Consider the following 144,179-nt stretch of genomic DNA (forward strand, 5'->3'; position numbering starts at 1 on the left):
GTCGTCTTTCGTGTTTCTTTAAGTAAAAAATTGCTGAAGGAATTCAAATTCTGCTTTCTAAAACTGAGAAACAAGCTTTGCTTTAAACACACAAGAGCTTTGTTTCTCTAAAATTTAAAATGGGGACATTTTAGTACGTTCTAAGTGGAATAAATAGTTTTGAACATTTGCTATGAATCTGTATTTTCTTAATCTGAAAGTTTACTACATTCAGGCTTATTCATTCCACTTTTACCTCCCCTTAGAGACTTTGCATATAGTTTTATTTATTAGCTTCATTGTTTCATTTTTATTACCATCACTGTAATAAATTTCATCATTCTGACAGTGATTTATATAATCTGTCCTCTGCACTGTGCCATATTCTGTCAAATAAGAGTGAAAGCACTGGTGATTTAATTTAACAAGGCCAATTTTTGTTTGGCCATCTGTTACCATTCTTTGCAGCCTACTTACCTCCCCAGGAGACCTCTGGTTAGAAGCAAACTCTCTTTTTTTTTTTTTTTTCTTCTTCTTCTTTTCTTTCTTTGAACAAGGAAGAAAAGAGAACTTCAGTCTAAATGGCTTTACACCGCAAAGCTGGTTGCTTTTTGAAAATGGTAAAGTGTCCAGACTGGCTAAATAGCTTACAAGATCTACTGCACTATTTTTCTCGATTAAAATAATGTATGTTTTCCTGCATATGTATTTAGGAAAGAGGGAAAGCAGCCAAAGCAGATAGCTGTGAAATGCATTTTATAACAGCAGGTATTTTATGTATGTTTCAGTGTCAGTGATGGAGACCCCCACCCACAGCACCGTGCACCTGAGTGACTGGCAGAAAAGCTACTTTGCTATTACCTCTGGCACCTGCACACCTGGACAGAAGGCAGATGAATACCGTGCCAAAATCCTGCATATTCAGTATGCATGGGCAAACTCCGAGATCTCTCAGGTCTGTGCTGCCAACCTGTTTAAAAAATACGCAGAGAAATACTCTGCAATTATTGACTCTGACAACATAGAGACTGGCTTGAATAACTATGCTGAAAACATTTTGAGTTTGGCAAAGTGTCAGCAAAATGACAGTGACAAGTGGCAATCTGCCTTGACAACGGATAATGTATTTGAATTAAAGTGTGTGCAAGAGAGGATGCAGGCTGGCAAAAACTTCCAAAGCTCTCGGATGGCACCAACAGATGCCTGTGTACTAGCTGATAAAGGGGTCAGTGCCTCTGCCGCTCCAGGTCTTCCTAAACTCGGTATCTTCAGCAGTGCCGGAGAGACTGAGCTCCATGCTGGCTCAGCAAAATGTGCGAGTCAGGGACCAGATCTCCTTGAGCATCCCTCATCTTCGAAGTCTGTTCAGAGCAGTGTGCCTCCTGTGACCAAAACTTCGGATACATTTCCTGCCTCTTCAGCCTCCTTAAGCGAACGGGTTCATACAAGTTTCCAGGCAATGCCACTATTTGGAAGTAAAGAAGCGACAAGTAGTAGTTCTCCGAAAATGTCCGGTAACTGTCGTGATGGACAAAATTTGTCTCTTTCCAATCAGTCAGCTGTACCTGCATGGTCCGCAAGTTCTGGAAAAAGAAAAGCATTTTATGGTCTGGCTGATGAAGGCAGCACGGCAATTCCTAGCCTTGCTCCATGCCAGGCTTCCATCAGTACAGAAACCAGTAGTTTTTCAGGGTATAGAAACAGAAATGAAGAGAGCAGTGTTCCTGGTTTTAGAACTGCAAAAGAACAGCTGTGGGTGGATCAGCAAAAGAAATCTCAAAACCTACCCCAGCGTGCACCCGTCTCGTCATACGGAGGTGTAAAAAAATCACTGGGTGCAGGCAGATCTCGGGGTCCGTTTGGCAAGTTTGTTCCTCCAGTTCCAAAACAAGATGGAACTGAAAACGGAGGAGCACAGTGTAAACCTCATGCAAGAGGACCAGCAGATCCATCGCTGCCTGTAGATGAACGACTGAAAAACATAGAACCAAAAATGGTCGAACTGATTATGCACGAGATCATGGACCATGGGCCTCCTGTCAACTGGGATGACATTGCCGGAGTTGAATTTGCTAAAGCTACTATAAAAGAAATAGTAGTCTGGCCTATGCTGAGGCCAGACATCTTCACTGGGTTACGTGGTCCTCCTAAAGGAATTCTTCTCTTTGGCCCCCCCGGGACTGGCAAGACTCTTATAGGCAAGTGCATCGCATGCCAGTCTGGAGCGACTTTTTTTAGCATCAGTGCCTCTTCTCTGACTTCCAAATGGGTGGGCGAGGGGGAAAAGATGGTCCGCGCGCTCTTCGCTGTGGCACGATGTCAACAGCCCGCAGTGATTTTCATTGATGAAATTGATTCTCTGTTGTCTCAGCGTGGAGATGGGGAGCACGAGTCGTCGAGAAGAATAAAAACTGAATTTCTGGTCCAGTTAGATGGGGCAACAACCTCCTCCGAAGATCGTATTCTAGTGGTTGGAGCAACAAACCGACCCCAAGAAATCGATGAAGCTGCCCGAAGGAGACTAGTGAAGAGACTGTACATTCCTCTTCCAGAAGCCTCGGCTAGGAAGCAGATTGTTACCCGTCTGATGTCAAAGGAGCACTGCTCTCTAAATGAAGAGGAAATCGAACTCATAGTTAAGAAATCGAATGGATTTTCTGGGGCAGACATGACACAGCTCTGTCGAGAAGCTTCTCTGGGCCCTATCCGCAGTCTTCAGTCCATGGACATTGCAACCATCATGCCAGACCAAGTACGGCCTATTGCTTTTCTGGACTTTGAGAGTGCCTTCAGAACCGTGCGGCCCAGCGTCTCCTCGAAGGACCTAGAGCTGTATGAAACCTGGAACCAGACATTTGGCTGCGGTAGATAATTGCATCCTAACTGTTTCACAGAAAGGTTTCTTTAGCGCTGTCATGTGTTAAACCCATGATAATTTAGAGTGTCTGCGCTTTGTTTTGTTTCTGTCTTTGAAATAAATCTTCTTACGTTATGCAGGCAGATGTCTAGGCCCTGGCCTGAGGTTTTGCCGACTGAAAAGACCATGAGAAACTGCTGGTCATGACACGAGAAATTGCTGAACGCAAGTAACGGAGTGAGAAGCTGAGAAAAATTACAGATAGCTGCTGTGAAAGACGGATGAATTTCACTGATATTTAAGGGGAAGATGGTCAAACCTCGCATATAATTGAAGGGAGTATTGGGGGGAATCTTGCAAGGCTGACTGTGCTGTGTCAGTAACGCCATGCAAGGCTGAGGGGACCCAGGTAATGTTATCAGAAATACCAGTTTTGGGTAGGGATGTAGCAAAACTGGGACTGATGGGGAAAAGTAGTTAGGGGCGCATTGTTTGGGAAGAGACAGGAATGGAGGAAGGAAAGGGTCAAGGTGGATGTGGGAAGAACGTGCATGGAAAAATAGAAGGGGGGATAAAAGGGGACGGTCTCATGTAAGCAGTGCTCTTGTCTGACTGAGCCCTGTGCCCCATCACTGCGGTCCATCCCAGCTTCCTATTAAATACTTTTTCTGATGATTTTCTGCTTGACCTTGCTTTCTGTGCTGCACCTGCGTGTGTGGATGTGTGTTGTCAGGAGGTCTGGGCACCTGCAACTGGAGAAGAGGCCATGGGTCACAGGGGCTCTGGGATCTGAGGGCCAGCCATGGGCTAGCCAATGTCTTTACAAGCAGGTGGTGCAGGGATCCCGGTGCGCGTGCAAACTTCACTAACAAAACTCGCTAGCAACCTTCAGGCTGGACTAACTGGCAAGTAGGAGGAAGCCAGCATCTGGACAGGGCGCAGATACAAGCCAGTGGCGGGGTAAGGGGGCTCAGGGTCTGGGCGTGGCTATTAGACGAACTTAAATCCCGTGGCAGTGTCTGAAGGCTCCGTGAGCATGGTGTCCTTGTGAAGCTGGAGAGTGCGGGGGCCTGCGTGTCTCGCTGGTGAGCTGCAGTCCTGTTCGGCTGGAGATGAGGGACAGGCTGGGGCCGCGCTGTTGGATTTACGTGAGCGCATTTGCGGTGTATGTGCGTGCTGGTAACGGCACTGCTTGCTCTGTGTCCTTGTCTGTGGGTGTGTGTGTGTGGTGTGTGTGTGTGTGTGTGTGTGTCCCTGCTGTTTTGGATTAGGGGCTCAGCCTCACGCCTGGCTGGACCCACAAGCAAAAACAGCGGCAGCTGCATCCATCAAACTAAGATGGGAGAAGCCTTAGTCTGAGAGTGCACCCGACTGGGCTCTAGTGGCCGGGAAGGAGAAATCCCTTGTCCCAGTGGCGACAGGGTTCCACTGCTCCTTAAAAAAATCTTCATGCAACAATGGTAAAATTCCTAGCTGGCTTGTATTTGGTGTTCTTACCTAAGGTCTGAAAGAAATGCACAGCCTTTGGTTCACATAACCTGTCCTCACCCACTGGCTGGACAGAGCTGCCCCTGAATGGAAAGTAAATTAAAAGCTTTCCTTTCGATTCTTTTGTTAGTGTGGCAGAGCTGGCTGCTGTGGTGTCCGTGCTTTATTTTCAGTTTCTCTAAAGCACTTTTTCTCCTAGTGGGGAAAATGCAGAGCTTAAAAGCTAGTCTTACTTAGATTTTTCTAAAAATGGATAAATGCTGTTTAGCTAGCATTTTTTTTAAAGTTGTTTGGGAACTACAGGGGCTATGAGACTATAGTGAACCCTGAATTCAGAATAATTTGGAATACTTGGCATTTCTTAGAGCTCATCCTGATTTAAGCATAAAAAAGTCAGTTCTATTCTTAGCTTATGTTTTTAGTAAAGTCTGGTATGTATTAAAAATTGTTTTGCACAGATGTAAAAATTCAGTTATGCGAATTTATCTTAATTTTTGAAATAGTGAAGGTAGAATAATTAGATTATTTTGTAAGAATAAACGTGTGATGTGATCCAAACTGATTGACTCTTGTGCCACTTGGATAAAGATTATGAGATTAAATCTGCTCTTACAAGTTTAGTATTGGAGAGCTATAAACATGTACTAGGTAAGATTTTTGCTCTCTCCAAACATCTCTCCAGCGCTAATGAAAACGTGTTCTTTAAAATCTTTTCTCAGGCAAGTGAATGAAAACCCCAGAGAATTTTAATTGTTTAGTAAAACCTAAGGGTTGCTCAAGGGTAACAAAACCCGTATGTATAATGTAATGGTTGCCTTATTTATGCTGGGAATTATTCTGGTATGCGATGTGAGCATTCTGTGCTCATCTGTGTATCTGAATATTCATATTTTAATAGAAATGGCTCTACTGAAAGGACCAGTGAGAACGCGCATGGTGACAGAGAACAAAACGCCCCCTAAGACGACGAGGGCTGGGGGAGGAATGCTGTGCCGCTGCGTTTGTCCTCTGCAAAGCGGAGCTTGTGAAAGAGAGAAAAGGTAGAACCACAGCACCAGACAGGAGTATTCTTCCTCCTACTTCTTACGTTACTCAGCACCCTCTTGAATTACGTGAGCGAGCTTTTGTTGTTTTTAGAAAACACGCAGAAATAGTGAAAGGGAACATTAGGTAAAGTGTATTCTTTCTTAGTAATGATGCAGGTAATACGACTATCTCTTCAGCCATCTAGCAATATTCAGGCTTTGCTGCAGGACTCACAAGTCAGCAGGACTTCCAGTATTAGCCCAATATGTATTTCATAACCCGCTGTAACAGTGCCACCAAACAAGAGATTAGATCGCCGGTAACGTAATTTCACAAAATACAGAAAATTGCACAGAAGTAGGGCATGATTGTAATTTAAGGGAAATGGTGCAGATAAATCCACTTTAATGGATCTGTTTAGTGTATGCAGAAACCTGTGTGCTTCATTATTTATTCTTTTTGGCTGGATGAACTTTGTAAGAAGAAATGCAGGACTCTCCTCTAGTTTTGTGGTTCAGTAACATTTGGTGCACAATCTCTTGGTTTCTCTTAAATAAAGGTAAATAATTGCAGTCCTGGAAAAGTGAGGTCTTATTAATAATCAAGGCAATTCAGACTCTTCATTTTCTCAGTGCATTTTGTATTTGAGTTAGCTAAATTGTCTCAGAGCAGTATGAAATCCCCAGATGAATTTTCATTTATAGGAAACTGTGCCAACACAAGTAGGTAAAAAGCTGATGAAGCAGCAATGATCTTCATCTGCTAACGGCAAGTGGATGAAAACCAGACTGGACTCTAAGAGTATTGTTAAGATTGTCCTATTGAAATAAGGCAGATTCTGTTTTTCTAATAGAAATTCCAGAACTACTCTCAAGCCAACATGTCATTGGAAAAAACTCTACCAAACAAACAAACAAAACCCCACTTTTCCTATTAAAATTATAATTTTGATGGCAGTGAGGGATTGGTCTTGGTGAGCACTGGCATTTACTAAGACTTAGAAGATGCTTTGAACTGTAGATACACAAACAATGCTTGCACTTGTCTTCAAACTCGTCAGTGTGCCTTCCTTTGACATTGAAATGAAAGGTCGGGCTTGGGAGAGTTTTGAAAGAAGGCTCGTGAGTAGTTTTCTTGCCTAGAGAGATACTCTGGCAGGTTAACCTTGGCTAACAGCCAGGTGCCCACCCTGCCCCTCACTCACTCCCCCTCCTCAGTGGGATGGGGGGAGAAAACAGGATGAGAGAGCTGGTGGGTCGAGATAAAGACAGGGAGATCGCTCACCAGTTACCATTGTGGGCGAAACGGACTCGGCTTGGGGAAAATTAATGTACTGCCAATTAAAATAGATTTGGGTAGTGAGAGGCAAAAAAACCCAAACATTGAAACACCACCTTTCCTCCCTGCTGTCCCACACTCGACTTCACTCCCAGCTCTCCTACCCTGCCGCCATGGGGCTCAGCGGGGTGGGAGGCTGCGGTCAGTATATAGCAGTTTGTCGCTGCAGCTCCTTCCCCCTCATGTTTTTCTTCTGCTCTGGTGTGGACACTCCATGGACCACAGTTTCTTCAGGAACATCCATCTGCTCCAGCATGGGCTGTCTCATGGGCTGCAGTGTGGATATCTGCTCCACCATGGGTCTGTTGGAACCAGCATGTCTGGCATGGGGCAGCTCCTGACCTCTTCCCACGGAGGCCACCCCTGCAGCCCCCCCCACTACCAAAACCTTCACACCTGCACCCAACATGGATGCCTTCAGCAGAACAATTCACATAACTGCAGTGCTTAGTGAAAATACTGATGCAAAATTCCCAAAGACCAGATTTCTTATCCTTTTTAATATTTTATGACCGTTCTTTATCTTATCTGCAGAAAAGCAGTCATGTACAGTGCTGTAGCTAGAAGCACTTGCAGTACTAATAGATCTCTAGTACTTGTTTTTGTCCCATTAGGTCACAAACTTCATATAATCTTGGCTTATACATGTGAAGCCAAAATTACATTATCACAAACTTACGGGTCTGGAAAGAACTCTAAGAAATCATCAAACTCTCACTTCATGTAGGGTGAACTAATTTTTGTGATTCCTGGTGCATGTTTTGCCTAGTTTGTTCTTTAAAACATTCAGTACTTATAAAAACCTTGGTCTCTTTCTGGACTTAAACCATTTTTACTATTGAATGTTCATACCTGTGGTGGGTTGACCCTGGCTGGACACCAGGTGCCCACCAAAGCCGCTCTACCACTTCCGCTCCTCAGCTGGACAGGGGAGAGAAAATGTAATGAAAGGTTCCTGGGTCGAGAGAAGGACAGGGAGATCACTCAGCAATTACCAACACGGGCAAAACAGACTCGACTTGGGGAAAAAATTCATTTAATTTATTACTAGTCAGAGTAGGATAATGAGAAATAAAAAAAAAAATCTTAAAAACACCTTCCCCCCACCCCTCCATTCTTCCTGGGCTCAACTTTACTCCCAAATTCTCTACTTCCTCTTCCCAGTGGCGCAGGGGGATGGGGAATGGGGGTTGCGGTCAGTCCATCACACGTTGTTTCTGCTGCTCCTTCCTCCTCAGGGGGAGGACTCCTCACACTCTTCCCCTGCTCCAGTGTGGGGTCCCTCCCATGGGAGACAGTCCTCCAAAAACTTCTTCAACGAGAGTCCTTCCCACAGGCTGCAGTCCTCCACAAACTGCTCCAGCGTGGGTCCCTTCCACGGGGTCACAAGTCCTGCCAGCAAACCTGCTCCAGCATGGGCTCCTCTCTCTCCACAGGTCCACAGGTCCTGCCAGGAGCCTGCTCCAGCGCGGGCTTCCCCTGGGGTCACAGCCTCCTTCGGGCATCCACCTGCTCCAGTGTGGGGTCCTCCATGGGCTGCAGGGGAATCTCTGCTCCACCGTGGACCTCCATGGGGCTGCAGGGGGACAGCCTGCCTCACCATGGTCTTCCCCACAGGCTGCAGGGGAATCTCTGCTCCGGCGCCTGGAGCACCTCCTCCCCCTCCTTCTTCCCTGACCTTGGTGTCTGCAGAGTTGTTTCTCTCACATATTCTCACTCCTCTCTCTGGCTGCAATTGCTGCTGCACAGTAACTTCTTTTCCCTTTCTTAAATACGCTATCCCAGAGGCACTACCACTGTCGCTGATGGGCTCGGCCTTGGCCAGCGGCGGGTCCGTCTTGGAGCTGGCTGGTGTTGGCTCTATCGGACATAGGGGAAGCTCCTAGCAGCTTCTCACAGAAACCACCCCCATAGCCTCCCCACTACCAAAACCTTGCCACGCAAACCCAATACAATACTCATACCAGTGATGATACGATCACACTCAGGACTTCCTGTATACAGTGTAAGCTCCTATGCAAACACAATCTGATAAATACTTAACGTTAACCGTTAGTAAAATGGCTTTCTTGCCTGGATTCTTCTTTAGCAAGATTGAAGACGGGCAAAATTCAATGCCTCGTCTCCGTTGCTATAATGCAAACGTGTTGTGCCTTATCCTGTCCTTATTGCTCACAGACATGGCATCCCCTTTGTAGCAGGTACTTAAAAGAGTTGAGATCTATTATCATTTGGCATTACAATACTACCTAGACTAAATAAATGTCACTCTTCTGCTCTTTTTAATAACATCCTCTTGGTTAGACTTCTGATCACTTCTGTGGGTTCACATCGCTCCTGCGTTGCGATACCCCGAACAGGACAGTGCTCATCAGTGATAAGGGATGAAACTGGAGCAGAGTAGAAGGACTGAACATGGGTGCCAGGGTGGAAGATAGGTGAAATTTTCATTGGGGCGTGATGTTTCTTTTTTCTGTTCAGTTTGTAGGTCATTTTCAGCAAAGTTGTTCTGAAGTTGCTGTGTTTTCCCATCTTTCCCAGCTTGGTTTCAACAGCAAAGTTAGGCAGTGGAGCCTCCCTCTTCCGTCACTTAAGTCACCAATGAAAACATTGACACTGCTGCAGGAAAGACCCGTGTGAAATCTTCTTTGATATGGCCTTGCTGTTTGTCTATAACTGCACTTTGAATATGGATTTACAATTAACTGTGTACTGGTGTTACAATAATTTAGTAATTTCTATCTTCAAAAAATATCATGCAAGAGTTGTAAAAGACTCACAGAGGTAAGATACGTCCTGTATTCATATTTCCATGTTGCCAAGGCACATTACCTGTTCTAGAGGAATATTAGGTTGCTTTCTCGTGGCGGAGAAAGATGCAGCAGCAAGCAAAAGGCAATATTGTTCTCTTTCAGAAGCTGAGGGTCGAGGACAGTGAATGACAGCTGCAGGGGTGCTGAAAAGACCCTGAATCTGCTTTTTGGCTGGCAGAGAGATGATGCAGTGCTTCCTCACTGTAGGTTACCAGGGAAAAAGGGAACAACTGCCATTTCTCTACCCGGGCATGACTGGAGTCGTTAGCTGGGCAGGGAGGAGGGGAGCAGAAAAGGGGAACCTTCAGCTGTGCAAGCTCAAGCAGGGGCAAGGCTGCTGCTGTCGGGGATTTGGTTGTAGCATCGCAACCATGTAGTTCACCCTGACTCGGATGTGTGCGGCTTGGTCTCTCAGATTCCCTGACAACACCCTAAGCCTAAGAGTGCCCCTCTGTTTGAGTTGAGTTTGTTCGTAGACTTCACGGGCAGGGTGGCACCTTGTCTTCTGTCGTACTTCTGAACATATCACACTTTCCTTTGGCTACCGGTGTATGCAGCATAATCAGACATCCACGCTAGAAATACAGCTGGGCTGTTCTGAGGCTTTTCACCAAAGCCACGTGAGAAAAGCTTCCAGGAGCTGCGGCTTTCCTTAAATTGTGCCGATAGAAAATTCCAGTTTCAGATTAGTTTGCCTGCTTTTGGAACTGGAATACTGCAATCTGAAATTCTCACTGGGCTTTGTAAAGTGGAAGCACCTGGGCACATGGAACTAAATGATGGGTCTGCTAATGCATTGCTTTGAAAGACCGTCTAGAGTGATTGTCTATTTACAGTCAGGAAAAAAAATAATACCGGCTTTTTTTTTTAGAAGTAGATCACAAAATTCTAGGCAGTGGCTTGTGAAAATTCCTACCCAATTCTTACAGGTTTCGAGTTCTGTACTATGAGTTAAAATGTAATGAGAGATGAAATTGCCTAGGCTTCTGCTTTTAAAGTTAGAGTAGCTTCTATGATTTTTTCACTCTATTTACTGATATTAGTAAAACTGTCTTTTGCTGACTTTTTACCTACAAGCCAGAGGAAAGGATGTCTCTGTCAGTTGGGGTGGTCCTTCCACCTAAACCTGTCACACAGAATCATTTTGATTAATAGGTGTCACCAGTTAGAAATATTACTCAGTGGTGATTAAGACCTACAAGTCTGTTTTCTCCTTTTCCAAATAAATAATTTTATTTTGTGCCAGTTACAACTAGTGAGTGCTTATCCTTGCAGATCTGATGTAACCAATGAAATTTCTTGCAAGACTTGTCATGAAATAGCTTGTGCTCATATATTTAATTCAATATTCTGAAGAAGGAGAACTTTGGCCTTCATTATTATGTCACCCATGGATTTTTTTTTCCAAATATGAAAAGAAAAGAAATAAGAAGAGGTGTGAGGTATTGACATAGGGAGCTCGAATGCTCTTGATATATTGTATTTCTTGCATACCAATTATTTGTGCTACAGAATGGATATAGATCTATTATAGCAAAGAATATAGCCATGTAAGTAGAATTATAGAGACTCCTGATTTTTCTTAAATTATGGAGAATTTTTTTCCAGAGGGGGCATGAACTCTGGAAGCTGGTTTCTGCAAGCTATTCTGGTGCCAGCTACCCCTAGAAAAAAGGGAGCAAATTCAAAAAGAATCAACAGAGAAAATTGAAAAGTGTTGTGGGGAAATTGATTACATGTAAAGATGCAAACAAACATGTATACTTTGAAGTTACATGTACACCTTGAAGCAATGATGATATTTTTTTGAATATCTGTTGATGGCTTAATGTTATATAAAAGCATACATTTAGCAGTGATGGCATAAAAGTAGAAAAAAGAAAAACTCCACTTTCAAGAAGGTCACAGAAACTCTGGGCTGGCATAGGTACAACTGGAGAGAAGGAAGAGGCAGAAAATACGCTTGTAGTGACAAGGGAGGAGGTAACAGGTAATTTGTTCCCAGGTTCTGTGATTAGTCTGTTATTTTCTGAATATCCCTTGTGATTTTTTCAATGATTTTAATGATAAATTTAAAAGGTTCCACCCTGTTTCATGTGGTGCCTTACTGTCATATGACAGGAAGTCTTATAGTTGACTGAAAAAAATTAAATGTGATAATTGAAACATTGTGATATCAGAAGTCGTTCCAAAACCAGAAGTTTTGCGTCAAAGAAATGCAAGAGAACTCAAGATCAAATTTTCAGAAACTTTTGCTGTCATCTGCTAAAAATACGTACTAATGCTCTGTCTGTAAATGTCTCAGAAGCGAAAAACCTGAGCATGCTGGGGACTGCTCCGTTGTAGTTTCATTCATGAAAACTGTTTCTCATGTGCTTTTACAAATAGTTATGATAGTACAACTCCCCAGACAGTTACGATGATAGTACAACCCCCTCCTCTAGCGACCCCAGAGTAGGGGTAATTTATACCAGGGAAGGTTACCTTTTATCTGTATAACATAATCCCCATACGATATTATACCTCTTAAGAGTCTTGTTGCCCTTACAGCAGTGGAAAAGGAGTACCGCCTTATTTATATCGCTATAGAGGGATATAGCCCTTGTCGGTAGGTGAGTCCTAATGTCCCGGACACATCTGCCTGCAGCTGCAGGCGGCAGTGGTACTGCTGCTTCTCCTCATCCACAGGCTGGGGATGTCTTGCCCACAGCGCTGTCCGCAGGGAGAAGTTGTGCGACGGGATACGTGAGCCAGGCGAGATCAAATGCTTTTGCTCGACGTGCGTTTAGGACAGACTTAGCAAGAGTAAAAGATGCCTTGCTCAGTCTATCCTATATAAGGTCTAGAAATTTCTGGAGAAAAAATTATCCACAACAAATCCACTCCATTTCTCGTAACAGCAGTCTTTTCAAGGGAAAGTAACACCTCTGTTGTGTTGACTTGATCTTTTCTATAGCCTGCCACCAGATGGAGATCTTTTCCCAAAGAAGTCCACCCAATTTCTTAAGGAAAGCCCAAGCGCAGTCGAAGTTACGTTTCCTTGTTTTGTCACTTAAAATCATCCAGTATTAATGACTTGTTACTGGCATTTTATTAAGGATTATTGTTGATTCGTTGGGGGGACTTCGATTTTTAAGAAGATTATTTTGGAGGGAGTTGTGACAACCAGCCTGACATCTCTAGAACTCCCTATTTAACAAAGATAGGATTTTTAAAGATTAATTTTACCTTGTGTCTCAGGCTGCAATATTACACTGGTGTTGGGAAAAGAGGTGAAAATCCCAATACAGTGCATTTGTGTTGAAACTGATCCTCGGCCTTAGGAATTTTAATAGCAGAGTCAATGAGCAGATATGAGCAGTCTCCCAGGCTGAAGATCCTGAAAATGTGTTGAAATGTAGATACATCACAGGTAGGCAACAGGAGCTGAGTCCAATTAATTCAACAGTCTCAATTCATTTGAGTTTTGGTTGCTAGCAAATGGCATTTGTTGCTCTCTTCACGTTGCCTCGCAAGTAAAAATCGTTAGTGCTGTCGTAACAGGGTCAAACATCTGACACCATTCTTACCCCAGCGGTGCAGGGGCCTTCTCCTGACCCACCTGACAGAAGTCCCAGAAGACAGAACTCCTTCGTGCTGGGTAATTAGTTAACTTTCTGGGTGACCCCTCTGCTAATGTTCGACTGAGTCGTCTGGGCAGCGTAAGGCATGCCCGTCTGTGGTCGGTACTGTAGATAGTTTTTGTGACTGAAGAAACCACTCGAGTGATTTCTCTGGAGAAAGAATTCTCCGGAGCTGCTGAAGACTTCAGCCCCTTGAGCACATTTCAAGTGAAAATCGCTGATGCCATGATCATTGATCAAGTACATTAAAAAAACATATATATTTAGATATAGGTGGCTAATATTGCTCTATCTTCCTGAGTCCTACGGTTTCTCACTTCCCTGCTTTGTGGGTCAGATGCTTTGCAGCCAATTTACATCAATTCCTGGCACTGTTTTTAAAGGAAGCAAGGGGGAACAGCGCGAAGTCTCGCTTTCTGCCAACAACAGGAAGCGTACGCTCTTTGAGTCAGGCAGCTTGTTTCAGCCATGCCTTTTGTTGAACCAACAAATTACTGGACTACAGATTCGGTCTTCAACGTGGTAGTGCCGCTCGGCAAATCCCTGGAAAGGCAATGGCACAGAGCGGCAGCGTGGATGGTCGGGGGGAAAGCCGTATGCCGCTGCAATTCCCTTTTTCGAAGGGAGCATTCGCTTTGAAGACCAGTCGTCTGAGGGAGGAGAGAGGAAATGGGGATCACATCTCTCTCTTGTTCTGTCCTGTGGGTCTGAACATGGTGCTGCTGAAATCTTGCTAGGGGTGACCACTGGAGGAGTCTCCTGTTGGCGTCTGGGATGACGCCATGTAACGTAGCTGTCCGGCCTATTGAATGGAGAGAGGTGCGCTCTTGGATCCTGTACTTAATTTTTGTGTCTAAAGCAGGCTAAGGTACTCTGTGGGGTCTGGGAATTTGTTACGTATTTTTCTGAGACTTCCATAAGTCAATCCAAAATCCCTATTTTATTTTTTCCTGATACATAGTTAAAATTGAAATTCATATGAGGCTACCTTAAAAAAAATATAGATCCCTTCTCTGAAATATGCATCTTTGTAGGAGCTGTATCCAGGCCCACTTTTTGTATGCTGATTGTACATGGCTATTCCTTTTTTTTTTTTCCTTATCACTGCAATAAAACTTTTTAGAAAGCCAACTGCAAAAGCCAGTGTTTTTTACATCTGCCTTCTTTCCTCCCAGTGTTTTCCTGATGCAGAGGCAGGCTTAGTCTAAGGAAGCCAAGAATGAGCAAAGTGTAATTTTTCTGAAGAAATTATTTTTCGTATTTAATTCCCCCCCAATATATTTTTATATTGTGTAAATTTACTTTCCCCTCTCCACTGCCGCCAAACCTCTGTGTGTTTGTTTCTTCTAGGTATTTCCTTTCTAACTACACGCTAGCAAACTTGCCAAGGTGTGCTGTGGGGCTGAATACATCCCTCGCGAGGAAATGGGGTGTCTCGAGGTGCCTGGTTAAGACTGGAGGCAGATGAACGCCCCTGAGGCGGCTGTCTGATGGCTAAGGGCCAGGGCTGGGGTGCTGCCTGCTTTCCTCCTGCATCGTCCCGTGCCCTTGCTGCAGCTCGGACACTCGAGGAGCCGATGGGCTTCAGCAGGGCACGTCACAGGCTGAAGATGCTGGGGAAGGGCTCTGACTGACGTGCTGTCAGGAGGCAGTCGCGATAGGAGAGCTTAGAAGGCAAGACCCTGCTAGCCTACCGATGACAAAGCATTTATTCCGCTTTTCTGGAGAAAAAGCTCCAAGGATGACCTCAGAAAACACTGAGAAAGACGGGCTGTGTAACTTCCCATGTTGGCATGGCGTGAAACAGCGAAGGGACTTGGCCCTCCGGCCCTGCGCGCCTCTTGGAGAGGCTCTGCTGAGAGCTGCCGAAGGGCACCATCCTCCCTCTTCTCACTGCCCCGGCGACTTTACCTTGCTTAATATTAGTGCAACCTAGGGTTTGAGGAAAAGTAAGGTATTGATATAGCTATAATATTCATAATATAAAATTATGGAAGTGGCCAGAGGCTTAGCAGCAAAAGTACACAGCACAGTAAGATGTGGAAAGGATGGTTTTTTGAGTCGAATATTTCTCTAATTGCAAAGGAAATTAGGCAAGCAGTTTATATAGGAGAAGCAGAACCAAAAGGAAAGCTCTTAGCTTTCCCCCTCTGCACATACTGTTTCTCCAGAGAAGCTGTGGTGATCCTGCAAAATTTGACAAGGAGGGTGTAACAAGTCCTTCCCTATTTTCTGGAAATCCCACCCTCTTTCCACAGCTTATCTGATGTTTCTATTTTGCACGTTGGTATTTGTGCAAAGTTTCCAGTGAGCCTTCTATTTTCTGTTGTAAATTAGCCTGCTAACTAAAGCCATCATAGGTTTCTTTTTCTTTGGAGCATAATATTTTCACGTGGCTATTGCCCTGTTAGTTTTTTGTTTGTTTTTTTTTTTTATTTTTCCTGAGATAGTTGGGAGGGTAAATAGAGTGATTTTGCATTGTGTTTTTAAGCCTTAGAAAAGCACCCCAACTTGTTAAATCGGTTGGTTACCATAAAACTGTTATTTGAGCAGCTCATTATGTGCCCACAGGAGAACTGAGTGAGGGCCCGCAGTGCCGTACATCAGACAGAGGGCCCCTCTCCCAATATTGTTTTCCTTTTTATCTGTGCATCATTTAAAGACATTTGCAAGGCAAAAGCTGTTTAACTTCAACAACTGATCATGGACAAGATTATGTATCTTTGTATGTTTGGTCAAAATATTCTGTAAATTTAGGTAACGTAAGATGTTTTCAGTAACGAAGAAGTGGAAGGAAAACCGGCAACTGTTGGTTAAAAATATAAAAATTATTGAATATTTTGAATTAGACACACATACAGTGTATACGCATATAGTACACACACATACACACTTTGATGTAATCTAAAGCCTGAATTCTTAGACCTGTGGCCTTTTTACAGCTCTTAGGAGTTAGTGCGAGGGTCTGCAAATACGGATTCCTGAGTTTGCTATCCACTGAAGAGGAAGCCTAGTCTGCGGCTGGAGAGTAAGCAAGTGTTAGAAGACCCGGCTACCAATCCTGATTTTGTCAAAAACTCATTGCATGATCTTGCGTAAGGAATTTAGGGTTTTTTTGTGCTACAATTTCCCTTTCAGGGAAGGGGAAGGATATAATAGTTTCACAGTAGTGCTGCTGTTTACCAGCTTTTCAGAAATTGTATCTTGGATTTTGGAAACTGTAGAATAAATGTAAAGATAATAGGATGAAATGATATTCCTTTTTGGTCCAGAGTCATTGCCACTTATTGTAATCTTACACCATCACCCCCAAGTCAACAGAGCTACACACCTCCTCTATTTGAAACAAAAATGGATATTCTCCAGAACTGTGTGTCTCCAGAGACTGGGATATTAAGAAAAGAGAAATTTTTTTAACTTTAATGACAACATGAAAGGAATTGTTAAAAGGGATTTACATTATGTGATTCTCTGCTTTGTCAGGTATTGAAGAAAAAAGGAAGTATGAATGTATAGCGAGAACACCTGCATTGCCTGTCTGCATTTGGCAGGGGGGGAAGTTGCTAAAATCCAAACAAAGAATAGTTTTAGTTCACAAATTGATTTTAGATTTAAGGATAATCAAGAAAAGAGGCCAACTTTTCCGTAGTATAAAAGGCATGCAACTATTAAGAATGGTAGAATACTTTTTTTTCCCCTGAAATGCACTGGTTTTGGCTTTTATTAATTCTGTGGTAATAACCCTTATGGTAGAGAGTAATTTCTTCACTGCTGAAATCGATGTGTTAATTTTTCCACCCAATCTTCTACCACCCTTCATTTCCCTTCTGGTCTTCCTATCACTTCTGGTACATTTGCCCCTACATTCAATGACCAAATTATGATTCAGCTATCAAGAACTATTTAACGAAACTCAGGCAGATGCCTACAGTCTCCTTCTCCGGGTTTGGGCTTTGGAATTTTGTTGAAAACGCTTAGTTTTAGACTTCTTAGTCTATTAACAAATGCATTTCATTGTCTTCCTAAAACCACTCTAGCTTTTCTTCTTGTGTATTTCTGCTCTTTCTGCTGATCAGGATCCAATCTTTGTTTAAAGGTCAGTAAAATGCAATGCAGTTGTGACTTGGGGAGAAGCAGCATGCTGTACGTGCATGAACAGCAGGGTCTGTTCTTCAGCACCTTGATTATTTTCACTTATTCAGGTTTACTCTGGTTACTGCAGTAGAAATTCTCCCGTCAGGTACGATCATAACATCAGCGTTAGACTTTATAAAACTGTTTTGTGTCTCAGCCAGCTTACATTTACAAAGGGATAGCGAGACAGATGTTTCCAAAGCAGAAGTAATCATTCTAATTTGTACCAATATTTAATGAGTCCAAAAAACCCCCTACATACAAGTGTAAGTGTGTTAAGTGCATTTCCCATGTGCATTTGCTAGACTATGCAAATAAAATACTATATATATTATTAGTCTAGAACTAAGTGACTGGATGTAATGCAAAAATAAAGAGTTTGTGAATGTTTCAGAGTAGGACTTCTGAGGTGGGGAGGTAAATCGCATATGTGCTGTGCAAAAAAAAAGTAAAATTCATATAACGATGTTTCTGTTACTGCCCGCAAATATATGTTTTCAGCAAGTGTTTACTCCCTCTTCTTTTTCTCCAACACAATGGAGAATGAGCCTATATTCTCTTCCATGGCTACATGCAGGAATCTCCCTAAGACGACAAAGATCCTTTTTTGTACACTACAACTATCAGTGAAACAAAACTGGAGTGTTTGAATCCGGATTTGAACCTCCCTTAATGTTAAGAGCTCTTTGGATCTCCGTTTTAATATATATGATGTATTAAGGCTGCAGTATATTTAATCCTTGTCAATGCAACAGGAACACTATAAAGTAAAAACTGTAGTCAAATGGACATTACTATGTCCTTTGAAACACAATAGGGAGGAACAGAAAAAAAGAAACCCCTCCTTTACTTGTAGTACCTCATATCTACGTGTTAAACTGCCCCCTCAATATTCATCTTATTTTCCCAGGTTTTTTGGTAAAGTTTTTTTGCGCAGCACTGGCAGGTGCAAAGGCTCTGACAGGCTGGTGAGGCTTTGCAGTCGGAGGCCCCCCGGGGCAGCGGGGAAAGATGCTGGGGCTCTTGGCTCTGCTCTTGGTAGTAAGGAAGGAGCTTACAAAGGGCGTTAGCCCAGGCTTGTAGTGTACCCGTATCCAGGCTCTACGAATTTCGGTGCATGGAAATAGAGGATATTAGCTCAGGCTTGGTTTTGCTGGTTGTTCACAGGATGACGTGAAGTTTATGGACTTTGAATTGAAAATCAGAGCCCGCTGAAATTAGTCACTAAAATTTCAGCTGACTAAAGAGAGATCAGAGTTTTGGCCCCGACAGCTTCAGTAGAGACCTGCCGAGTCCTCCCTGCCTGCATTACAGGTTTCCCTAGAAGATAGCTGAGAGCAACCTCAGGCAAACAGTAGGTTCAAAATTAAAATTTAATCTGGTTGAACATTGAGTGGGAAACAAGAAGTGAAAACTGTCAACTGTGCCCAGATCCATTCAGATCACTTCTAGGGACAGTTTTGATACCAAATTATCCTTGTTATGCAAATTTCCTCACCAACTGGCTGGTTCCCAGTTATGCATGGGGAGAAGCGGTGGCCACATCTGCTTCCCGTTTTGCCGTTTCAGAGACGAGCCATCTGTTTGGCCTCATCCCGAACAGCCTGCTCGGTGCTGATTAACTTCCTCACCCTGCCAGCCCCAGGCTCACTGTCTGCTGCAAGGTGTAGATTTTTTTTTTCTCTTTTTTTTTTTTTTTTCTTTTTCTTCTCTAACTGCTTATAAACCAGAACCTTCACTTCTCTCCCAAGGGACAGGAAGGCGTTGGTTTGTGTGATTTGCAGCCGCCACCAGCAGCAGCAACAGCAGCAGCTGCCCTCTATCACTCACATGTTTCATATGTGTGGTCGGGACAGATAAAACCGGGAATTGTTCTGTGTCCTGGGACGGGCTTTAAAGCAGTGAGACCTTACCTTACATGAAATAAATATATAAAATGTTGTAATGCTAAATGCGGCAAAAGTCTCGCTGCAGTTAACAGGGATCTGTTCGTTTAGCAGGAGCGGGGTTTCAGCCACGTTCGCGGCATCCTTTTTTTGTTTAAATGTGATGAATTCCTGCCGTCTGAAGCCCGGCTTTGGATTTCTCGCTCCCGTCTATCCCATTTTCAGTGAAACTCTGCAAATTTTTGGCCCTCCTGTTTTCTGAATACCCATCTTCTGGCAATTATGGCAGGATTTCAGAAACACTGCATGTCTGCAGCTGCCAGTGACTTTAACGAGAATTGCATGTTCAGCAGCCCTGAAAATTCAAAGTCAGTGCAGCCAAAAAAAAGATGCATCAGAAATTAAAATTGAGAAACTGGGATAATGGACCTCCTGTTAAGACTAAAACTTCTGTTGCCTTCCACAGGCCAGGTCTGAGGGATTTTTTTCTTTCATGATGCATTCGGACCAGAATTTGTTCTCATGCACCATTTTCCTTCCAGACAAGAAGTTGACTGTGTTTCACGAGGGTGGACACAAGCTGGCTGGCCCACAGCAGGGAAGGATGCCCTGGAGCTCTGACCCACAAGACAGGCAGGAACAGTTCTTTCAGAAATCAAACATTTTGGTTTTCCAGTTGCAACATTTTCAGCTTTCAAATTGTCGCTGCTGCTGCTGAAACTTGAAGCTTTCAGTGAAAGCTTCTCCTTTATTTTTGACCGTCTCACAAGCTGACAAAACCAGTGCAATATCCTCAGTATGTTGGCAAAGTCAGGAGCATTTCTAACCCCTTTTCCCCAAATAAGATGTTGAGTGGTTCCCCCCCACACACACAAAGAAATAGGAAATTGTTACATTATCAGATCTGCGTGCTCCAGGTCTGGCTCTGAGTTCTCATTTTGATATCTACTAAAAGAATCTTGTGTGTTTCAGTGTATGATTTCAAAGACTGACAAGAAAACGCTGGTTGCTGAGCACATCCTAATACTGTTTCGGTGTTGAGCTGCTTATATACGGATTGGGAAGCTTATATACAGGGAAGCCTGTTTGGGGACTTGAGGCTGAAAATACTCACCCCGGTAGTCGTATGTTTGTGTCTGTATAACAGTTCATATCTTGGCACCTACAACAGTTTCTGATGTAATTTAATGAAGCTATTGGAGTAGGAAAAAATATAAACATGATGATTTTAAGAAAGTCTCTGAAACGTAATAGATAGATACCCAGGATAGACTTTTAGGTACACAGACTTGCATTTAAATCTGTGGATGTCTCTACTTTAGTTCAAGGATTTAATAACATTGATTGAGAATATTACATTTGGTCTATTTTTGTGATTGTTATTATTATTATTTAACAGACCATATTTACTTTGCAGAAGAGTCACCCACTGCAAAAGAAATTTGTAGTTCATTTCATTTACTGAGAACTAGCTATGACGGTGAACAAAAGAATTAGGAAGTTAAAAGGTTCCTTCTTATAGAATAGTAGTCTATGATGAAACCGTATCACAGTAACTTAAGGAAAATTTAGATTTTGGGAACCTGTAAAAGAATTGATTGCAATACCATTGAGTTTGGGGTTTTTTTTTAAATCTCATTTTGTTCATAATAATACAGTTTTACAAATGGAAGTATCTCAAAACTTTATAAACGGTGCTTTCTCTAAGCAAAACAGTGATTCTTGTTTGCATTAAATATGTGATGTGAAATTTACTGTGCTGGAATCTGAAGGAAACGGGGACACCCGCAGAGAAATCACCTTTGTTATGGCAAATAGTAGAAATAATTTCTCCGTGTTTTATTTTGAATTACCATGACTCTACATGCAGAAGTAATTGTGTTCTGTAATGACTTCGCCTGGCTGGTGGGAGGGAAAGGTAAGAGGAGAGGGCTGGAAAGGAAGCAACCTTCTCCAAGTCAGCTGCTCGCCGGAGCTGTGTGAGTTTTGTGGCCAGGCACAGCCTGGATAAGAGGTAGCCCATTTAGGCCTTGATCTTCGGCTGCAGCTGGCTTAGCAAGGCTGCTTGACGTAGCTGGTGAGTGCAGGGCGACTGACACAGCGTGACTTTTTTTGGCCGCAGAAGATGGGTTGCGAGGACAGCAAGGATGAACTCGCCGTGATGCGGGCTACAGGTGCGGCAGCAGAGGCTGAGGCCCTGCGCGATGCTCAGCGCTCCCTCGCTGCCCGCGGAGCTGTCTACCTGCATCTCACCATACATTGCCCCCCCCCCCGCCACCCCCAGTCACCACCCCCCACCCAGGGCCTCCAGCTGTACCGAACTACTTCTTCACCCCCTAAGAGAGTGACAAATGTTCTGCGGTTTGGGGGTTTTCACCATATTCTCTTGTCTTAAAAGATACATCTCACTTTGCAGACATAATTTAATAACATTTCCAATTTTTATGAAATTTGCTTGGTTTTTTTAAATACAATGTTCTCAAAGAAAAATGAAGTTGCAATATAAAATCACAGCAAAAAAAAGTGTGTAAATACAACTTTTCTATTAGAAAAGGCAGTGTCTGGGGAAGGGCTGAGAAGCGGTTATTTTTTACTTTTTTAAAACAGATATAAACTTAAAGCTATTCACCATATTTACTCGTTTTAGGGTTCAGCTAAACCATGTCAGGGTATTGCACCATAGCAAAAAAAGAGAAAAAGGGAGATTTCACTAAACTAGTTTTCTAAGGGCACAGTTTGTTTCGATGTACACACGCAACATCCTATTTTCATGCCATCTTTGCATATGTTCATAAATAAAATTATTGAAACACTTGTTTCTAAACAAATTGAAGATGATTTTGTGCAAAAGAAAAAAACACCGAAAAAAGCAAACGTAAAAAAGCCCCTTCATGAATAGAGAATGCTGTTTGCTCCTGCCTTTAGACTATGCCCTCTGATACACTGTGTCTTAATATACTTACTTATACTACTGTACTGTTTAATATACAACATCAACATATTCTGTTATAGTATAAATAAGAAAACTCCAGACCCAGGAAACAAACCCACTGCGATTGACAGTGCATCATCATGTTATATGAACCATTTTAGATATATATACACATACGTATGTATATAAAATATTAATGATACACAAAACCACAGATGGGACATGTGCATGTCAACAAGAAAAGCGAGACAGAAACTCAAACACGTGCATGTGTGCACAGAGATGTTGCAAAGGCAGTGAACCCACCCAGTAATCAGAATTCACGTTTAAAAGCTGAGTTCAAGGCAGTCTTAAACTCCACTGGAGCTATGCTTGTTTACACGGTTAATGAACGTGGCTTTATTTGTGTTGGATTTTAGTAAAAGCAAAGAAACAAAACCACCTGAGTAAGCTTCTGTCTCCCTCCCCTGTATAGGTTGGGGTATCTTAAAATGAAGGGTTGAAATAAATTATTGCATGGGATCTATAGCGGCCTAAATCTAAGAGCAGTAGGAAAGAGGTGTACAAGCAATAGAAGCAGAATGTTTCTGTACAGCCAACAGCTGACTTCACACAGGACATTGCAGCAGGGCTAGAAAATTACTTTGTCCCTTCCTGGTTGGTATCAATCGAAAGCGGGGAGGGGTAACAGCTGAATGTATCCCTACCAGCTATGAAAAAATGAACCCATTTCAACTTTATTCAAAAAAAAAAAAAAAAAAGGAAACTCATCATCGTAAGCCCCCCCCTTGAAGGTCCTCTTCAGGTCACTCCTATACAAAATATTTGGTAATACCTCGTTGCCAGGTACAGTCTGTCTTGAAGCTGAATGGGTAGCAGGCATTGACGACAAAACCGTAGTGGGGGCCTGAAAGTGACCGACGATTCCGTGTGCTCACGCCCTGCACAGTGTCTTGGGCTGGAAGGTAACAAGCAATAATGTCTCTTAAGACAACTGAGTAGTAATGTGAGAGTAGAGGGGATCACCTTTGGGCCTGTAGTTTACACTACTCTTTTTTTTGCGGGTCATTGGCCATCCTGTACGTACTAGCCTACCTAACATGTACAAGTAATTTGCTTTCACTGTTGTGGGTATATGCATCAGTCTATGGATGTTCATACACAGCATTCACATCTGGTGACAGAGCTACTTAAACAGGCATGCACGCTTGCACTTTCAGCGCAAAAACACCTCTGTGCCCACGTGTCGTATGAAGTAAGGGTCTTACAGTTGGCATGAAAAGACGTGAGATTGTAAAAGCATATATTTGTAATTCATTAATTCATCAGTATCTTTCCTCTAACTTCAGTGTTGTTGCTCCTGACTTACACCTGCAAAAGTGAAAGCAGAAGAAGGAACTCTGCGTGCCTATAATAGTATATATATATAGGAAATGTATATCAAATATAGCTACACATATCAGGCCGAATTGGCCTAGGTACAAGCATTCATGGTTCCATCGAATCTCTTTTATAATAAATATATGTGCTTGCATGCACTTGTGAATGGAGAGCGTGTAACTGTATGACAAGACTGCTAGTCTTGTTGGTTATATGATTGTGTTTATTGCAGAATATCCATTTATTATGCAGAGTGGAAGTATTTATACATTAAGTCAATAAGATGGGTTATTTTTACGGATGTTGCCCAGGAAGTATTGCAGCACCGAGGGCAGATTTTTATGCAGCTGCAAAAATGTCTTTTTTTCCCAATCTTAAAGTACAAGGGTGTTCAGGGAGAGGAATGAACTATTTGGAAGAGGAAGTTAAGTAGAAGCTTTAAAAAAAGTATTTTTTTATATCAGCTGTGTTTGGGGTTAAAATCTGTTCATCACAGAAGTTTTTATTCTAACTGAAGTTACAATATTTGCAGCAGAACCCACCTGGAGAAAGCTCTTGGTGGACTTTACTGCAAAGTGCTGCAGTCTCTGGTCTCCATTCAGCAAAACACCATTTTTTTAAACTTAAGATTAGTTCCACTGAAGTAAAAGTAACTTAAAGCATATGGTGAAATGATTTGTTGACTAGGAAGCCAGGGTTCTCAGCACATTTGCGGGGCTTGGTCCCTCATTAAACAGCAAGTGCCAGGAAAAAAGGAGAAGGCTACACATTTCGACTGGCTGGTTTAATTCAGCTCAGTGCTTTAAAAGTAATTAAGTGCAACACTTAACAAGTAGAGCCACAAAATCTACAAGAGGACATCTTCTGTGCAAGTAAAATGGGATTTTTTTTCATGTGTAAGAGAGGGACATTTGGATATTTTCCAGGCAGTTTAAAAAGATGAAAAATGTGCATAAGGAGACTTTCCCCACACGTATTTCTAGCTAGTGCTTTTCTCAACTGTACATCATACTTTTCTAAATAACTAAAACTTAAAAAAGAAAGAAAGAAAAATTAAATACATTGTAACTTGTCTATGCAGAGAGAGGAGGGGTTGCTTAATGAAAAGTGGGGTTTTATTGGATAGGGAGAGAAAACATTTATTCAAAGAAGAGCCAACAATACCCTTTTTCTATACATTAAACGCAATTCATACTTCACAGAGTATATTACAAGGGTGTTTCTTCCATCTTTCACATACCTGCTCACCTGCCTAGTGACACAAACAAGGCATGCCGTGACGTCAATACCAGCAGCACCCTTGCAGGTGGAAACATTCTACTTTTTACTGCCAAAGCAACTCAGAACCCTCTGGCTGGGGGGGCCCGTCCCACCCCAGCTGTCTGTGAAGTCATCTGAGATGGGCCCCTCCATCTTTAGTTGAGTTTAATCTTTCCAAAAGAGTCAAATAATACCAGGAAGTCAAAAAACATACATCTGGTGTAAGAGCCCTACGCTCAAGGTGTTAAGAGAGAAAGCTCGGCCACTCCTGCCTGCTGTGTCCTCGTCCGCGTGGTGCATCCTGCGCATGGTTAACAGTTTTGGCAAGGGAGGTTTGCAAGAAGCATCAGTTAAGGGAAGGGCTTTCAGCTATGTGACTACAAAAGCTCCTACTTACATTACTAAAGGTTTTTGGTGATCAAACATTTTCGGTAAAAACTTTAGTACTCATTTTAGAAAACTGAGCTGCAATGCATGCTACCAAAAGGAAAAAGCTGTTCTCGTGGGAGAAGATAGCTGAACTTCTGATTCTTGTGTTACTTTTACTGTCCAGCTGACTTGTGCTTTGTTGCTGTTGTGGCTCGTGCAGCTCCAGTAACGCAGCTGTTGAGGCTAGATCTGTGCCGGAGGAGTTTTAGCTCATGTGGAAACGGTGCTCCCCTCGAGTTATGTGGGAAGAGAATTCGTACCTGTCCTGGCTATGGTAGCCACACATGTTGCATTCAAAAGGATCGCGGAACCCGTGGCAGCCCATATGGATCGTGTACATCACGTGATCCAAGAAAAGGACTCGACAGTGTTCGCACTTGTAAACTTTCACTTGCTCCCCATTGCTGCTGATCACTTTGAAAGCATCCTGGGAATTGTCAGTACCTGCCCTCAAGACATCATATTGCCTGTTTTCTTCTTTTATCGAGATGCCATTTCTTGCATGGGGACCTATGTGGTTTGTCAGGTAAATTAAACCACTGCGTTCCTCGTTATTGCTTTCTGTATCTGTTGAGTCTTGGCAGCTGTTGCTGGGAGAGGCATCTCGTTCGGAGGAGACAGATTTGGCTTTGGAAAGCAGCAACAAGTTTTCCACTGCGCTGTCCTGAGCTGTATGGTTGGAGCGAGCCTGATTGTCCCCGAGAGGTTTGTGGAGCTGGTACATGGGGCTGATGACAGGCACCACCTCAGCACCACCTGGTGGTGTCTGGACAAGGGGACGCAAGGACTCTGCCCCCAGGTAACTGATGGCGTTATTAATGGCCTGGTCTATAACGTGCGTCTGCATTATCTCATTCTCCTTCTCATAGTTGGTGGTGGCATCGTATGGAAGATCGGGCAGACATTTCTCACCTGCAGTGAAAAACAGTCAGGAGTTAGAGGGTTGATTTCTACATAGTTAAGGAACCGAACATCATGGATTAATAAAACAGCAACATGGAAGAAAAGAGTTGATCAAATCCACCTCTGAAATTCACCTGAGGTATTCATAGCTCTCTAACATAGCTGGTCAGAAAAATGGTTGGTTGGTGGTTTTTTTAACCTGCAAAATAATTTGAGGTCTTTGGAAAAGCAAATGGATGAAAACAGATTCTGGAAATAATTATATGGGGACTCATGAGACCTACAGATCGAGTGCTTCATCCTCTCTTTCTCCTTTCTAACTGGACTCCCTCATCTGCCTCCTACAGTGAGCTGAGGCATGCCTTTGTGGTTAGTGAAGACAGTGTAGCAGCACAGTTACAGTGAGCCTGGCCTTCATGCTTCAGAGCATGAAGCACATTATCAATATTTTTCCCTAAAAATTTACAGTTTTAGACTGGAAATTGTATATTTTAGTTTTAGACCTTCAGTTTCTTACAAATAACCCACATTGGCAATGTGGTCGTATGTCATTCCAGAGAAAAATCAACAAAAACTTAACTTTTCATATTGCCACCTCCCTCCCACACCTTGTTTTTTAAATAAGCCATATTAGAGACATTACCAGAAGCTACTCATGTTCCTAGAAATTTTGTGTCAAAAAGTTATCATCTACAGGAGCAGCCAAGAACCATGGAAAAAAATTAAGTGCATTTGTAGTTGGAATATATTTTTCCTATGAGGTAAAAAGCCCTATATAGAGCAAGATTACTTGTTACTTGTAACTTCGACTCTGATTTGGGATGCCAAAAGTAAGGGGGGACTCTTAATTTTTTAAAAATCAGACACCACTAATGTATCTCTAGCTGGATACTCTAGCATTGGGCACTGAGTTTCACTACAAATTCTCAAAATTCCTGGACAGATAGGACTAAGCAAAACATAGAAAGTAAAAGTTAGGAGTGAGAGAAACTATTTAAATGCACAGATGCTGATCTTATGAACCTGAACAGTCTTCTCCAACAGTGTAAACCATCAATGTTATTATCAGGCCCCTAATAAATTTGTGCAAATGCAAAGGGGTAAAAAATTCCCACAGGTTGCTAGGGACTACCACTAACACATTGTTTACAGTCCAGATGGATTTTCTAGCTCTGCAGATCTTGGGAAATTCATTGAAAGCCACAAACCTCTCTATGAGGTGCTGTCACCATTTCCTAATCAGCATGACATTTGCTGGTAGGCCTTGGAAAGTCCTAATTTGTCTAAAAGAAATGCTAATAGGAGCATGGAAAATTTACCAGAAGATCTGCAAATTAATTTATCAACTATTTCCCACCCAGTTTCTACTCAAATTGACTATTCAAAGTCAGAAAACTTCTAGCATGACACTATTGCAATGATGGGGCTAAAGTGTAGAAAGTCCTGCTGTCTACATTTCCCACAAGATATGGTTTCATACTAGTTTGTCCATGCTTTGCAAGCAGAGAAAGAAACACTCTGAGCGTTGCGTAAATTCCTATAAGGGACGTAGGGTACAGGCACCTTCTAGCTGCGCTGCACAAACTTCTACTTCCTCTTGTTTCCTTTCCCTATTATTCTGCCAATTTGAGCACCCCTCTACTGGGGTGCATTCTTTTTCTTCCAGATTTATCCTTTCTAATGCTGTAGTTTTCAGGCAGAGTTTGAGGCTTAAGATTCAAAATAGGCATTGTGAAAGACTCTTGAATTAAATATAGAAAAACTCTCCTAATATGAACGTATACCCTTGACTCAAGGAGCCAAAAATGAGGTCAAAATCGTTTATATTCCATGGGCACTGTATACCACTGAAAAGTGGGACTGGTCTTCATTATGCACAAAATTTTGGGCACCCAGAAGGCATGATTTTCATAGCTGTTTCTTGGGCAGTATTTGCTTTATGTAGCATAACTAGTTGGTAGTTGGACTGAGAGGATCAAGTGCTCATAAGAAAAATTTGTTTCCAAGCAGAACGTCTGAAACAGACACAAACTTGAGGTAGGCAGGTATCATTTCTATATCTGAGCAATGCAGGTAATACTTGCACTCATTAAAAATGATAGCTCATTTCTGTGGTTATTAGAGTGTAAGTAAATTAAACTGCTAATGGTTTGATGCACTTCAAGCTTTGCACTGCTCAGGGCTCTGCAGCAGGTACCTAAATAGTAAAAATGCACTCAGTGCATGTGGGCACTTTTTTCTTTTCTTTTCTTTTTTTGTTTTTAACTCCTCTCTATTCTTTGCTGCCTATTGTTTTAACATGATAAACATGTGTCAACCCTGCCTGCAGTTCTCACTCTCTAGTTTGGATGGCCCAGTTCTGCTTTCAGGTCTGGGAGCTATTCCAGTTTGGAATACAGAGAGAATTTTACAGATGACTGGCTTAATTTGGTGAACAATCTCGCTTTGGAAAGGTAATGAATTTAGCCTTGAGAAAAACAAGTGAATCAGCAGACGGTCTTTCCCTTATGCGAAGGATGCCATTTGCTCCTTCTCCCTGGAATTCAGCACGGGGATTGGGACGACACGGTAATCTACAGGAGCAATAAACATGTTTTATTACCCTAAAGCTCTCCTGACCAGCCAGCCCAACCTTGTGTTAATCAAGAATGTACCTATTACATGAAGCAGCAGGTGAGGATTGGAAAGGAAAGGATTTGGGGGCATTTTCTTGTCAGAAAAGTTCGTCCTTTCGAAGGTTAGCAAATTTCCATAAATATCTGCTGTCAGTAGGTTGTCTTCCTACACCGCACCCTGAATAACTAACTGACAGGAAACTCTGCCCTCCTAAAACTCGTAGTTAAACTGGCTGTCTTTACTGTTTCTCAGGGTGAAGAGAGAAAAGGAGAACAAAAAAGCTAGTCCACACCCACGGATACATCGCATATAGGATACTTGCTAGTACCTTTTAAATTTTAACTCTTCAGGTCTTCCTGGAGCTTTCACAGAATTAGTATTTTGCCTAATGCAATCAGTTACTAGAGTGTCTAAACGGATCAGGTTTGCCTCACACAGTTGATATACTTTTGGTAACTACCTCTACTACAACTTTTGTCCTTTTATAAGTATAAGCATTTCTTATCCTTGACTACCTCCTGGAATTGTTGCCTTTGGACTTGAAAACAATCTTGGACTTTCATTTCAAACCTTTTGTTGCACCTCCTGACGTAGCTATGATTCCCCTTTCCTTGGCTCAGAAATACTAATTTTCCTTTCACCCTTGTGTCCTCATTGAAGAAGGTATATTTGGAATTTCTGTCCCATAAACTGGTCTTTTTTTGCCTTGACTTTTGACTGAAGACCTTCTTAATGTGTGTTTTTTTTTCAAAGACTTCAGTTTTCTCTGATTGTCTCCTATAGAATAATGTTATAAATGAATGTGCAGAGAATTATAAAAGAATCTAACTAGATATGAGTATATGCTGTCCTCTGATCTTCCATGTTTTTATTCACTTAAGACTAACTCTAGCTGACAAGGAATTGTCTGTAAGTCTATTACAAAACCGATGTAACCACTACTTGGTACAGGCTTACCAAACCAAACAATATAGGTGTAGCCTCCATTTTTATAGGTGTAGCCTCCATTTTTTCATTGTTAAGACAAAAACTACTTGGTGCAAATGGGCATGAAGTTTTTGCATCATTTATAGAATGTACCCAAAGATCTTTTCATTTAGGTATTATTCTCAAACGTAGGTTTATTTACTTCCATGATCATTTTGGGCTGTAAAAGTATACAGACTTTATGAAGGGGTGAAGAATATTATCCAGCCTATGCTCAACTATTCACAAATGCTTTCACAAACACCAACATGCCCAGATCTGGATGTCATCCAAAAAGTTAATAAAATAACCCTGAAAGCGTGGTCAAATGCTTTCCCAATAGGAAACTTCTATTCCTATCTTCAGGTTCTTAAAGCAACTTCAAGAGCCTGTCCAGATCTTGTAATGATCTGGTTGATAAGCATTAGAAAAAGACAGGAAAAAGACTCAAAATCGATCTCCAGATGTGGAAAATTAAACATGCAGAAATGTATGGTGGAGAAGTTTGGTTTTTTTTTCCCCCAACACATCGCTGTATCTGCTTCTATAGATAGATATTGCTAATTTAGTAAAACAAGTAAAATCATAAAGCAAATGTAAAAATCCTGTGAGATGTTTTTTGGGTTTTGTTTTGTTTTATTTTTTAGGAGACAGCAAACGTTTAACTCTTACCAACAAATTTCTGAGGCATAGAGCTCTTACGTTTGGCGACGTTACTTGCTAGTCTATCCAGCACGAGGGATCTTTCTGACCCTATCTTGCACAGGTCTTCAGCCATTTCACTCTGGTTAGTTTCCTCTTTTATGACTGAAATCAAATGACATCAGAAGGGTTAGGCATGCTTGTTCCATTTTAATGGAACTATTGTCTTCAGGTTATTGTTTCTCAGCTAATGTCTTTTAGCTCCCAACCAGCTGGAAGGAGGAGCTCACCACTGCAGACACAGGACGATTCTGACTCTTGGTAACAAAGTCCCTCACGCTGATTGATCTATGTACACGTTATGTTTCCGTCGTTTCGGATACAAAAATGAGATTGCAACTGCAAGGCGTCTGCCTGTATGTCACGTCATCACTCCACCCTGGTTCTACAGCCACTCTGCATTTCCGTGAGTAAATGAGGTCCTAACGTTATACTGGACACGAAGCAGTTCATCTTTCCATCCTCCCGCTGTCACCCCCCACCGTCCCTCTGCACCTCTCCCAGTGGAACCGCCTGTATGATATATTGCTTCTTTAGCAGGAAAAGTGGACAAACTTCTCAACTCCAGCAGTGGAAGATGTATTTGCAAGCTACACCAACCCTTCTCCCCACCCCCTTTTTCTCCCCTATTAAATATTTCTATACTTCCTTGATGCAATTTTAGACTTTAAATGACAATTTAAGTTGCTAAAGTCACATCTATAGTGGAGCACTGATTTCCAATACTCAAACCTGTTTCCCAACCTCCTGCTGCTGCTGAGACACTGTAGAATAGAAAGGAGCTTAGCTGTGAGGCTCTAGGAAAGGGAAACTATTTAACTTACACTACATTTTACTTCAGTACTTTCCTGCAGAAACAGAAGGGATGTATGAAAATGCACTGTCAAAACAATGACTATGAAAAATGTATGGAAAGGTATTTCTGACTTCCAACATCTAAAGGAAAGGTGATATGCAGTGACATCCCAGCACAACTGGCTTTTGGTTTTTTCCTTTTTTTTTGGCAAGGGAGGTCAGAGACAGGAGAGAAAGGGGTTAATTTTACTTTTAGCTGCTAGTAGGATATGGATATTTTTCCTGAACTTGTGAGTTGCTATTAAAGGGAGAAGCAAAAGATGGTTTTTAGACTTTGATTCTGCAAGATATTTCAATTAGGTGCACCACTCCACTACATTTTGCCTTCTGTGCCTGCTGAGAATTTGTTTTACCACTGTATTTACTGGTTCACAGAACGCATTACTCTGGTACCTGGGTGTTTCTCAATAGTTGAGAACACGCCGTTCCTATGCAATGTTATTTTGGCAATATACCACTGCCATAAAAGGATGATCGTGAAAGTTTCATTGTTCCTGAAAGATGCGAAGTCAGGGTCTGGTGGATAACTGGAAGGAGCAGGTGGAGTGTCCTAGACAACAGCACTCTGCAATAGCAAACTGACGAGTACACAACAGGTTCTTGAGTCCCTGCTGCAGCAGCACATACTGCAGTGACAGTGACAGTGACAGTGACAGGCAGTCTCATGGAATTATGCCCCAGCCCCATAAGACGCTAAAGATTGTGACCAATGCAAGATATGGGCAGAATTTGGTCATGAAGGTGCAGAAGAGTAAAGGGCATCGATGGTACCTAGTCATCATTGAACAAGCGCACACCAGCATCTTGTGCTGGCTAAGGCTTCCAGATACCACTTCAGGAAGAGACTGACAGAGAATGTTTTAAAGCAGCTCATTCAACAGGGAAACAAAAGATTGAATTTTTAGTTAAAAGTTGAAATGATCAAGAAATATCTGTTTAGGATATAATAACATTCCATTTCTAATCACTTCAAGAGAGGGTAAGTTATGTATTCAACTTTCAAATTTTTAAAACTGCTATTAAAAAAAAAAAGGGCAAATTGAATTACGTACCAATTTCCAGCCTTTGCAACCGAAACCCCCTGAAATTTGCTACCAACCTGATAACTATTTTTCTGTAATTTGGTGTCTGTGAACTGAAAAAAAAAAAAATTTATCTTTCCAAATGAAAATCCACAAGTGACTGAAGAATTGTAATTGACCCTTTTTAAACTTCATAAACTATTTCTTCTGTTATTTTATATGGGCCTGGTAAGACTTCAGCACACTTCCATTCAACCTAAATGCAAAACTCCAAATAATATCTCTAAGAGAAGAACTTCACATGGACAGTGAGAGTCTAGTCCTCTAAAAATAAGAATTTTGCCATTAAATTCAGCAGGTTCCTAATTTCATGCTGAATCTCCTTCTTTTAAAGAAAGCAAACAAAAGTTAAAAATATAAATACGATCTCTTGTTCCCCTCCTTACTCCTCTCTGCTGGATCTTTCCCTTATTTAAGTACTTTCTCAATTATATTTGTTAGATTTACAAGCTGATGGAAAGCTTCTACAAGTTTAGGTCCTTTCAACTGACATTTTTTCTATGTATACTGCACAAAGTATTTTAAAAATGCTGTAAAAAGCAATCCCGCTGTAGCAGAATGTCAAATCAGATGCCTTAGCAGATTTTTGTACCAACTTTTTTGAGTCTGGGAAAAAAAGAAAGGGCCTGAATTATGGCTCTAATAGCTCCATATCACACCCTGAAATATTATAAGAACAGTGGTAGTATAGCTACTTGCTTTTCTAGATATAATGTAGAATGCACTAAAAATCCCAGAAGGACACCTACTCATTCTCAGCTGTTTCATTGTACATTTTCATCTTCGAGTTTATAAGGGAAATAACGTAAACATGGCAAAATGGTATGTTTGCAGTGAAGTAGAATAGATTAGAATGCAAAATACTAGAAAAAATGCAGGAAAGTTTCATTTTTTAGAAACATAAAGAATTGATTTATTAACTGAGTACTAAATTTTTTTAAGAGTGAAGTCTTTGGCTGGATACAAGGTCTAAACCCCAAAGCTAATCCTCTATTTTTTTTTCTAATTTGCAAAAGCACTCCTATTATATCAAATATGGATTTATATGATACTTTCAGTATATGCAAGGAAGAAGTAATTCTTCCAAAGCATTCATGAATTCCCTGAGTTTTCATCCCACTGAGATACTAGATATTCAGTCCTAAGCTACTGTAAACTCTCCTGTCATGATTTGCTATAAACAAAGGTCCATCTCTAAAATCGCATTATTTCTTACTGAAGTTTATGATTCCTGACACCAGTTTCATCGGGACATTTTTGCTTACTGAGACTTTAGTAGTAGTTCAGCTACTCATTCACGCAAATTTTCATGTTCTGCGTGCAGGCATTCAAATCCATGTGCCAGACACTGAAAATTCAAATCCCAAGACAGAATATTTGCTTCTAAATCCTATCGCCTCTTTGAGGAATAAATATTGCTGCCTACTGTATATTACATTGAGCTTTTCTATTTATACATTCTCCAGCCCCTCAATAAAATTAGAAGGGGCGCTGCTCTAACATGCTGTCTGCCAGAAGCATCTCAGCTGTATTCACTGCTATCATTATGTGCATATACTTTACATTATTTGATAGCATGTAAAAACATATTCAGGTTCTGTCCAGATATAAAATATTAAATGAGGCATCACTGCAAATACGTCAGAGAGAACCTCCTATTTTTGTCATTTGACAAAACAAATATACTGACAGGATCAAAAAGGTATGCAAGAAATGTAACTTACTGGATGGGCTTAAACTCCACCACAGAAGCTGGATTTTATATTCTCTATCTAAAACTGCACATGCAAGGGGATTTTGTATGGTTATTTACTGTGATCAATCCCATATAGATCTTTAGGATCTTTGTTAAAAAAAAATCCAAACCCCAATATCTGCTTGCTCTATTTCTGGGCATAGTTTTAGATTTTATATTCTCCAGGAAATGGACTTTACCTTCATCATAAGACTGGTCTCTCAGAGAAGCACAACAGCTCCTCACCTCCCCCCAGTTTTCTTTTAAAGGGGAGGTTGGGAAGAAGGCTGTCAACAAATTATTAGCCTTTCTGGACTGTCTCAGTCAAACTGGCTAAATTAAATGCCTCTGGCTTCATGTCCTCTTGCTTGGAAGAGGGAAATCAAAGACAGATGGCTCATTGTTGTTAGATGAGTTGGTCCCAGTGGTCAAGTAAGTCCCTTAAGCTGTGCCTGGGAAGGGCAGGAGATGTGCAATGCAGAATATTCTGCAGCCCTACCTAGAACACTGATACTAAGTCTTTATTAGGAATATATCCACAAGAGTACTGCGATATAGGACTCCAAGCAAAAGGGAAAGGTAGTAAGATGATGTAGTCATACTGTCTTGAGATGGTGAACTGAAATTTTCCAGGTCTTGCAAGTGTTTTGCTATATGCCTGAGTTTGACTTTTTGTTTGAGCTAAACAAAAGGAGACAACAGCCAAATATTTATCAAATATACAATAAATCCAGATGCAATATCATACATATGGGGGGGTGTGTGTGCGCCTCCCCAATGAAAAAGATGCCACAAATGGTGTTCCTTTTGCGCTCCTTTTTCTGCGTACGTGACAGGACAGCGTTAATCCCCAAACGGACACGTTTATTACCTGAATAAAGGCTGCTTGAGATATTCATGGTTTGCAGGTAGTTATGGCAGCGTTCTTTATGTTCTTCCAAAGAGCTGCGCTGCTTATAGCTGCGACCACAGTATCCACACTTATGGGGTTTGCCAACTGGAGAAAACACAATTAATTGACAGATTCAGATGAGGTATTCAACAGCATATTAATAATGGTAAGAACAACAGGAAAAAAGCCCACCCCAAAAATAAACCCATGCTGTGGTGAACTGAAGAAAGATTTTGTCAATTTTAAAAAAAAGAAAACACTAATGGAAAACAAGTTGTATATCTTTACATCAACAGGCCAATTCTGTGGGTGCTGCAAGCTGATTTCAGATGATTCACATCAGATAAGGACTGCAACATTAAATCTTCAAAAACGACATCTACACAAGTTAGAAACTGAGACACCTTCAAAGGTCTGAGCGTAGTTGCTTTAGTGCCTAGCTCCCACAGAAACTGCCAGTGGGGGAACTGGTGGTGTAGGTAGAGACACCTGCCCACGGCTGGATGTCAGTTCTGATGTAACCAGAACCAGCTCAACCCGTTCAGGACAGTGTTAGATTTCACATGTTTTCTGCTTCTGGAAATTCAAGAGAAATGGCATGACAAAATTTTTTTCTGTATTACACCAATCCAGATGTAGGTAGTTCCAGGAATTTCGCAGTAACGGTACAGTTTCATGGACTTCTGGACCTGAATTTTCTGTCTTAGCGTGACAAGACTGTCACCTTACATGTGATTTCACAATTTTAAATGGTTACACAGCTTAACTTTTGAACTTTATTTACAAATTCTCAGGTGAAAATCAGACTCAGACATCCAACTTGTTCTATAATGTATTGATGTCAATTTGCCAATTGCAGGAACTAATCACAATCTACAGTTTATGCATTGTTTCTTTAGCTATGGAATTCTCAGAATTTGCCAAAAGTGTCTAGGTGTAATTCCACGTATATATGAAAAATTATGTTTAAAATTGTGCAGCTGTGAAAATCAGTAACAGCAAGGGAGAGGGGGGCAAAATAGTATTTTAAAGATGTGCTTTCCTGAAATCGGCCAGGACCGAACAGCAGAAGTCGAAATTATTTTGGACATGTGGGACCAACACTAGGGATCTTATTATTTAATGTGTGTGCTAGAGAAGAATTTCCTTAGTTTTGTGCAACATAAAAATGTCACTGTGAGAGCTCCCCTTCTGCTACCCAGAACTTGGTCCCAAAGACAACTTTCGCAAGTAAAGTTACCAGTGTCAGTTCCAGCAATGTGTTTTGGAGGTCTCCTAGCCAAATAACAATTTGCATTTCCGGCTTAGCTTGAGAAACTGGATGAGACAACACTAAGTTTAAAGGCACTTTAAAGGTGCTAAATCGGTTTTGCTTCACAGAAGGTGTGTGACTATGGCTTCTGTCAAACAATGAGAGGTTCGTGGTAATGGAAAAGTGCAGTTATTCAAAAATATTTATTCAGATCTCCATATTACTGTTGAGACAAAACACTGAAAAACTCTAGCAGAGTCCTCTTTTTTGGAAGATTATTATCTGTCTCCCACTCTCTCCCTCCCTCCTCCCCACCCTTTCTCTTTCAAAGTACTTGTAATAACAAGGTGCAACAAATAACTGCTGCTAAATGCTGTAGGTGGTATTCACTCCTTAGGTTGAGAATCACTACCAGACTGGAGGTTTTTGAGACTTCGTGACTTAAAACTTACTGTGTTTAGACCTTATATTATCTTTATATGTGGATAAATGCCATCCAAACCCTAAAACATTCATCAGCTTTAATTCATGTTCGTAGTTCCATGAAACGGATTACTCACATGAGGTTTGTAAGATGAAACCCTAATACAGAAACTTTTAATCAGCCAAGAAGTATGGGGAAAAAGCAGTTCTTCTGGTGAAGGATCATGAGCATGAGATGTGTTTAGTCATTTCTCTGCTGCTAAAACACTGGGGCCAGCTCACAGCTTGGTTAACCCCAACATGGGGCTACTCGCCTCCCGAGGGTGAGAAGACCTCCCAGGCTTGGTGGCCACGAACGCCCCCGTCTCCTCAACGGGTGCGGTGACGAGCGCCCCTGGACAGTCCCGCACCTTCCCTTACCCGAGTGAGTCCTCAGGTGTCCTGTGAGAGCATCCCTGCGACGGCAGGCGTAGTTACACAGGTGACACTTGAAGGGCTTTTCACCCGAGTGCAACTTTATGTGGCGCAGAAGGTTGCCCTTCTGTGTAAAGGAGGCTCCGCACTGATTGCACTGGAAAGGGCGTTCTCCTACAGGGAGAAGGAGAAAATATGTGAGAACAAAAAATCTTATGCAGTAACAAGAGAAAGATTTCAGTGAGAAAGTTGTTTTCTCACTGCTGCTCTGTGACTTCCACCGGCTGCAGGTTTGATATAACATGAGGCTTTCAGACTAAACCTGCCAGTTTCTTAATGCTTCACTGGCTGGGTCAATTTGATCTGAAAATCTAATTTTTTTTTTCTAAATCAGAATGGCACATCACAATGCAAATTCAAACTCATTTAAATAAAGTGACTGCAACATTTTGTGTTGAAGAGCCACTCTTCCTGATCAGCAGTTTTGGAATAAACCAATATCCAATTTTGCATGTTGTGGCATTTGGTGGGGTTTTTAATGTGGCTTTTTTCAAAGGGTCTTTAAAATATGCCACTGAAGCAGCAAAATAAAAAGGAAACTCATTAAAAATGCATTTCAGGATCACAAGTTCATTTCAGCGTTACATTCTTATATTTAAATGAAAGGCACTTCATTATAACAGTTATAATAACTTCTTTTCATTTACATTTTCCCTGTATTTTCCCTTTCAATTTCTTCTCCATTACCTGTCTGTCCCTAAGCAGCCGAATCAGGAAAGAGACAGAGAAAGAGAGAAAAAGAGAGAGAGTAAAATCACGTAAGTTAAGACAGTGCAAAGGAAGCCCTGTACTTCCATGCCAAAGTCCCAGCCCTTCTCTATGTAAGGTATGAACAGAGGAGCTGCACAAATGGGGTCCGCTGGTCTACGCTTTGGATGGACACAGGAAAAAACTTGAAGAGACACAACCTTGATTTTTCTAAACTGGTGCCTGTTACCAAGGAAGCGAATCAACTAGCCTTTGCAAAAATTAATATGGCTGTTGTTTGCTTTTTAGTGCTGTTTAAAATCAATATGCTCATTTCTTCGCTTAGCTGTTTTTTTAAATTTAAGATAGATGAGGCCTTTTCTTAAGTCAGTGGGAAATAAAATATGTTTCCAGTTGTACCAGACAGGAGTAAAGGAAAATTTATACATGAGAGCACTTCATCAGCAGGAACCGCTCCTGCATGCCCGTTTCTCTGTAGCCCTCGGCTAAGTCAAACCAGCCTTTGAAACTCATTTGCTCAATTCTGTTTCTCTTAGGTATAAATGTAATCTGTAATTAAAATGCATCAACAATATTAGAAACAGCCCGGAGATGACCTGTTCTTAGTTTTGATTTTCTTTATATAACCATAATATTGAATTTAAAATTTCAGTGCTGAATTTAAAATATAAAAAAAATAAATACAAGTTAAACCATTTCTTTCTTCTCTCTCACTTAACCATCATGTATTACTTTGCACATCTAGGACCAACTTGTACGTCCATATGTGTGCATATATGTGCAGCACAATCATTTTTGACTCTTGGGTAATGCAGTAGAACAGCTGAAAATCAATTAGACAGCAGCATAGTCCCAACCCAAAAATCTGCAAACGCTACCATCAGGGCTGGCAGCTTTAGCTTTCAGCAAACAGTAAAATGAATCTATTTTATGGCAAGATATTTTCATTGGTCAAACAGCTTCAAGCAGGTCAGCATAGTCCCTGTGAAGCCAAATGAGCTCACTTTCTTCGTCCATCAAGTAGCTGCATTCATCTAAACTATATCCGCAACTGGTTCAACTGGGGTGGCCCACAAAAATGCCAGCATTAGTCTTACAGGATTTCGCAATGTACTTCATAAGCCATGCCCAGTAGTTGTTAGGGGAACAAGAAAACAGGTAAGAGTCTGTCTGCTTTACCTCTTAATCTTTGGGGCAGTTACTCAGCGTGGAAGGTATTTTTCAGAAATGGACTGAAACAGTAATGAAGAAGTCAGTTTGTCATGGGGGACACAAATTCAGAAGAAATGGTTAATTCTTACTAAACAGCTTTGCTAGCATTCATTTCTGTTATTTTTACTCAGAGGAGCGTAAGAGGAGAAAACAAGGATTGTAAAGGTACTCCAGGAATGAAATATAAAGCAAAGCAAGAATGAAATGTGTCTCCAGCCTACAGCTCTCGCAATTACAGGGTGAAACCTTGCACTGGGTGGAGAAGACAGACGGATGGAGCATTTCAAACGAGACTGCTGCATACCAAATATTTCTACAAAACTTACAGTGGGATCAAATGTAAGGGAACTTGCACTCACATTGCTGTACAAGGAAAACGACACCACCACTGAAAGACCCTGAAACTACGTGTAGCTTGACCGGCCCTTGGTTGTCCATGCTGCAGCTACTGGGGTGGGGAACGCCTGCCTTGTGAGCCCAGCAAAGCTCCCAGTCCTGCTAGGATGGAGACGGTCGCTGATACAAGGTTACAGGGTCAGGCGCTATCCCCCAAAAATGGGGAAGGGACAGGACGGAAAGAAAAAATACATAATGCATCTTTTGTTTAAACAGTCAGCTTTGTGTGTTATTTTCTCGCCAGTTCTGAACAGCACATGTCTATCCTGGGCGGATTTCACCGCACGGTGTGTAGCTATGGACGAATATGGGCCCAGGAGCAAAAACTGCAATGGGACCCTGAATTGAATCAACCACCATTGCAGTGATTTGCAAGCCTTAGTGGGAGCATGGGCCCTGGACTACTTACTCAGTGAAGAATATTTGTCTTCTTAATTGAAATCTTTCTCATTTCTTAAACAATATAATGACAAAATCACCTAATACTCAGAGATGTGCATAGCTCTCTTTCTTCTCTTTTTTTTTTAATGCTCATTCTTCAATGGGCATTAGTTTTCTAAATAAATTTGAGACATTCAGACCCAACTAGCAAGACATAAGTGAACTAACTGGTGACTTAAGTTAAAGGAGTGTACATATAAGGAGGGAATATATATACCAATGCACACACACATATATATGCACATATATACGTGCACACACATGCACACTAATACGTGCACAATGAGCAAGCGAAGCCTGAATCTATATCCTGAGGTCTCAGCACCAGGGAGCAGGAGGGGTTTTCTCTCTCCTTTCTAGATCTCCTTTTTCCTAAACACCAAGCAAGACAGCAGCAAGCTGGAGAAAATCAACGTACTGAAAGCCTTGGGGAAGGAGAGTGAGGAGAGTCGGGCATCTGTGCGTGGGATTCGCTCTGCAGACGGGAGCAACAGGTAAGGTGCTAGGAAGCAGTCAGTGCTGTACAGCTGCTTGCAGACAGGAGGGGGCAGAAATATCAGGTGCTGCTCTGCATATCTGCACTTGGCAGGTGTATTCATTAAAAGTAATTATGCCTTTTATCAGGTCAGGCAGTCATTTTATTTTGGCACTTTAGTGTGCTAGAGTTTTGTTCACTTATCAAATATTTATTTAAGGAAACCTCACTGCATATGCAGGTTTTACATGAATTAGCAGCAAAGTAATTCATTTGTGAGGCTTATTCCTTCACCAGGCATGTATTGAAATGGGCTTTGGCATAGTCGGTTAAATGTCTGTAATAATATATCCCATTTCTACTTTAATTTTCACAGCGCAGCTGAAAGGAAAAGCAGTCACCACTGTTTCCCCATGACGTCCCTTTAATTTAAACTACCAGCTCCGAGCCTCCACTCCCTTGCCAGCCCCCGAAAAACCGCCTGAGCTCACCCGAAGAGGCTGCTCAGGAGAGGAGCTGCAGGCGAGGTGGGAGGGAAAGCAAAGGCTTTCTTTCCATGGAAGGACCCAGGGGCGCAACTTCACACTCTTCAGTTTTATTAAGTGTAAAAGAAGGGGGTCCTGCTGACCGATGTGCAGCTTGTGGGGTGCTTCCACTGTAGGTTTTAACTACGTTCCCTGATTGAAAAGAGGGTCCCATTGGCAAGGGGAGGGCTCTGCAAAGGGCGGAGAACTCTCGGAGTGACAGCCCTTGTGTGGTAGCCCGCCGAGCACCCTTGGCAGGCACATGGGTCCCTCTGCCAGGCAGGGAGTTTGGGCAGCGGGAGGTCAGTGCCAGGGAAACCAGTGAGGTGGCCCCCGGGGACGCTGCCACTGGGAACAGGCAGCCTAGCTCATCCTCCGGAGACTCAGCCTGCCGGGTACCAACCAGTGCGCTAGAAACAAAGGCAGCTCTGCCCACCACCTCCCTAAAATCAGGTGTCCCCCCACACAGGCCATTCAGCCCTGGTGCAGACACTGCCTCCGACCCTCAGGGACCTGAAACAGCTCCTCCGAAGCAGCAACAGCGTACTTTTAATAAAACAGCAGCCTCCTTAAGCAAGCACAAAGACTTCTACCTCTAAATGCATTTTAAGTCGCAACATTTTATTTCAGCTGCTACAGCATCCTCTTCAAGCCCATGGGTCTGTTTAAAAGGCCTCATGTCAAAGTCATTTCCCATATACATTTTATCAACTTTTAAAGGATCACATTAACATTCAATTAAAAAAACAAAAGGAAACAATCGACCAACAAGCACTTTATTATATCTAGGAAGTAGGCTGCAGTCTCTCTTCTGAGAACTAGTTGTGGCTTTTCCAATAAAGATAATTATCTGCTCTTCCCTGACAGAGGGATTTATCATGTTGAATTGAAGAGTACTTTGAAGTAGGCAATGTAAGAGCATTGCTAACTATCACCAGCACTGCTTCTGAACGTGGCTAACCCACGTTACACTAACAGCTCGCACCCTTCCAGAGCTTGAACAGCCACAGTTACAATGACAGACATGAGCACTGGGGGGGATGGATGACACTCAGGGTCTTTTCATGGATCCTCTCCATTACAATTTGAAAACACTTTGCTAATCTCACTCCATAGTAATTCTGGGGAAATCATTTAAGCATGATTGGGGGGATGCGGAGGAAGAAAGTATCTATGTGTTCACTAGCACGACTATTTCAGTGGAATCTAACCATTGGACAGGTCTTTCTTACCTTAAAAATATTTTAAAATTCCCCCTCATTTGAATATTCATGCAAAAATGCTGAATACTTTATTTATTTATTTTCAAAGTAACTTGTGTAGCACAACAGTACAGTTCAGTTCTCCTTTGACTATGGATGACCTTAGAGTTTACATTGGAAGCCTAATTTTTAGACAGCTTATATCAGGTAAGATGAGACTCACCCTGGTCTTTACTTCTTCATTTGTTTCAGCCTCTTCATTTTTTGCACTCTTTGAGACTATTTAGAATTAGAAAATTGAGGCAAGAAGATTCACAGCACTGTATAATGAAAAGCCATCCCTATGGAGCACAACATCTTTGCATGTCTCTTTTAGTGTCCTAGTGGAAACCCTTTAGTCCAGATTTGACCAGTGACAATACTTGTTTTTACTTCATGAAACATTTGACATAAAATGAATCCCTTTTTTACTAAGACTGCCAGTACAGTTCCCTTAACATTTATTTTGCGAATCACTTTCATAATCACTGATCCATAATGAGCTTTGTTGCATTGTTGGAAACATTAGAACTGGGTCAATTTCAGAGTTAGCCACAAATGGGTTTTTCTTCAGCAATTCTTAGAAATTTCTTAGAAATTAAACAAGACTTCTTTACCGTTTTTTTAAATTTGAATTTTTCATGTAGCTTCAAACCAAACAAACTGCGTAATTTCTAGCCCAATAGATGGACTTCCATCAAGAAGAAATCTCAATTCCTGTGCTGTCCAAAATGGCGTAACAAAATAACCGAGTTCCAAATGCCCACTGATGCTGCATTATCTTACACGAGGGAACATGTGCATGGTACAGAAAATAAGTCTTATTTCCTAATATGTGGCCAATTCTTGTCAACTAAAGGAAAAACTATGGCAGGCCTTACCCGTGTGGCTTCGTTTGTGAACCATGAGCACATTGGGACCGATGCAAATTATCCCACAGATATCACATTTTAGCTTTCCATTAGGAAGTCGAATGCCTCCAACTCCTGACATAGCCTTGCTGCCTGGGCCATTGTGTGAGCCATTCATTTTCTCTCCCGAGGTATCAAGCATTCGTAAATCCTCCGCACATTCTTCCCCATTCATTTCACAGGCACGCCCATTCTCTTCATCACTCTGAGTCTCTATTTTAATATTACCGGCTGAAAAAAACAATACAGGATGCCACTCAGTTTTGTTACAGAATAAATATGGTGGCAAAGAAACAATCACATCAAAGGAGATAGATAACTTCTAAACAGCATGTACAATATACCTAAATAACAAAAGCTACAAACACAACTACATTTCTATGGGCAATGTAATGAGTTTGTAACACATGGAGCAATAAACAGTGAGTATCAGTAAGACAAATACAAGGCATCCAGGGAGCTGGGAACCCAAACAACATTACAAGTCTGTTCCTAGGTCACTTTGAAATTTTTGCATTTGTAATGTTCATTTTGACAATTCAGGCTAAATGGAATGAAACTTAAAATGAATCCACTTCCCATGGATTTGTCCAAAACAATTGTGAAAGTAACTCATCAAAGACAATGGATGAAAATGAACTGAAAATGTAACATTCTCCACCTGGCAGGAAGATCCCGAGGGTTGTACTGAATCCAAATATTTGGTTTGCAGTCCTATAGGGTAAGCAAGGACAATGGGAAAGCAAAGAGTACAAACACTGATAAAGAAACCAGGGTGGGGAAGGATGGAAGGAAGAATTGAAGGACAAGAACTAGCATTACAGGAAATTATAGGAGTGATAATCGTGTTTTTAGGACAGCAGGATTAGGATCACTGAGTAAGAGGAGAGGATCTCTACAGCCATGAGCTACTATTAAAAAACAGTCAAATCAACAAATGTGGGTGGGAGAACAGTTTTGACTTTATTGGGTAAGTCCTTCGTGTTATAATCCCATAGGTGACAATTGCTTGGAGCTAGAAGAATAATTCAGGTATAGATTTGGCATAGCCTCACTACATCTGATAACACATAGGTTGGTAAATTTGATCTGATATGAACACAGCAAACCTAAATGTTATGGAAAAGGGCCAAGATTCAGATCAGTTAATGCCAGTATTCATTCCTCTTCTTTCCACAAGACTGTATGACATTTTGTGCAGAATAAATCATCTTTACAGTTATTTCCCTCTTTTCTAATCTGATGATTTTGGTGAAAAAATAGTTCTTCATTAGGCTGAAAAAGACCATTTCGTTGCCCCAAATCTTACTTTCCTTTCAGTGAAAAACCTCTTCCTTCACCCCACCCCACCCCAAAGAGGACAGCATTTACTTTAGTGGCTAGCTGAATACACGAGGAGTATGTTTCACCCAATAAAGACCAGGTCTTTTCCTTTTGTGGAACAGTAGTTTCATGGTAGCCTTATTCATAAGTGGTGGTGTAGCAATGACATAATTAAGCTACGGGGAATAATTACCTCAAGAGATGAAAGACTTTGACATGCATTTGAAATGGAAAGGTTTGACAAACTCTTCTCTGCTACACCCTGCAACCTCTGAGGTGTCCCAGGAGGATTGCATGGATGTGGCTGACAAGAGTATATGACTCAAAATCCTACTGGGAAACACATTGAGCGTAAAGGTGTTCACATTTCTGAATGCTGCTTGACTAGACACCTTTTATAAGGTCTACCAATCTAGGCATTTTAATGATTTTTCAAATATTGCATTTTTAATAGAAATCATATGCAAGACAGAATGAGTGCACATCATAAATAGCAGTTTTTCCTTTAAAATGTATGCCCTAAAAAGGGGAATAATTTAGAGGTATGGAAAAAAAAAAAATCAATGACCAAACAGTGATTTACAAAGATGGTATGACTGGCTAAACAGAAGTGATCTACACTATTTTGCAAATTTAGTGGACTACAACCCTATACTGCTGTTTTCACCATGGAGAATGGAAGCAATGGAACTATTTGGCTTGAGCATATGACAGATTTTCCATAATTCACACACCAATTTTTTTCTCTTAATTATAAGAATAATAATTTGAATGTAAATATATTTATACAAAACAATTACAGGCTCCTTGCCTGCCAGGGATTTGGAGAAGGTGGCTTTTGAAGTAGGCTTTATGTTAAGTTAAAACAGAATACATGTGAACGAAGCAAAAAGATCAGACTACTTAAGCCCTTTGGTAGCGTATGCAGACAAATGTACATTACTGAGAAGCGAAATGACAAACAAAAATCATAAAAGTAGGAACTAGATGGAAATGCTCTGTAGTGAGTTGAGTTTGCAGTATACTTACGGGAAAAAGATTTGGGAATTATTGCATGAAAGTCCCTAAAGCCTTCTGCCCCGTATGCAGCTGCAATAAAGAAGGCAAACAGGATGCTGGTTTGTGGTACTGCTAGCAGTAAATATAAAAGAAGATGGCATTATTGCTATAAGAGAAATACCTAGGAGAATGACAGAACTATCATCACAGAAGCAACACAAGCAGTTTAGGGTGAAGCAGGAACAGCAGCAGGACAGTTGGCAGGGGAATCCTGACCTGCCCAGAACAATTCCCATTTGTAAAAATGCCCTTTTCTTCCAAAGCATCCAACAAGTTTTATCATGTTTTCTAAATGCATAACCTCTCTTGGGTATTCCCCTTGCTTGCAGGTTAACTCCTGCTGAAGTCAAGAGGAACTTTTGCTGAAGTGTCTTGAAAGGGTCAACGGGAGCAGAGCACCTAACACAGCCTTCTCCCACCCCCAGGGAAACCACAGGCCCCTACAGTGCAAGCTTCCTCTCAGGACTGATTTTTTTGCCAACATGCCCTCTTTGTGTGCCAGAGATCTCTTCTTTATACGTCCTTGTTTCTAGTCACTGCAGTTATAAAAAGTGAAATTGCATTGTTTTCTTTGCACGCCTGCTGGTCTTACACAATGGAAGAAGATGGAGTTCAATTTTAGATATATATTATTATGTATATTGGCATATTTTTTGTTTGTATTTCTAAGGCTTGTCCTCACAATGTATCTACACAAAAGTAGCTGCACAAACACACTATACCCTGCATATTATGAGTAGCCACGTGCAAATCAACATGCCATGAGCACACTGATACAAGTAATGATGGAGTTCACTACTTGACATAAGCAATGATAGGGATATTGATCCAGTCAATCTTCACTAAAGCTCTCCGCAGCTCTGCCCCTGGACTGCCGTAGCTGTGCTGCTCAATGAATGTCCCCACACAGACGAGGCCGAGCATCCAGGATGCCCTTACAAGCACATCCATTTGGCAGCGCAGCTCACGGCAGGGGCTCGGTTCAGGTGCGGAGCTCACTTTGCCAGTGAGAGCTGATGGACGGTGAGGCCACCCGCTTTGCCCTGGGTCCTCACGGAGATTTTATAGGTCTAATTGACAAAGAAAATCTCTTCACGTTCAAACTTAGCACTTTTTGCAAACCTGTTTTCCAGATGAAAACTAGTGAAAAAAGCCCCACTGATATAGGAGACATAATAGGAGAGAGAAATCGCTCCAGTTGAAATACTAAAGATTTTTATTAAATCTGAATGAGAAATGCAAAGGCAGCCTATACAATTTTTTTTCTGGAGACTTAGGCTGAAAATAAAAATCAACAGTGTTTTTGGTTTCTTTTGTGAGAGAGGTTCCTGTCCCTCCCTTGCTATAGTGGGGAAAATCACTCTTGGAGCACTGATGATGTGACAAATACCTGGGAATCAGACTTTTCAGATGCACTGATAAAGAACATACTCAGCATTTGTACAGGTTTCTCAGACAGTTACTCGATACAGTCTTTGTAAAAATAATTTCTGTGCACATCCGTGTCTATGTACACATACATGCAGACATTAACTAGCTCTACAATAATTCATGGTAATAATTTCTCATTGGCTCTTCTAGCACCATTAAGACATTACTCATTAATTGCTTTACTTCAGTTTGGTTGGAGATGACCCTAAAAGGCTCTGTATTTTACTCTCTTTGTACACATTATTGCAATTCAGGGGAGTTTAATCCAAACGCTTTTTTTTGTGCAAGGAGTGTGGATTGCACCAGTGCCACTGAACTGACAGCTCTCCCACGCCCCCTTTTTACCTACCCAGAGTGTGGAAAAGCTACCCAAAAGCAGGGCACTGGGTGGGTCTCTTACACTCTCTGATGTTTACTGGGAGCTTCACTCAGGATTTTCTGAAGAGCATTTGAAATTTATGTACAAAGGCTGCTCTGTATTCTATGGTTAAAGGTGGTTTATGCAAGTCTTTGGGAAAAAAAAAAAAGAATTGACATGTCAAAGGGGAAAGGAGTGATGATATGATTCATCACTGAAGAGCAGTGTAGCTGGCTCAGCATGAGACTCAGGCTGGAACAGTCGGGAAGGCAGGATGGAGGGCGAGGTAACAGAGTCACACTTCCCTGGAAAGAGTTGAGCAATGTGGAGAGGGAAGCGAGGCATTTTGCAATGAGTGAAAGAGTTGGTAGAGGGAAGAAAGGAGAAACCAAATGGACCTCCTGGGAAACAGGACGTGGAGGGCGGCTTTTAAAGGACAGAGAAATAGGCAGCTGGAAAAAAAGGCATATGAAGAATTAGTAATTTGTTTTCAATCCATTGCCAATTTACCTTGTCTTATAGCTATGGGACTCCCTCCCAGATGTAAAATCCTTTCAGTTTTGTGAGACTTTGGCACCGGCACAGGTTTAAGTACCTGGGCCAAAATCCCATTTGGAAGGAGGCATTCACCTCCCAAATCATATTGTTCTCCAGTGGGATTTTTTAAAGAAGAAAAAAGCATAAGACCTGGCTATCAGAGGAATTTAGAGAGTAACAAAGAAAAATAAATCACACTGAAGCTTCTGGGGCATTTTAACAATAGAGTTCCCTAACCCCCTTCGATTTTTAATGGGATTTGAGCATCTTTAGAACTTTTATCACAGTAGGTACTTAACTGTATCTTGTGGCATATACCTGCCTTTAAGAAGTTATCCTTTAGCCTTTCTTCGAAAATAACCACGATAATCTGATTTTTGGCCCATGCAATGTCTTGCTTGTACTTTTTAGCCAACAGCAAAGAAAAGACCTCTCTTCAAGTTGCTTCAAATAATTTGGGTGCATGTAATTTTTTGTTTGAATGGCTCATTTGTTATTCCAAGACAAATCAGAAGTATTTGGGGGATGTTCGTTGATGTTTAAATGGCAGCTTTAAAGTCCAACAAGAGTTTTTCATGAAGGCACCATAACTATTCAAGCAGCAGACAGATGAAGCTGCAACAATACCTGGCTGATTTGAACAGTGGATTAGCACTGTTATGGTGAGAAGGACAAAAACCTTTAACACCATCCTTTCTAACAAATTATAGAAAATGTTGCTAAAAAGGCAGAATAAGATGAAAAAAACCCCTATCATCAGGCCAAAATAAATCACCTCAGCATGCCAACGTGTGTCAACAAAAGCAGCCAGGATCTTTTCCTGTTTACATAGGTGCAAAAACCAGAAAACAGAACATTGCCAGCAATTCCACCTGTTATTTCTGATATAAGACATAACAGCTATTTTGTTTTGTTACAGTGTACCAAATTCTAGCACTTGGCTATGACCTGAAATCCAGACCTTCCCCCTTTTCTTTTTACATCATGGTCATTTACTGTGGCATCAGCTCTGTTCTCACCACATAAGAGCACTATGGGTGAAGGATGCCATTCTCTGAAATGTAAGGCACACAAGCAAGTTGTTTGTCCACAGAATATTTAAGGAGTCAGTATTTACTGGCTAGGCTTGACAACAACAAAGACCAACTCTTTAACTTAAATTATGTTTCCCTTATGGGAAATAGTATCTTTCCCTTATGAGCTTCTGAAATGACATGAAGAATCACGTAGGTGTAAAAAAGGCCAAGAAAAGGTCTGGGCAGAGCAACCATAATTAGTTATGCAATGGCCTTAGCCCTTCTTCAGTAAAATTCAGAAGACAAAACACAACATAGGTGGGACTGATTCAAACTAACTAGTTATTTAGCTATAGAAAAAGCAGATGCATCCAAGTGCTCTTAAAAATCATTGTTTTGCCCTCTCCTTTCTACATATAGCACTGCACTGCCCAGTTAATCAAGCATTTGTCATGTCCACCTGTGTAAAATGCTGAAAGTTAGAGGCAGCTCAGAATTGCCTAAAAAGTTAGAGCTTACAATGCAACTTAATTGCTATGGACAAAAGGAAACACATCAATAAATAAAAGGGGCTGTATGCAGCCCATGTTGCACAAGCTGTTATGTAGGGCTTCTGTTAAAACAGGACCCAGCATTCACTGTGTGACAGAACAGAGAGACCACTAGCATGGTGGGAGGCGAACATCCAAGGCCGGCGAGGCAGCCCAGCGACGCGGTGCTGGCACCTTATCATTTTGCTCAAGAGAGCTGAAGTCTTTACCACAGGCTGCAACATGGTGAAGATGGGGCAACAGATAAAAATGAAGGCTTCTTAATGAGAGGCTCTCAGCTGGCTTTTTAAAGGGAAACAAAAATAACAGAAAGAAGAGTAGTAGCAGGAACCACTGGGGCACACCTGCAGGTAGAGCAGACTGGTGCCGACGGATAAGGAGATCCTCCCTGCAGGGTCCGTGCTGCCCCTCCTTTGACTCCAAGTGCCAATCAGCCCTTGGCAGCCAATTTCTTCCCTACTCTAATTTTGGCTTTCAATCAAATGTATATTATTCCAGAAACACAGGCGCCCCCAGATAAGCTATATCTCCCATGGGACAACCGGTGTGAGGAGCTCCACCCATGTCATCGCCCGCGACTGCCATTTCCTCCCACTGCTGGGCGCCCCACTGCTGCCTGCGGGGAGGTGCCCGGCGTGCCAGCACCAGTGCCCGCCGGCGTGCACGGCTTGGCTTCAGCAGCAAGGAGCAGGGAGCTGTGCTCACTGCATTGCAAAACACAACATGGTTTTCCGGGGGCTGCAATGAGATCAAACCGTAGGGAATGCAAACAAGTGAACAAAACAACCAACAAAGTATGTCCTCTCTAGGCACAAAAAGTGGCTTGGTGCAGACTCCCGGTAACCTCCCGTTAGTTACCTATGGGAATCCTCTAATGTACCCATACAGACGGACAGGTTAAAGACAGATTCAAGTAATGCCCCTGAAATCTACTCGCACACTTGAAGCTAGGTGCTTTTTACGTATCTTTCTGAATTTGTGTTTCAGCAGGAAACGATCTGTAACTATGCCAAGGGGCTGATCTAGTTCATATTTATTGTCTTTGTTGTGCTACTTGCTGGTACATTTTGTACTGGATTCAAGTCGTTTTTTCAAAGGACTGTTAACTAGCTGGCTGCTTGATGTTCGTCATCTGAATTACCAGTAAAACTAAGTTTTAAAGGCGAGAGAAAGAGCATTATCAAGAAAAGCCATGCTAAACCTATTTCTCAAGGTCCGCATGTATGTGTAACCCATGCTTCCTCTGTACAAAGTGCTCTGCGTCTTTTACTGGCTGCATGATGGAGAAGCTAAGGGAACTGCTGCAGGCTTGCCGGTAACAGACTTTATTGACACTTTTCTGTTTTGAGAAGTAAGCTGGGAAGATTTTCAAACTGGAGGGAAAAGTTTGCTGACAAACAATGGCAAGAACAGAGCTTCTCATCCTCAATGTCTTTGTCTCTTCTGCTTCCATCAGTTTTTTTTCATGTGGGCATTAAAGGATGAGGAAGTAGCAAAAGGGCATTTAGCAAGAATTTTTTAAAAAGCAAAGTAACCTCAAGTAAAAATACACAACAGTGAGGTAAAACCACTACCATATATGAAAACATTCCCAGCTCACACAGGTATATCTGTGTGGATACACATGCTTAGGTGCCGAGTCTGGCACCTGTGGTGAAGCTGCATTCTCCAGAAATGCTATAGGCACAAATGTTGTGGCTTATGCTTTTCCCCACACAGCAACAGTTACCCAAGAGAAGCAGAGCCTCAGACTTATGATAATCTAACATTTATAAGGCATCCCCCTTCTCTAATCCTTCCACAAAGCATGCTTTGGTGAAATTCATGGGTGTTAACCTGTCCTCAACTAATGCAATGAAATTCTAGCTAATGGCAGCCGCACGTGGCAGCCTGGGAGAAGGTGAAAAGAGTGTGCACCCACAAAGATTAGTGTTTTGGAGAAAAGGAGCGACTACGTTGAGATTTAACAGGGAGACCAAAGAAGCTCCTCACAGATGGGAGAGACAGGCAGGTTCTTGCATGAAGCCATGCTGTCATGGCTGGAAGTTGTCCTTACCCTGCTGCAAACCCGGGGGTTACTGTGGGGATCCCTAGCCAAAGCAAAGGGCTTAACAGATGCAGAAATACGAGTAAAGCACAGCTACAGACTTAAGGTGATCATTTAGGTACAAATGATGTGAACTGTAGTTAGAGGGGGAATTTTAAGCCCACCTGACCAAGAGAAAACCTTGTGAAATCTGAACACATACAGAGGGTATTAGTCAGACCTGTACCAGCTGAAGACAGCAGTCGTTACCTTGCAGAAGAAAGCTACTGCTTGGGAGCAATGAAGTGTCCTTGGGGCTGCGGTAGGAAGGGGAGGACACAGCTCCTAGGCTCACCGTACAGCCAGCGCGGTGTGTGGGGTGGCCCAGGGACAGGCAGGGAGATGAACTGTTTTGTATATTGCTTCAGAGCACCTAAATTTGCCTTGCCCTGAATGCAAAGTTAGCCCTTGCACACCTTCCCCTTTTCATGCTCCAGCTCAGTGAGCTGCTTACACATCTTTAATTTTGTCCCTGGAGTGGCACAGAGCAACCCTGGCTGAGGATCAGGCCCTTGCAAGTCCACCCATGTGAACATTTGATGTGCTGTGCCTTTGCTGTCAGTGAGACGGACATGGGGACTTTTACCAGGGACTGTTTAGCTACCATGATGTCTTGAGCACTATTTTACGCAAGTGTCCATACTTCCCCAGCTGTCAAAGGGTCAGTAGATCTAAAATTAGACCAAGCAGCTGTGTTTAGGTTTGGGGAGGTGCCTATGGGTGCTGTGCCAAGGATGTGCACTGTCAGTCTCCTCTTTCGAGAAGAGGTCGAAGGATGAAATGGAGAGGAACCTAGCCATTTCAGCACTTGAGAGGGATTAGTTTATGACAATTTTATTATCTTGCCTACTCAGAAAACAAATTGCAGAGCAGAGTCCTCTATGTCCCCCTCACTGGACAGGGGGAAAAAAAAGCCAGGGATACTGAAAGTTTATTTTAGACTAAAGCAGATCAAATGTAGTCATCGCTTTATGAGTGATGAAGTAGCTGATCTCTCTTGGGACTGTGCAAAGAAGGTAATCCTGAGGTAGCCTGCTTTAGATCTGTTAATCCTGAGTGCTCAGTTATTTTTGTAGAAGTATCCATCCGAGGCTATTGAAGTTTTTTTCTTTTTGGGTTGTAGAAATATTGCCAGAAGGCTTTGCAATGTAAACTGCTGTTTACCTGATTACAGTGTGCTCAACAGTCCAGTGAAAGGAAATCCTAATCTACATCTTCTGGGGAAGAGGCATAAATTTTTCTACACAAATCCTAAAGAAATTCTCTGAATGTGGACATACCAGATAGCTCCTGAAGAGAAAAATGTCAGGACAAAATTAATTCTTTCCCACTGCATATTGCAGCCAATGCTTTGCTACAGGGACCTGGAGTCCTCAGGCAATTAGTTCGCTGTGCTGAAATGGCAAGAAACCCCAAATGATGCTGGGAGACTCTCAAACACTCAGAGATCTGGATCATTCTCAAAGTCTGCAAACTCAGTTCAGTCCACATTTTTAAGACTTCTTGTCTTTCCTTAGCCATTTTTCATGCCTGCTGTTTCCTTGCTTTTACCTCAGGAAAAACAAGCCCTCCTTCTCTTCCCTGAACAGAATCCAACCTTAACTGTATTAGTGCTATGAGAAGTCATCCCTGATGTTGGATGCCTCTTCTGTGATGCATCTAACAATTGCAAAGCTGTATACTGTTTCCTTGGGTCTTTGAACACAATGCTAAGAGAAAAACCTAGATTTCACTAGCTTTCTGCAACAGTTGACTCAAAAAGAAGGAGACATTATTAAAAAAATCCCAGTTTCTCAGAACGATGTGGGGAAAAATATGACAGAAGTTCAGGCTAAAGAATTTTCTATATGTAAAAGATATTACATCAGGAACAGCATCCTAGCTGAACTTCCTAGCTCTGCTCTGCAAGCACACCTCAGCTGTGATTTGAAAATACTGAATTTAGGAGTCTCTATTCGTGTCCTGAAGGGTATCTCCAAAATCAGAAAGGAACTGTGCCACAGAAGGGAACTCCAAGCTGAGGTTTAGTTGGGTTTCTGGTGCAGGTATCATCATGCCTCCAGATGAAAAAGGCCAATATGGCAATCCACTCAGGCTTCCTCAAACTCTGAACAAATCTTCAGCAATGCTTAAGGCTGGAGAAAGTAAAATGGTGTTTCAAAATTATTTTGCCGCTCTCTTGAATGAGTAACTTGACATTTGAAACTCACTGGAAACACAGTGAAGATCACAATCTTCAAACAGTCACAATCACCATGCTGAGTATCACTATCTTACATCAAAATGCAACCGTTTTCTTAACATGGATAGATCAACAAAGCATCCAAGCCAACATGTTGCTGGCAAAGCTTCAAGGGAAAAGGCTTTCAAAATAATAGTTGTTGAATTAAATGGTCTCCAATAGCACCACTCTAGACTAAATGGTCATAAGTAGCCCAAAACTGACTATTATGAACAGAAGAAACCTACATAACTCAGACCACAGAAATTCTTCCATCAAGGCCTTCATTTCTGGCTGAGGTATAGAGCAGAATAATCTAATATGGTTTAACCAGCATTCAAATACTGCTTGAATTTCTCTAAACTCTTCCACTCATTTCAATATGCCTGCCAATTATTTTAACATTTGTCCATCGACAAAAGATTTTTACAAAAGCAACTAATGTTTTGGGGCTCTCCAACTTCAGACAGTAATGAAACTAGATCATCAGAAAACAGATCAGCCTGGAAAACACTGATTACTGAGAAATCAGACCACTGTCTCAAGCTCCATATCTGAATTCTGGGCATCCAGTCACCTCTGAAAATCAGGACCACCTTCTATTTAGCATGCATGTGCAGGCAGGCATTTGTTAGATCCTCACAAACTCTGTTTGCCATAACCTGTAAGTTGATCAGTGGAGAAGTAGTTAACAAAAAGGACATGTATTGGCATATTCTGATTTCAAAGCTCAGAGCCGGTTCAGGCATTGCTTCCCAATCTGCAGCAGAAAGAGACTACCAAACCCTTGTTCCACCGCAGCACCCCACAGACTGCAAGCAAGTGTGTGGCAGTGGAGAGCAATTCTGAAGTATCTAAATGATTTGGGAGTCTCCTTGACTTTCAGTGGTATTCAGATTTTTAAGACAACCTGATCTTCTCATGGGGGGTGGAGAAACAGCAAACCCACACTGAGAATGCTGTTGAACTTGAGTCCAATCGCAGCCATAGCTGAGAAACATCACAGCTTCCCCCTTGTCCGGCTTAACAGGAAACCTCTATCTACTGTTCCTCTAACTCCTTCCACAAACACACAGAGCAGTCTGGACATATTACCCGTTTCCTCCTAACCCACAGTTGTTTATCTCCTTAGCATCTGTCACGGCCTAGTAGTTTGGAGCAAGTCCTACACCAGTTGCTATGATGTAAATTTAAATCAACTGAATTGAAAGGCTTCTAGGAGACCCCAGACAAAAAAAAGAGAAGAGAAGGAGAAGAGAAGGAGAAGAGAAGGAGAAGAGAAAAGAGAAGAGAAAAGAGAAAGAGCACCTCTAATTAATGGGTGCCCTAGGAAGTAGTTGGAGCAAAGTCTGTGGGAGCAAGTTTTCCCAGCTGCCTGATATCTCAAGAAAGCTACAGCACCTCCTCATTTTCATCCACAGCATCTTCCAAAGGTTTACTTCACACACAGACACGGGCACTAAGAATAATTTTTCCTTTGAGGTTTTATTGGTTTTTTCTTTTTTTGTTGTTGAAACGGCAATGCTATGAGCTGTGCACAATACAGGCCTAGAGGTCTGCTCAGCTTTCGTGTCTCTACAGGCAAGTTCAGAAACACATCAGGGCTATATCTTCTCTGTGGCAGCAGTATTGTGGGAGATCCTTGGACTGGTACAGACTGCCATCTCTCCTTTGCATTCAAGGACACGGTGATGATTCAGTTTGGGATTATCTTAAACTATGTGGAAAGCCATTATCCCAAGTTCCCAAGCTGGAAACCTTGTGACTTTCTGTCATTTCTCTTCCCTATTTATAAATCTGTGCCTTCTTTCCCTCAGCCCCCCACTCCTGCCTCTCCACCCTGACCTGCTTCTGCGCACTCCCGGAGGTGAAACCGAAGAGCTGCAGTTGTGACACTGCAGTTTGTGTGTCATATTGTAACCGGGTTTCCACATCCTCCTCACTCTGTTGTAAAAGCACTTGAAGAGGAAGAAGGGCAAATAATGAAATATAGGAAAGAAGGAAAAGAGGAAGCAGCCGAGAGACAGCAGCCCAACTGAAATGCTAAGAATTATGGAGAAGTGACAGAAAGGGAAGCACAGACCAGGAATTATACTTGGTGGCTTAGCAGAAAAAAATTTAAAACAAACAAAAAATATATAGGCTTAGCCTTTTCTGCCTCTGCAGCAATCTTCTAGATTACTATTCCTCTCCGACTTTCGCCCACTTGACTTGTATTCCCCTTCCCACCTACTTTAAGACAGTTACCAAACTGTGCTGCTCTGTGTGTGGCTGGACTTCACCAAACCTGAACCAACCACCACCCTTCTCCTTATTTTCATATCAACCAAGAGGAGAGACTCCTCAAATCACTCTCAGAAAGAAAAGAGGGAAATCAAACATGAAGAAAAGGCCTCAAAATGCCTAGCCTCAGGGTGAGAAGGCTCGATTAGGCAATGGTCTTATTTGCTGAAGGCAGCCACGGAGGACAGAGTGATGGAAGAGTACAGAAGGAAATTGGCTAAAGCAGAGTAGGGATTGCCTAACTGGGCAATCCTGCCCGGCTGCCAGTGGATGGAGGAGACAGCTTAGGAAGTCCTTCCACTGAGATCATGTACCATTCTGTCGCGCTCGTTCAGAACGAAACTTGGCCGGAGCAGAAAATGTTTGAAATTCACATGAAGAATTTTCTCTTCTCCATTTGCAGGCAAAAGAGATACAAAGCAGAACATGAACGTCTTTAAGAACAGAGTGGGACCCAGCTTTTTACACTCTCCCATTTCTCAGGGGCTTTTCAGCAAGAATTTGTCTGATAAAGGGCTGAGTAGAAAGTAAAAACTTGAGAAATGACCCTCTATAAATATCACCACACTAACAGTTATGCATCCCTTTAGAGTCAAGCTCCAGTCTTTATCTTATCCAGTGGCTACCTAAATCTTGTAGTTTCTCAGGAAGATAGTGGTGAAATCCTCCCGCATGTAAATGAAGACAGGAGTGTTACACAAAGGTGTACTGCGGTATAATTATTTGTTCATCACTGTATGAAAGCTACCCTGTTGGAAGAGCTCGTTCAAAACCATTTGTGGCTACTCCCCCACAAAGGAGGCTGTCAGGAGGTGATAAGAAATGGGTATTAGTGAGGCTTCACTTTCTTTGAAACACTCTTGCACAGAGAATATCAACAGGCTCAGCTATTTTCCCTACCATTTATCTGTGAATTAGGAAATATCTTCTGGACCACTCGATCAGTGTTCAGTTCTTCAGCTAAAGTTAATGTATTTTGGGACGTGTGGGACAGAGGAGAAATGACTTTACCTGCATAGGAAGGAGTTAGCAGTTTCCTCTTGCAAACGGCAACAGTCCCTTAGACGTTATGACTGTTGGAGACCTGCACTGCATATCCCATCCTGCACTCTGACTGCTCTTCCACGCCCCTACAGATACAGCACCAATACCTCTAGTTCACAGTGGCATAGTTTATACGCTGCATTATTTTTCTAGGGATGGCAGGGTGACCAAGCTGTGTAATACCCATGTACACGTATGTGAGAGGGACTATGACCATTGTGAAGGTTTTGCCTACCTTGTCATGTCCTACCTATTACAGAGATGGGCTGGTGTATATTTTGGGTTTGAGGGGCATGACCTGCCTTCTTCTGGCTTTACTAGTTCTGGTCTGGTTTTAACTTCAGTGGAGCCCCTCTTGATTTAGTTCAGCATTTCCAAAGACAAAAACCAGTCATGCAGCTGTTCAAGAAACAATGCTATGTCAAGTCAAACGAGTATTGTAAGAGAGAACTTAGCTATGGATGTTCTCCACAACAAATGGACGCAATTTTTCTATTTGATTTTGGATGAGAAATGTCAAGAAAAAGAGGCAGAAATATGATCATTTTCCTGTCAAGCCAGTCATAATGTTACTTACTGTTAAACCAGGACACCTGGAAACAGCTAAGCATTGGCCTCTGCTGCAATCCTAGCCATAAGGAAAGGCATGAGTAGTTTGCTTGGTTAAGGAGCAATACCACAAGGGGATTTTTATGCTGATGTAAACTTGGAAAAAAGAGAACATTAAATAACAATAGAAATGGGCAATACTTGGTCCAGAACTATTCTCAGTTTCTCACCAATTATAAATAGTACTTATCTTTTAATAATTCTCTTGCTCATAAACAGTAGCCTTCTGCTTCAGTGTATAGAGAATTCGATAACAAACAAAATTTTATGGCCTCAAAGAGGGACAGGACACTTGATGCAGACTGAGGAAATCTAGGTTTAATTCCTAGCTCGGCCACAGACTTCCTGTGTGGCCATGGGAAAGGCACTTAATCCATCATGTGCCCTTACTTCCCTATCTGCACATTTTCAATTCTTTTTTAATGGGGATAAGACTTTTTTTTTTTTTTTTTTAAATGGAGAAACTCAAAAGCTATGTTGCTGTCTAAAGTGATTCCTACATCTGGGGACATGCCTCTCAAGTGTCCTAACACATGAGGCTGAAATCTGGCCATGCACTGGTCACCCTTCTGGCATGTGTCCCACAGAAGGTGACTAGGGACCATGGGGCAGGCAGCAGTTGTAGCTCGAGAGGCTGCATTACTTAGGTATTTGTGAAAATGCTACCCATAATCTGTGATGTGTCCTACAGAATTATACAAAGGTAGAATTATTGTCCAGCCTAATAAACCTCGGTTACACCCATAAAATAACTGGATATCAAGTACTTGGAGCCCCAGCCAGCTCTCCCTTATCTGGGATTGGTCAAGGTCAAAAAGCAGGCTTTTTCTTCCTCAGACTAATGATGCAGAAGCAGGAAAGGAATGATACTTTTCCTCAGCTGGCCTTTTCCCATGCTACCTCTCTGTTCCAAGAGAGATGTAAAAATCCCAAAGGCAACTACCTCAAGAAAAAAAGCATAAGCTGTTTAAAATATCCAAACCAGTTTTTAGTTTCCCGCCACACTACAGCCAGCATGGCAGAAGTTATCAGTGGTCTGAGAAAAGAAACAAGAGAGGGGCTCAGCCTGTAACTTTTTTGTAGGAAATGACTAAATACTGAAAACTGTGTCATCTCCAGTTCAGCTTTGTAGCGCTTCTCATACATGTTCAGTTATGAGGTGTGAAATCTCACTCCAAAAACAAATCGCTATTTTTTTTTTTTTTTTTGTAATGCAAAAGATCTTCAGAAACTTCTCAGCAAAAAGAAAAGCCTGGACAAGAGTATGGATTTGACCCTGAAATTTGGGCTTATATCCCAACTTTATCTTCAGCTGCCCACCCTCCCAGGAGCAGCTTCACTCACTGCTCTGTCACGCTGGCACCAGGCTGTAATTCCACTCATTGCACTGGCACGACCCGGGACTCCTGCCTGTACAAATCAGGCATGGAGCTGGAAATCAGCCCTCCCCTTTTTCCAAAAGTCCAAGCGATACAGTGAATTGCTCCTCTGTACTAAGATCTAGACTAATTAGAAGTCAGGAAATTAATTATTTCCTGATTCCCAAAATGATCTAATCATTCGCTGCCAATATTTATTTTATTCCTTCATGTACCATCACCAAATCCTTCATTTATTTATGTTTAATTGTTTTATATTTTTCAATCTCACTTTTCAAGCTAAAGAGACACACTGTTTAAAACAAAGCTGAGTACTTTGAACCAAACCAATCCCACTGCACCCTGGAAGAACACACAAGACTATTTTGCTGTAGCTATTAGAAAAACAAATTTGCTCTCTGGTCTCCAGAATACTATTTATGGTTTAGATTCCACAGCACAATTGATTACATCTCATTGTGCCCTACCTCACACTTACCTCGGCTAGGACTTGTAAGGCTTAATTAATCAATCATGTATATACAGCCTTAATTAGATTGTAAGCTCTTTGGGGCGTGCTGTTGGTGTTTGTGTGGTGCCTAGAGCAACAGAGCTCTGTTCCCTTTCCAGAAACCCTGTGCCACAACACAAATTAATAGATAAAAATAACAAAACAATTGGAGGGAAATGGCAGCAGAAACACCCAAAGCTTAATTTAATCCCCTTCCCAGTCTTACATAAACAGTAAGAGCTAATATGAACAGAGGACATGTAATTATACACAACTAGAACAAGATCTGTGCTGTGAAAACTGGCACCAGGCATTCAGAGAGTGATCAAAACTTGGCCTCCCATAAGGGTTGGGGATCTGTTCAGACTATCAGCGTTGGCATTTCCTGCCCTCTCAGCATTTATGGAATATTTGAAAGTGTCTAACAGGCAAAGTTTCTGTCAAACTTCCTCTCTGCTCCTAGTTGTGTGTCCTAGACAGTCTAAGTGCCTTTACTTGAAGGAATCCTTTTGTGGCTTTTTAAAGCATCTGCCCAGTTTATGTTTAAAGCACTTTTCAAATATTGCAAATTCAAATATTGCAGACATTGCATTGCATTTTTACCAAACACGAAAGATTCTAAGCATAGAAGCACCCAAATGTGTGTCCTAATGTGCTGTTACACATTAGGAAACCTTCTTCTTTCCCATGAACTACCAAGTTGCAACTCCTTGTTGCTACCAAGCCAGAGAGAGTGCATCAGTGCTACTTAATCCAGGATACATAATGCACCTAAATTTCATACTAACACACAGACAGTGTGGCTGGACTAAGAGTGAGACAAATGGAAAGTGCGAAAAATCTTCCCCATTAAAATGCAAAGCAGCTCTACAGAAACTGCTATTTCTTATTAGCTAAGGTAAACTTTTATATCTGTGCTGTGGCCGTGCTGCACTGTGGAATACAGTGTGAGGTCAAGAAAGGAAATGAAATCCTGCTAACTCCACCACCTAGGAACACATACATCCAGAAATACAGTTTGGGCTATTGGGTTATATAGGCTGAACCAGGTCACGGCCAGGCAAGTTTGTCAGAGGCTGCAGCAAGTGTGCAGACTTGGTCTTCAGAAAATTAACCTGTACCTGGCAAAGTGGTCAGCAACCAGAGACAAAAATATGGGACTGACAAATGATGCTTTGTTCATTTGGAGGAGAGCATCTCAAGGAAACTTGCTTCTGCCTTGTCCAACACGAAAAGACAAAATCGTGCTGGCTGAATATTTCTGAGCACATAAGGCACCCAAATCCCAGTGATCCCAGTATCCTACTGGCAGGCCTTTGGCCTTTTGGAAACCGTTAGACATTAGGATTGTCACTTGCATCAGAGCAGTGCCGAGAGCTCTCCTTGCCACCAAGACAATGAAGCACAGCTCATCCACAGCTTCGAATTCCTTTACCTCAAAGGCACCATGGAGTCCCAGCAAAGCTGATGTGAGCCACAGGCTCACGCCTTCCAGGTAATGTGCTTCTCAAGTGTTTGTAGAAGAGAACGTTAGAAGTTTCAATTTCTGTTGTCATCTTTTATCGAATGAATGTGCAGCGGCTGTTAGTAGTGCAGGACTGTGGCATGCTGCGGCAAACCTTCCCAGCAAGTCTTGTGAAATTTGTTTCTGCTGATGCAAATGTGCTATTTGCTAGAGCTCCCCATTGCTATCTGATGAACTCCCATCCTATGCCTGAATGTGAAAAACACAACCCGCAGCCCAGAATGTGTGGATCACTGTGTTCTCAGAAAGTATGCAACTAATATAACTATTTGTGCTCTGTCTCACTGAGGGTAAAAAAGAGGGGTGAAAAAAACCACCATTGCACAGCAAACACCAGTCCTCACACAGGAAGGCCGGGGACTGCATTTTGCTCAACTAGCCTGGCCTTTGTGAGGGGTTATATTTTGCACTCCACTGTAGCTCCCCAAGATGTGCATAAGGAGATTCCCTGAATATCACTGTCACTTTCCGGGACAGGAGAACAGAAAGGTCCATCACTACCTCTGTTACAGTGGTTCTTTTAATCGTGTTTTTGTAGTCGTTAGCTCAGTTAGCTACTGAAGCATCTCTAAGAAAGTGATCGAGTTAGGCATGCATCAGCTTTTAGTGGAAAGCTGTATCTCAAATGAGAGATACAAGATATTATATCGGCATTTTCCATTAGATTATTTCAATACGTTAGCCATCTATCCCTCTGCTGTGAGGACCAGACGTTCCCCAAAGCTTCACTGTGCAATCCTAAATTTGGTATAGGACTGTAAAAGAATCTTCTGGAAAATCAACGTATCCCTCACTCTCCATTACAGACCTTACCTGAATAACACTGTAAGAAATTAAGCAAATAAAACATCCAAACACAGGAAGGAACAGCACTTGCTAACTGCGGGGGAGGATCCTGAGAGCCCATGTACCCCTTCACTGCTGAGCCAGCAGCGGCAGGCAGGAGAGCCTCTCCAGGTCATCGCCTCAGGCAAGGAACACCAGCGGGAAGGACTGAGAAGGGCTGCATGTCTCTCTCTCTCCTTTCACCAGCTCCCTCTATCTTCATGAACTCCTTGGTGGTCCTTCTAGTACCATGACCCCATCTGCCTTCACAGCCGCCTCGGCCCTGCAGCTTTACACAGACTGCAAAAGCCACAACGGGTACAAGTGGGTCTTCCTCAGCTGCTGCCCACTTCCCAAAAGGAATTTACACTTAGGTTTCTTATAGGGATACAGACAAACTAGCAGGAACTAACCTTTTCCTCTTTTAGGTTTGAAAAAAAATATTTTTATGACATGCATTTATTTTGCAGAGTATATGTTTGATAGGTCTTTTCTTTCCCTCTTAAAAAGAATGAAAAGCTCAGCTTTCAAGACAAATGCTCTTTTACATACGTGTGCTGTTTTTTAGTTTTTTACACACACATACATACATACAGGGGAATTTGATTTTACAGGCTTATAATTTTATGTGTGCTGACAGACCTAGCTTTGTATGTACGTGGGTATATGTGTGCATTTACACATGTAAAAGAGAGAACATAGAATAAATGACTCCTGTTGGCTGGAAAATACATTGCCATTTCAAACTTCAAAGGGAGTTTTAAAAAGAAGAGATGAATTACAAAAGGTTTTAGAAATGAAAAATATTTTTGCACTGTCTCCTTAACACCAAGGGCTAAATTGTGCATTGTATAAATCAGTCTCTTTCATGGCACACAGGAAAGAGCTTATTAGCAATGGTTACACTGTATAGCGAACTTACAGACTCATTAATGTGTAATTACAGAATAAACAATATCAGACTTCTTTAGTCGGTTTTGCAAGGAGAAAAAAAATTCCACTGAACACCACAATAAGCCCATGATAGGATACCAATTTTACTAGGATCTACTAGCAAGATTAAACAAATGTGTTGCTACACCAGAGATAATGACTCATTACCATTATTCCTTCCACGTCTTTTACATGTGTTGGGCTCCAAAGCCACTGAAGTCTTTTGTTAGCACAATTACAATTTCTCATTTTTCTTTCTACTTGCCATTATGTGGACAAATGGGCAGGAAGCTCAACCCCTCCCCAGAAAAGCCTAGTTCCCATTTGACTTCTAGATAAATTGTTATAGATCCACATCTGCAGCAGACAAAGTCCTAGCGACCACGCTGGCCATCAGGGCTTCCCCACCTCCCCTCCAATGTCCAGCGATTGGAGGTGCCAGTTACAAAACGATTTGGATTCTGGGAGGAAAAAGGACGAACCTCGACTCAGAAAGGAAGGCACCATGTCAGTGCGGAAGGGATGTTCTCACCTCTTCACTCATGGCTTCAGCCTGGGGAAACCAGGAAGGGTGCTCTGCTTAGGAGAGACAGAGACATTCACAGCCTGAACTGTGAATACAGCCAGCTGGGGGTCAGGGGTAAGGATGGATCATGGACAATTCGACACTTCCCTCGGCCACATAGGCGTTTCTTTCCCTTTGCAAATCTGGGCACAAAAACCGAGCAGTGGGTCTCAGTCCACCCCACAATAAGGTGAATAAATTTTTCATAGGGAATTCTATATGTGCATGTGTTGTTCTCCCCTGAAAATAAATTCTCATATGGAAAGACCCGGAAAGATATCTCCGAAACCCAGATGCAGTGCGAGGGATGCAGACATGGCAGTGTTCCATAGCTGGCAGTCGCCATTTCGGTGCTAATGAAACCATCCCGCTTCAACACCAACCACTGCCACCACTTCCGAGCATTGCAACACATATTCACAGCAGGAAAAAACAGGCTCAATAACTCAGTCCATATAATGCTGAGGTGCACAGTACTGTGAATGAGAAGGGACTGATCTCCCTCCAAAAAAACCCTAAGCTGTCATGAGAAATCAGAATGCAAAGCTGTTAGCTTAGACAAAAAACAAAAAGCACCAAAGATTTGGGAAGTTCAAATCCATAGCGGGGATGTTGGCTGATCACAGCTTCTTACAAATACAGGATGCTTTTAAATGATGAAATATGGAGAATGAATATTTCCTCTTCTATTAATTGCAACACAAGCTGAAAGTGTCGCCAACTTTAGTTAAAACCCACCTTTCCATTGCATTAAACATTTCTGTTACATTACTTAATCAGCAGGGAGGGCAAAATCATGTGCAGATACTCTCTGTTATATGAAGGAATTAGCAATTCCTTTTAAAGCTTTCAATTATTTTTTTTTTTTAGAGGGAGGGGTCATGGAACAGGCGAGTTCTTACGTCATTCCATAAAATAATCTAGAAGTTACTGAAAACTCTGGTAAGAGCCACTTCCTCAGAAGTAACATTTCCAGGGTAAAAAAAACTGGCTTATGTGAAAGTTCTCCTTACTCTTCAGTCTCTTCTCTTTTTTTTTTCTCCCCTCTTTAAACTCTGATATGTGACTTGGAAGAGTGGAAGTCAATTAATTCTGTCACATTTCTCCACTTCTGCTACATTTATTATGCTTCTAAAATGAGATAATTTTGGACTATCTTTAGGGGAGGAGAAATGGGGGAAATGGAAAGTGAAAACCAAAGAGCAAAACATGGACCTTAACTTTTCTTTTTGGATCAGCCCTGTTTTGGTTGGAAATTGAGAGTAATTCTGTGTTTGCTCTGCATTTACTAATTCTCTGCAAACCTTCAATAGGGTTCTTAATCCCATTTTTAGGCATGGATTTTGGCACGTTAGGGTTGAAAACTTATTTACATCAAAGGAGTAGGAGTTACTCACTTCCAAAAATCCCATTCGGTGCCTGTGGTGTTACTATGGCTGATGGTGGAACAATAGATTAGATACCTTCTTGGGTTCTCTTTTTATGCCTATAACGTAGACATGTTTCTGGGAAACATGTCCCTAAACTGCAATGGATACAAGAACTAGGCACTATTCCTAACTTAAAAATGTGTAAAAACCAAAGAAAGAGAAGCACACACCAAATGGGCTACTTTACTAGGAATTATGTTCCCTGCATGCACACCTTTATGACACGGAATTCACTTACTGGGGAGGGAGGGAGCAGCAGAAAGTGTCTCACATTGCAGGCTGCAGGTCTAACCTGCTTTTGGGCTGCTGCTCTGCTGGCTTGCTTGTTCGGGGAGGCAGCTAGATGAGGCAGGACAGAGTTTCCAACAAGCTGCTGCTGGAGGCCAAAATCCTGGGGTGCTGGCTGATCCATCTTCACAAGTTAACAGCTTGTTGTGGTCACACTTCTTCACCATAAATGGCACGCTGAGGGTGAGCCTGCACTGGCTGCTATGGCATACCTACCCACTGCATGTGGGGCAAAGCTTTTTCCAGAGAGACCATCTTCTGAGGCTTCAAGAAACCTCACATAGTGAGCTCAACGAGAAAGGCTCGGGGACAAATCCCTGTCCTGCTGCAATGAGTGGTGTTTGCTCCCGGCTTTAGGACCACAGCTCCAAAAAGGAGCTCCCTCCATCCCCTACTCTTTACCATAAAGGGCTTGTTCTACACTGGGGAAATCTGTGGTGGCATGGCCACGCTGTAAATCCTTCCCTGCAGGTCTCTAATGTGGGGATGCAGCCACAGTGACACTGTGTGTGCATGTTTTGCTGTGGGACAGAGCCTGGGGAGCTCACACCTGAGGGGAGAGCATCACTGCAGGTCCTCTGCAGCCAGAAATCATCTCCTCCCAGGGAGGCACCATAGTGGGAGCTGCAATTACAGAAATGTGAGAAGAGGTTGAACAAAATCAAACCAGCAGCTTGTTCTGAAACGGCACCTCTGTAGAGGCAGGCGGTGCCCATACTGTGTCTCAGTCCAGCGGTTAAGCTTTTCACTCAGGGTGCACTCCCGAAGAGCACTCGGGTTGAATGAGAACTTACTCAAGGGAAAAAGCAAGCCTACAACAAAAAGCAAGCAAGAAATAATGCAGAATAGAGGGATGGCTGGTGTTGGGAGGTCCATCCAACCTTTTGATGCAGAGTCATTCCCTTAAAATAACCTGAGGTTTAGCAAGCTACAGTTACAGAGGTCCTCCCCAGCTTAAAATATGTCCCCCTTCCAGCCAGAGCCCTGTATTTCTGAGTTGTGCTGCAGCCACGGCTGAGATCCTGCTAGATAATTTTAACTCCCGAGCTAGAATGGGGCTTATCTCTGAGGCACATCTCTTCTGCTCAGATAAAGACAACTTCCTCTAACTGCAGATTAGATCAGCAGGCTCAGTATCCGTACCTAAAAGCCACACAGCTAAACACACTGCATCTCTCCAGTTCAAACAACGCTCGCCACTTTCTCAATGCTGAAGAAACAAAACTGGCACGGCTCCCAGGCTTTCCCTGGCTTTTGCACTGATGTTCCCCTCTGAAAACACAACAGTACCCAGCAGACGCTCATGAAATTGGCCACATCTCCACAAGCTACACAGCTCTGGAGAAATAAGGGAAAAAAATCATAGCTTCACCACCCACTGCAACATCATGTTGTCACACAGTGGCAACAGAACCCATACTTCTACCAAACGGGCCAGGAGTAAAAAAATTCCTTGCAAAAGTAAACAGAAATCACTGGAAAAGTACAACTGTCTTTTAGGATCAATTCTGTTCTCAAGGATTTGATTTTATCACACACTCCGGTTGCATCAGAGGACAAATTTTTACGTGCCTGCTCACACAGTGGCTCTGCCCTGGCTTTGCATGGGCTGAGTTAACTGCGCTAACACAGCACAGCCTATGCTGGGACTGCTGCAGCTCTCCTTTCCAGACTGGCTCACCCTCCCTTCGAGAAACTACTTGCAAGTTTGTTTTGAAAATGTTCAGCTTCCATTATTTGCAGCAAGCATTTTTAAATTTGATAAAGGAATTTGCCTTCAGTAAGAGGGCTGTTTTCCACTGACCTTGTGAAAATTTGTGCACATTTTGCTAAGTCCTAAGTCATTACATTAAGCACAGCTTGTCTCTGGCAGTGTGGCTAATTCCTCAGCTTCCCAACGGCCCCGTGTACCTGGGTCTTCTGCACCTCACTCTAGCACACTGTTTCACACTATGCACATGCAAAACATACCTTTGAAGGCTGGTATATACCGTATATCCCATACAGCATATATAAGGGCATTAATGAAATTTGTCACGTGCCTTCTCCCACTAAACCACCCCCATCCTCCTCTATAAAAATTCCCAGAAGAGTTTTGCATACAAAATGAAAATAATCCTGACAAAAATATCTCCTGCATTCCCCTTAAAAACAGGTAAGTCATACTGGCAGGGTCTCAGAGCATGCAATACCAGTCCATACTGCGGACTGGTACTTTGGGGCTACAAATAGGGGCTTCGGACCAAACGAGGGGAGATTCCCAACTTCCCTATTTTTAAAAGTTCCTAAAATATTTTAGTTACAAGTTTTTCAATTCCTTCAGAAGCCTCCTCAGTTGGACTTTCAAGCCCTGTTTCATTGTGGAGGGTTAAAGACAATTCTTAAAGCTCCCCAAACCATCTTGAAACAAATTTTCTCTCTGCTCTCAGAGCCTGTAGGGCTACATCAGGTGAGACAGCAATTATCAGCAATTATTTACAAAGGCTCATCAGCTCCTACACACTGTCATACCTTTGAGCAGCAGAGCTGTCCATCTGAAACCTGAGCAAGTAAAACACATTACACAGCCCTCCAGGTTACTTTAGTTCTCTGAGAGATTACGTGTCCACGCGCACACATGCCACACGTGCATTTTATTACTCATACACCACACACTGCCTTCATAGCCACTGAACTCCTACAGGAGGAGCACGCAAAGATGTTTAGCTCTGGCAGTCTTTTTCCTCAGCCCCTTTCCCCGCCCTGCAGAAGTGCCGGGGCAGCAGCGAGCTGGACCTGTCTCAAGCAACAGGACCGATTTTGCAAGCTGGGGTGGGGCACTTCCCCTTTTGGCTTTTCTCCCTTCTCCCCTCCGCCTGCAGCCTTTCCACTCTTTTGCTCTGCCTCCACCCAGCTATGTGTGAGTTGCAGCAGATTTATGTAATGGCAAGCTGTTGTGGTTGGCCTGGTGGCCCCTCAGCAATGCTTGTGTCCGTGCTCTCAAATGGTTGAGCTCCTTTTAAGGAAATAAAGCACTCAGGCAGCTCAGAGGGAGGACACTTGCCTGCACCAGGAACTAGCTACTTGTGCAGGTTACCAGCTCTGAATGCCCACGGCCGGGAGGGAAGACCCCAGGATGCAGAGGCAATGCCAGGTTCCCAGTGATGCCAGGCACCGAGGCTCTGCAGCTACACAGGCTTCTTCAATAACTGGGTTGTGGGAGGGAGCTAACGTCAGTCACTTGACATTTCCCACTGAAGGAGAAAAATGTCAAAAAGCTCTTTCATTTTAACTTCTCTTCCCATACTAGTGTCCTTTATTTTAAACAGAGAGTTTCTAACTTCATATAAATCTCATCTGTCTTCTATTGATGTCTAGGATCACCTTGACTGGTTACTTTGGGCATCTTCTGTCAGTTGTCCAACAGTTTCAACGCAATTTTGTAAGATGAGTTCTCCCCACCTCTTCCTCTCAGAAAGAATAACAGCTGTACGCATTATATATTCCAGGTCCAGACTGTAATCTGTGACTATGGTGGTGATCACTTTTTTCAGTGAGAAACCCTTGACTTCTGTGTTGGAAGTCTAAATGGTCATCTTCAGCATCAGACAGCTGCCTATGCAGAAATGGTGAGCCCACAGCCTCTTTCTGAGGCCAGTAACACTGTGAGATGGCTTTTTGTTTTTTACCCATCGATGGCCAGCTACGGTACAGGCAGTTATGGATAAAGGAAGGTACTGCTTGCCTTTCTAGGCAAATGCTACCACTGGAGCAAATGGCTTTTTCTGCATGAAGTAGGGTCTGACCTACAGCTCACTGAATCATGAGCTTCCCACACATGGCTTGAATTAGGATACAGTCCCAGGGCAGAAACAGCCCTAAATTGCAACTGTCTACCACATACAAGATGTTTAGTACTGATTATCCACAAAAGGTGGACGCAACATTTAACCTGAAACTTGAACGGGGACAGTAAGAATCAGAAGGTATTTCAAATCAGCTCCTATGTTATAGGTTAGCATGGGAAATAGGGCTGCCTATCCAAAATAGGGTGCAAAGCACTAATTCTTAATGGAATGGAATTTCAGTGGGATGTGTATTTCTTAATAACTTAGATCAAAATTTCAAAAGGATATTTAGGAGAGATGGTAAAACAGAGTCTCTAGTGCCTTAAAGAGCTGTGAAAATCTAGCTCTTTTCTTGTCTGAAAATGTTCCCTGTGTTTTCTAGAAAAGCTAGATGTAGAGCAGGTGGGTGAGCACAGTGAAAAAATAAAATAATAAAAAAGTTATAGGTGCAAGATCAGCCTGAGAAGGAAATTTGAGGTGGAGAAGAGGACAAGGAAGGAAGAAGATCTAGTGGACAGAGCAGCAAAAATGAAGTTTGCAGGAGGAAGCTGCTCAACACACAGTGGCATTCTGGGAGTTACAACATTAAAAACATAGCAAGCTCATCAAGGACATGAAGAGACATAGCAGTGACCAGAACACGTCTTTTAATATGTTTCTGCTTTGCTGTGCTGCCTGGGGTTATTACTAGAAACTGTTGATTACTTTACTTCCACAAATGACCTTTTCACACCCGCTTATAATTTTTGCATTGGTCAGAAGCAACTCACATCTTGGGTGCCTCTGTCTGGGGACGCAAGTCAAAGCATACATTTCATGAACCTCTGGACACCTCCCTTATGAAATTTGCACCCTCTCTAGTCATTTTAAGTGAGATACTTAAAATCGGAAGACACCCACTAAAATCTGACAAGTGAATTGAGTTCTTTAACTTTGGAAGTCTACTACACCTTCGTTCTCAAAGCGGGAGAGGTGTTTCAAATGGTTCTCTCTATCAGGTCTACAGCACCATGTTCAAGTCTCAGTCTAGGGTTGGAAGAAGCAAGAAAGGAGAATTTTGAAAACACGTGGAGGAGCTAGAACCTATCTTTCTTTTCTAAAAATAGCTTATTTCCCCTAATCTTTGACCTTTAAAATGCTAAATTGATGAAAAAGGTAATTAAACTTTTGACTCCAGGGTTAAAGGTTTCATGAAGTGCTACTACAAATCTGAGTAAGCAAACGGTCATTTGAACATTTCTATCTCACAGGCTGATTAAAATTAACAACAGATTTCTCACCTAATTTTAGTAAGATGAGGTAAATACTTGCTCTTTTCATTTAACAAACCTGCAATTTCCATTGTTACCTCTATAACACTACATGTACAAAAAAGTTCTCCAGAGCCTAGTGGCCCTCTTCCATAAATGTCTGACTCACATTACCTTTCCTCAGTGCATGCCATATGGACAGCTGATCTCTCAGGGCGTTACAGATTAAGTGGAATGCACGTTAAATCATATGTTGAAATACAGCAAAGTGCATAGGGGATTCCCTTTTGATGAAGGAAGCAGATGGGACATTAGGAAAGTCATATAGAGAAAAATTGTCGCCTGGTCATATCTGCTCATGTGCATCGCCTGTCAGTTATCATATGCCACAGTCTATCTCCCAGCTACGAGATATATATATAATATCAGTGGGTCTTTACAATACTCTCCCACCTATCTATCGTTCTTCAAACTACTTTTTCAGATTATCCTTTTCTACCTAGGTTTGGTGATAAATAGATGTGAGAAACAGATCTTAGGACTTAGAGATGACAGCGTTGCACTGAACACCAAGCCTGTCTACACTGCCATGCCACTGCCTACATAGAAAGACAGTCCCCTTCATTCTTAATACATCTATGGGATCATATAGGCCAAACACCACTCCTAAGGCATTGGTTTAACCCTAACAGATTTTCTTTTGATGATGATCCAGAATGTGCATAGCAATCATAAGGCTCCTGATACGTTTGGGGCATGTGCTCAGACCGTTTTTGTAAAAAAGGGGAATTAATTTTTTCAGTATACTGTTTTCAAAAGGTTAGTTTAGGGCTAGAAAAAGGAGCAGTAGAAGAGGTAAAAGTGTATGCAGCTTTACAGAAAAGACAAACATTGCAAGCGCTAGAGTTGATACCTACAGTTAAGATCATCCATAAAACAGAGTACTGTGAATTGTCTTTGTTTCTGTTGACTATCGTAAATGTCTCATTACAAGAGGTGACCCTTCAAAACCAAAGAGCTATGGGTAGAGAAAGTGGCTGTAGAAAAAATGTTGAAGTCAGGACATGGAAAATCTAATTTATTGCTGAGTGCACAAAGTAAAACTAATGAGAACAACAGGTAGAACTTATCATATTTAGGACACCAAAGATAATATTTTCTCCTTCTTTTATTACAGTAACTTCTAATATGTGTTTATATTGATATATAATTGAACTGTTGGGAGAATCGTTACATCATCAGCAAACATAAATTTCATCTTTGCTGGTTCTGTATGATATTTGCGAGGTGAAGTAAATTCAATGCAATCAAAAATCCTGTTTGTTTCTTTGGGTTTGAACAAGGGCTTTTTAAAAATTATTATTATTTTTTAAATCAAGGCTTAAATATTTTGTAGGGTTTAGTTACTGTCGGAGAATGGAGGCTTAACTCATTTTACTGAGTTGATACGCAAGCAGTAAAGGCAAGATTTTGTCCAAAGAGCTTTGGACTGAGAAACAAAGCAGTAGGTAAGTGATCAGATTATTAAAAAGCATTTTTAAAAATTAATTTGTTCATAAGGTATGTCAATGTGCATGTAGGAGCTGAACTTTATGCTCACATTTTTGGTAAGAGGGGATCAAGTGGTAAATAAAGTGAAGATGCAGCATTGTCTACTAGCTAGTGCTGGAGTTTGGGAGTAGGGTCTATTCCTAATGCTGACACCATCCTGCTGTATTACCTTGACTTGGTTATTTTGCCTTCTGTGCCTCCCTTTCCACCTACCGTCCTTTACTGGACTTCCTTAGACAATAAACATTTCAAGGCACTTGCAATCTTTATGTAAACAGTCTTCCACCCTGACCCTCATTCTTACAATAGGAATGTAAAAATGATGAGCAATACTTTTATTCGTGGATAAACAAACATATTTTGATAGTCACTCCTCTCCTGAAATATTTTTATCATATAGGGCATCGATCACAGCATTCTGGCAGTCATTGTGCCTTTTTTTTTTTCTTTTCTTTTTCTTTTTTTTTTCCTACTAGTAAACAAGCATCGTGCTCAAGTAATATCATCTAGTCTTTTTAGTGGACTACATGTGAGCTGATGCATGCAGTAGTCAGCAGCATTGCTAGTCCTTGGTGTGGAGTCTGGGATCCCTAAGAAGAATCAGTATTTTGCAAAATCATCTCTGGACAATAATTTATTTTAATCCAACAGACTTTATCAATTGTGGACTTTTACCTAGAAGAACAAAATTCAAGTGTTTTCTAAAGTTCTCCCGGTTAAAAAAATCAAGGGTAAATTAAGATCAGATATTGGAATCTGAAACATATGAATACTATGTGTGTTCTAATATGGCATTTCTGGAGAAATCTGAATAGCAGATAACATTCAAGATAGCATTCATATTAATAATAAAAATAATAATAAAAATAATAATAAAAATACCTGAGAGTTTACTGAATTTTTATCAAATCTGAGTTCAGATAATTTTGACCTGGAACCACATATTTAATTCCATGTCCTACACAGAATGAAAACCATCTTTCCTGGGGAGAATTTCAGGCAATCAGTCATGCTTTAGAAATAAGATAAATAGTAGGATGTTTATAACTTCTCTGCGGATGAAAAGGCTTGCTGTCCTTCAAAATGCCTTTCCCAAAGAGAAGGTTGCACAAAAAACACTAAGCACCTGAGTAATCCTGTGCTGAACAAGACGAAAAGGCACAGGACCTGCTTGTATACCAGCTTGCTACACAGTACTTTAACATTCTTGGCATATTATATTATGTACTAATATTTCTTATCAGAGTGGACTAATTATCTTACCCAAGACTCTCTCATTCTTAGCACTCTGTTGTCCTCCAGTACTTGTGGAAAGGTCCTCTGGTACAGGCATAGGTTCATCTGCATCATCTGGGACATCACTAATTGGAGGACTTTCCTTTCCTAGTAGTAAAGAAAGTAGCATCAGTTAGTCATCAGAGTAGCCTCATTTTTCAAATAATACCACAAGAGGAACCACAAACCAAATAAAACTTAACAAAAAACCTACACACTACTAAAAGCATGACATTCTTAGGACCAAAACCTGCTGTCCTGCAGAGAAAGTTTCCTTTGAATACAGGGGAATTATATTTGTGAAAAGAATGCATGGCCAATGTCTCTTCCAAATTTACTGCAGTCTGGATACAGAGTTATCAGTCTTACCATTTTGGATATTTGTAACACACACGGATATTTTTCAGCTGCTATGCTCAGAAGATCCAGTTTAGCCAACGTAGGCTGACAAATTACAAAGGTTATCAAATGGTCATCTTTTGTAAAAACTCTTCTTTCTTCCACAAATGCTCCTTGAGAGCACATCCGGATTTGCTTCAATGACATAGTGAAGTCTAACCCACAAGTATTCTGGGGCTCTAACAGAACTACCCAAAAAATAAAGTCTCCAACTAAAAATTCAACTACATCTTCAGCAAGCTTCACTAATACCCACAGATCAAGCTTTGGCTGGTCCTTGTGCCTACAAGTAATTAAGTGCCTGTACCTCCAAGGACTTCCTAAAACATGTACAATTAGCAGAGGTCAGTCAAAACATGACTTCAAGGGTTTTATGGTCTCTTATTTGTAAAGAGGAAACAAACCCCAGTATCTTGTGTACACAAGGCTTTGCAGAAGAAAACAGTCTGGTGCTTTAGTGTGTTATAAGTATTATGGAACTGTTTTAGTGCCGAATGCAATACAATAAGGAAAATAATACTCTCTTGCTAAGTATTGCACTTCCAGAAATGGTGAGGTTTCTTGGTTTAGCTCTCAGTCACAGCGTGCATGTCCTGCCCACAGTACTATCCCTGTCTTGCAGAGCTTCTTTTAAAATGACTTCACACATCTGTAACAAAAGCATGCCTTGGAAACAACTACCAAAAGAATTATCTAAGTGATTAGTTTCATCGACTATTACTAAAAGGCTGGTCTTTGCGTTAATAGCAAAGAATGGAATAGGCCCAGAGCAGGACTTGAACTCAGTAATGTTCACATAAGACCTTTGTCTCCAAAATGGAGAAGTTACCAATTTACACCAATGCAATCTATTAGACATCCCGTGGCAATCAGCACACCAGCAAGGGCAGTAATTTCATGGCACAAAGGCCTAGCCAATTAGTGGTTTTCTTCTAATGAGACTTCCCTCATTAACACACAAACATTAATTAATTCTGAAATCATTTATCAGAAAAGGAAAAATTAAAACAAATATAGCTTATTTAAGTGACAATGATCTGGTGATGCCAGCTATGGATTTGACCTGAAAGAAGAAAACGGTTTCCTCCCAACCTCCTGGATAGAGCAAAGCATCGTGCTTTCTGATCTGTACTGATCATGACGGGGGCGGGGAAATGACAGGTAGGTTTAAGTCATCCTCCAAATTAGCTGGTTTGGGTTGTTTGCACAAATCTAGGTTTAAATGAACGAAACGAGCGGGTGACTGCATTTCTTAATGATGCGTCTATCAGACTGTGGAATAATCTCTGAGCAGGAGTGGTGGGAGTAGCATCAGGTGAACCATCTAAAACTGCAGCCAGAGGACTCGAGGGTAATGAAGGAACAGTCCTGCACTGGCAGAGGGACTGACTAGATGATTTCATAAGGTCCCCTCCATCTCCAGCTTCTGCAGGGTATTCTTAAATGGGCAAAATCACACCCACTAGATGCGAGTGCAAGAGTGAAGGTGGATTGCGTAAATGGAAAAGAAGGACTATGAATTTTACAGCAGAGGAAAGTAAAAGCAGGAAGTAAGTTCATTAAAACAGTTTTTGCCATTCACTGTTTAGCTCCTTATTTAGTTATTCCTGTAGTTTTCTGCACTATTTTTATACGATGTAAGGAACTTAAAGAACTGCCAGCAACTTTCCAACGCAAGTCCCATCCTGCCAAGCTGAGGTATCTCTTACAGATAGGATGTATGGGTGAGGAGAGACAGCTGAAATATTTCAGCTTTTTCAACACTTCCCCCCTCCAACAAAACAAAAACAAAAAACCAGAAGTTTAATCAGAGGGCAAGAGGCAGTCTAGTCAGAATCAGCTCTCTTGACACTACATGTAGGTTAAAGAAATTTGTTAAAAAGTAATAGTAATCAAAAGCCACCTGCATCTTCCAAGGTTCAAATTGTACTCCCAGTTACAACAACGGAAGCTGATGCCTTGACTTAGTCTAGATTCAGAAGAACACTTACCCTAAAAACCTGAAGGCTTTTTTGGCTACAAACCAATATAAACACATAATATCAGACCTATGAGATAGCAGGTAGCAAACAAAATCAAAACTTTCTTAGTGTGTAATTAGGCATCCTACAATAAGCAGGCTAAGTAGGATGCTTTGAAGATAAGTCAAAGCAGTCTTTTGGAATAGAAACCTGTTAGTAGATCAGTACTTTTGCAGTTTATGGTGAACTGTTTGGTTCACTAAACAGATATCAATTTTCTACTTGTTAAATTAATAGCCATTTGCCCAGGTGGCCTGAATCAGACTAGCCTCACGGACCTGGTGGGGCAGAAGCCGGAGATCTGGTACGTGTCCCTCTTTGCAGGAGACTGCAGTTAAGAAAACTTAGTAAACTTGGCTTTCATGACTCATTTAATATCATTTGATTTCTTCCTGTTACACATGATTGAGAAATCCCTGCATGCAAAAAGGCAGGGTAAAAATAGTGGATTTAAAATAAATACATTTGTTGAGGTCTGTGTCTTGGATTCTAGAGCATGATATTTGTATTTCATGCCTTAACTACATCTAAATTGTTGCACCATGATAAGTTCACTACTGCATGGTAATCTTACAGATATGCAATCTCAATAACATCCTTTTGCCAATGAATTTAGAAATGGAAAGGGGGTGGGGGAAAGGAGGGAACGGTTTCCCATTTAATTTCTAACAGGCGCGTCCAGAACAATAACTGGTCGAAGTGATGGAGCTAAAAAAAAAACCCACCTAGTGGCAAGTACTGGGGTAAATTATTAAAATGTCACATAACAGAGCAAAGTACCATAGATTTATTCCATTCCCATTTTATATTTTTGCTCAAAAATAAGAAGTGAAGCATAAACAATGCAATCTAATCTTGGGGGGGAGGGTGTCTTTTTTTAATTTTTTTTATTTTTTTATAAAGAGTCACCTGACATATCAAATGAAAAAGATAAGGGAGCTGTAGAGTTGAAGTTCTGTTTCTGGCAGTGCCACTGATTCATGGTGCCCTTGGTTAAGTCATAAATGGAGATAACTTCAACTGCAGGCTGTATCATACATTCCCCCAGTTCATCCTGAAGCTCTGAAAGATGGTCTCAGATTTCCAAACACTGCCATTTCTGTATGAAAATTGTCAGAGAAGTGCCTAACCTATCAACAGTGCCTGGTAAGACCCTCAGCTTCTCTCTACTTGAGTTTTCTCATCTCTGCCCTAGCAATATAGTTAAAGACATGAGGAAAGAGAGGAAGGGAACAAAGTGCCCAGCCCAGTAAGGTTTTATGCATCCTTTATTCCTACCAAAGTCCATAGCTTGGTGTTTCTTTAACATCTCCATTCAGTTCTGAGAGCAATTCAGTTCGTGCCAGGATGATGCTGCTCAAGTTATGACTGTTAAGAAGAAAGCCAGGGCAGGATTTCTTACAGAAATCTCGTTTTTTATCCTTTCACAAACTAATGTTGGGTGTACTTAATACCTGAGGGTTGTTTCCTATGGAAACATTGGAATCACTGGAGAAGTTATGCAAGAAAAGCAACATATGCATTTTTCTGGATGAAAGTCACAACCCAATTCACATCCCCTTTTCACTAGTAGAACCTCAAACCTCCAGTGAGAAGAGCGTTGCTCTGGGACAGGAGCCAGGCTCTCAGGTGGGAGATACCAGCCCAGGATACACTCATTTCCACCTTCCCAGGACCTAGCAAGAACATCAAATGCAAAACTCTTCTTCCTGCTTTTGCAGAGCACGGCACAGCCTGGTTGGTGCTAGGGGATCTTTTTATGTTAGATGTGGAAACATTTGTACTGTTTTTTCACCTTCCTTAACTGTTAGGCCCTAGAACTGAGAAAAAAAGAAAAAAAAAAAGGCAGGAAAAATACTGCTTGTTAAGTGAGATATTATCTGTGTTTTCTGACTCTTGTACGGGTGCCGGATACCGTTTGGTTAAATGTATGTCAGCTCTCTCCTCATTTCAGAACTGCAACTGCTTGCCTCATGAAATATCACTTTCAGGAGAAAAATAAAAATTGTGAACTCTGCGCTAGTCACACAGTATTTCAGTTCCTCTAGGAGCCAGCCATGCCTGGATTCCCAGAAGCGGGAATGCCTGTGCACACGCAGGATTTGGCTCACTCATGCTAGTTTTATACTCTCTTGGCCCAGCTCACCCCTGCCCCACCTGAGTCAGCTACAGCTGCATAAAGCACATGGCTACAAAACACTGCTTTTGAGCTGAGAAGACTGTTTCGAGAGACCTAATTTATTTCTGGGTTAAAAAACAAAACAAAAAAAACCCCAAAGAAACCCCCCCAAACTACTTTTATTTTTTGGTTTATTTTTTTTTAAAACACAACCAAGTGTGCTAGTGAACCAAGTCACCTAATTCCATAGGCTCAGAGAGTAAGCTACACCTGACAAGTATTACTCATAGAGCAGGAGAAATAAATAAAAGTGTTTTTCGGCTGACAAGACAATCTCACACTCCTGAAACTGTGCAATTGTCTAACTGGTTCCCAATATATAGTACAGCTCCCTCATCATGCAAGGAAGCATCCTAGAAGCACGTAGAACCCCAGGAGGAGGCGAAGAGGGAGAAAACTCCTTTCTGGATTCACCAGCCTATGAGAAAGAAGTAGGTAACATCCCTTCAGATCCTCTACTTTTGAGGTCTAGTAAGAGCTTACGAAGAGCCAATATCTGTGGAACCTAAACTGACAAACTCCTGTTTCCAGAAGGCTGAGTTCACACACACAACTCAGATCATAAATGAAAGTAAATTAGCAAGTTCTTTCTTTGGCCAGTTGTTCACACATCCAGCTAACAACCCAATACAACTCACAGCCTCTGCTTACAGAAAGTACCAGATGCTCAGTGACAGGAACAGCAGGAAGAGTTCAAAGCAGATTTTTTTTTTTTCTGTAATCTCCTTATGTGGGTCTACCTCTTATCAGAGGCAAAATTCCTCTTACACTGATTTTCTTTTTCTTTTTTTTAAGAGAACCCTCTCTCATCACAGAAGAGTACTATTCTCATCAGCATGATTTGCTAGAAAAGCTAAAGGGAACTGGAAAGTACTACAGTGGTTCAAATCCTGGAAAACTTTGAGAGCTACAAATTATATACATAGATATGCTTACATTATGTATATATTTACATATACACAAACATTCAAAATGGAAAGTTTCTTGCAAATCTTCCCTCGAGGGGAGAGGCAGACCATAAGGAAGGCAACGTGTGTGACCTTCTAATCCACTCCTTGACTCAAGGCAGCATCTCCCACACCGCTCCTCTCCATGTCAAAAGGAAAAAAAAGCAATGCTCTGGTAAGAGGTAGCAGGTGTGGAGCTCAAATTAATGCTGTTGTAAAGAACCCACACCTAACCTTTGTGGTATATCCAGGGGAGCCTGTGCTGCTGCAGAGGAAGAGGAGGTCAGCACTCCTGCCCCAAGGAGCTCACGCAAGCAGGAAAGGGTTTCTGCAGCAGGTAGAGGAGCTGGGCTCGAATCACAGCGCCTCTCACTGCTCCGAGAAGATCCACGGTGCTCTGTCTGCATAAAGGATTAAAACCCCACTGCTTTTTCTGCTAGGGCTACACATGCTCCAAGCACACCATGTATAGGACAGGTTTTATTTCATTTACAAATCGTTTCAGTGTGTGACAAAACATTGATGTGTAAGTATATCCAGTTACAATTTTAAAATTGTTACCTGAGGAGGGGAGTGCAACGTTCCTCCACAGGGCTGACTAGGAATGACTTCCCTATACTAAATGTAACTGATAATCTTCTGTTGGCATGAAGGATTATTATATTGTTGTTCTTTCAGACAGAAAATATCTTTGATTTTCAATTTTCAGATGACACTAAAAGTTCTGGGTTCCAATTTTTGAGAAAACTCCTCAACAGTTTTAGAAAGGAGGAAGGAAAAAAAAAAAGAAAAAAATTGTGTTCATATATTTCAGGAAAACCCAGTAACCTAGCCACCGACACTGTACCCAGACCTTCATGATCTCCTATAGCTGGCCTCCAGGTCCTGAGCCAGCAGTGCCCAAGAGCTGCCTCTTGAGAAAAAGCCAAACGCCCAGGTATCTGCCGGGAGCGGCCTCGGTCATGGGGCTGTTGTGCTCCAGGCTGAACACTAGAAGTGAAAACTGAAAGCCATTAACTGTTGCAGCTGCCAACATATCAGGGAAACTAGGAAAGAGACTAATTTGTCCTTTTTCAACTGCGGAGGCACAACAGTATGAATACGTATTATCTTGCTGAGCCAATTTCCAAGGAAGTTAAGAATAAAACCCCCCATAGGAATATCAATATGGGGTAAAACTGCAAAATCCTATCCAGGCCACTACAGGGCAAGTTTTAGAAACCTAATTTCTCTGCTGTTTAAAAATTTTTGGAAATATTATCATCTTGGACAAAAACAGTTACAAGCGTAAAGCCTCATGTCGATCAGTCCTTTTTTTTCTTTTTTTAAATATTTATAAGTAAAACTGAATGCTCTGGAAAAAGTCAAATAACCTTATGTGGTAAATACAGTTTGTTTGCTTTTAATTAGTATTTGCCCCCTCCCACCTGGTGAACTTTGTTTGTTCTGTATTTATTTTGTAACAATCAGAATTTTGCTCCCAGAAGAAAGAGTGTAAATGTGCACCTGACCATGCTTCAGGGATACACTGCCACAGGTTTAATGCAAAATTACATCTATGCTTCTATATTCCCTTGACTTCTTTATTTACCCAGTTCCTTTTAAAAACTCCATGCACTGTTGGGCTTGATATCAAGTGATATCATTAATTATATCTCAATTCCCACTCTGGTTTTAAAAAAGACCCAAAGCAATTTTATTGACAACAAGAAAAACATTGTACTGTGCTAGAAAGATGAGCAGGAATTTAGGATTTTCTTTGTAGAAGTATTCGTTAAGGACCTCACCTGAAACCTGGGACATATCTTGAGCCTCATCTGTTTCCATTTTCCTCAAGTTATCTGAGAAGAGAGGAAAGGCCTTAAGTTAATGCAAAATAACACACACACACAGATAAAAAGAAAAAAACACCCAATCCCCCACACACAGAGAAGGAGAAAGAAGGGGAAAGAAAAAAAACCACCTTTGCTATTTAACTATAAGATTATCTGGGAAGAATAATGTATTTTTCTCTTTATTTCCTCCCTGCATACTTGCTGGAGTATCAGACTGGCACAGACCTTGATCCTTTTAAAAACAGCATTACAAAGATTTATAAAAATATCATTACAAGCACAGGAGGACCAAATTTGTTATTTATTGTTAATTTCCTACTGCATAATAACCCAAAATGCAAACTGACTGCAACAAAATTAAGCAGAAAATTAAATGGCCCTGGGTCATTGTAGGCACAGAATTCATTCTCTTGGTTGATCCATAGTTATGTTCTTTCTAATTTACTGAGCATGCATCGATGAACCTTGAGTCAGCTTGGTGACACGCGTACAATCAGCAATCAAAAAACGAAGCAATTTGCTGAAGAATGTCTCATTTACCCAGGCAGGGCTGCATATCTGAGCAGCAACCGCCACTACCTCCATTAATAATGAATACACCTCCAGCCGCGGCAGATGGGCAGAGCAGCAGCTTCAGGCTTTGGCCCCTCGCTCGCCCGGGAGCCCTTCCTTCAGACCGCACCAGCCCGGTGCTGCACGGGGGAGAAGTACAGCTCCTGAAAATAGCGAAACGAGCCCAGGAGGGAAAGGGAACCCGTGCCTTCCTGTTTTGCTGACAGATGGCTGGCTCCACAGCGTGGTGAGCGATACCGGGAAGCTCCTGCCCTCCGCTTGCGACACACCATCTTCCGAGGAGCCAGCAACCAGCGACCACAAGCACCAGGGAGAAGCGTGCGGAGGGTTAGTGGGGTAGAAACAAAATTCAGGTTTTCAGTCGGAAGGGGACCATGCAGGTCCCAGGGCTCGAGCGCCGGCTGCAGACAGCTGGCGGCCCCTTGGATAATAGATGTGCTGCCGGAGCAGGTAGTCCCAGCACAACCTAGTCCCCACCTTGAAGTATAGTGTGGGCAGCTGAGGTAGCCTCAGGTGGGGAGGGGACAAAAAGCCTACAAGCTCTTTGTTCAGCCATGGTATGCTAGGTCACGTCTTTAGCTGGTGTGGCTGGCTTCACATCCTACCAAGCAGAGGAGCTGGCTCTTTGCTGTTCCTTATAACTGAGGTACCTGCCCCATAAACCCTGTTTCCTGGAACTAAAGAAGATGCATTTTCTCGAGGGTTGGAAGCAGAGGAGGATGTAGCTTGAGTTCCTACAGAAAGGGTTCAAACCTTATCCTAATCTTTTCAGCCCAGCTTCCATAATTCCACCCCACCCCCCCGCCCCAAATCTTCAACCTGCTACCCAACAAGCTACAGTGGGAAAGCGTAATAGCCGTGGTCATATTTATTCATTTCATAAGTTTTATGGTCTCCTCACTTGCTTCTGAATGTCATCAGTACATCTGAGATCAAATATACTGCTGCCCCCGCCCCCCGCAAAAGCTGGCTTCCCTCACCAGGTCCGTGCTAGACTTGCAAAAACAGAGCGTGTAGACTGCAGGACTGCAGACAGATAGGTTGGGGAACAGATTTTGGTCTATGCAGTTTACAAAAAAAGTTTAGTAGTCTCGCAGAGCATTCTGCCTGTTGCACACGTACCATAGCACTGCTTAATATCCAATAATGCTCTGTCTTGCTTTATTCTGCTCTTAAACTTTAATTCCAGACAAGCAATTTGTTTAATGTCTATATATAATTCTCAGAAATGACTACAGCCATGCAAAGCGCAAAAAGCCACCTACCACTCAACAATTTGCATTAGTTCCTATGGGACTGAAGAGCTTTCAATAGGTCCATTTTTAATGAAGTAGTCAGTGGGAAATGCAGCTTCTCTTGCAGGAGGGAAAACCCTATAATGGTAGCCTGCTCAGTTACTGGAAACGTGGTGTATTTATGGCAGGTGGTATGGTACAAGTGCTCGGTATAGTCCCTTATTTCTCCTGCAAGCATGACTGAACACAAAGGAAGAAAAAAAGAAATGCCCGTGCATCTATTACTGCCTTCAAGGGTCACCTGGCTACTATTAATCAGTTGATTACTACACATTTTTCCACAGAGTACAGCGAACCCCAGCCAACCAAAGAAAACATCCCAAGAAAATACCCACCAGAAGGGAGCCACACTCATGAAGGGCACTTTATTCTGACTGTACTTGCCTTCTCCCTATTGCTAGGGCTTCAGCAGGACTGGGAGCGACAAGGGGAGGAGGTGGCAAAGGAGAAAATTTCATCTGTTTTTGTATTCCTGAATTTGCCTGCCTTTGGTATGACAAGCCTTTATGTTCAGCATTTCTGCAACTTAAGTAGCACACTTCTCAGCTGTATTCCTTCCTGCCTCTTGCTGCCATCAGGCAGAATTCAGTTTGAAAACACTTCCCAATTCTTAAATGGAGAGGTAAACTAGAGTACAGATTGTTTTATTTTTTTTAATGGAGGTAAACTGGAGTACAGTTTGGTTTATATTGGTTTTAGTGGAATACTCCTAGGCTTGCTTTCTGTGAGGCTGGATGACTGCCTGTCCTGAAACAGATGCCATCAGGTCTCAAAGGGATGACTTCAGGGTTTAATTAGGTGATTTTAGGACATTTGGCAAAGTTGATCCATTTCCTGGGGATGAAACATGGAGAGAAAATAGAACTGGTGGAAAAGTGATGAGGGAAAGATTTTTTTCCCCCAATGATTACTTAGAACAATTAAGCATGGTTCCTAAATGTAGATTAAGATCCAGAAACAGTAAGCAAATCGATAAAAGCAAAAAAAAGAACTTTAAAAAAATCCTAAAGGGTGTTTTGAATCCGTCCCAGGGGAAAATTGTACTCTAACACTATAGCATCCTGTGGTATCTAGTAAATACTAATGAAATCCCAGCTAACTTCAGCTTAGGCTCTGTATCAGCAAAGAATACATGACAGGACCCCCCGCTCCAATTCTGCAATTACAGCAGTGCATTGGTTTTGGTTCTGTGACTGTTAAAAGGTTTTTCACACTGGACTTGGGCATAACGTGTCTTGGGCTAAATTTTAAGTGCTAAGTGTAGAATTTACCTCTTTGCCTCTGGTATGGTAAATCTATGAATAGGAAACTATGCCCTGTTTTTCCTCCCTATCCTCCTCTGCTCTAGAATCTGCAGAAACATTGTCATTGACTTCCCGGAAAGCAAGAGCGCCCTATGTACGGATATAAGGATTTGCACCAAAGTATCTACTTAATATCAATTTGTAAATTAATAGATCTTTACAAAGTTTTATCTAAAAGAACACTAATTTAGAAATGTTTATGACATGAAACCTTAAATAACTGTCCGTTTTGGCAAGAAAGAGAATTGTTTTGCAATTTTTCATTGTAAGTTGTATCTACAGAATCAAATTTATCACTAGCATAAGAAGTGTGTATGACTTCACTGTCTTCTTCAATACAGTTGCATCTATTTAGCTTAGCAGCTAATTTAGGAGCCTAAAGTTAGAAATCAAAAGCTGGGTGGGCAGCTGACCAAAGCAATCTTGCTCTCAAATGCTGAATGTGTGTAGCTCTCATTTATAGCAGGAAAGGGATCAGCACCTAGGTTATAACAGATATTTCTTCTATTTAGGAATCCAAATAGCTTCAAAGTTTGGCCCCTTATTGAAAGGGCTACAAAGCTCCCTTCAAAATAGATAAAACTATTTCTTCAAGTCTTTTCAGACACAGAACTCTAACCTGTACGTTTTCCTCTTCAGACTCCAAATACCAGATTCACAGATGAAGCTACCATAATGCTTTGGAAAAAGAATCAAGTGTTGCAATCTTAAGCTGATAATAATCAACACACAAAAAACCTGAATGGTTATGTTGATTTTGTTTTAAATAAGGAAGCACCTAACTGACCATGCTCACACAAAAATTTTGAATTTAAATTAGTCAGCATTTGTCCAGGTTACCACCTTGAGCCCAAAGAAAATTTACATGTGACTGATTTCCCTCCTTCCAACTCTCTCTGCAATATAACTTGTGCTATGTCTTAAGAATATATCAAAATATGCCCCGTGGGTCACTGAGGTACTGCTCCATTTATACCTGGTGTCAATTACAACCAGAAGTGGATTCGGGACCTTTTAGGATTCCGGGTGTAAATAGGAAGAAGTCATTCCAAGGTCAAGATTTTCTAATCTTTCAGAATACAGCAAATTAATTATTTGCAAGTCTTGGTTTATTATTTCATCTCCTGTTTTACAATGCAAATTTAAAAGTAAACCTCCTTGTCAGGAAAATGAATGCTTAGCATTTATACAGTGTTTTATCAATTCAAAAAAACGTGTAAGTCCTTCTACAAACCCTGCTCTCTTAGGATATTAAAAGATCGCAAGATTGGGCCATTGATATAATTCAATGGAATGACTTAATCCATCTTCTTTGTTTCACAGGCTATGTATGTACTGACTTCTCTGGGACAACACGTGCTTCACACTGAGCACAATGGGACCTCACTTACAGCATGGAAATGAAATCACAAGTTTTGACATTTGTGGAGCCACTTTGGACTTACACCAGCACACCTAAATTCAGAGCTGTCCTTCCATCTACAGATAGCTCTGCCTCTGGTGGTGCAAGGAGTCCACAAACGTACACCACCTCCGTGCAAGGAGTCCACAAACGTACACCACCTCCAGCTGCGTGTTTCCTGACTATTTGTAGGTGTAGCCTCGCTGAGCAGACAGAAAGGTCCCTGAAGGAACACTTCTGTCTTGAGTGCAGCCCGCGGGGGCAGGTACCCTTTTCCATGAAGCCTCAGAGCAGAAAATATAAGCGCTCATGAAGTCTGGAGGGGAGGAGAAGAAACCTTCTACAAGGGACCTGGTGTTCTGCAGGTGCTTTTGCAAGTATAAAAAGAGAGGGGAACACGTGTTCCTCAGCGGCGGCAGCTCTGGGTTAACTGCGATAAAACAAACAAGCAAAGAGGCAAACCCCAGCCTTGCTTCCACAGCCACCGCGGGGAAAGGGCCGATTTCACAACCCCGGCTTGTGCAAGCAGCCCCGCGGCAGGAAAAGGGACCGCTCACACAGGTCATTGGAGCAGCTGGCCCTAACGGAGTGCTCGTGTGTGAGCACGTCTCGTCTTTGTGGTCTTTGACATGTCTCATTGGCTCCTCATCACATAGGCTGCAGCTTTAGCAAACTAAAAATCCAAACCAACAACCAAAAACATAAAACCCCAACCCACTTTACAACCTAAATTGAAGCAAAGCTCCTAAAATGGGTCCTAGATTCAACCACCCATGACATATAAAGAGAAGTTTAATAAATAAATTAATAAAGCAAAACCAGGCTGCAGCCTGAAAAACACAGTACAGTTGAACACCTATAGCTCTTAACATACCTGAAAGGAGAATTTGCACATTAACAACAGGTTAGGAGTGATATGTATCATCATGTATGTGTTATCAGTCTTTTTGGTTTTAAGTTGGAAGTTGCATCTACCTGCAGAACGATAATACAGCTGCATTTCTAATAGCACCAGAGGGTCTCGACCTGGCAGAACCAAGCCTCTTGCATTGAGTTTGAATCAACATTGCATTGAAGTCAATGAGTTTGAATCAACAACCAAGAGAGGAGATGAATAAAGACACCCCTGTAAAAGTATATAACATTTATTTTCCTTTGAAACAAAAGACCTAATGGTCTTTTTTCTTTTCATAGACTTTTAACTTCACATACGAATGTGCTACATACTACTGAACACACAACAGGAAGGCTGTTAAACATGGGTAAAAGGTAGTATGTATTGCACAACCAGTGGAAATACTTGAATTGCTAGAATCCTACAAACTAGTTTTAATTAAAAGCATCCAATATCTCAGCAAGCAGCTGATAATTAGCTTTATTATTGTAATTTAATATGCTAGACTTCACAATCTCTGTGAATGACTCTACTTTAGAACCATTTTAATTCTATTTTTAATTTCCGCCTCATCACACAGCTCAATGTAAATAATAACTACAAAGATGAGGGGTGGTCCTTTCTGAAAACTAAAAACTGAGAGTCATAATAAGCACTTCAGTGTCCTTCCATTTCTGTTTTTAAAAAAACCCAAACCTCCAGGTCTTTTAAAGGATGGCATTAAAACAGAAAAAAGGTTAAAACTAAGTGGATCAATTTCTCTCCCTCTACACTAATTCCATATTCAGCATTTTCTACAAAGTCTAGGGAGATGTTTAGTTTATTCAGTCATTTCTCTTTTCCTGTCTAGTGTAAATTCTGGTTAACTACACGAATTGACAATACAATTATGAGCATACAGTCAAATTTCAATGGAGAGCTCCTGTCTGCAAAATGAAGGAAGCACTGTAATTCAACACACAAGATTAAGAAAAGAACTCTGCTAACAGTGCAGATGTGGAACATTTATATGTCTGGTACATGTAAAATTAAGTTCCGTGTTAGTGAACAATTGTGAGGGTGTAAAAAAAGTTGTCTCAAAGATCCTACATAATCCACAGTTCTTCAGGAATTCTTTTACAAAGCAATGACAAATTATAAAAAGTGCATCTTGTATGCACGTATGTGTTTTCCATATGCACTCTTCTTAGCATTCTACTGTGTTTGAGCATGTTATATTCATGTAACAATTTATCGTTAAAGGAGATAAAAAAAATCTGTTCTTTTATTGACTTTGTGTGCAAATTACTGGACTGGATATCATTGCAAATATGAAAAAGGTTCTTCCTTCAAGTTTTTGAATTGCAACGAGAGTCATTATAAATTGTTTCCACAATATGAGAAAAATATGAAGGTAATTTTCCTAATTAAGGCCACATTTTATTAACTCATTAAACTCTGTCACCTTTATTCACTAAAAATCAAGCAGAAAAGTGGAATAAATTCACCATGACAAAGAAAACGCACACATTTCTATCTTATAAATAAACTGACTAAAAAAAGGTGAGGTGTGTAAATTAAGGCACTCAATCTAAGAACATAGCACATTCTCAAGTGGCCAAATTGAGCTCTTGAATATTCTTCCAGGGCTCTCACTTGAGACAAGGCAAGCAGCAGATGCAAAACTGGACTTTTTGTATCCATATATATATATATATGATTTAAAAAGCATAGGATGTCCTTAGCACAGCATATCTAAATATGCAATAGAGAAAACATAAAAGGATCCCTTTATGTCTAGAATTGTTATTGCCAAGTATCCCCAACAATATATCAGTAGTCGATTTGTCCAAATTATAGGAGGTTTCAATAACTGCTTCATGATCACAGAATTGCTTCCTAATTTCCCTTCAAACTGTTCAAGCTGTTACGGATTATTAAAGGACATTATCAGCCTGAATAAGCATATTAGAGATCTGTGTGATTTCCCCCCCCCCCCTAAATAAATCTAAAAATAACTCCTAAAATTACTATAATTGAAATGAATTAGCAAGTTTTTCCACACTACATGTTTCAGTTAACTCACTCTGCTTTTGCAAATATTTTGGACCCAATCCACTACGGACAATTCCAGCTTTATATTGCAATTGCTCCACTGTTCTCAGTGAGTTGACACAAGCGGAAAAATGAAGCAATGCAGCGGGGAATCAGATCTGTCTTACAGAGCAAGTTTCTCGTACTGAGAAAGCTAGAGCAACTGGGATCAGAAGAAGAAATGTAAATCTTTCACGTGAAATACACTTCAAAATAAGTTAAAGAAGTGGACAGTTCCCACTGCTTAAAAAAATATGACAATTTCAGTGTGACTACTCTTCAAAAACTGCAGTCTGAATGGCCTTTTGAGGCATTTATACAAGAAGCATGAGCGTGCCATGCAGGTCCCAAACCTGCACTGTCCTATCCCCATGAATTTGCAATAGTACAAATAAAGCTAAGAACATGCGTGTATCTATTCAGGACTAGGACCTACCTTTGCAGTCACCACACTGTGTTGGTAGTGACCTGCTCAGTGCAAAAAAACCTGCTATCTATTCTTGTTCACCAGCTGAAAGCATGGAGGAAAGTGTGTCTTAAAGGAGAAGGGTGAGGCAGAAGTTCTTGGGCTTTTAATAAAGATGCATCACAACATACCCTCGGGGGCTAACATAATTCTGTTTAAATTTAGGAAGCAAACAAAGCTCTTGCTGACTCCAAGTTGTAGTTATGTTTATGTACAGATTACAGACGTAGGGACAACAAACCAGAGTTGACCTTGGAAGCAGGGAGTTTCCCAGCTGAAGTCAGTCCATTTTGCTGGATAGCCACTAGAGCGATAAAACTCCTGCAGCTACTTTGGATGAGTGGAAGGTATTTAAAGTAGCTCCTGTTTAAAATTTGCCATAAAGCTGACAAGACCAAGGCTGCCTATCTTGCCTCAGATTGAGTTCATACTTGTCTCTAAATGCTGCTCCCCTCCCGCAGAGAGAAAAAAAAAAAAAATCTTCGGATTACAGAAAAAAAATACCAGTGAGGAATAGGTTTTTCCTCTTTTGACTCTTGCATTGGGTTGCAAGCATTTAAAAACACTTCCCAAAGAATCATACTCCCAGAAAAACTGACGAGAGTCCTTACCTTCCACTCCTCAATTGACATAATGTATTCCCGGTATCCTTCTGAAGGTATCTAGCAACTGCATTTAACCCAACAGTGTTTGTCCAGCAGCGTAGCCTTCTCCCCTCCCCTTTCTTTTTTTGGGGGAAGGATTCTGAGAAGAAAAAATCATTCCCAAACCTTTCTTTCTGTGTGATTTTATACTTCCTAGAAAAGTGGGGTTTGTCCCTTGGGAGGGGAACTCCGGGGGAGCCCACAACAGTGCCAGCAGCGCATCCCACCTTACGCTCGTAAGGATGACAACTTTTTCCAAAGATCCCATTATTGCCACACCACATTTTACTACTTTACTGTGTTTTCTTTGGTCTAATTCTATTACTTTTAATAATAGTAGAAAGTAATGACTGGTCAAAATGTAATCAAGTACATATGTGAATCTTGACTGAAAAACAATAAAATTCACTATGGACCCAGCTCTTCTTGCACATAAAACAGGAGGAAAAAAAAAAATCCCACAAGTCTTCAGTGGAAGTTTTTCCTGACAAAGAGCCACACAATTAGGCTGTGATCCATGACTTTTGATATCCTCTGGACTTTTTAAGAAAACGTTGCCAAAAATGATCTGCTAGAACAGCATACAATTCATTATGCCCTTACTTTCTGTTGCTGAAATACAGACTGGACCCATTTCCCTGTTTTCTGCAAGATTGTGGCATTAGTGTAAGAAGTACCTAAGCGCAAATAAAATATGTCTGGAAATGTTTTTGGCTTCATTTTGGAGTTATCCAATTTTAATGATGAGAAACAAGTTTTGCATTGTTGTAAAACTCTGTGGATTGATTCTCCACTTACATTTCTGCATTGCTATGCAGTGGAAGTGGCAAGCAGACCAGGTTTTTGGTATTAAGGTCCACAAGGGAAAGGAAAACTGCTAAAGCAATGCCGAGATGGAGTCTATTGCATTTTTTATTGTACACTGCATGTACCACAAATGACAAAGGTGTCATTCATGCTTATATAAGGAAACATGCAACCAGACCATTCCCAGAGTGAGCACTGGCAGCTGGGAGCTGAGGTGGAAAGTCACAGGTGTATGACAGCTTGTCTCTCTACTGCAACTCCCAAGTATGGGACCTACTAAAAATACACCAACTCACTTTGCTTACTTGGAGTTAGGTAGCTACCCTGAGAAATACTCAGCTGGGATAAATGATGCACACAGGCTCAGCATCTAAGCTTCTCCAGTTACTGGGAGCATGAAGGGCAAAGAGACAAGAGTCCTCTGCCCTGTCTTCCCATCATTACGTTGTGCCAGAGAGATTAGTGATCCCTCTTTAATTATCAGGGTCCACCAGTCCTTCCTGACGGAATTAGGACAGTCAATACAATTCCACGTTATGCCTCTGTGTTCCTGTCACTTCCCCTGGAAGCCGTACCCAGGAGGTAGAGGACTCTTGCAGGTATCAGTGCGTTAGGTGTGAAATCCTGGCTCCTGAGGATGTCCAGCATTGGACTTCCATTGACTTCAGTCCGGTCAGTCTTCTCACTCAGTGGATAAACCTGCCTTCTCCTTGGCTTTTTATCTTAAATTTACCTTAGCATTTAGGGATATAATTTCTATTTTTTTATAAACTTGCAGTATATCAAGTTCTGAGCTTAGGCTACTTTACACACACACAAAAAAAGGTACATGGATAGTCACCAATATTAATATTTGTGAGAAAATCTTTAAGGTTGGAAGCGAGTTTGGGATAATAGAAACATGAACTAAGGAAAGTGCAGAGCTCTGCAGTATTTTGGACACTTCCCCCACACAGTTCTGCTAAGGACAGATATCATTTTAAGAGTTCTTGGTCTTGCACTTAGTTTCTCGTGTCCACATGCAGCAGTTTCAAAGGCTTTGATAAAGCAATAAGGCATACAGCCATCAAACTAAAACTTGGTAGAGCTTTGCTAAGGATTGAGGTATCCTGAGGGAGTGGGGGCATATGGCAGTCTAAGCAGTATATCCTGTATTTTTTATTCAGTTTTAAAACAAACATTTATAAGTTAAAATCAAAGCAGAGCACGTCAATATTAGAAAGAAGCTTCTGCACGCGAGCGATGACACCTTTTGGAAAAGGGACATACTATGAACTACTGTATGCTACTATTATATTAACCCATGAAGAGGGATACTGGGCTTTTTCATGGTAACATGAACAAATCCATTCTCACTTTTTTGACTTACAATTTCCCTCATTAGAGAAGAGAAAGAATAAACAAAGTTACCTAAGGGCAAAAATTTGGTTTGGAAAATTCAGAAGCAACTACATTTTAATATAAGAAAGCCATCCCATCCTTGATTTTTCTCTTTCACTAAGACTCTGAACACCTTAAACTATGCGATTCACTAGCAAGGCGAGAGAGCAGTGCTGCAAGCCACTCAGAACATGCCCCTGCTTAGTTGATTCAGATAAAGTCTTTCCAAGTATTTGGAAGGAATTTTAGTACTTATTTCTAAATGCAATATATTAATATGCTTTTTCTTTACATTTCAATGATCATTTATAATGTTTAATACAGAGTCATACTACATGGTACTCCAGTATGCATGTGAGTTACAATTGATGTGAGCAGTCAGCTGAAGCTAACAGAGTGCGTCCTTTAAAGGATTTGGCCCTTACAATGCATTACAGCTTCCAATTTTAAAACTAGACTAGTAGAGTCTAGCAAATGGGTTATTAATGTGAATGCATGAAATATAATCAGGATTAGATACCTGGTTTATCTCATTTGGGTATTTTTGTATGGCTGGACAGTAAATGCATATGGATGTAACCTTGGTAGCATCTAGCTATTGAAAAGAAAAATACCTAGTCAGGAAGCTCTCATTCTAACTTTTGATCCCCACACAAAGTCCTTCGAAAACACTACTTGCACTTATGTGTGTAAGCAGACTCAGTGCAAGGAAAAAAAAAACCAAAACAGAAAAAAGAAAGAAAAAAAGAGAAAAAGAAAAAAGAAGCAACATTATTTTCCTCTACAATAATTTACATAGTTTAAGCCAGTGGCCATACCAGTCTAAAAATTCTTGCATTCCACCAAACATCACTTTTTTGTGACAATTTGCAATCATAAGCTACAAATTTTTTTCTGACACAGTATTATTAACTTTTAACAATTTTGGAAGCAGAATGCTTTGCACAACGTCTGGCAGCATTACCATACCTTCTAGACCAAGGTAGAAAAGTAATCCAAGAAGTAATCAGGCTTCTTGAAGCACAAAATTAAAAGTTTCCTTAGAATCGACTGCTGCAGTAGGAAGTCGTTTCTTCACACATACAGTTTCTAACTACACGCATCTTCTTTAATAACGACTACAGAGCGAAACCGTCCCTTCACAGAGAGGGTAACTTTGCGGAGCAGGGTGAAAGAAAACCTCGAGCTGTGACAGGCTGTATCGCAAGGAGGAAAACTTCTGGTGGCACCGCTATTCGCAAGTCAGCAACTTCTCCTCTAACGCCGTTCCCCTCAAGCGCACAGGGGCTGCTAATTTTACAAGTTCCTAATGGCTTTTACAACCTCCACACCTGCCTCCCCTCTGCACATTACAGACGCAAGCAATTTGAACTCGGGCTTCGAATGAACCGAAGTGCTGTAGCTGACTCGAGGAGGCGAAAACAGACCGGTCCGCACTCGCTCCTGCGTGGGGGCAACGTTTCCACCGCCCCGCCGCTTCCCTCCCCTTTGAATCAATGAACACCCCTTCTCGGCCAGCTCCTTACGGCTACTCATCTCTGAAATTTTAAGGCAGCGCTCCAAAACGCCTGGATTACACCCAAACTGCGGCGCAATGTTTTCAAATTAAAAAAAAAAAAAAAAAAAAGCGGGTGGGACGGGCAGGAGGGGAAGAAAGGGATGGGATGGGATGGGATGGGATGGGATGGGAGGACCTGCCTGTTGGGCTCCGCAGTCTCCCACTTTACGCTCCCGGCAACTTCTCCCCGGCAGCGCCGGCTCCGCGCGGCCCCTCCTCACCCCCGCGCCGCAGCCGCTCGGGGCTGACCCCCCGCCCGCCCCCGGGGGCTGGGGCAGGTGCCCGCCCGGGACCCCCCCCGCCCCGCGGTACCTGCTACGCCGGGGCCGGGGCCGGGGCGGGGGCCGGGGCCGGGGCGGGCGGCAGCTGTGGCGGCGCGGCGCGGCGCCGCTCCATGTGCCGGCGCTGCCCCGCGGGCGGCGGCTCCGCGCCCGGTCCCTCCCCCGCCGCTCCCGCCCGCCCTCCGCCCCGCGCGGCCGCCCGCCCGCCCGCTCCGCACCCGCGCACGCCGGCGCCCCCGCCCCGGCAGGTGCCGCCGCCCGGGACGGCGGCAGGCGGGTGGCGGCGGCGCGCCCGGGCGGGCATCGGGGCGGCCGGCGGCCCCCGCGGAGGGGTTGTACCTGGCGAGGTGTTTTACCGGGGCGGCCCGCCGGCTGCGCCGAGCCGGAGGCGCGGGAGGGGCGCCGGGCTCCGCGCCGGCCCGCCGGGCGCTGCCGGGTCCGGGCTGATGCGGCGCCGGGACTTTGAGGTCTCTCGGCGCGGCAGGCAGCACCCAGACACAACGATACGGCTGGATGTCACATGCCGTCAGTCGCAGACATCCACCTGTAACGCCTCAGTGCAAAGGTTAAAGGGGTCAGATCATCCTCCTTTATCTCAACCTGGTCATTCGCATCCCATGGAAAGCGTGTCCCGTGCTTTTTAAGCACTTGAATTTAACACCGCGGGATCAGAACTTAAGTAACTTACTTAAAATCGGCGGCAGACACAGTCACTGAAATCCAGACCTTACGCTTCAGTCCAGAGGGCACGGTGAACCTGACGGAAATTACTCGTATGCTTAAGAATTAAGCGCATGTACACTCTGTGGAGGATCAGGATCTCATTTTTGCTGTGCTTCAGTTCCTCATCTGCAAGACGAGGATAATAAGACTTCCTTTCTCACATCCTATCTTTATCTGTGCTCTCATATTACGAAAAATTTAGGCATAACTTTATGCATGTGAGTAATCTCATTGACTTAAAAGGGACAATTCAGAGATGCAAAGTTAAGCAAGCATGTAAGCATTGGAAAGATCAGGGCCTTATAATGCAAGCTTTTCAGAACAGAAATCATCTGCTACTTACTAAAAGTTTATACTGTACAACAAAATGAGGTCTCCAGTGCTAAGTTGGGCTTCTTTTAGAACAGAAATGGCAAGACTGTACCTGGGGATTTATTTCAGGCACTCCTTCCCTCGGAGAAGCTCTGCAGATGTGATTGCTGTGTGCTTCACAAGCTAGGATAATGTCTGGGTACGCTTGAGATGAACTAGGTATACCTAGAGCTCCTCAATTTTTTCATTTTTCTCACTGTGTCTTTACAGAGATGCAGAACCCTCCTTTTACTACAACTTACAAGCAGACTTTATGGATCTGATAGGGTTGAAACCCAGAGCCAAATTCTCCTCTTATTTGTTCCAGAATCCCCCCACGTCTTCCAAAAGGTTTGCATACAGGGAAACTAGAACACTTGATCAGTAGAATCACACCCCAGCATTAAAAGGAAAGAAAGAAAAAAAAAGATCGATCCACAAAAAGCTGCCACCACACGCTTAGCAGTTAGTACCTTTCTCCAGGAAATCCCAAAGAGCTCTGCCTCAGCGAGACTGGGAAATAGAGGCAGGGAGAGCTTCACCAACCACCCTCTTGAAAAGCGGAAGCCGGTTAACTCAAGGGAATGCAGCAACTTTCCACAGATACGTGCGTCCGGATATTTTGAAGTAAAAGGACCGACACTCCACCGAGGAACCGCGCTTTCAGGTGCTGTTTGCTGCTCTCCTGTGCTCCAGCTGCCGCAGGGCCCGCAGGCCAGCAGCTCTGAGCGTGCTCCAGCCTATGAGGGGGGAGCTGATTTGGCACATATTTTTAAAGGCAGATTTCACACTGCGATTTCTCATTAAACTTTCAATAAGAGTTTTAAGGTCAGAATCAAGTTGCTGGACATGTGTGAGCTGAGCCTGCCGAAGTCAAATCTTGTGAGATGTTAAGCATTTTCTGCAACTCGCTGCGCTTAGGTTTGTTAACAGCTCATAGGAGCTCTCAGGACTTCAAAGACGTTGTGAAGATACTTCTATGGCTGACACCCTTGAGAATTACTAGCGGTATAGTCACGGCAGCACTGAGCTCACTGCTGGCAGCCTGCTCTCACGTACAGCAAGTTTCTTGCTGGGATAGCAGCGGTGGGTAGTCTGAAGAGACTTCCACTGTCCCAGTGATGCTCACCAAGGCTAGAGCTACTTCCAGCAGATCTGTTAAGGGATAGTTGCAGATATACACTTAGGCACTTGCCTGAGGAGCCAGATTCTACAATCCTTTTCTTGCAGTATTTCCACTGACGTTACTGGGAATTCTGGATGAGCCAAAGTGGGTTGTAAAGGATATAAGGTAGAGCAATGTATAGCAAGAAAAACAAGTGGTCTTACAGTTGTCTAATTCCTTGCCAGCTAAATCTTATCTCAGACTAAATCTACTAAAGAAACTTTTCCATTGCTATCAGGTTTATTGTGGGAAGCATGTAACAAGGCTGCACAGCGAATGGTTTCCTTCAGATTTGTTCTTAAATACATATAGTAATTGTTATTGCAGGAGGTACAATGTTTCTACTGCTGTGTATTACCATTTCCCATTTATTGCTTTCCTGCAGCAGTCTTACCAACCTGAATCCTCAAAACAGACAGCATGCCACATTCATGCTGCTTCAGTCCATTACCAGGCAGGTGATGATAAGTAAATACAAAAATACAACAGAAAAGTTTCGCAAATTGAGAATCAACAAAAAAGTTTTAAGCACAGAGCATGCATATTCGCTACAACAGCTGGTGTGCGCCAGGCAGGTGCTCCTCTTGCCTTTCCACCGCAAGATTTATGTTGTAGTCCTAATTCTTCAGAGAATGGCCTGGGCACAGTGTCCAGAGGGTTTGCTTGCAGGATTGTGAAGTTGTTAGGTGAGTAGTTCTCATTCAGTTTGGAAAACAGAAGTTCTGATCAAGATGAGGATGGTGAAGATTTATCACCTGAAGCGTGGTAAATTTCCAGAGGCACAAAAGGGTAATGGATGTTCTTTTGTACAGCCAGAAATCTCCCCCAAACCATGATTTCTACTATAATACTAAGTGTGACCAGCTTTGTTTCACAATCCTTATCGTACCGAGTCCCCCCGCCCCAAGAAACCCCCCACAATGCTATTTTGCTCTCAGATGGCTCTTCATACTTTGCAGTGCCAGCAGTGCTTAAGAAAATATCACGGACCTCACACTAAACAGTTGATCAGCAGCTATTTCAGTATAACATAGGAAATACTGATTGCTGTTCCCATCCCACATAATGTCTAACATTTAATAGATCTTCCTTTGTTTATTGTCTTTGATCCATTAAACTGTAGTCTCAGATTTTTTAACTTCAGAAAAGAACTCTGTCACCTTTTAGCAAAGCTCTACTGCTTTTACCTCAAAAGCATCTCGAAGTTCCATGGTTTCCTCCCCTTACACATCATGGGAAATACCACCTGTGCTACTGACATATACAAAATATCACCATCAAAATCTTCTTTCTTTCCCATCAATCTGTTCACGTCATTTTCCTCTTTGCATCGCTGTGCTGACTCCTCAGCCACTGTTGCAACATATTTATTACTCACCTCTCTCCTAACTTACCTTACATCAGCTTCCCACTGTCCTTTACTTGATCTCTGCCATCATTCTCGTTTCTGGTTTACATATAAGCATTTCTAGGCTTTTTTCCCAAGTAACTTTTCTTCACTGACTGGCCTCCTTGCACTCAACTACAAGTCCCTTGCTCTCTCCAGTCTGTGTATTTTCCACTGACTTCTACTGTACTACTGTTTTTGAGTCAGCTGCGTACAATTAGAAAGCCCCCCTTGTTTTCTATACCTCAGCCTCTCAATTCTTTCTTTGGGAGCTTCTTATCTAGAGGCCAGAGAAACTCTTAGTGCCTTATGGACACTACAACAAACACAAGATAAATAATTGTTGTGATAATGCAAGGAAATGTGGATGACAGCTGATCAGATATGTGAGATTTTAATCTGTATGTACGTGAAAGGAGAGAAAAATTAACAGTTTGTCATCAGTGGCTTTGTTAACTTCTTTCCATTTTAGGAATAGTAAATGCAAAGAGAGTGTTTTTAGTTTTTTTAAAAAAAAGGTAGAAGAATATTTTACAGTAAGGGAATGTAATAGGCTGAATATGACTGCAGACATTTTTTGGCATCACGTACATACTGTATGACCAATGACTGACCGACTAAAGTGGAACCATGAAGTTGAATAACATTTGCTATTCAGCAAGGAGCATCTCAGGTTCATATGTATCTACAATTTTAGTGGAATTAAACACTCTGGTTATGGGTGTACACATGCACACATACATGCAGACATGCACAAAACACTTGGGAAGGGGTGTACCAAAGACATCATCAGTCCCACACATTGTATCGTATCACTGGTCGAAAAGCGTCCCTTCTAAAACTTACTGCTCACAGTCATATCTGGACCAAAGCTAAACGTGGACCCAGGACAAATCCAGGAGCTCTCACTCGCGTCCACTCTGTTACCTCCTTGTTTGGCCAGCTGATTGCTGGCATTTTTGCTCAGATGGCTCTGGTAACCTGAAGAACCTGTCGGTGGAACAACTGGCCAGTGGGTCTGCCTACAGGACAAGTATGGTGGAGATAGGAACCAGCCACACCACCACTCCATTTTATAGGGTAGACACACTGTAATTATTGCTAGTTATGTTTAAGTAGTGCACAGAGGTGCTAGTTAATAGGTGTCGCTCTTCCAAGGAATTTGCTGTCTTCTCAGGCAACGTGAATTGCCTAGCCTATCTAGCAAAATGGGACATTTTTGACTACAGGCTAATCAGTCTTGTCAGGGAGTTGGTTACATACAGTAATACCTGTGTGTCAGGGGAGCAGGGAAGGACACAATTTCCTTCTACAATAAGAAAGTTCTGACTACAGAAGACTAAGGCGCTACTGTCAGCAACAGCAGCCTCAGCTAGGATACAACTAAAGAGTTGCAGGAACCACACTTCTTGCTTCGAAGACTGCCCAGCAATTACTCTGCATATAAAACCATGGCATGTAGGATTTAGTTTAATGTAATTGAAACCAAAATTCTGGCTCTCTGTTCTGAAATACCCTCTATGGCCTATGGAAAAAATTTTTGCTGCTTCAGCTATTTTAAATGATAGGTCTAGTTTATGCTTCTTTTCTGTAGCAAGTTTTACATAGAATATACACAAAATTCAACTTCTAGTTACATCTGGAGACAGCTACCGAAGCCCAATAGTTACTCTAGATTTCCAATGTTAAAAGTGAGAACAGAAATGCTTTAGTCAGAGTTACAAATTTAAAATTAAGTTATATTTCTCTTACTTAAAATGCCTCAGAACAGGACCGCAATCATTTCTGTACTAATACATATGCATAAGGTTTCCAGAACTCTTTGATCAGACATGAGGGAAACATGCCGAGTCCAGCACAGGGCAACACAGATGATGAAGGGACTGGAGCATCTCTTGTATGAGGACAGGCTGAGAGAGCTGGGACTCTTCAGCCTGGAGAAGAGAAGGCTTGAGGGGATCTTATCAATCTGTCTAAATACTTGATGGGAGGGAATGAAGAAAAGGGAGCCAGGCTGTCCTCAGTGGTGCTCACTGATAGGACAAGAGACAATGGGCAAAGGAAATTTCACCTGAACACAAGAAAGTACTTTTTTTACTGTGAGGGTGTTCAAACACTGGAACAGGTTTACCAGAGAGGTTGTGGAGTCTCCATCTGTAGAGATATTCAAAACCCAGCTGGACATAGTCCTGGGCAACTAGCTCTGGCTGACCCTGCTTGAGCAGGGGGGGTTGGACAAGACGATCTCAAGAGCCTGTGATTAGAAAAAGGCAATCATCTGCTTTTCCGAGATCATTAAATCTACATATAAATTTAAAAAGAGAAATGTTCTATCATGTTAGTTCTCCTATTACTGATCCCTTCCAAACTTGTGAATGCATAAAGTATAGCTATAGCTGTACTTCAGTTAAAATTTCTCAAGTAATCTTCCTTTTGGAAAAGAGGGATAAAGCTTTTCTAGGTATATAAAAAGGGCTGAACTAAGTGGGATTATCACACTTCCTTTGTGCTATCCATTGCATCTGAGGTTCAAAGAATTCCCCCCCCCCCCCCCACATATTATATCATGCAGGTGCTCTGGCTGTCTGTCTACAGGGTAAAGATCATAGTGGTTAGGACCTAATCTACCCAGGCAGAGATGAAGATGTCCCTGAGCCTAGTCAGACACTGGATCTATTCCAAGATCAACATTGTTAATCAGGCATTTCTCCACTAATAGAGTTGTGTAAGAGCTGACAAATGTTTCTCTTGAGAGACTACTGCTGAAATTAATCCTACCTGAGAAGGCAGCTGGAAATAGGAAAAAGACGTAGGTCCATTTTTGTATGGCCTTAATCTTGACTTAATAAGGAAGACATTAGAAATTCAGAATGATAGTTGACTGGCAGATGGATAGTTCATCCTCTTCCTCAACTACTCTTCTGATTACTCCCAAAAAATACATATGGACAGATTAAAAAACTTGAAAGTAAGTATCTGTCTGATTTTCTGGCAAAGGTGAAATGAAACAAGTCTGCTGTCATTTCATTGCTGTCTACTAAGAAGCAGGAAACAATGGAGAGTTGTGTTAATGAACCAATGTATTGGTCATAGAAGTTTGCTTTTTCATTTTCTTTTAAATCCATCTCTTAAGGTCTCTTGGCTATTTTTTCAAATCATAAAGCTCTAATGAAGTCAGATTAGAAAGATTCAGAAGTATGTTACGCTCGATTTTCAGGAAGAGTAAACTACTACTATTATTACTACTAATACTTGAATGATTGATCCAACTTCACTGCTCACAAAAAATTCAGTAAGAAATTCTGATTTTTCCAAGTTAATTTATTACTGATAATTATTCAGTGAAGGTCTCTGAACATTTGCATTACATGGCGGTTTAACATTCAATTGTTTTATTTGATTATGTGAATCATATAATGTTGTTTCTGAACTGCCAGAAAGTGGCAAGAATATCCACATTCTAGTGAATCTAGTATTCATTCTGTGAGAGATTTGCTTTCACTGAACATTTCTATTAATAAAATTCAATTCAGCTTGACAATAAGTACACTCATTTGGCCCTAGAAAACAACACTGGTGTCTATGAGGTCTGCTGTCTTCTACAGGCCCCACCTTGCTCAGGAGAGTGTCCATTAAGACCGCTGTATATAGTTAGTGATGAATTATAACTTCTGATACTTGCTGCACACATGTGCCAAATATCCTGAGTCTGGAGAAACAAACCCATTTTAAGTAAACTATATTCCTTATCTTTGTGCCTTCCTATTCCAATGTATTTCAATATAGCTTAGAGTGTACATCTCCTCTCTGGATTGTCTTATTTATAGTTAATGATGACAGCTATGTTGTCAGAGTGCCGTTGTGGTCAGAGTGCCATTGTGATCTCCATCACTTGTTGGAAACCTTTTTTGTTTAATAGCAGTTAAGACTTTCTGTTAAGGAATCCAAGGGGGAGGTTTCTTCTATAACAAACAGAGCAATAAAGCAAGCTCTAGAGATTAGTGCTGCAGTTTACAAGCAAGAGGCTTGGACAGTGTTTGCTGTGCAGTTTTGCGTGAACCATTCAGTCTCTTTGCACCATAGTTCTCTAGAGAAAATGGTGATGTTAACACTTCTTTATTTCACAAGGGTATTCAGAGGACACCATAAACATTTTGAAAATTTCAGGAAGTGTGATAAAGGAATCCATTATAAGGGCATCTCTACAGGGCAGACTCAAGCTTCTCTGCCTTCACTTTGAGTTGGCCAGATGACAAGCCAGGTATGAGTTTGTGGTGGATTAACGTTGGCTGGCTGCCAGCTGCCCACCAACCCAACCCCTCACTCCCCTTCCTCAGCAGGACGGGGAGAAAATATGATGAAAAAGCTCATAGGTCGAGATAAGGACACAGAGATCACCCACCAGCTACCATGATGGGCAAAACAGACTCAGCTTGGGGAAATGAATTTACTTTATTGCCAATTAAAAACAGAATAGGATAGTGAGAAATAAAAAGCAAAATGAAAAACACCTTCCCTCCACCCTGCTTCGTCTCAGGCTCAGCTTCACTCCTGACTCTTGTACCTCCTCCCCCCTGAGTGGTGCAGGAGGATGGGGAATGGGGCTTGCGGTCAGTTCATAATACTTCATCTCTGCCGCTCCTTCCTCCTCACACTGTTCCCCTGCTCCAGTGAGGGGTCCCTCCCATGAGATACAGTCCTTCACAAACTGCACCAACATGGGTCCTTCCCACGGGCTACAGTTCTTCACAAACTGCCCCAGCATGGATCCTTTCCATGGGCTGCAGTCTTTCAGGAATGGACTACTCCATCTTGAGTCCCCCACAGGGTCACAGTTCCTGCCAGAAAACCTGCTCCTTCATGGGCTCCCCTCCACGGACTGCAGTTCGTGCCAGGAGCCTGCTCCAGCATGGGCTCTCCACGAGGTGCAGCTTCCTTCAGGGCATATCCGCCTGCTGTGGCATAGGGTCCTCCACGGTCTGCAGGGTAGATATCTGCTCCACTGAGGTCCTCCATGGGCTGCAGGGGGACAACCTGCTTCACCATGGTCTTCTCCATGGGCTGCAGGGAAATCTCTGCTCCAGCGCCTGGAGCACCTCCTCCTCCTTCTTCACTGGCCTTGGTGTCTGCAGGGCTGTTTCACATTTGCTCACAGCTGCTGCGCAGCATTTTCTACCCTTTCTTAAATATGTTATCACAGAGGTGCCACCAGCATTGCTGACGGGCTCAGCTTTGGCTAGCAGCAGGTCTGTCTTAGAGGTGGCTGGAACTGACTCTGTCCGACATGAGGCAGCTCACAGAAGGCATCCCTGCAGCTTCCCCGCCCCTACCAAAACCTTGCCATGTAAACCCAGGGAGCTGGAAGACAAATAGCCACACTGATGCTAGCTTGAAGATACCGGCATGGCTGTCTGACTCCCAGTGTAGAGCTGCTTACTGCAGCAGATGCACAGCATAGGTAGGGAACATAATATCTCTTCCCTTCATCTGGGTGCAGGCATGCACATTTGGCAGGTGAGCAGCTTTTTACAACCTGGGCTTCTAAAAAGCTGTACTTCAGATTATTTTTATTATTGACATTACCTGAAAACAAGCAGATGCCACTCAGGGTCTAGGACTCCATCATGTGTGGCAGCGTGCAAACAGTTCATGACTTATATTTAATCAGACAACAGATAACCAACAGCTGCACACAGCTCAGGGAGCTCAAGGAAACAGTGAGATATTATCAGGCAAATCAGTAGGCCAGGGCTTGAAGCGCAACATCATTGTAGTTGTTATCAAGTTTTGTAGGGATAACAGCTATGAACAGGTTCAAGGGAGAAAATGAAATAGCCGGGATGGTACATCATTCCATCAGCCCCACAAGTAACCAGAGAAAGTGCTGATTTGAAAAGAGAATGAGCAGGCTTTGGGGAGTGGTCGGGGATACAAGACCCTGCTGGGGATACTTCCCAGCAGAAGTACAGTAAGTAAATCTTAGATTAAACCGAGGATGGAGAGCCAGGAGTAGATAGGAACTCCCATGTGCTAAGGCAATGATGTTTCCAGCATTTTGAATGGACATGAACAGGACAGGACAGGATAGGCTTGTCTCTGACAAGGGTGAGAGACAAGGTGAAAGGTGAGTGAGACACAAGGTGATGAGAATTTAAACATGAATTTCAGCTACGGGCAGGCTTAGGAAGGGCCCCACCTGGGCAAGGTCATGCAGAAAGGATCCACCGCTTTCAGGTATATTCTTTAGAGGAGGAGACAATAAAGGCGGTTTGAAGGGAGGGCCACGTTATTTATTCTGGTCTGAAGCAACATGTATTATACATTGTTATTATGGAGTTGATCATGTCAAGAATACATATTAACTGTGTAGCTGTCACAGCTTCTCTTTGTCCCATGCCTGCCCCTTCCCTGGGTGTGTCCTTCATAGCGAGCGCCTCAGGAGACTCAAGATGGAGACAGGTGATATTAGGGTGAAATTAGCCATAAAGAAAACATTTAAATAAAAATGATTAACCCAGTGTTAGAGCTATTATGGGACAGAAAAGAAATGTCAGAGAAAAAAAATGTGTACCACGACTGCCCCATTACGCTATAATTAGTTTATCTTTGTGTAATTTATGGTTAGCTCTATGTCAATGAATTTCAGCAAGAAGAAACCCCTGGCCTGTGGCGAGGCTGAAAGAGAGGAGCCGGTGATGTCTGGATTGCTCAGAATTTTTAAAGGTATTCTGGGAACTCAGATGCGCTCCGTCTTCAGAAATTAAAAGGAAACAGCTCCTTCTTGTACAAGTTCATTGACATTGAACTAATTACAAGCTAGGCACCTAAATATCTTCAGACACATATGCTTAGATTTCCAATTTTACCTTGGTACAGGTAAATACTTTTAGGAGGAATCCGGAGGACTTCTCACTGCTTATATTATATAATCAGTCTAGTGGCTCTTGATAGGCATCAGCTGAGTTTAATGAAAAGTATTATTTATCTCAAGGGAGGTGAACAATTATTCTTTTTCTGGTTCTCTAACTCCTTCTTCCCTTTAGAGACTAATATTTGACTAGAAAAATAATCATTAAGAGAGTTTATACTGTTGGATGGAAATCTAGCCCAGTTACCTGACTTACTGACACAAACATGCAGTAATATGTATATATTGATGCCTTGAAGTGAGTATCAGGATGTTTTGTTCTGCAAGGTAAATATTGATCAACATATACAGTGTATTTTCCCTTTGGATCAATATGCCTGTTTCTTCTTAAATCAATAAGTACTTATTCTTACATAGAGGAAAAGTTTGGCTCATAATTGGATAAAAGTGGGTATATAGTAAATGAGAACATTTTTCTTGCTTACCTTCAACAGTTGTGGGGCTCAGGGTTTTAAAAAAAAGCTAGACTGAACATGTAGAATGCTGCATATGAGGTTCAGAAATACTATCACTCACATCTGCTGAGCTAATCTAATAAACATCCACATATATGACCCAGTTTTCTAATCAGAGAACAATGGTGCTTGCTGAACTCAGCTGAAGCAGTCAATATTCCACATACATCTCTCTGCTTTTTGGTTATTTATAACTTCTTGGAGTATTTCTTTGTGTGTATGTTTAAACAACAGGTATGAACATCCAGGGAATCCTGGGACCTGTTTTGTGATTATATATCTTTGAGCTCTGCATCCTAACTATTGTTCAGTTGCAACTGATAGCCTGACTTTGAAATAAGAGAGGAGATGAGAATTTGACCATTGTTTCAGAACCTCAGCATTTTCCGAATCTGCAAATTTTAATCTTTTTTCTTCTTTATTCCAAATACATGCAGAAATCCTTTACTACAAAAGCTTTTCCTGCCACTTTGTTTTTCTTGTGGTTGCTGCTACAGGTTATTATTAGTAAAAAAAAAAAACCAAAAACAAAACCCAAAGTCGCCACTCCCAAACCCTATCACATAAATAAATTCCACACTTCAGTAAGGCAAACTAGCCAGCTGTGAAAGTGCTAGTCTGATCTATCCTAAGTGAGAATTTGGCCTAGTAGATCGCAGTCTGAAAACTGTAATATTTCAAGGAAAAATGCATAGGGAAACAAAGTTAAGAATACTATTTAAATATACAAAATCAAACAAACTAACAAAACCCCTTTATGGTTATTCTGGCAGCTCCTTTTTTTTCCCATGAAGAATTTGGAAAAGAAATAAGTATCAGAAGCATTGTCACGTTTTGAAAATTTAAGAATGGAAATGCTTTACAAAATAAAGTAACTTAAGATTTTTAACTACATTAAGGCAGAGGAAGTAAAAAGATTCATGAACATACACACCTCTTAATATATCTTATGAATAAGTGCATAACTAAGTAAAGTAATAAAAAGCTACTTTTACCCTCTAAAGGACTGCAATTAGGGTTGTCATTTCTCCCGTACTGCAGTAATACTTAACCAAAGTCAGAAGCTGTCTGCTGAGTTCGGCTTTTGAGGGGAAACCTCAATTTTCAATCTCCAGTACTGCCAGGTGAAAACACCTTCCAATTCATCCGATACATTTATGCCACTACATTGACATTTGTATTCCCCAAGTGAGTTGAGATCTTAGTGGATTTTACATAGTTTTGATTGACTGCTATGTGGCAAATTAAGGTGCTCTTGTTAGGATTAGGTTGCCATTAGGTTGCCATTTTTTTGCCAGGGTGGAATTTTCAGACCACCTAAAGTAAGGCCAGTGTACGGTGGCATAGGCTTCCTAAATCACTTAGGCCATTTCGGGGGAAATAGTCCCCCAAAATATTTTTTCCAGTGGAATTGCTAAGTATACTACACACCCTCCAGCACTCGTCAATCCCTTTTATACCCTGGATTTCTGAGCTCTGAGTGAGACTGCACAGGACTAAGCAATCTACGCACCCAGTCTCCCACTGACAAGGGAGGTGGAGACTGAGTGGAAGGAAAGTTGGCTGCTGCTGCTGCTGCTGCTGCTGCTGCTGCTGCTGTTGTGGGGGCGTAGAAAGAGGAACCCATCCGGCACCCCACAATGTGAGTGGGAAAGCATTGAGGGAATTGCACTTTCTTTACCTATTCTGAGGCCACTGCAGCAATTGGTCACCTCTGTGTATGACTGTTTGACCAAAGCACTGCAAGTTGTAAGTGCATGTCATTCCTTATATTGCATGCCTAATTTCATTATTATTAATAAAAGGGGTGAAAACTAACAGATTACTTCAATCGCACTTCACTGTGCTATTCCTGTTTTTGCAAAGGCGTAACAATTGCAAATTGGCCCAGTATGACCTCTACACTCCCAATAGCACCACTTTGCCTCCTTCATGTCCTGCAACTTTCCTTTACCACTCCCACAGGCATAGGAATTTTGCAATTATTTTCCTCTAATTCTTCCAGTTTTCCCAGTAACCCCAACCACCCTATCATCCCCCCATCTCCCTCACACCCATTCTCACTCCCTTCTTTACTTTTCTGTATAATCCATCTCCCCTGTTCCCATGCCATTTCTGCAGCAGTCTCTCCCATCCTTGACTTCCCTTGCCTGTCCAGTTACCTCCTACATTTCCCCTTCATATCTGAACACATTGAGTGTACTGTCTGCAAGCACCGATAAGATTTCCTGTATTCCATTTCCACCCTAGAGTGTCTAATCTAGTTTCTGCACCTTTTACTCCACTGAAATTAGGAACAGCTGAACTTGGTCAGACCAGAGGACCATCTAACCCAATATTCTGTCTTACACACTGGCTGAAACCAGATGCCTGTGAAGTGTTATCAGTATGGGCAAGGATATAGTGATATTCTCCCCACCACCCCGAGCTGTTCTGGTCAAAATCTCTCATGGTCACTTTCCAGCCAATTTTCAGAGCCAGAACTTGCTTATTCTTTTCCTTCTTGTCCTGCCTGCATCCTTTTACATAATCTCCTTTTTCTTGATGACTTTAAAACTAGTGCTGATTTTTGGTTCTCCTCCTAGCTTCATCATGCTTTTTGGAAGCCCCTCTTGTTCTTTAACCATTTTTTCTGAGGAGGCTTCTGGGCTCTGTCCTAGACCTCTTCTCCCCACCTCTCCCTCCAAAATAAGAAGATGCAACGTGCTTTTGCAATTACAATTTCAGCTAACAATTCCATGTTGATTATTGACAGACTTATCAACCAGACTTTTCTGTCTGGTTTCTGTCATTTTCTGTCCAAACTGAAATTTCAGCCTTCTCTAACATGTCTTTGTGAATATTTCTCTAAGCCCAAGTTCAACAGTGCCAAAAAAGGTGTCATTCCTCTCCCTCGAGTTCTGACTGCGACCTCCTTCTGAATCATAGTACACCAAATCAGCATCCTGTCTCTTTACTCAGACTGTCACCCAAAAACCTCATCCTCAACTCAGAACTCTCTCATGTTTTTCACATTCAGACTATTGCCAATACTTGAAAACTATTTTAGAACATTTCTAAAAATGATCTCGGCTATACATCCAACAGTTATAACAGCTAACTCCAAGTTCTCATCCCTTTGTATCTTGATTACTGCAATATTCTTCTAATCATGACAAAAATCATCTAGCTGCAGTCACGTTCATTCAGAATATCGCTACAGAGATCATTATGCTTGCCTGCCCCTTTAACCAAATTAAATCTTTTCCTAGATACCTTCATCTGCTATTCACTCTATCATTTAAAAAAGGAAGGAATCTGGGGGGGGTTGAGTCCTTTCTGGCCTATAATCTCTCATTGCCTATCAAAATGTAAGCCCTGACATTCAGTGGGCCTTTGAAACTTGCCTCCACCATCCAACAATTTATTTTTCAAGCAAGAATCTTTGTTCTCTCTCCCATGCTGCTCCTCAGTGAGACCGGCTCCTGATTCTACCCTTTCCTTCACTGTTTCAAAGTTCTCACTTATGGCCTTGTGGGAAACCAGAATTACTGTTTGTTAAAGTTAAAACCAACAGCCTGTTTTTAATAGTCATAAAAGCACTGAAATTTATAGTTATAACATACTGGGAAAGGCTTCATGTGGACTACAAGATGGATGTTTGAAGAATAAACTGTATGGTATTTCCAATCATCAGAAATCAGTATATGGATACTTCCAACATTAGTGTAGCCTTACTTCTCTTGGTAAAACTTCTATTATTTCCAAAATTTACAGACATACAGGCAGCATTTTAAAGGTCCTCCATAGGGAACAGTGATCATAAATGCAACAAAAATGTCTTGATTTTGCATTTTTTTCTTGCAATATGTGAATGATTTTCCCAAGAAAGTGAAATACTAAAGATTTTATACTAGTCTGAAACCAGATTATATGAACTCCACTTCCTTTTTTTCAATTGGTGAGGGCACTATTTAGTAGTGAGATGAAGGATAAAGCCCAAAGCAATCAAGAAAAACGTGAATGATGGCAAACACTCTGCTTGGGACAGAAGATGAAGCCTCCAGCTGCTTGTCCCAGCATTGCAAGAATCACTTCAGTAGGATGAGAGAAGCCAGTACTGTCTTGATTAACTGGGTGTGTAGAGTTTTGGGGGGGTTACTTTTCTTGAAGCACACACACAAAACACAAGACAGAGGAAATCATATCATTACCCACATGAGCCTGTGGTTTGGAAAGACGAGCGGTTGGCTTCCGGCAGCTGCAAGGAATGATGGGGAGTCAGATAGGGCTAGGCTGTCACACACTCCATACGCTTTTTCGCAACACTTTTTCCCCCCATTTTTTTTCAAATGCAGTAAGTATGCTGTCCAAGTCTGCCAGAAAAATGAATTACATAGGTGTCCCCTCACTTAGCTATCAAATCCTTCTCTTCCAACCTACTAAATAAAGAGAGGGGCTGTTGCATTCATGAAAAAAAAAATGAAAACAAGGTAAAATCGTTTTCATGCAAGCCCATACTAGAGAATCAGGAAGGTATTCATTTTATTTTGTGTATCTAGACAGTGATTTTAATGTTATGTAAATGCAGCAGGCAATTCCTAATCTATCCTGAAATGTATGTGTCAGAGCTCTTGTGTAGTACAGATTACTGATGATAAAAACAAGATGTGTTTTTATACAAGGAAGGCGCATGATTACCAGCTTTAGAATTTTTTCTTTCATTACAAATTTAAAATAGGACAAGCCAGTGCAATGGAAACTGAGGGATACCACCACAGAAAAAGCTAGTGTCTTTTCAGAGTCAAGTTTGACAAGCATTGTTTGACTCTCTCCTTGAAACCAGAACAGCTAGACATGGTAGCAGCCTCTTAGACTTTAAAACTGATGAAGTAGAAAAGCTTCTATTAATCCTTAGTGCACCAGTGTTCCTCATTTTTCTTTCTTCTTTTTTTTTTTTTTCTTGTAAAAAGGAAACTTATCTTGTCTAAAGAACGTTTCCAAACACTCAGTCGAGTTGAGGTTGTCATGATAAAGCAATCTTCACATCAGGAGGCTTTTTCAGAGAGGAAGAAGAAGGTCAGATACAGGCAGGGTCCAAGCCTCAGATCCAACTGTCAAGGAAGCTGATGCACAAAAGGTCTTAAACCGACATTTGTGTTGCTGTTATATGCTTAGGTATCTTGGTAGAACTATCCAGGGTCTCAAACCAAGACTCATCTGCCACCTCAGTCTGGCATCCCCTCAGTTTGTGTTTCCCCAGTGAAGTCAGCACCCTGCTTTTATCCCACAAGCCAGCAGTTAGACCATGCACACAGATTGTGCATCCACATAGACATCTCTCCTCTGTCTGAGCAAACTTAGATTTACTTGTGCACCCTGCTGGTTGAATCCCTACAACTCCCACACACTCCTGTGGAGTCATGAAAAGCACTCAGCTACAGGACCTAGCTTCAAGCCTCTTCCCCACTTGTATAAAGCTGTTAGGATTTAATAGGCAAGACAGAGACAGCATTACCCCGAATGATCAATACCTCAGCAGTTCAATCAACTGGCAATGTTCTCTTACAGGAAATATAGGCTCCTTCCTACAGGCAGATGGGGAACTTGAACCCAGGTCTCCCATAGCTGTAACAAGGAGTATCAGATAAAAAATTGTGTAGGGAGAGCAGGAAGCAGAGTGAGAGGAGGAACTTCTGCTGTGTTTTGTCAGAAAAAAGCAGACATCGTAGGGTAAAACTAAACTATCAAAGGAGATTTCAGGGCTGTGACTATCAGGTACCAGCTTGTGTTTCCCAGAAGGCTATATATATATATATATGTGACTGATTAAGAGAAGGACCATAAGCTAGTCAACATAAGCAGACCTGAGGTGCTTCCCACCTCATGCACTGACCTGGGTGGATCCTGTTCTGAGAAGTTTAGCAACACTGCCCAAGTCGTCTGTGGCTTTTGCACTCAAGTGACACTCCAGCTCTACCCTAAAACTAAGGTTGATTAACCTCTGAGTCAACTTAGAAAGCCTCCAAAGAGCCCTGATGATACCAGAACATGATGGTGTTTTTCTTACTCCTGGGAATTGGGCAGCATGACACAGAGACAATAATATTTGCCCTATCTGGCAGCAGTCTAGGGAACTTCTGAATTGCCATTTTAATTCAACACTGCAACATCTTTGTGTTGCAGACAATTTCCAATGAGGCCAACAAAGGCCCAGGATCCAGATACGGATCTCAAATCCCATTTCTAAGCACATGAAAACTGTGCATTCGATTCCACCATCCTTCAGCATGAGATAAACTGGGAGAAACCACACAGAAATATCAATATAATCAAGGCTTCACTTGTAAGTGATGCCAGTCAAAGGAGAATCAATCACAATTAATTACCTTTGTGAGAATCAAAGATACTTTTATTGGGTCCAGAGCTTCTACTAGCAGGTATGGTATACAACTGTAAGCAGAGAAAACTTGAGCAAGGTCATATGGGATGGTGAGACTGACCACCCAAGACTGGCTAGAACTCAACCCAAGTAAAAGCAGAGAGGAAACAAGCCGCAGGAATAAGGATCATGGACTCTTTTTTTTTTTTAGCTTTTTTAACCTTTTTTTTAACTTTTTTTTTTTTGCCTTTTTTTTTTAATTCCTGTTCTCGTAGTGACTGAAGTATAGAATTTGAGGTATACATGTGAGTTAAGACTGGTCTCTTTCGAGCCCTCCAAAATCCATAAATAAAAAAAATTAAATGTAGATCTTTCACAGATTTCTGTTCTTATCTCTGATAATCTCATATGGTGAAAAATACTGTAGAAATTTTCCAGAGGAAAGGACAATTTCTTCTTTTCTTTCCTTTGTTCCTGTGAGTGAACGGAAACGTTCATTTCAGAACAGAATGCGCTTCTCATTTACAGTCAGCTTGAGCCCTTAGCCCACTTCAATCTTCCTTCAAAACTGGGTTTAAACTTATAAACAAGGATTTATGCATCCAGTATTTACTGACAAATGGTAACTAGCATATACTAGAATAATCCCAAAGTAAAGGTTTTAATGGAAAAGCAGGGAACACATGGTATCCCTTATACAGGGATGCCTCACAGTGGCTAAATTGTCCTGGTGAAATTGCATTGACTTTTGAATGGCTAGTGTTCCAGATAGCTCTGGGACACAAGGTTGAAACTCCTAAAAATGACAAAGGACTGAAATACAAGCCCATGTTTGAAACTAAGTCTCATAAGACAATTTATATTGCTATCTGTGTTGGCCAGTTTAGCCTCAAACCTGTACAGATGAGCCAGGGAAGCAATAGATAAGCATGTGGAAACCATATTTTTAGAGAGCAAAATTGTTGGTGAGCATAAATCAGCAAAGGCTTACTAAAATCAGCTGGCACTGTGCAAGGAATCTGTAGGTCCCATGCTATTACCAGAACGTATACTTCATTAGCCTAATACATATACCAAAATTAGGCGCACTACCTGGCCAAATAGGGCTTTACTTGCACAAAAAGGCACAGGGTGTTTGATCTACTCGTTTCGTGTTAGTGAAAAGACAACCATCTCTCTTCCTGACCTGAGCAAGAGTTTCAGTCTCAGGACAAGAGAAGAAACTGTGCCAATATCTCATGTGTAAACAAGCAGGCACTCTGATGATGCTGATGCTCATTCAAAAAATTGGAGCAAAAAGCAAAAAAAAAAAAGTTCAGCTTTTGTGAAAGAGACAAAAGAAAGACATTTTCATTTCATCAAAATTATCATGACTATTTCATTTTGAGATCAACACTTAAAATATTTACTCAACATTACATCAACATTTATAATGTTTTAAACAAGTTTTATGCATGGCCAAATAGTATGTAGACATTTGCAAAACAATTTGTCAGCATTGCCTCTGAGGTGTGTTTTAATGAAAATGTGAAATTTCATGAAAAAATGTTTAAATGCAAGCTTTCCAGTGCAGCCAATAAGAAATTTAGCAGAGCAAAAATAGTACATTTGAATTCAAATGAGCTGTAAATACACAGTATCTAGCAGGAGTCTGTAAAAGCTATTTAGTAAAATAAGCAATATTCTATTGCAATATGTTAAAAATTAGCTGTTTGGGGGAAGCTAAGGCATCTGGAGCCTGTTATTTTGTATGAGCTGTATACCAGGGAGGGCTTAGTTTGGCTGATGGTGTCAATGGAGTTATCAGAAATACAAGCATTTATCTAAGTAATTGCATAGGAGAAAACATTAAGAACTTGGCACATGTTAAAAATGATTCCTAATTAAAACGTTATTTAATAAACAGGCCCATTTTATTACTCATGGACTTAAAAAAAAATTAATAAGTGACTGCTAAACAAGTAATTATAAGGGTAATAAAGCTCTCCATTCTGATTAGGGAAAATATTCGTTTCATGACCATCCAGTGATCCATTTTCTACCACAGCTGTCAAAAGAGGCAGTCTGCAACCATTTAGAGATGTACTACTGTTAACTGTGCTTATGTAATACTGCTATTACATTTTATGACAGTAATAATGCTCTCAAACTAGTTCTTAGGGTAATTATAGATCAGCTTACTTATACATTAACTGCTCTTGAGTCTTCCTTAGCTCACAGGTAAACTGATGCAATTTTGCTACTGGGGTTGTGAGGCACAGGGTGGATTTATATCTTTCTGCCCCCTATTAGCATCACTCAAAGCAGTCAGCACTGATTCAGGTTGTGGTGAAAGTGGTTTCCACCTGCTCTCTGCCTCCAATCATTAAAGTGTCAGTAGAAGGGCCCAAACCTACAAGATGCTGACCACCCACCCTTCTCACTGTTAGCTGATGTAACTCACCATCCCTGCAGGCACCCCTGCAATGTGTTCCAACAGTTTAAGAGATGAAAAATTGGAGGTGGGGGTGGTAATAAAAAATTACAGAACAGGTTTAACACCTGGTAAACTAACAGATTTTCAACCTAACCAGAGATCAGGAGCTGGTAGGTTACCTCCCTGTCACCAGTTTAAGACCCTGCCTCCTTTCAGTTTTCCCTGTTCAGGACAACCCCCCCATAACTGTCTGCACATTTTTCCTTTTCAGCTCTTTCAGGCAAAGGAGACCTGGGTACTACTACAGTGGGAAACTGATCTGGCCTCCAAACCATTTTCTGTCTTGTTTGTCCTATCTAGACTTGGACTTGTTCAGTCATTGAGAAGACTAATTTCACTCACAGAAGGAAGTGCTTCCCCAGCAATTTTTAAAACAGGCTGTGAGCCATCTGCCTCATCTGTGTGCATTGGTAGAAACCAGGTAAGCCAAGAAAAATTATTTCATAACTGAGATGGCCCATAAAAATGTGCTATCAATTATTCTCTATGTTTCCCTTTTTTCCAATAACTTAATTATGTTTTGTGGTATAACACAGGTGAGCAACAACTCCTCAGCTCCACTGACACTCAATATTGATGCTGTATTACTAAAGAGGAATAGTTACTGTCCTTCCCCAAGACAGTGTCACAGGAACAGGATGTGTTGTAGTGGGAGGCTATTTTTCCAGTGTCATTAGTAAGGCATATATTTACCTTACCTAGTCTACTTGGAGATTATCTGCATTTTTCTTGCCTTCAGAAGATGTGGTTCGTTTGAAACAAGGTTGCAGGATTAGTCCCCTTGCACTCAAAGGAATCTCAGAGCAATGTTTGAATTCAGAGAGCAGATGTTAACATTTTCTCCACAGTTAGCCTTTGTGGTACAGGAGCCCCCAAAGGCCCCTGCCAGCACCAGACTTCAGCTGGTGGCATATCAGGAGGCTCACCACACAGAGGAAGGTGGTACAGTGGTTCTTGCTACTCTTGTGTGATAAACAGCAAAGGGAACGATTGCGCTTCATGAGGCAGAAGCCCAGTTGGCGCTCTCCCTTGATATTCACATCTTTGCTATGGCATCAGCCAGTGGATTAAGAGATAAAGGCTGAACATTTATTATCACTCACTCGGCAAAACCAGTGTTTTTTAAAAATCACTCACAAGGCTTCATTTCAGCTGAGAACCGTGAGACCTGTGAGTGATCCATACTTCTGGAAAAAGTCAGGTGAACACTCAGTGTAAGATAGGATTGTCAGGAAGTCACTGTAGAATTTCCATTTAAAAATAAAGACTTTTAAAAGGACAGCTGTGCAAACAAAATTAAAATTCTGGAAATAAGTCTTTTGTTGCTGATGGTTTAATCCTGCAGTTCTCAGTTCTTACCTATCTGGGCTAGTAGGAACAGAGTGGGAAAAAGAAAACAAAAAGGTAGGAGGTGAAGCCCTAAAATGCTAAGCCATCTATTTTTAGTTGATATACAAATCATAGCATATATAAGTTTGGTTCAGAACTTGGGTGCCATGTAACGGAAGTTTGTTTTTCAACTGAACTACCTTAGAGAAGATTATTAGTCCTGCTGCCACACTTCAAAGGGAGATTGCAAGTGCTACAATCTTTGTTGTGAAGTACAAAAAAAGGGAAGAAATTCTTAACTATAAAATGCAGGAGATGAATTCTCAGAATCAGCAACCTCTTAACCAATGTCCTGATTCCCAGTATTAGATAGTATTAGGAAGTGACTCTAAGATGATATTTATATGAACGATTTTTTGTGTATTTAGGGCCTTACCTGTGTTCCTCCGCTGTGTGCACTGTCAGTTCTGCCATTCTGAAAAAGTATCATGAAGATCATCAGCATAAGAAAGGAACAAGGGCATCTAACAGCAAAATGCAAGAAATATGCTAGCTGCCTACACTTTTAAAAGTTACTCGTAATTTTGGGTGCATTTTAAAAGCACTGTCCCTTAAAAGCAATTTAAGAAGGGACAACTTAAAAAAGAATTACCCAAATGCACTAGTTAATCTGGAATAAATTTAGACAATAAAGCACTCTACATCATATCCTGTGGGATGGGCTGGAAAAACAAAAGTATCCAGATTCTTTCTCTTTGTTTTTTTGCTTTTTCTTTTTTCTCTTGAAGGAAGAATACTCCAGGTGAAAAATACAGTCCCAAGCACTACTCCGGAGAGGACGAGCGCAGGTGTTCCATTTCTCACTCCAATGAGAGAACAGGACACAATTAGTATTCTCCCCTTTACAAGAGGATTGTTTGTTCCTACTTTTTTCTCCATTACAAACCTGGAAGACTAACTTGCCTTCTTTAAGAATTTTTAATTTAAGAATTTTTAATTATTGTTTAGAACATACTGTATTTTGCCAGGTAAGACTATAATGAAAAATTTAGATCTTATTTCCAGGAGCATCTTGGAAACTAAAGCAATTATTTCTCTAAATAGACTTCAGTTCTCAATTGCATATCAGCAGCAGCTGCTCACTGTTCAATACAATAGGTGCTCTAGCCAAAGATCCATGCTTACACAGTTCAAAAGGGACAAGAGAGTTTCTTTTATTCAGGTCTCCCGCATTCCTATCATTGCACTCAGCTGGTGTACTTTTATGGGGAAAAGCGTAGGCAGCTAGAGACCTCCTCCTCCACCTCCTTATTGCCATAGTATTTCCCCTCCTCTGGAGCACTAAATGTTCCAGATGAGACAGAAAACTCCGATGAACAGGAATTTCTTGTTCTTCAGTCTCTATTCTTAGACCAGATCATCCCAAACTCATGCCCACTTGCTGCTTTAGAAACCAATGGAGGATTCAGGCGTGAAAGCCGCCCTGGCTGCAAGGGCTGGACGTACTCTTAGAGAGCCATTTCTGTCACCCTTACCGTCATGACATTAATCTATCTCCCTCAGCTAAGGCCTGTGCCTTGAAACACTGCAGATTTCATGTGCAGCAAGGTTGCGAGAGGAATCCTACAAACTCTACAATCATAAGGCAGAAAAATTGTTTCTTTACAACTTCTATATCCAAGATGGTGTTTAATAAGAAAAGCATACACATGTAAGGCACTTTAAAGAGGGGTTTGCTAGTTTAACTGATACGTAATGTGATACTGTAATATGATATCATCTATGGAATATAACAATTTTTTTCCCTAGGATTCTGCTTGGAAAACAGTCAAGATCATAAGTCATTCTCCACATTCCCATGCAAGTGTTTCTCACTTCTAATCAATTCCTTTAATAAGAAACATAAGTGAGAAGGTATGTATTAATATCTACATAAACAAAATAAAAGTATGGACTTACCCAAGCAAGTGTACACTGCAGCTCCTCCCTGAAAGTAGCTTAAAAGAGGGAGAATTTGGGGGATTTAGTAGAATGCTGTATATTAAATTATATTTAAATTCTGCCTACTACCAATTCAGGAACCATTGCTGATTAATAGATGCTCTATACATTACAGATAAAATATCATTTTTCTCTGGCTATGGATACACCAGCTTCTTGCTCTGCATAGTAATATCTGATAGCCATATATTAATTCTTTAAAATGTTTTTACAGGAAGTGTGGTCTTCAGCAGCTCAGGGCCTACTGTTAAACAACCACCATAGCAGTTCTGTAGTGAACGCTGCCAGGACTGGTGCCTGAAAAGCAGGAAATCCTGGTAGCTGTGTTTGACCACTACAGTGACCACTGGCAGAATTAGACATCTGAGAAATACAGGATTTTGGGTTTGTCATTTTAACCTGAAAACCGAAGTAAAAAAAAGCAGACTAGATACTTATGTTAGATATCTGCGGACACTAGCATTTACACAGATCCCCACTCAGCGTCATTGGAGACACCAGAAAGACTCCTCTTAAAATGAAGGGTCTTACAAGAAACAAGCCTTACTCTACAGAAACTCCAGGTAAGAAGTTCATCTTTACTGATCAAGAAGTTGCAAAACAAACCCTAAGAGCTACTAGTTCAGTCCAGACAAGAAAAGAAGCCCTGGTAGCAAGGCAAACGGATACCAGCAAAGAACACGTGTGCGACAATCCCAATCCAATATATACATTGTGGAACAAAATAATGAAAAACGGAAAGAAAAATGTCCGGACATAAGGCAGGAGTGGAAGTGACAAAGGAAATCTGACCACTTCATGGCCTGCACTGGAGTCCCTGCAGAATGAACTGTCAAACCTGACAAGAAAATGAGTCACTGAACTCAGAAGACTTTCATCAGTCAGAAAATACTGACGTTGACTATGGACCTGCATTGACCCAAACCCACCGATTATTGAAAAGAAGTCACTGATCTCTACCAGTGATAACATACTTGTACCTTCCCTGTTACATCAAAGAAGATGACAAGTTGAGATGACAGGATGAGATACTAAGCGTCTGCTTGGTGACACTCTGAAAAAAAGATAGGGAAGGGTAGATTCAGGTAATAGTTTCAGTGGTCCTGCCTTTGACCTCAGAAGTGATGATTCAGTCGGGTCACTACCTATGAGAAAGTGTTGTAAAGAAGTCCCTGTGGTGTGGATCCACACAGCTACAACCCACATATTTGAAAGAAAAATGCCATGATGCAGAAGTAAGGCAACGTCAAGCCAAGCCAGCAGTGATGACAGACTCTCTGAGCAGGGCATGCTTTCCCAGTGAAGAAATAGATGGCTGTGGAAAAGGAAAGTGGGTGTATTATGTTGCGACAACGTATTTCTGTCTCTCACTGAAGGTCCAGGATAGACAGTGACCAAGCACCAGGTGGGAGAGGAGAGTCAGAGCAGTTCAGAGCTGGTGATGTTTCCAAGATCCATGTGTGCTGAATAGAGGGAGCTGCCTGCTGCCCAGCAGGGGTGGACCCGTGCTTGGGAGGTAATTGGGTCTCCAGGGTGAAGAGGAACCCATCTCAGCAGGTTTAAGAGCACATGTCAGCTCGGCTTTATATTTACATACGGAAATATGCCTGACATGAGCTAGGGAACATGTCTCTTGGTCTCACATAAAGAACCTGTTCAGACTGCCCACGAAACACTGAGACACCCACAGTGATTGCAGAAGACCTTACAGCTTGTCTAAATCTGCTGTTTAAAACCCACCCTGGGAAGAGGTTGGAACAGGGTCGTTTCCTTGTAACACCTGGAAAGGCGCAGTCTGTCCCATGTCCCCAGGACCACCGAGAGCACCCTATGACTTCCAAAAGGGCAACAGCCAAGGACAGTAGCTCAGTCCAAGTGTACACAAATGGATCTGTAGCCTTAAAATTTGTTGCAGACAACATCTACCGTTCTTCAGCATGTAATGCAGCGATGGGAAGGGGGAGATGTATTCACCTGGTGGGGGGTGTATTTTGAAAAAGAACTGATGTCAAGTCATGTAAAAAGAAGCTGAGAATGTCAAAGTGTCCATGATTGCCAATAGGCGTGCAACACATGTTCTGTAAAGTGCTTGGGTAACAGGAAAAGAGAGGACATTACGCTATCCTCAGGAAATAGGAGATAATGAAATAGATGCCAAATAAAGAATGCAAGTTGCAGCCTAATAAAATAGTTCCTCTTTTCCACCCTACTTTTCCTTTTTTCTTTTCTAATTCCAAAACATAGTGTTTTGTCCAATACACCAACTCTTTCTTCATTCATTGGGTTTGAAAGAAAAATTCACCTAATGAATATACTAGTCACATGTATTCTTCTGAAATATGAATGATACGTAAATTTTGCCTGCTTGACATCCTAAAGCTGCTTAAGATTCCTTGAGCTGGAAGTGAGTACTACCCAACCAACCAGAGCCTGGTTCATATATAAACTCACAAATGTTCCTCAAATTCTAAGAGAAACCAGCAAAGAAAGGTTTTTCAGCTACAAAAACCTGTGTCCAATTCCTCACTTAGCTTTTCTTCTGTGACCACAAGCATTTTCCCATTGTAAAATTAAGATGATGCACATTCCTTCCTCACAGAAGGGATCGCATCTGCCTGAGAAAAAGAGTTTATTTTTGAAAAGCACATGCCAATTTATGTAGTTGCTTTAATCCTTGTTCAGTGGTCATGGTTAGCCATCAAACTTAACTTATCATCTACAGGGACAATAAATTGCAGGTCTCGTTCAAAGCTGTATTAGCTTTCCCCTGCAACTTCACTGTTTAATGTGTCTTTACTTTAAACTCCTTATTTAAAAAAAATATTAACACACCACTCATTTCCCCCCAAAGTAGATGCACCATTTGTCTCTGAGGCTCCAAGGCTGAGAGATGCTCAGAGCAGGGACTCCTTCTTTGCACCTGTTTGTGAAGCACTCAGGCCTTCAAGCTAGGAGATCTCAGTGCAAGTAAGAATCAATCATTAGTGCAGGTAGAAACTTTTAATTTAAAAAAAACTTTGTTAAAAAAATCCAACAAAACCCCGAACAAAAAAAACTTAAAAAAAAAAGAAAGCATTCACTTGAAATTTGTGTCTTTCTCCATTACCAGCTTTCAACTTGAGGGGAGGAAAGTTCTCAGAGTTGAGGAATATTGTCTGGTCAACTATATAGATTATAACAATAACACCTATTACAAGTAACAGATTAACCCAGCCATGACAAAGCTTTCAGCCATGGAAACTTTCCTATCACATATGGCTACTGGAATATATGACTTTTTCTACGTCATTCCTGCACAACCCATATGGAGGTTGTCCCAGCACATGCTCTGCCAGCTCACAAAGGGGAGCTGCAAGCATATTCACAATTTCCTCTAACCCGTGTCTTTCAGTCCCACCTTTCCTCTGCAGCTTCATTCATATAGCTCAAGCTTTTCATTTAAAGCAAACGCCCCACTCCACCTCCACACAAGTATTAGCAACACTTATTTTTGCACCACCTCTTTGCCTTGCACTCCCACTGACAGGTTTGCTGGATGCTATGGCCAAAGCTGACCCATCTCTTCCCAGTGCCTCCCAGCTTCAGGATGCACCAGCTCACTCCCACACGGCTCATTTCCTCCCCCATCTCGGTTTCAGCACCTCCCACTAACCTCGGCATGAGAGAATAAAATCTTGACTATATATAGTAAGGCGCTCAAACATTTCTCGCATAATCTGGGTGGGCAGCTTGTGGGAGAAGAGAACATTGAACATTGCACCCTGCTAGGTAGGGAGCACATTCAGACTTGCCTCAGAAAAAGTTGTTCTTCCTAAGCATCAACAGTTTTAGTGTAAATACTTTAGAGTATACCCTCGTCTACTGAGCAACTCTTAGACTTGAACCATTATGCATCTCTGAATGGTCTTTTAATTATGAACGCAATGTTTTATTATCTCCAAAGGGAAAAGGTAGTTATAACAAAAAGTACGTATTGCTCTAAATTTGAAGTTGCTTTTTAGAGCATATCTTAAACATCATTTACTATATGTATCACATAACTAATGCCAGTTCTCACAGTACCACTCAACTACAGACCTCACTGGGAAAACTGTTTTCCTGCTGAGGAACTAATAAAAAAACCCAAACCAAATAAACAAAAAACCCCGCCACAAACCAAAAGCTTTTTAATAACAGATTTCAAAATTTGGAATTTTTCATATGTTGTGTTTTTCCTTTTTCCAGCCATTCTCTCTCACCTACTCCATGCTCCAAATATTCATCAGAAATGGACATTTTGCACATAAATATTTTCTTTCAGCAACAGAAATCCACATTTTTTCTTTTTTTAACCACTTTCTCCAAAATTCTTTTGATCATTTTGTAAATCCCCTGGCCACACTAGAAACAGCCTCTGCTGACAGAGTTCTTACGCTAGCACTCCTAAACTGCCTTCCTTCTACACCACATTCATTGCTAGAAAAAGGATTGTGGTGGTTGTTTGCAGCACCCTGGCATACATATGTGGCAGTGCTGTGGTTAGTTTCTCACCCTTAACTAATGCAGCAATACTGGCAAAATTTGGCTGTGACGGCGCTCTCAGCCTGAAAGTGCTCCCATTGAAACAAACAGAGTTCTGCACTAACTTCACTCAATCTTTTCCCAGTCTAAGAGTCCTCCTCTCAGCATTACACATGGACCTTTAACCTCCCTACTTCATACATACAGCCTTACATGAAGCAACACTGAGGAAGAAGGAGCCCTAGCCTGGATTTTGAGAGTAGCTGGCTACCGGTCCTACGTAGCTTGAGACTACTCCCTTGTCTCTGAACGCAGCTCTTTTTCTTGAGGTAGAAAGCAAAAGCCTATCCAGTGACCTGCAGACCAGAGACATTCAGGTGCAGACTTTCTCTGAACCATAGATACAGTATGTAAACGAGCACTTTGGCAGTATCACCTCAGTGAGCTGTGTGGCAAAGACAAGGCAATACACAGATTATGAAGACTCATCCTTTAAAACCTAACCCTTCAGCTGTTGACTGCAATAGTGTTCTGGCTTCTCCAGGAACAAATGCAAGCCATAAAAGAGCACTCTGGGTCAAAAATAGACCTTTTTTTTTTTTTTTTTAAGATAAAAAAACCCAACCAGAAATCATGATCAGCTACCCTCTTATAAGCTGATCTTATCAGGGTTGAGTCACACCAACTATAAACTAATCTCCAGGAAACAAAACCCCCCATTACTCTTGCTCTGGAAACTCTTTGCGAGCAACACCTCATTTTTGCCTGTATAAGTGTCACATAGAGACCATGTGAAACAGTTGGGAAAGCAAAACTCAACAGTGAGGCATCAGCCAAAAGCAGCTCAATAGGGTGAGGTACATCCTGAATTACCACCGCATTATACTTCAAACAGATATTCCTCCAACAAGATAAAATTTGGCTGGGTTCTCCATCCAGCTACATCCTTTGGTACTGCTTGTGTGGCACAGAGGGAGCCATGAGAGCTTGCGGTTTCTCCTCAGAGAATCCCCCTCTCTGCAGGGATCCTCCACAGCGAGGAAGCTGGCAGCAGCTTCTCCTGTTCCTACAGCAGCTTTACTGCCTCCTGCACCAGATCCAATGCTACAAGGCATAGTGGGAAACTATGTGCCAGGGATGTGGGGAGGAAGCATCTTCAGGAGGAAGCAGAGGCAGAAGCTTTTCAAAGGAAGAGAGAATGAAAAGGCCAGGTAGCAGATCACTAGAGGAGAAAATACACTGTACCTTTAGGTCTTTATATGATAAAAACAATGTGCAGAAGCCACAGGGCTGTAACTAACTGTTTTCAAGGCACAGACAAAAAAAATCAGGCTTTAGTTGATGTTTAGAGCAGTTCATGGCAGCTAGCAGAATTAAAAGCATCATAAGAACCACAACAGACTCACGTATTTAAAGAGACAATATTGAAATGTTACATGATGGGCAAAGAAAAAAAAAAAAGTAAATTTGCCATAGGAAGAGAAGACCAAGGGCATGATGCAATAAGCTTCATTACAGCCGTACACCTGAGGAATTAGCTACAGGTCAGATTCGAAAATCAGTGCTTAATAAGTTTTCTCAAAATAAATTATGGAAACAGTACATTGATGCAGCTCCAAATCAATCCCATCCGCCCCCCCCCCCCCCCAAAAAAAATTAAGTCACTATGCTACAGATTTAATACTAGACTAATATTTCTGTGTCTCTCCTGAGCACATGGAGGAGGGCTACGATTCCCCATTGTCTTGTCTCTTAATAGACCCCCTGAAAACCAAATGCAGAGAGCGCACACACTGCTACGTCTGTATTACCAAATACCTGAGTGTGAAATACTTCCAATGGAGACTGTCCTCTGCTTATGTGTTTCCTACAGTGGGTTAGGTGATTATATACTGTATCATGTGGCTCTGTAATGCCATACAATTAAACAACTACAAATATGTATCATATGCATACTCATGGGAAAGTATGCATTTTTTTATTTTGGATTAAAATCTTGCTCAAATGAATTTGCTTCCCAAGTTCCTTCCAATTTCAATGGAGAGATTTTTTTTCTGCAATATTTTGTGGTATTTCTCATTTTTAGCTACTACAAGTCTTTGGGAATGTGCAATACAGGCAAATTTTAAGTGTTGAATTCCAAAGTCAGACTTTGGGGGCATGTGGAAAGAAAAGTCAACACACAAAGCAGAGCTGCCTTTAGTGTTAAGCCTCACTAGATGTGTGAATTTGGGCAAATATCTGCTTTTTGCCTTAGTTTCCCTAAAACTAATGTTGGGCTCTATTGATGAAAAGTACTGTAAATAGACCAAAGGAGCTATTATTGCTATATACTAATTAACCCTTCAGGGAACTGTAAGCAAAAAGCATAAAAAGTGACCTAGCTTCTCATCTCTCAATTGGTTAGACTTGAGGCACTTTGGCAGGGCAACGTAGGAAAGCTTTGGGCCAGATTCACAAGAGGTACTGGGACACGTGAATCCAGCATGTATGTGCTACTGGTATCCATTCCACTCAACAGCTGCCTAACCCTACAGGTACTTTTGTTTCTTCCAGCCAAATCCCTGATCTCCAGGCACACCGTACAACTGCTAGAGTCCCGATTCCTCTGAGCAGCTAAGCACTACACTCCTGCCAAGCCATGGTGGGATTTATATTACTTTTAGGTCACCAGCTCTTAGTACAGCGAGTCGTATACAAAAGAACAAACGGCAGTAGTAGGATCATTTTACACATATTAAATAAATTGCTCAGCTAGAATACAGAAAATGCAAGTTTGGGCCCTACTCTGAGAGATGCAGAGCAAGCACTTTGAATCCACTGCCCAGGTCTGCTGCGGAGACAGTTTTCCTGGGTGTGAGGTACATACGTTGGTCTAGAGGAAGAATGTGAGCGATGTTTGCAAATTGGTCATTGCTCATGGTTTCCATACCTGCCCTGCCTTGGTTTAATTTACAAGAAAGAGAAGTGGGTTTGATGTAAATATTTAACTCTTGGAGAAGGAGCATGAGGCAGTTTCACTATCTGTTTCCATCTTGAGAGATTTGAGAAGGTTATATCAATAGTAGTTTAACCTGTGTCTTTCCTTTCAGATTCCTGAAGCATTTCAGCCAAAGGAGTTACCTATAAAAGCAAGCTCATCTCTCTCCAAAGCATTTTTGGAGTTAGTTAGGGCCACATCCTTGTACACAAACTGAATTGCAGATGTTTCACATGGACACAATGTCATTTTCAAGAAAGTGCCCTTACCAACTCTACAAACCCAGAAATATGTAGCCAGCATCTCTCTGCAGTGCTGCTCTGGCATCCATTCTAATAAATTCTCTAGTAAAAGTCAAGGAGGCCACAGGAGGGCTTCAAAATTACTGAACAGTAACACTGAGGAGATGTGAAATCAGGAAGCAAGGCACAGGTGATGGAGCACTGCTTTCCAATCTGAACATGGAGCTCAAAACTTCCAGGTACACTGTGTGTTCACACAGCGTAAGCCCATGTTTCCATATGACATCTCACATTACTGAAGCTGGAGTCAATCTGGGCATGTGTGAAAGTAACTGGAGGTTTGCAGCATGGGTGGTCATATGCTGGAAGTGCAGTATCACTTGTCCTGTATAAAATCAGAGTGCAATGCTGAATGTTACATCAATTGGGACTGACTGTCCAAATACTGATGACTGCTTAACTGGCATTTCCTTGATTTTTAGTGCATCCACTGTTAGGAAATTTGAACAAAATTAACTCTCAGTTAGCATGTTATTTTTGATGGAAAAGTATTAGCCTCACATAAAAAACCCTTAACAAATACATTGTTATAGACATTTACTGAATTCAGTAGATCTCTGCAGGGACAGACATTATCTCTTTGCTGCTGTGAAGAAGGAAAAAAAAAGCTGGTCATTGATCTAACCTGTCAGTTTGCCTTAAAAAGCATGAGACAGCAGAAGGAATAACTTTCAACCTGTCTCTGACTGCCTTCTCTCTTTGTCTCTAATGGTTCCTCAGGATGACATTCAAAGTTTGATTGATCCCTTTCAAATTAAGACCTTCCTCATCACACTGCAAGAGACCAAGCATCTAGAACCAGAGAAGAACAAGCACCTCTCTTGTTACCAGTAATCAGATTTGTTACTGAAAGTTGTCTGTAATTGCCAACATGGGCCAGTCAGCTTTGGAGAGCGCAGAATCATTTGCCTTCCCAAAAGGCATTTCTGGCCCTTCTTTGCTCGTGATCGCTACCGATAGTAATGTCTAAATTTTTCTGGAGGAAAAGATTGACACTTTTTGATTGTTTTGCCATCGACATGCAATTAGTAAATGAGTCAGCACTTTCTTGTAAAACAGTAGTAACTTCAGTGTGCTGAATCACAGTTTTAAAGGTACTGTAAAGTTCTCTTATCTGCACAGGCAACACATTTTCTGTTTGGTTCAGCAGGGAGGCTATTATTCTGAGGCTGAAAAAAATGGTTTTGTGGTCTCATGTCTTATTCTGAGATCAGCATTTAACTGTTTCAGTTCATTGCATCTGCACCTTCACATGAGAGTTTTAATTCATTTTTCTAAGTGATGGTTAAAATCTTCCTGAGGAAAATGTACAGCCCACCCAAACTGCTAACTCCATGTTGTCAGAGTCTTGGTTAGTGAGTGTGGGCAGGGAAAGGTCATGTAAAAAAGAACCTGTGAAAAAGAAACAGAATGTTTAGTTTAGATGTAAAAAAAAGAAGTTATTTGAGTATGAAGCACTGTTTCCTCTGAAATGAAATACCCCATTCTGCACGTGCCCCACTCCTACAAACCCCAGCCCCCCATATGCCACCTTGACCTTCCCATGTGCCTCTCTGTCACTCTCCCCTCCCGCTGCTCTCTTCCCACATCCCTTGCACACTTAGCCGAGAGGGAGGTGGTGTGCTCGGTGGTTGCCTCCAGTGACACACGTGTTGGCAGCCCAGCAATATGCACACACTGGCTGGTCACCTGCCCTCTGCCATTAGGCTAGGCAGAGGCCAACCTCTCTCTGCTTTCTCTCAGTGCAGGCTCTTTTCTCCATACAGACATGAATTCTCTAGAAAGACTGGTAGGAACTTAATATACTTGTGATCCCTACATCACATCAAATTTAGCTGAAAGTCACCAACCAGTTTGCCTGCTGCCTAAGGTGGTGTAAGAGCACAGCCCCATAACCCTCATGTCCTTAAGAAGGAGGCCAAGAAATAAAAAAGACCAACTATAAACTCTGCAGATGAGGAACATGGTAAACTTAGGTACTGGAAAACTGAGATTACAGTTCAGCAAATGTGTTAATCTTACATTGGCTAAACCTGCACTTTACAGTCTTTCTTCATTTCCTTGCTTTTCCTGACAAGATAGGAGCAGCATAGCTCTAGAGGAACCAAGAGGAATAAGTGCATAGGCTGTTTTTAACTCCCTCTCTACAAACTGTCCTGCTCCAGATGAAAACAAATCCAGTTTTTTTCACTCCACGGTGGGAATTCATTATATCACAACTTGTCCTTTCTGAGCCAAACCCTCTTTGTGTTGAAACCACTGGCAGGACTGACTTCGCTGGGAGCAAGAGGTTCCTACATCCACGCTGCCAAGTGAGTTCAGAGTTGGGGCTGTGAAGTCATTTTCAACACCAGGGCTCATTTCCAAACTCATGAAATCAATCCCATGCAATTTTCCCACCAACCTTGTGTGTGGAAAGAACAAACATATTTCCCAGTAGAGGTAGAAGCATGCAATCACCCTATCTACTTTTAAGGTATAATAAAGTTTCCACTTTAGCATTCATTCCATAGTTCACTGCTTTGGTATTAATCATTTTGTTGCTTGTTTTTTACTCAGGGATTACTTTGGTAAAACCTTTCCTTCATATCCTCAAAGGAAACCGGAATAAACGATTGCCAAATGCCACATTTCCCATTGGGAAACAGCATTCTCAACCATCTGAACACTTGGTGTACCACTGAACAGCAAAGCTGTGCTACAGATAGTATTTATAGTACATTTTATGAGACCAAAAGTTGTCAGTTAAACCACTAGAAACTAATAAATGGGCCTAGTGTCATTTGAGTTGTCAACAGGATATAAGCTGATGTAAGGGGAACACCTACATTTTGTAGGCTTCTTTTGCACGAATAAATGTACGGTTGATAGTCATGCTTGACTTCGTAGGAATGTTTTGAGTAAGGAATATAGTAATTTCCTCCATTGCAACAGTAATGATCATCAGATCACTAAAAGACATTTGTTATATAGGCATGCCTAATTCTTGAATATGATGATGCTCAATAGCCTCTATTTTACAGTAAGCATTCTCACATACAGTAGTTTTTTTGAGTGAGAGAGCTAACAACAGGAAAATCACAATATTGAAAAGTGTCTCTGTGCTGCAAAGGGTGGACATTAAAACGCACAGAAGAGGGAAATATGATTTCATTTCATAAACAGAAAAAACCTTTGAATTAAATCACATTTTTTCAGTGCATTAAAGCCAACAAATGCATTGTCTGAAGCGTTGTGAAATTGCATTTATATATGCATATATAGGTTCAACAACAGCAAAGCCTTCTTTAAATAAAAGAAATCAAATTCTCAACTGATAAGATTCCATTCTTTGTTTTTTCCCCCCAAATCACGTGCTGTGAGAGTAACTATTTTAAACAGCTGCTTTGCAGAGGTAGGTCAGTGTCAGAGGCAGAGGTTCTTATCACTCTTCTATCATAAATACAGAGCACCAAGAAACTCTGGACGAAATGTAAGTCTAACCAAGGACAAAAGCTTGACCACAGGGTTTGAATCTGCTAGGTTCAGATCAAGTACTCCTAGTGCCGAGATATGAATCTATTTCTTTGTTTGGTTCTACTTCTGGTTATCATTAATACTTATCTACAGGACGAAAAAAAATCAAGCTTGATTACAGACCCCTAGAATAAAATGCAGTTTAATCAGTTTCTGTAAGTGGAAAAATCTCAAATTTTCACTGACAGAACAACCTGACACTCTTATATGTTAAAGTTTTGAAAGTTTAACACAAACATTTAAGTGTACCTTATCCCTTCCTGGAATTACCAGATAAAGTGCAGATGGCACCCCGAAAACATAAATGACTATCTGCTCAGAGAACATGTGCTTTTAAACAAAGGCAGAGATTTCCCTGAAAAGGGAGGCCAAGGAACTTGCCTGTGCACACACTTATCGAGAAGAAGTCTGTGCCGCATTCTTTTCGGTTTGGAATAGGAAGTGTATGTGAAAAATATGGTGGGAAAGATTTTTCTAGAAATATATCAGGCTGTTTGAAAGAAGGAAGTAGTGAGAATTGCAGTAGGTAGCAGAATTTTGAAAGATTTCTACTATTAAAATTTAGATAGAGTATCTATAAAAGTCCCAGCAAGACTTTTAGCTATGCTTTTCCTCATTAATTCTCTCCTGTTCAATATATACAGAGAGAAACCACTACACTGTTCACTATGAGCTCTGAACTTACGTCAAGTTGATCTGAAAAAGAGAGGCAGTTTGAGGAAACTTGTATTTAAAAGCTAGGAAGGACAAGTTCATCATCAAGAGCTTCTATTCCTATGATTTACCAAGAACAAACACAATGACAAATAAGAAAGCCAAATCTCAGAGATAAAACAAAAATTTTAGATTTCTTCAACACTGAAATTGAGATAATAAAAGAAAACTTAAAGAGTACACTTCATTCTGATACAGCAATATGTCTCCAGCACACCTGAGTGTGCTTGCAGTGCAGGCTCTGGCCTTTGGTCAGATCATGCTAGAATATGGCTGGGAGGAACAACTGTCATTAAGCCAGATCTGCTGGTATGAGGGAGCTCGTCAGCCCCTCTAACAACTCACAGGGCATGTTTGCATTTGCAGATGGAGATACAGCCCTCTAGCATGGACTGACCTAACCAAGACAGCTTCAGCCTAGCAGTGCCACAACAACAGCACAAACTCCAGCGCAGGCTTGCTCTGGCTGCCCCTGGGACTCCAGGCAGATCTGTACAGCCCACATCAATTGATGTTTTGCTGACTTGGTTACCGTAGCATGGGGTACTTGAGCTTGACTGAATCAAGGCAGAGCTAGAGCTGTGATCACGCACAGCACATCCCAAGTGCAGTGCACAGAGTCCATACAGCTTGCTCTGGGCTCAACTGATTCTGCTAGTAGGAAGAAATCTTCTTTATACAGCACTTCTCCGGCCATGGCCCCTCTTTTGCTGGACAGACAGCACAACAGAGGTACTTTGCTGGCACCACTCCAACCTAGGATACCTCTGATGTGAAGGGAACTGCTGAGTTGCAGGCTTTCTTTGGCACTCTGGTGCAGAGGGATGAAAACTAGCTCGATCCCATATGATCCCTTCCAGCATCCCATGTGAAGGCAAGGTGCTTATCAAAACAGCTTCATGGGAAGCCCTGCCAGTTTAGGTCAGCTGTGAAGCTGGGTGGCCCTGGGCATTTGTGCTTTGCATAAATAAGTAATTTTTTCATAGTCAAATGAACACAAATGAGTTATTGCTAAATATATCTTTTTTTTCTTGTCTTTTATATTCCTTTGATTCTCTTTGCTCTAGAATGAAACACAGATGCCCTTACGCTAGTCATCTTGAAACTAGAAATATTCATTACTAGATACGAATGACTGATACTTAAAACTGCATGCTACTCCTCATTGTGTACCTAACTGGAATGAGTCACTATCATCTGGGACATTTATCCTACATCTGTAGTCTAGTTTTTGTTTGAACGCCCCCAGGAAGGAATCAGGATCTCTCCAAAAAATACCTGATACCAGAAAGTACTTCTATCCCTAGATGGAGAATTAGGACATACGGACAAAAGGCTAGATTGGCAGGACAAAGGCACTGACACATTCACCTTGCAATCTAGCAGAGTTTACTGCTCTGACTTGGGCACTCAAAATCCCTACACAATACATGCAGAGATGTTAAGTGCTCAAGCATGGGACCCCACAAGAATCAGCAGCTGTCCAGAGCACGCAAAAACTGCCAAGGAGGGGAGTGCAGCTACAGCCCCAGCTAAGAGAACATGAGGCATTTTTCCTACAAGGAGAAACGTCTCCCCCTGCCCTGAGAATACACTACCTAGTTGTGAATTAGGGATCTAAGCCAAGCATTTCTGCAGAAGGTGAGCAACCTTACTTTTAACTAAATGCTTACAGGACTCTTTCAGAATGTGGAAGTTTTCTTTACCTGTGAGGACTTGAACCTGTTCTCTGGTGAAAGTCCCTTATTGATCAGACCGTAGGTCAATTTGTATCTAAAGCTGTCTTAATCCCATGTTCCATTTTCAATGGACTAGGGAAATATTTGTGGGTCAAAAGATGTCTCCCAAACTTGGAGCCTCTGTCTCCAAGCTGGGGAGAAATCTCAATAGCTACGAAATATAAAATGATTAAACATTCATTTACTAGATCCTTTCTTATCAAGCTCTAAACTATCAACTTGAGTTCACATAAGAAACCTTTCCATGTGCTTTTAGGTATCTGCAAACTGAAGACTATGATGATTCATTTTAATTACTTCACTTACAGGAAATTTCTTTGAAATAAGACATCTAAGAACAGATCACTGGGATATCAATTTGCTTATAGAAGAGGAAGAAAGTGAATGTAAGTGTGAGTGAATTCCCATATAAAAGGGAAGTAGCAGGAGAAATAAAAAGCAAGGAGAATTTTAGTACATTTTTTTATCTTTTCCTTTATTTGGCTACAAAGATGGATTTACTTTAAAAATAACTGAGTTTTCCATGGAAGAACTATCCTAAGCAGTTACCTATCTACTCTCTAGCACCTAGCTACCAATCCACTAGTTTGATTCCTTTTCACCCACTCAATATCAAACCACAGCACTTACTTGCACTGCTTGGAGCAGACTGACTGCTCCAGGGATTTCATTGCCTGAATTCTGTGATTTTAGTGAGAAACTAGCTGGGCAGTCTTCTTTATTAATTGGTATCATAGTGTGATATTATACCTTTGGCTGTGATTTCAATGCAGACATAGTTCAAGTACCTGATCTACCTGCCAGCAAACGGGCCTGTTCCAAGCCCACTGAAGGCAGCAACAGCCTTTCTGCTGGTTGGCCACATCGCAATTAAATCAAGTTCTAACACAAATAAATCAGAATATTTAACTGGATGTAAGAATGCTAAATAAGGACAGGCTTCTCTTGAGGAGGCTTTTTTATCATCATTTTAAAGTCCTGTCTTTGGAAGAGGAAGAGGTAGGGCTTTAGGCCACAACACTGTAAGTCTACCTTCCAAGTATTAGTCACGCAGTTTATCTGAACAATTCTTTTTCCAGCTCCTAACTACAGTGCATGCCTAGAAGAAAAGACTAATCAGTCCCTAATAGCCTTTGTTTTGATTCATGAAAAAGAATACTTAAAAATAGCAAGGTGGTAATCAAATAACCCACTGCTCATATCAGCTGGCGGAGTTCAGAACAGTAAGCATACAAGTTACTATAGCTGTTCATACCAAACAGTATGGTGGTTACTGGGACAGAAGCAGTCTCTTCCAGTTTTAGTTCCTAGATGTATGATATTCTTTTCCTCCACCTCTTGAGGCTAACGTCCAAAGCAGAAAACAAAACAAACCCCAAACCAGTTCCTGTGCCTAGCTTCATGACGTGTCAGACAACTTAGTGAGGTTGGAGTTTTGGGGTTTTTTTCTGTTTTGGTTTGGGGAGTGGGGGGGAGGGACTCTTAAATTTTTCAGTAGAGTTGTCTCTAGATAATGTGTGTGGTTAGTATTTACCCAACTCTACAATCAATGGTTATCAATTAATTCAGTAGTAGTAAAGTTTCTCCATAGCTTTTCTTATTTTTTCTGCAAACCCAAGACCATCTATTTATAAAGCCATGGGAATTTTGGCTTTGCCCTTAGTAGAAAGAAACTTTTACCTAATACCCCCATACACCTATCCTTTCCTACCTGTTCACACACCCAGGCACTTGCTTCTCTTCTTTGACAAACAGATATTTGTGCTCTGCCCCTTAACTCACATGTACCTCTACACCCCTTCCCTTTACCATTCCCCTGCTGTCACCAGCCATTTTATCCTCATCTCCACTTCTTCCTCCAGTCATTGTATTTTCCAACCGCATCGCCCTCTTTCTCAAAGTTGTCAAGGTTCGCCGCTTCGGTTGCAATCTTTCCCACACTGTCAGCGTGCTCATTTCCTGTCCTTCCCCAAACCTCGATCTTCCCTTACTGCTTCTTCCTTGAGTAGGGAATTTGCAGACAAGTAATTACAATTCAGGGATGAAGGCTGCGTCAAATGTGGGGCACAGCTGAATTTTCCACTCCGGGGGCTTTTCCTGGAGCAATCATATGGCACGGGAAGGCTTGTCAGCCTGGCTGTGCTGATAATGTCATGGAGGAAAGCAGCAACAGCTCCCAATCTCAAGCTTCCCCAGCACTTGGGAAAGCTCCCTTCCTCAGGCAACCCTGCAGCCTCATTGGGGCCACCCCTCTCCAGCAAAGTCAAAATATCAGACAAGGGGATTATCTAGCCATTTGCTAGGCCTGCTTATGTACATGTTTACTGGAACAAGCAACATTATTGCAATTAACAGAAACCTCTAACGTGATGTAGGTAAGCACACGCGTAGTTATTCAGGGAATGGGGGCCGGCGACTGCCGCCTCTTTGGAAAATGGTGGCGCTGCCCTGCACTTCCCTGGCAGGACTTCTGCGGTAGGCTCCAGGAAAAACACAGGGTTCACAGCTGAAGAAAAAAACCCAACCCATCCTCTATTATATTAGAGAGCCTCAGCTATAATAAAACATAATTATTAAATCAAAAGCCACAAACTCATTTACTTAATGACAAGAAAACCAGAACTGAAATTAATTTAACTCAGAGAAAGCCTTAAGGAAAAATCTGTTATAGGGTAATTTTTAATTTTTTTTTTAAGACTAACTTAATATTAACTTTTAAGTAACCTTTTCACAGCCCCATACTTTAAAAAAGCAATATAAAGCTTACCTTTGGACAGCTTGAAGATCTGTCCTGCTTGGGATGAAGCCTCGTACCATCTGCTTTCCAGTGCCACCACACCTGAGCAAGGGCTGGCAGGGACTCACCTGCCACACCTCAAACTGTGCCTTGGCTTTGCACAGCTGTGGAGGACGAGGCCACCCAGGGCCTGATGGCGGCTGTGCCTAACTCAGCGGGGCACAGACCTCCGAGGGGCAGCCCTGCTGGGGCCTGGTACAGAGGGAGGCCAGGCCCCACAGACCTGAGCTCGCTGTGGGGCAGCAGCACAGGGCAGGCTGGGTGCCTGCAATGGAGCTCTGGCCTGTGGGCATAGGGGTGGGTGAAGGCCCCAGATGAGGCTGCTTAGGGCCATTAAGACCCATTAGTGCTCTCGGGGCCCTGACATCATTTTACAGGGACTTCCCCAAGGGGTGAATATCAGCACAGGATTTGTAACTGCTGCAAAATGGCTGCCCGCCAGGGCAGCAGGAGAGCCCAGGTGGTCTCACAGTGCCTCAGTTGTGGTACTGCCCTGGAGGCAGCGGTGGTGAAATGTCACTGTCATGGCTGTGCGCTGGTCCCAACACTTCCCCAGGAGCCAGGGCCCTGCAGGGTGAGATGTATGGCTGTGGTATAGCAGACAGGCAGGAGGGAGGCCTGCCATTTCCACCAAGGGAGGGAGCTTATCCTAGAGCCAGCGTATTTGCTGTCTGCTTATAAAGAAGCAAGATAAGAAGCTGTCTGCCCTTCTCCCCTGAGCAAGAGGCAACTCACTTTCTCATAGTTTCCAAATCTGCCTTTCAAATCCGTATTCCACCCAAAACAGTGCTCCCTCCGGACGTGCCCCTGGCTTCCCGCAGTGTGCAGTGACAGGCTCTGCCTCACGCGGCTCTAGCCAAAGAGTATCCTGGACCACGGGTTTTTACTTTGTTGGATTGTTTCATGAACGATATCCTGATGTCTTCTGAACACCAGGAGCCCAAAGACCTCAGGCAGAGAGGCGAGACTCGTGTCTCCCAGGGAAATCCCTGGGAGTCCGGTCTTGGCTCTGTGCAGGTGTAGGGGATGTCATCTTTCCTCCTCTGACTAAAAAAATCGACATCGAACTGCTCACTCTTTTAGCCAGGAAAAAAAAAAGGAAGAAACAAGACAAGGGCACTCACCAGGTTAAAAAATGGTCTCTGATTGTCTTGCAGTGGAAGTTAGGGGTTTTGTTAGATGCTGAAAGGGTACAGCATACCCTGTTACATATTCTCATTAATAAACCAGTCTCTTACAGGAGCGGTATCCCCCTACGTGTCTCTGTTAATGTTGTGAAATAATTTCCACTCTAACCCACTCTTCTCGGTCACCCACCTAAACAGCTTGCTCAAACTTTTACCCTTCAGGTTAAAAATTTCCGTGCCTGGCCTCTGCATGAAGCTACAACTTTTTGGAAATGTGAGGTAAAACTGTCTTCTGAGTATAAGGGGAAAGGAAAACACACTTCTCTGTATCAACCCCCCCCCACAAAACAGAATAAAAAAACCTCACTGCTTTTTCACAGCTCTGGGGATGGTGTAAGATGGAAAAAAAAATCATTGTAAAAAGAGTCTTGTAAAAGAGCAGAATATTTCCTAGGCTCAAAGGCTGCTGGGTTGGACTTGACAGCAACATGCATCTGTGCATGCCTTAGTAAACAGGTGAAGTGTGTGTTTATATACTTCTTTATAGATATAGTGTATAAAGTATATACTTTTTACACTATGTATACTTTTATATATATGTTTATACATATATATAGTAAAAATGTGTGTAAGTACGTATAGGTGTGCACTGTGCTCCATACAGATACTGTACATGTAAGTTTGTAAGGTGCATATAGAGAATCACATGTTTGAGAGCAGGCAATGCAGTGCCCGGCAAAGGCACAGCTAGGATGTCATGCACTAGCCAAGTTCCTGTCCAGACTGTCTAAGGTAGAAAATGATTCAGAAAGTACGATTAGGGATACTGATTGAGGACCCATTGAATGTCATAGTTCTTCCTCTACTTATTTTGAAAGTTTTAGGACTGAGATTTCTTAAAGACTGCAAACACCTGTGGGAGAGGGGCCCACATGTGTTTGCACAGATGATAAATGTACCTCCCCCAACTGCTCATCTCCTCAGCTGCCAAGGCCCCCCTTTCTGAAGCACAGACAAGCCAAGCTCAGTGTTTAGGCAAATATCTACCAGGCAGGATCTCTTCTCAGAGCAAGGGGTTTTTATGTAAGCTGGTGGACTTTTGGCAAGCTTCAGAAAGTGAAATAATTCCTTTTAAACTATTGCTTTTCTGTTCATTTTAACGTCCTAAGAAATTGTGTAGAAGAATTTTGCTAGCAGAAGCTTGATTATGGTTAAAAACTGAGGAGGAAGTATTTTCCAGTGTAAGTGGATCTACTCGCTTGGAAGAGAAATAATCCGAGTAGAGCACTGCAGCAGGCAATATCTGCTATAGCGACCAATGCTCCCTCTCGCTTCCTTCATCCCTGTTAGCCGTGCCCCCCAGGTAAGCTGTGACCTGCGAGAGATGTTAATTCCAGTGACGTGCAGTCCCTTCAGACTGCGTAAGAGCACATTGTCATATCCTCTGTGCTTCCGCTGTTATTGACTGGCCCTTTTCTGCATTTTGGGGTATTCTTACAAGTGCAGTTCTTCTAAAAAACAACTACTTCGAAGCGAGCACTGATGTCATTGCTGACATTATGCTCTTTCCATATTACATCATGTAGCTATGGCTGTAACTAAAAATGGCATGGTTTTACCTTTCATTTTAGAAATAATACTGAGTCATATAATTCCCTCCTCCTATTTACAGTTTCTTAAGTTCTCTTGTGCAAATATGAAAAGTGTGCCTTTGACAAAGCTGTTTTAAGAAAAGACAGAGAGAAGCTATTTTTGAGTAGATTATCTGAGGCACCAACACTTGGCCTTATTCTATCCCTACTGAAATAATTTTCTTTGTTTTTAATGTCTTTTATTTAAATAATAAAGAATAAGAAAACACTGTCTGATCAAAAGTGCTCTGTACCATCTAGAAATGCTTGTCAGACCGTGGGTGGTCAGGAGCCCATGGGCTTTCTCCAGTTCCAGACTAAAGTAAAGACCCTGCCATCCTAACTGTGCTCCTAATGAGGTGTCAGTCAACGTTCTGGACAGCATCATTTCTAGAGTGTCATGTGATAGGGGCTTCCTATCCTTGGAGAGGGCACTTCAATCCAGAATGAAAAATGTGTCCTAAGAAAATATTTTAAATCAGGATTAGCTCTGTTTGTGCAACAGTTACGAGGATGAGGTAGCTGCAGATGCTATTCAAATTCTATTGATAGATCCTGCAACTCAAAGATACTTGTCATACACTCTTGACAGTTTTGTATTTTTTTGTTCTCTGTACAGCCTCATGACAAATGGAAAAAAGGAAAAGTTGTCTTAAAATATTTAGCAAAACTTCAAACAAACAAAGAAGAAAAAAGAGCAGGCTTACAAAAGTCCATTGCTCTAATTCTCTGGTTGAAGCATTATTAATAAGGAAGTTCAGTAACCAAAGCAAAGCTTCTGGACTTCATAGAGGAAGGCCTTTCAGGATTTAAAAAATTTATTTTTTGAAAGACCCAACCTTTTGGGCCTTCCTGGTTGTGCTCTGTATGTTCTGCTTGCAAGTTATATATGCTGTAAGTTAGAAAGAATGCTTTCTCATGGAGAGTAAACAGTTTTATAGAGATTAATTAAATTAATCTAATTCTAAATCCCACGGATTTCTCTTGAAGTAATCAAATGCCCAAAATTAAACATAAGTTAATCACCTTGCTTAATTGGGATCTCAGCAACTCCTTCATGGTTCTATCATTTTTGAAACATTATAAGCAATTTGTATTTGTGAATAGGACTAAAGAGGCTTTCCTGACGGATGGAGTTGAGGTGGAATGGGCTGATAACAAAGGATCTATTAAAACATCATTGGAAAAAGCCCTATAGTTCATGCATTGCCTCAGTTAATCTCTATAGATTTTTTAATGCTGTTGCTGGAAGGCTGGTGTTGGAGAAGGGGAGAGAAAGAATGCAACCTTCTTTTTTGTACTTCATGGATCCTTAACCCTTATTTAAAGACGACTTTGGATTTTAGACCAAATAACTGTTCTTGTAATTATATCAAACGGTTAAAAAAAAAGCTAGTTAATGATGTTCAACATAAGTAATCATGTTAAATAGCGAAATTTAATTTCTTAAAAACTTAAATCCTCATATCTTTTGGAATGCATTGTACTGTAGGATGTCTGAGTAAATTAAATTCTCCCCTGCACACTAAAGCATCAATTTCCTTATGGTAATTATCTGCTAGATTGGATCTGTCAGTAGCAGGGAAGCATGCCTGACATTATACCCTTTTTACAAAAAATGATTACAAAAAATTAAGACGAATGAGTAAAATTAAGGCTGCGGCTGGTAAGCCTATATAAAGCTCTCATAGATCACTTTACATAAGCTACCATTGTCCTGGATACTAAGCTTTTAATGACTAGTTGCATAATGAGGTGAAGGCCATTAAAGAACAGCAGAGGTAACCGATCACAGAGATAAGAGCTAAAAAATGATTTTCAGCCAACTAGAAGCAATTTATTATACACAAAAACACAGCTCTAACTGAAATGTCTGGATAGATGAGGAACTTTTGAAAGTTGACAGGATTTCCTTCCTGGGAAAGTTTTACAAATATGATGGGAGCCTGTCTCTGTCACATTAGATTCTTTTTCTCTGCTATTCAGTACTCCAGAATTGGGGTGGTGGGTTGTTTTGTTTTGTTTCGTTTTTTTAATACGGCTGGACTGTAGCACTGCATTTCATTAGCCCACTTGAAAGGTAAATTAGAGTGAGGAGTAGCTGATATAAAGGAAATTCATAGCACACTGCCAGCGAGCAATGTATGGAAGCAGGTTAGTTGTTGCAAGTCAATTGATACCCTGTCCTGGGCTGAAAAATAGCATCCATGCTACAGAACTGCCTCTCGGGAAGGGGATTTAGGGTTGCAAGGTAACGTATTGCTCCCGGGGCAGTGCAAAAATGAATATGTAAGTAAATTCTCTTACAATGAGCAGTCACTCGGGGACAAACCAGAAAAAGAGCGTAAGTGCCTTAAAGGTAGCGCAGGGTCAAATTTTGAGGTATCCCCATCTCATAGGGGAAACAACATCCCTAATTTAGGCAAAGCGAATGTGGCAAAGAGTGCCTAAGGAGAGGCGGGAACTGCAGGCACAGGTGAAAACCTGCAGCTGGGCTGTCTGAAACACTTGGTGTGTAGCCACTTTAACCCAGCCAGTGGGAGATACACACATATGTGTATCCATGTGTATAAACACACACACACACACATATATCTATGTACACACACATGCACACACATACTAGCATATTTACTGTGTCTGTATAAAACCCTATTGTTTACTAAGGATTATAGCCTTTACAACAAAAAGAAGTCCACAAGAGACTTTCCAATCAAAAACAACCTGGGGAAGCTACTTTCCTTTCTTTCTTCCCTCTTTCCCACATCTCCTTTGTGTGGTATGGAAGATCAGTAGTCTCCTGGCTTAACCGATTCAACAAGGCTGGATAAACCATAAGCTGCATGGAGATAGGGGATGTTACTACTGGCAAATCGAAGAGTGTCCAGAGGAGGGCCACAGAGATGGACATGGGGCTGGAGCACACCATCTAAGGACTAGGGAACTGGGTCACTTTAGCCTGAAGAAAAGGAGTCAGATGAGAGGGTGTAATTGCAGTCTTCAACTAACCAAAGAAAGGTTACAGAATAGACAGAGCCAGATGTTTCTGTGAGGTGCAATGCCAAGTGACATGAGGCAATGGTCACAAACCGTAACAAAGACAATACGAGGAAAAGATGCTCACAGGGAGAGTTGGGAAGCACCGGAACGTGTTGTCCAGAGAGGTTGTGGAGTCTCCATTCTTGGAGATTTTTCATAATACAGCTGGGCAAGGCCCTGAGCAACATGCTTTGCCTTCACCATTGGCCTCATTTTGAACATGGGGTTTATATAGATGACCTCCAGAGCTCTGCTCCAAACGACATTTTCCTATGACTCCATGATTCTTTTCTAAGGCTTATGGCCATCTTATTCCCATTGCAGTTGTGAATCCTACCCATATTTCTTCTTCCCAAGGACATGTCCTAATTCCCAGGGGACAGGCTACTTGGGGAAACTGTTTCTTTATTGTTTTTTTTGGTTTCTGGAACTTGATCTGGCTTATGTATGCACTGTGTCAGGTAATTCTGTGCAAGTTCTGAAGCAAATTTCTGCAGCTGTGTCTATGTGAGCAAATTAAACACCATTGGGGATTGTTCCTAGGTGTACAACTGGACCAGCTATACTATTAGATTTTTAGCATGGTGTCTGGCATATTTTTGGTTCATGCTGAACAGCTTTCTTCTCCACCCACCCAAAAACATCTCAGACATAAATTCGGAAATTGGAAGGAGTTACCAATTCTTCTTACCGTTGGCGTCCTTATTTTGGAGTCTCATCGAGTTAACAGTACGGATATTGGCCGTTCCTTGATCCAAGTGCCATCAAGTGGCCCTTGATGTGTTTTAATTCACCAGTGTGGACACAGCCTCAGTGTCTACAGGAACTTTCAGGCCAAAGGGTCAACTTCAGGATGCGCTGGCAGTTGTGCAGCTTGATGTACATTGCAGGGAGGAGAATTAATCTCAGTTTTTGATTTGAGTAGTTAAATCCCACCTGACTTCTGCTTTAGGTATATATTGCCCTCCGTGCACCTAATCTTTAGCCATTAGAATGCTGCAGCCTGATTTACATAGCACTGAAGTCAGTGGACACTTTTGCATTTTTAAAAATTTTTTTTTTTTTGCTTGGAGCTTGTCCAGTTTACTGATAAGGTAAATAGTTCGAGTTACCTTGCATTTAGGCAGCTTTATGAAGGCTGTCATTAAGACTTTTCTTTTTAATCACTTATATTTGTGATGTGGCTTGTCTTCTACGAAATCTTCAGTCATTCCAGTCATTTGTCCTTTATTCTCTAATCATTTTAAGTGTAAATTAGTTTGATTTACAGCCTGCTGACTGTGTCATTATTTGAGATGTGTACATACTAGCATATTTACTGTGTCAAACTGATGGTGGCTAATACAATTATATGCTTTTTTCACTGATACCTGATCTGCTAATTAACTGGAAAATATTTTGATTGGGGTGACTGCTTACCCAAATTATTTAATTGTCCCATGCAAGGCTGTCACCAAAAAAATACGAAAATGAGCCTAGGAAGTTCTGTGAGATGTCACACTAACAGCTCTTTGGGTTAGGGCTGGAAGTAGACAAATGGAGAAATAGCAAGAGCAATGTGGAGCCTGCAGGAAAAGAAATTAGCTCGCATTTTAATTTCAATACAGAATAATAGTAAGAGCACTTAGGTTTTGTCTATCCCTTTTCCTCCTTGATTTTCTTACTTCTTTACAAAGCAAGGCGCTCTTATCCCCATACTAAAAGAGTGTGTGTGTGGAGGAGATGAAGGTTAAGAGAACTGAGAGCATGATGTAGGTAAATTGGAAAGCCCTAACTCTCAGGTCTGTGCCTGGTTAACTGGACTGGACTTCTTTCCGATCTTGGGTAGGCTTTTTATCCTGAATTGACTGGCAGTCACTGGTGAACTGAACGTGATAGAAAGTTGCAAGTAATTTTATCAGCTGAGAGTTTTACTTTTACTCTGTGCAGAATACACTGGACATTCTTTCTTCAAAAAGCATAGAGGTCCTGTAAGAAACTTAGTTCAGTTTTTAAGGAGAAAGTCTAAGAACTATTTTTTATTTAACTGAAAGTAATGGACTCACTGAATACTGAAAGGTTCTTGTTGAAGGAAATGTCTGGATTTAATACTCACATCCTTGCTTTACTGAATAACTGCAATATTTGCATATTGTTAGACTTCCTGTCAGCAATGAAATAGTTAACTAGTTTAAGTGGTGTTGAGCGAGTGATCTATAGGTTTTTTAGTGGTCATTGATATAAACGAGAAGGTTTACACCACAGGATTCAGCAAGGTGTATGCTGTTCTAAAATTGAGAGCCAGCAATGTGCTTGTGCTCAGCTTTGTCTGTAAGGACTTTGTTACATAGGGATAATTTCTTGAATCAAAGGGCCACATCAAAGATGAGAAAAGCTGCACAAATGTAATTTTATTCATGTGAATAGTTCCATTGAATTCCTTCATATTGCTACTTGTGTGGTTTAGATCTGTATTAGGAAGTCCTGGAAATTTCCTTTTGTATTCCAATTGTGAGAACGCTGAAGAAATTCACGGCAAAATCCTAAACTAATGAGTGTACACGTAATTTACACATACAGATTTGTTTCATGCAGAGTGACAACAAGGAGCCATACAATGCCTTTTATCTAAAGATGGAACCTGACTATTATCTTTTTAATGGCAGCAGAGATAGGACACTGTCAGAGGCTTGCAGTATAAGCCATGGTAAAAGGAACACCACTTATGGTGCTCTAATGTTACCCAGCTGCTGAGTTAGTGATGCGCCAAAGTTGCACACACAGGCAAACGAAACCACGTCAGTGGAACGTGGGTGCCTAAAGGCCTTTGACTTTTAGGGCCTACATGTATATATATATGTCATAAACTTACTACATATGCTCATTACTAGACTAAGTAATGAGCACACAGCAGCAGCAATGGCTTTGTCTGGTCCCATAAGCAACTACACTTAGGCCTGATTCCTATTTCTTTGAGAAACCCCCAATGAAAATCAAATTTAGTAAATGAGGGGATGATTTAGGTGGTTATTTTCCTTCTCAGCCTTTACTGAGACACATTTCCTCAGGCTGATCTCAGAGCTGCTGTTTTTCAGAGAAGATATGAGGCACAGTCTTGACTTCTTACCGTCATTAAATGCCACGCAACAGTATTTGCAAGGGAAGGGGTGCCCTCACTCCTTACTGCAAAGCCAGCAATTACATTTTCTAAGTACAAACGGACCATGGATGAGATGATAATTAGTTGTCCTGCCTCAGAACAAGATAGGTCAGTATTTTGGGAGCAATATCTCCTCTGGGATGGCTCGATACACACTTTGCAGGGCTCCTTTGTATTCCCACACACTGGGGAAAACACAGAGTTCTGTTCTAAAGTGTAAGACAAGCCTCTTGAGTCCCTCATTGCTGGGGGGACAGAAAAGACAGCAGTGGCTGAGAGATGCTGAGACCCGAAAAAAGAAGCTTTTAGCCACCAGTGGAGGGGAATACCCCACTTACTTAAACTTTGCTTTCTCCTCTGCTCTGCCAAACTTCTCCAAGTAAATCATACTTTATCTCTCAAATAATTTCTGAAAGCAACACAAATTCTCTACTTGGTCACGATGTTTTCTATTTTTAATTGTACTTTATTAAATAAAAAATGCTTCCATCTACAGCGAAACAAAACAAAGTTTCCAGTTATTATATGCTTTTGGTTTCTGTCTCCTCTATAAGTACCTTATTTTCTCCAGTCATTTTCAAGATTTCAGGCTAGGATCACCACAGCCTCTTATATCATATTATTTTCCTACCATGAAGTTGTTTATGCGTATTGTTTACCCAACAGACATTTCTCTTTCACTTGGTATATTCATTACTAAATAATTCTGTGAGAAGATACAGGCCACTGATTTTTTGCAATTTGCATCCCCATACTCTAAGCTATGTTGAAAGCAAAGCTTTTTGGTCCTCTAGCTTTGGAAGTACATTAATATTTCTATGACCTTTACTAGATGGCAGATGAGAAGCATTAGGAATAAAATAACAAACAAACCAAAGGAAACCAATTTTTTAAAATGCATATTTCTGAAAGGAGCAAGAGGGAAAAGACTCTTGTCTAAAAAAATATGAACTTTAGCTAGAGTTATGATAATTGTTCTATTGCAGCCTATTTTTCCATGTCGAAATGTTTCTTTATGATCAATCCATTCAACATAATGCAAAAAAGTATTTGAAGGGGTTTAGTAACTCTGCATACAAAAAATATATAGATATTATTTAGAGATATTTAGAAAGAAATAGAATAGTTGAAGACATGTTTATTTACTGTGTACATTGAAGTGATCATATTAAAAGCACGGTCACTATGCTAACAACTACTTTACACAAAACGACTTCAAATCATTTAACTTCCAAAGCCTGCTGGTTTTAAAGAGAAATTCTGTGAAACAAGCTGCAAATGTAGTGGCTTTTTGCGTGGTGTAAATGCTCTGCTTTAGAAGACTATACTTTCCGAAGCCTTTAGAAGACAGTAGAAGGAAAACCAACTCAATTCTACCCAGGAAACCATTTCTCTCACGGCAGCATTGTTTTTCAGTGGTTTTACTACACACCGGAAGCCAACTCTGTTCCTGTTCATCTAGGTGTCGATGCCATAACTCAAAGGAACAGATCCAAAAATGATTTTTAGTGACTTGAAATTTGACTGCTTTATGAACACCGTGTATAGATTAAAAACATCTATGATTCAGCAAGGCATTTAACAGATGGAAAGCAGAAGTTGTCCCATGAACTAAAGTATTTGTTCACTGGTTGCCAACTGGAGGCAAAACCGAGATTCTTTAATAGCAACCCTCTTTCATATACTTAATATCATATACCTTATATCATATGCCACAGTGTCAAATGAAAGGATATTCTTGGGGGGGGGGGGGGTATTTCTCTTTAAGACAGTGTGGAAGAGTCAGAAAATTTTAAAATAGCAATAACCAGTTCACCATACCATGAATCACATGAATCCAGAAGAGTTCAGATTAAATCAAGTGGTGCTATTTATAGGATTGACATGATGGCAAGGATCCCCTTCTGTCTTTACTACCAAGAGTAATGCTACTGCAGCCAGTAGAAACAGAAATAGGCCTTATATTGAATGTCACATACCTATTTTTTAATTATTACTTTTGTAAGTTCTTCTGTTTCAATACATAAAAATTTTCCCTCCTTGAGGTTTCAACAAATACTATCTTACAATTTTAGGATCAAAATACAGATTTGTTAAAATCAAAAGAACTTCTTAGTGGGAAAACAAGTTTGAAAACATGGTTTTTGTTGTTTTAATTAGTTTATTTTAAGTGAAATGAGGGACTTCTTCATAGTTTGGATACAAGCACTTCCCTTCCGTTTGCTCTTTAAGCCCAAGAGCTTGTTGCTCTTTGTTCAAGTTTTCAGAGAAACTGAAAGTAACTAGAAACTGACTTTAAAGAATACCTTTCCTCCCCACTGTTTATCTTTTTATAAATTTCCTCAGCTTGATCTAGCAGTATGGAGAAGTGTAAATCATCCTTACATTTTTTTTTTACAATTTTGATTTATCTAGAGGATTTCTAACACACAGCTTTCACTCATTAGATGTAGAGATTCTGGCTCTTAACCAATCTGTAAAGTCAGAGAAAACTATGCTGAGTTATCCAGCTGAGAACCTGCCCCATTTTAAATATAGCTCCCATCTTCTTCGATTGTTGTGCTTTAATTATGGCACGTGTAAAATGTTTTTATACATAAAGCAACCAATCTGAACTTACTCAAGCGATGGCATCTGTCTTTGCAGTCAAT

The 144,179-nt window shown here is 41.5% G+C and overlaps 2 protein-coding genes across 5 annotated transcripts; one reads left to right on the forward strand and one right to left on the reverse strand.

The window, feature by feature from the left end:
- The first annotated feature begins 775 nt into the window (after window positions 1-775).
- Window positions 776-3,400, forward strand: FIGNL1 (fidgetin like 1). The gene has a single exon (XM_050891865.1). The coding sequence runs from the start codon at window positions 776-778 to the stop codon at window positions 2,849-2,851; it is 2,076 nt and encodes a 691-aa protein (XP_050747822.1). The 3' UTR covers window positions 2,852-3,400.
- Window positions 3,401-24,539: 21,139 nt separating this feature from the next.
- Window positions 24,540-92,245, reverse strand: IKZF1 (IKAROS family zinc finger 1). Of its 4 annotated transcripts, XM_050891926.1 has the most exons (9): window positions 91,999-92,245; window positions 80,143-80,196; window positions 72,798-72,917; window positions 45,306-45,365; window positions 42,924-43,184; window positions 36,992-37,159; window positions 34,876-35,001; window positions 30,303-30,437; window positions 24,540-26,057 (listed from the first exon to the last, which is right to left on the reverse strand). In XM_050891926.1, exons 2-9 carry the CDS (start codon window positions 80,180-80,182, stop codon window positions 25,351-25,353), a joined length of 1,617 nt encoding a protein of 538 aa, XP_050747883.1. In that variant the 5' UTR covers window positions 80,183-80,196; window positions 91,999-92,245; the 3' UTR covers window positions 24,540-25,350. The 4 variants fall into 4 exon arrangements, with proteins under 4 accessions (XP_050747883.1, XP_050747884.1, XP_050747886.1 ...); XM_050891927.1 differs by lacking the exon at window positions 45,306-45,365; XM_050891929.1 differs by lacking the exons at window positions 42,924-43,184; window positions 45,306-45,365.
- Window positions 92,246-144,179: the final 51,934 nt, after the last annotated feature.

The sequence above is a fragment of the Gymnogyps californianus genome, chromosome 2 (assembly GCF_018139145.2).
Source record: "Gymnogyps californianus isolate 813 chromosome 2, ASM1813914v2, whole genome shotgun sequence".
NCBI lineage: Eukaryota > Metazoa > Chordata > Aves > Accipitriformes > Cathartidae > Gymnogyps > Gymnogyps californianus.

Bases quoted from the DNA above. Each gene is read 5' to 3' on its own strand.
- IKZF1 (XM_050891926.1), bottom strand. From the start codon at position 80,182: ATGGAAACAGATGAGGCTCAAGATATGTCCCAGGTTTCAG. The intron at 37,160-42,923 runs GTAAGGCCTGCC...TTCTCCCTGTAG, and splicing joins TCACAAACGAAGCCACACGG to GAGAACGCCCTTTCCAGTGC. The intron at 26,058-30,302 runs GTAAGAGTTAAA...TTTTCACTGCAG, and splicing joins TATGCCTCAGAAATTTGTTG to GTGAGAAATGTCTGCCCGAT.
- FIGNL1 (XM_050891865.1), top strand. From the start codon at position 776: ATGGAGACCCCCACCCACAGCACCGTGCACCTGAGTGACTGGCAGAAA.